The 144179-nt window shown below is 37.4% G+C and overlaps 1 protein-coding gene across 1 annotated transcript; it reads right to left on the minus strand.

The window, feature by feature from the left end:
- Positions 1–10502: 10502 nt before the first annotated feature.
- On the minus strand, positions 10503–74475 carry LOC119522206 (serine protease 29-like). The gene is given in 7 exon segments (XM_037820834.1): positions 10503–10610; positions 11458–11562; positions 11564–11665; positions 14002–14141; positions 14563–14810; positions 16175–16343; positions 74436–74475. Coding segments are annotated over 7 exon segments (912 nt in total).
- Between the last annotated feature and the right edge of the window lie 69704 nt (positions 74476–144179).

Raw genomic sequence — 144179 nt, forward strand, 5'->3', positions numbered from 1 at the left:
TTAATATTAATATTAATAATGTATATAATATATGAATAATATAATCTTATATCATATATATTATAATAATATAACATATATAATATAATCATATAATATTAATCAATTATCAGTAGACCCCTTGTCTAAATGGTTTAATTCTCTTTCTTGTCCATGGTGGCATCTCTTTGTAAGTTTGTTATCTCTTTGGGGGGACTTCTAGTGTTCTGTTGTCTCTTATACTGTCATTGTGGAATATGGATGCAATATCTGTCCAATGGTTAACATACTCTGCTGTGTAGGGGTAGATTTTGGGGTCCCAGGGCCAGGTCTCCCCTTCCCTAATGGGGAATTAGGCCCCACAGCGTGCAGCAGCCTGTGTGATCAGAACAGAAGTTGAAGGTCATCAGACCTCCTCAGGGAAGAAATTATGAACAGATGGTGTCACAAACAAAGCTTTGATACTCCTCTCCCCTGATCACTTTTGACAACAAACCTCCAGACTCCTGTGTCACAAGACTCTGATAAAACTCTGCTCTCATTCCTTATGGATTGTCTTTGTCCTAAATCCTTATACGGTGTCCCTTTGCACCCAAATCCTTGCTGAGCACTAATTCCATTTTCCTTGGATGGCCACCATCAGGGACCTTCTCCTGTTCATAAGTCCTAGTAAACCTATGTCTCACTTTGTGCCTGGTGTGTTCTTTGGTCTCAGGGATGCACCCTCTCCAAGTCCTTCAAGATCTGGGTTGGTACAGAAGGAGAAAAGCACAATATCTTCTCAATTGATGCAGAGAAGGCATTGGAACATATCTAGCACCTCTTCTTGATTAAATACTTAGAAAACTAGGAATAGAAGGTAACTTCCTCAATATGAAAAAGGGAAAATAAGAAAATCCCACAGCTTACATCTTATTTAATGATGAAAGAATGAAAGCTTTCCTTCTAAGATCAGGAACCAGACAAGGATGCTAACTGACACCATTGTTATTGAACATTGTACTGGAAGTTCTATCTAGAGGAATCAGGAAAGAAAAAGAAATAAAATGTGTGTAAATTGGAAAAGGAGAATAAAACATTCCCTATTTGCTGATGACATGATCTTATATATGGAAAATCCTGGAAAATCTACAAAAAAGCTACTAGAGCTAGAAAATGATTTAAATAATGTGCCAGGGTCCAATGTCAAGACACAAATATCAGTAGTGTTTCTATACACTAGTAATGAACAAACTGACAAGGAAATGAAGAAAAGAATTCCCTTTATAATGGCAACTAAAAAATCAAATATCTAGGAATAAATTTAACCAAGAATATAAAAGACTTACATGAATATGGTTAAATGGGGGAAATTTTAGGTTGGATATATTTTATTAGAATACAAATGTTTTAGACACCATAGGACCGTGTAACACAAATAGTTACCCTAATGTAAACTATGGACTGTAATTAATAGTACAATTATAAGAATATTCTTTCATCAATTGTAACAAAGTTACCACACTAATGCAAGGTGTTAATAACAGTGGGGTTTATGGGAACTCTGCATTTTCTTCATGATTTTTTGTAACCTACAATTTTTTAATAAGAATTTATATTAAAAATTCTGATGAGCCTATTGTTTTATTGGATGAGAACAATGTAGCTAGTAAACTTTTATTTTCATTTTAGTGGTCTTTGTGGTATACATTTCCTTTATGGTAATATTCCCAAATCCTTTTTGGAAGTAGGCAAGGTACAAATTAAAAATCTCATTAAAAATTCTTAATCCTACTTTTCCTTGTATTCATCTGTTGCTTCCATTGTTTCACAATGGCAATATAGGATGGGGTTTACCTGGTGCCAATGGCCTCCTGAGTTATGTGTTATTGTGGCTTCTCAGTGTGCTGCACATACAGCACTAACATAATGCTTTGATTCCTCTTGCCCTTGAAGTTCATATAGGCCTGTTTAATATCAGCCTGCTTTTTTTCAATACCTTTATACATCCTTCAAAAGCATATATGTCCTCTGGGGTAGCTACACAAATAAGGAACATGTGCTGCAACCTTGAGCAATTTATTTTATAAAGAAATTTTAAGGTTATTGTGAAACCAGAGATTTAGTATTTGTAAAGTTCTCCCCTAATACAAAGACTGAATCAATTGAAAATATTGTAAGGAATCATATTTCCTGTGCCTAATTTGTTCAGAGTTGAACTTGGCCCAACTTTGAAAACTGCTAAGCTAGTAACCAGAAAGAGTTAAATGAAGTTTTCAAAGGTAGAGAGAGACCCAGAGAAACATTCCAGACTTACATATGGATATGTAAGAAAGTTTAGGAATCCCATGGGGTGAGATATGGCAGGTCTTGTAAGACAAAACAACCTTGAAATTTTCACAGCAACAATTATACTATATATACGGTTCATACTATCAAGAAAAGAATTTTATGCAGGCCAGACTCGAATTCATCATTCTTACAGAATTATCAAAAAGTGCCAGGACTTAGAGGCATGTGTTGAATGTTTTTGAATGCTTGGGAAGTGAATGGTAACAGAGTTAAAGCAACCAAAGGTTGTCCTTAATTTTCTTTTTTTCTATTTTTTAAACTTTATTTATCAAAAAATCAATAAACAAACAAAAAACAACATTTCAAACAAAACAATACTAAGGAATAAGAAAAACAAATAACCTAAAACAACAACATTGCTTCCAACATGTTCCTACCATACCTCAAGAAAATTAACAGACCATAACCAAAGGAATAAGAAAAACAAATAACCTAAAATAACTGCATTGTTTCCAACATATCCCTACCATACCCCAAGAAAATTAACAAACCATAATAAAACAAAAGAATAAGAAAAACAAATAACCTAAAATAACTATATTGCTTTGAACATGTTCCTACCATACCCAAGAAAATTTACAAACCAAAATCATTCCTGAGAATTCCCATAACATTGAGATTACCCTCAATAGCTTATCTGTTCTTATTAGATTATCATTCCCCCTTCACTACTTGCTGTCTACCTCTAAGTATCCAACATTCTACAATATAAAACATTTATTTTACATTTTAACTGAGTTCACATTAGTGGTAACATACAATATCATACTTTTTGTGTCTGGCTTATTTCAGTCAGCATTATGTCTTCAAGGTTCATCCCTGTTGTCATATGTTTCATGAGTTCATTCCTTCTTACTGCCACATAGTATTCCATTGTGTGCATAGATCACATTTTGTTTATTCACTCATCTTTTGAAGGACATGGTCTCAGGGACCTGAATGAAAATGAAGTGCATGAATGTGTGTGTTATGGTGTCCAAGAAGGAGAAAAGAAGGGAAAACCCTACACCCCTTTCCAGTAGGAAGAATTTAAAATTTTTATTGCCCAGATACCCTGAATATTGAGGGAATGATCAAATGAGAGGGAGGAAGCATAACTGAGAAATTCCAATTTAACAAATGACTGTGACTACTGACTCACTCTATAGATACTTCTTTTTAGTGTCTGTTGTTTTAGAATAGCCAGAAGAAAATATCTGAAGATGTTGAACTGTAATCCAGTAGCCCTGATCTTTCATAATGATTGTATAACTATATAGCAAAAAGAGTCATTTTCCTATGTTTGCATGAATCTCCTTCTGGATATTTTGTTCTGTTCCATGGATTTATCTGTCTCTATATATATCTGACAATACTACACTGTCTTAGTTAACCTACCTCTATTGCTAGTCATAAAATTGGGTGGAAGGCAATAATAATAATAATAATAATAATAATAATAACATCAATAATGGGTTGTTAAGGGGTATGGAATGCTTGGGGTTTTCTTTTTTCTTTTTATGTCTTTTTCTGGAGAAATGCAAATGTTCTAAAAATGATCGTGTTGATGAATGAAAAACTATGTAACGATACTGTGATCCAATGATTGTATACTCTGGATGGATTATATGGTGTGTGAATATCTCAGTAAAATTCCATTAAAAAGAGAAAAAGATATATTTAAGAAAGAAGGAATGAAGTTCTGAGGCATGCAACTAGGTGAATGATCCTTGAGGACATTAGGTTGAGTGAAATAAGCCAGAAACTAAAGGACAAACATTGTAAGACCTCACTAATATAAAATAACTATAATCAGCAAATTCCGAGAATTGAATTCAAGAGCGTAGGTTATCAGGGGATCAAATGTGGGCAGAGATTGGGCAACCAACAGTGCAGGAGTACAGAATGTTCAATAAGGCTTTTTGCAAATATTCCTGGATTGTAAACTCTTACAGCAGTCACACCTATTTCTGAGTTTTAACTGTTATTTAAGAGAAAATTATTTGGTACAAAATTTATGTTCTCTGTAGCACACTATCTAATTTAGCCTGTATGGCCAGTTTATTTAAACAATATAATTACATGGGACTCAGAATAAGGAATGAGATCTTGTTATTTTGTACACGTTAATGTAATACCCCAATACATCCCAGAGTACTTTGGACAGAAAATTTTTAAAAAAAAGGTATTTTCAAAGTCCCCTTGAGGACTGGGGAAAAGTGAGGAGATATTAAACTTTCCCAAAAGGGGAATTCCTTATATTCTCTCAATCATTAGGGACTCCCAATTTAATAAGACACATATCTTGGGGCTTGTCCTTATGAAAATTATTCCTGCAAAGGAGAATCCAAGACAACTTATAATTATGCCTAAGAATCACCCCAAGAGAACCTCTTTTATTACTCAGATGTGACCTCTCTCTCTCAGCCAACTATGCAAATAAACTCGTTCCCCTCCCCTCTACATCAGACATGACTCCCAGGGGTGTAAGTTTCCCTGGAAATGTGGAACATGTCTCCTAGGGATGAGCCTTTCCCTGGCATCATGGGACTGAGTATGCTTTCTTCATCAAAAGTGGGGAAAGAAATGAAACAAAATAAAGTTTCAGTGGCTAAGAGTTTTAAATAGAGTAGAGCAGTAATTCTGGAGTTTATTCTTATGCATTATATAGATATTCCTTTTTAATTTGTAGTGTATTAGAATAGCTGGAAGGTAATACCTGAATCTTTTGAATTGTAATACAGTTGACTCAATTCTTGATGATGATTGTACAACTATATAGCTTTTATTGTGTGACCATGTGATTATGAAAACCTTGAGACTGACACTTTCTTTATCCAGTGTATGGGCAGATGAGTAATAAAGACACAAATACATAAATAATAGCAGGGATAAGGGATATGGGATGTTTTGGGTGTGCTTTTTTATTTTCATTTTTTCTTTATTTTGGGTTACTGAAAATGTTCTAAAATGATTTTGCAATGAATACACAGCTATATGATGATACTGTGAACCACTGATTGTATACTTTGGATTGATTATATGGTGTGTTAATATATCTCAATAAAATGCATTTTTATAAAAATTTATTTATTAAAAATAAAAAGAACCTTCATGGTGTCAGCCCCTGGTTGAGTTCTCAACTTCTCCAAGAACTGCTCTCAGGCATCAATCTTAGAACTCCAGGGCTCTCTGGCATTAAGCTTATTAAACATTTTGGCTGTCAAAAAAAGGAATGAAGTCCTGATATATGTGATTACATGGTTAAAACTTGAAGACATCATGTTGAGTTAAATAAGCCAGACACAAAAGGACATATATTTTATGATCTCACTGTATAATGTATTTCTTGTTAGCATAAGGAAACTCATATGGTAAGAATCTAGAATATGGTTTTCCAGGGGACATGGTGGGGATAACGAATGGGAAGTTAAGCCTTAAAATGTACAGGTTTTCTATTTGGAATGATTTTAAGGTTTTGGTAGTGGATGGTGGTGATGGTGGCATGACATTGTGAACACAATTAACAGCACAGAAATATATATCTGAATATGATTAAAAGGGGAAATCTTAGATTCTGTATATGGTAAAAGAGTAACTTAAAAAATCTATGGAACTACACTACACAAACAGCAAATCCTTAGTATAATAGTACAATTATACAAATGTGCTGTTACCTATTGTAACTAATGATCTACACCAATGCAATGGTTAATAATTCGGTGGTGTATTGGAATCATGTATTTTATTTATGATTTTCCTTTAAACCCACAACTTCTCTAATATAGAAAAATATATATATAATGACAAATGTCTGAAATTAATCCTTATAAGAAATTCATTAAGTGAGAGGGAATTTTACTCCCAAATTAATATGAAGATATTTGAAAATAGATTATAAAACAAGATCCTCTATGCTTTCTAAATGAGATACTTTAGTTTCAAAGATACCAATAGGTTGAAAATAAAAGGATATGAAATGATATATCTGTAAACTACAATCAGAAGTGAGCTGGAGTGCCTATACTAATATCACATAAAATAGTCTTCAAAGAAAAATATTACTAGAGATAAGGGGTGATATTTTATATTGATAAATGGTCAATCCATCAGGGAGATATAATGATCATAAGGACCTAACTTCAGGTACCCAATATACATTAAGTGAATCTGACTGAATTGAGGGAGATATAGAGCAACAATTATAGTTGAAGTTCTTCAATACCCCATGTACAGTAATAGAACAATTAGATAGAAAATAATTGTGGAGGCTTGATGCCATATGTATCCCAGAAAAACATGTTCTTACATTTAACCCATTCCTATGGATGTGGACCCATTGTAAGTACTAACTTTTGATGAGGGTACTTCAGTTAAGGTGTGACCCACATCATTCAGCATCAGTCTTAATCCAATTACTGGAGCCCTTTATACATGGAGTGGGGGGGGGGAGAGAGCCATGGAAGCAAGAAGCTGACAGCAATTAAACCTGGAAGAGAAAGGAGAGACCAGCTGATGCGACCTTGTGCCTTGTGATGTAGTAGAGGAGCCAAGGATCACTAGCAGCCAGTCTTTGGGAAGAAAGCATTGCCTTTATGATGCCTTGATTTGGACATCTTCAAGGACTCAAAATTGTAAGCTTGTAAGCTAATAAATTCCCATTATTTAAGCTGAACCATTTCATGATATCTGCTTTGAGCAGCCTAGGAAACTAAAATAATTATCAAAGACTTTTACCACGTTATAAGCCAACTAAACTTAACAGACATCTGTAAAACACTTAACCCAACAACAGAAGATTTCACATTCTTCTCAAGTCTACATGGAAAATTCTCTAGGATAGAATGTATGTTAGGCTACAAAACAAATCTAACAAGCTTAAAAAGATTGAATTAATACAAAGTATGATCTCTGATAACAATAGAATGAAGACAGAAAATAATAGAAGGAAATTTGAAATATTCAAAAATACTGGTAAATTAAACAACACATTCCTAAATAGCCAATGGGTCAAAGGATAAATCACAAGGGAAATGGGAATACTTTGAAATGAATGAAAATGAAAACACAGCATACCATTTATGGAATGCAGTGAAAGCAGTGTACAGAGGGAAATTTGTAGCTGAAAATTCCTATATTAAATAGGGAGAAATATCAGAATCAATAACCTAAACTTCCACCATCACAAGCTGGCAAAATAATAGTATAAAAAATCAAAAATTAAGCAGAAGGAAGGAAATAGGAATGATTAGAAGTAAGAGAAGTGAAATAAATAGAAAAGAAAACAAAAGAAATAAACCAAAAGTTTGCTCTTCAAAAGGATCGAGAGAATTAAAAAGCCTTTTGCAAGACTGACCAAATAAAAAAATGGTTACTTAAATTGCTAAAATCAGAAATGAAAGGGGGACATTAATACCAATCTCATGAAATAAAAAGTATTTTAAGGGAATACTATGAACAATTGTATGCCAACAAATTAGATAACCTAGGGAAAAAAGACAAAATCCTAGAAATATGAAATTTCAAGAGTGATTACAAAAGAAATAGAAAATATTCATTGATTCATTTCTCTTTTCTGTTTCTGTATATTTTTAAAATACTTTCTTTGTAGTTTCCCTGGGGTTTGCATTACACAACCCATGTCTATAACCTACTAATTTGGAAATATACCCACTTAGCTTCAATAGCATACGTGTTCTGTGCTCCCATATCCATCCATTTTCCCACTTTATGTTGTTTTTTTCCCACAATACATCTTTATATTTTGTATGCGCATTTATCAGGAAATAAGACTTTTTCTTGTTTAATTGTATTCTGACTCATAGGAATTAAAGAGTAGAGTTATACATTGAGATCTAATTATTTTGATGTACTAACTCTGAAGGTCAGTTTTTCCCTCTTCCCTAGGGTTTTGTTGTACATTGGTTATGTGTTAAGGCTCTTCTTTGAATATTGGTCCAACTTGTACTGGAACTTTAAAGTAGCCTGTGTTTAACTGTTCAGAATTTCTTAGGTCTTATGCATCTGATTCTTGCCCTGGGTATGCAGTTCAACTGTCCTTTTTGTCCTTTTTGTGTGAAATTGTTTCACCTCCAAGATTAAGCCTCCTTTCCTTGATTCCTTCCCTGGGTATACTGATATGTTCTGTTTGGTTTTGGGCAGAATTTTCTCCCCCCTCCTCTCATTTAACTTCTCTCTCTCCCTCAGTGCCCATTTTTATTGCACTTTTCAGTTCTGGGACCCATTCTGCCTTACAGTACTTCAGTTTTACCATTTTTTTTTCTGTGAAGCTTTTCTGCCTCTGATTACTTCCTTATTAGATTATCTCACACTGGGAAGCCACATGAGGTCAATCCAAAAAGGTCCATTTATTGTTTAGGTGATCTAGCAACTAGAAACTTGGCTGAGTGTGTGCACCTCTTGCCAACTTTTCTGTTGTGGCCTCTTTCATTTCCTGGGGGCTTTTTTATATGCAAATAATAGTCAGCCATTTGCATTCTACCCTTGGTCTCTGAAGACTTGGGTCCCTTTTTGGGTTTCAACCCACTTTATGGTCTGTATCCATGACATGAGGTACCTAGGCCATGCTGCCTCTGTGTGACTTGTAAACTATATAGGGCCAAGTGAAGGGGAGGGGTCCAGGTTGTAGACCTCCTACTTTTTGCTGTTGTTTTTCTTTCTCTTTGAGTCAGCATTTGTGGAATCCTTCTCCAGTCTCTCATCCACCAGAATTTCAAGCAAGTGAAATTTGTCCTTTTATTAGCTGTTTCTGAGTCCCCAGAGTTTTTTCCAGGGGATATCTTACAAGACCATGTTGACGATGTCACTCTCCCTTGGTTTTTTTTTTTTTTTTCTTTTTCTTTTACTATATACTTGAGTTATTTTATTAGTAGTTGAGTAGTTTCTTTTAAAACTAAATTTTAATTACCCTATAAGCTATCAACTGCATTCTTGGGTCTTTTTTTTCAAGAGAAATTTAAATGTATGCTTACACAAAACCTGTGAATGAACATTTTCAGCAGCTTTACTTGTAATAGCTAGAAACTGAACACAACCCAGATGTCCATCAACAAATGATTGGTTAAACAAACTATGGTATTTATTTATTTAAAAATTAAGAGCAAATTTTTGAAGCACCCAATATCTTGTGAATTATGCCTAGCAAAAAATGCCAATCACAAAATCTTACAAAATAAATGATACCATTTATATAACATTTTGCAAAAGATTGCATTTTAGAAGTGGATGAAAGGTTAGTGGACCCTGGTGTTACATGTGGTGAGGTAATGTGAGGAAGGTAGGTGTGGTTTCAAAAGGGGAACATGTGGGATCATTGCTGTGATGTAACCATTCAGGGACTTGACTGTGATGATGGATACACAAAACTACATAAGGGATACAACTATATAACTTAAATGCACATACACATGAAAACAAAATGGGAAATCTGGATATGTTTGTTAGATTATATCAATGTCAATATCCCAATTGTAATATTGTACTATTGTTACCCAAGTTCTTAACATTTGGGAAAAATGAGTATATGATACACAGGATCTATTGTTTCTTACAACTGCATGTGAAACTCCAGTTATCTAAAAATAAAAATTTTAAAATAAGCCTCTAAAACTCAAGTTGATCCACATGTAATTTAATTGCCTCTCAGGTAAGTTTAAGCCTCTTAAAGTAAAAAAAAATCCACACAAAATACTGTAGAATTCACAATAACCAACATCTATTTTTCTTACATTTGATTATTCTTTATATGTTTTGAAAAGGTTGATGGATTTTTCTTGGTGTTTCATTACAATAGATAATATTTTAAATGCAGTAAGGTCAAAAATGTTTCCAAGGTAAAAATATCAATAAATGAAGGGGGTTAATTTCAGATAGTAACTCCTGCTTATGCCTGCCTCATGTTAGGTAATTTAGGCTAAGATTGAGCTTGGGGTCAAGCTGTCTCAACTTCAGATTGTATAAAGGTTTCATTATCAGTTGCAGGCTGTTTCTGGGTCCAGTTGATGATTGGCTTTGGGATGGAGTTGTACTAGTTTGAAGTTGTGATTGGGCAATTTTAGCCTCAGAAGCAGCAGATAGGGATGCATCTGTAACTATTTTAGAGAGATCCCAGGATTCATTCATGTTAGCCACTGGTAAAATCTGGAGTCTATCCTTATAAGATACAGGATGAATCTGAGAGTTTACTGAATTGGTCACTGATTGATCTTGGGATCTCGCTGCATCATATTCAGAAGAGGAATGCCATGGCTCAATTGTACCAGCTGGAAGAGGAATCCATGTGCCATCTTCAATGTATGAATCTGTAGGGACAGTTTTACTAAATGCTAAAGGATTATGGCTATCAGTTATGTAATCATTGGTTTCACCTGAAGGAAATAAGTCCCAGGATTCCATTTCAGTAGCTGGATGGGAACTCCCTGGGGGAAATCTAACTCTTTTACCAGAAGATTGAGCCCAAGGGCCATTTTCAGTAGTATAGGGTTGAGCCCAAGATCCAGCTCTATTTGCTGTCAGGGAAATCAATTGTTCAGCTGTATTATCAGTGGGTTGATTCTTAGGTCCATCTGTACTATCAGTAGGTTGAGCCCAAGATCTGGCTGTCTTAGTTACATGAGTACCCCAGGGTTCAACTTCATAATCTACAGAAGGAAGCCATTGTCTGACTATATTAGCCATAATTTTATCCCAAGATTCAGCTGTATCAGTCATTGGTATACTCCAGGGTTCAGCGGTATTAGTATTAGAAGTATCATATGATCTGGATGTATCAGAAATGGGTTGAGCTGAAGTTTCTGCTGTGTTAGCTACCAGAGAATCCCATGAATCAAGTGTAACAGGTGAAAGGAGATCCTGATATTGATATGAATCATTTCCAGGATGATCTCCTGTTCTAGCAAAAGGAGAGTTCTGTGATTGCTCCACTGGAAACTTGCTAGCTTGGGGGATTTGATGTATTTCAGGGAAAAACTTACTACTATCAGTAAAGGAGTCTGAATCATTAGAATTAAAGAAAGCTGGAGGAGGATTTTGGGGATGTTTGGTCTGTAGAGAAATATCTATGCTCCCATCCAAGGACTGTACAGGGGACCTGTTTGAAAACAGGGTTGGAGAGTAATTATTGCTGTGCCTGCCTTGGGGAATATACACCTTCCTAGTTGAAGTCTTGCAGTGCAGGGATGAAGTAAGAATCAATCGCTTTTTGGATGCCTTGATGAACTGTTTCATCCAGGTAAAGTAGGGGGCTGTTCTGATGAATGACAGTGGGGTCATGACACATCTTTGAGGACTCATGTACCAGGCCCACCAGTTCCCAGTGCCTCTTTAGAAGACATAGGACAGGACTGCCTTGCTGTACCTGAATAAAGAAAAAACAAGAAATGCAATAAATGAAATATTTATATGCATTTATAATTCATATGTGTTACTTTACATGTTCTCTCCCTCTCTGTATGTGTGTGTGTGTGTGTGTGTGTGTGTGTGTATATATATATATATATATATTATATATACTCATACAATCTCATATATATGCAGTCTGCTGTGCATAAAGTCCATATGCAGATATACTGTGAGGAGCTCCTGAAAGTTAACAATTTAAGACATGGGCATAAATAATTGAAATGGAGTATAGTGGGGTTTTAAAAGGGCTAGGGTTGTTTATGATTTCAGACTCTCACTTCCAACTTCCTAATCAGCACCTGCACTTATATGCCTAAGAGTCATCTCATATTAATATTTTAAAAAGAACAAAAAAAAACTGATCTTCTTCATACCTAATCCTCTCAAAGACATGCCCTTCTGTTAGTGGACACTCTTTCCTTCCGAAGGCTAAGGTAAAAAATGTTGGAGTCATTTTATCGCCTCTCCTTACTTCACCCTCTGCCAATAATCCATCAGGAAATACTACCTTCAATATATTTTCCTTAAATTTCATTCAGTACTGTTGTTGCTGCTAGCACATATGGGTCTTTATGAAAAAGGCACCCTTCATGCCATCCTTCAGTCTAATCTCAATATAGCATCCAGAATTACCCTGTTAAAATGTTAAGTTAGGACACTACATTCTTCTGTTCAAAACCTTCCAATGGCTTCCCATCTCCTCCAGATTTAAAAGATTAATCAAGAGGATTAATCTTACAATGACTTACAAGGCCCTCCACAATCTAGACCCTTGTTACCTCTCTGATCTCATTTCCTATTGTTCTTCTTGTCAGTCTGCTATAATCCGACCTCCTTCTTGTTCCTTAATATACTATACATGTTCCCACCTCAAAATCCTAATGTTGAGTATTTGATCTGCTTGGAACACTCATCTCCTGATATCCACATGACTGCTTCATCACTTCCTTCAAATCTCTATTCAAATATTACTTCTTTTAAAATGACCACATTAATGGTGCAGTTAAGTCCAGATAGGAACTTCTGTTTATCACGTGTTACAGGTACTTTAGGCTAAGATTGAGCTCAGAGTCGAGCTGTGTCAACTTCAGGTTGCCTATAGGGTTTAATGTCACAGTAACCCCACCCCCATCCTTATAATCTTGAAGAATTTTCTTCAAATTCTTTAATACTACTTGCCTTATTATATGTTTATTTATGATCACTCTTCAAAAAAATATGTAAGCTCCATGTGTAAAGAAACTGCTTCATCCTCATTTCAATTTTCCTAGTTCATATTACATCATTAGCCAGAATGGAGATACTGCACACACAGAATCTCTCTTAAATAATTGCATTAAATTCCATCAATGGGTCTATTTTTAGACCATTCTTCAAACTATCCATCAGAGTTGTCTCTCTAAAATGTAAGACTGATTATGTCAATTTGCTGCTCAAAATCCTTCTATGGATCCCCGTTCCCTAAATAATAAAGGTTATGTATCTTAACAAGATAAACATCTTCATACTCTGCCCCCTGATTATCTCCTCCTATTTACCTTCCCATTCATACTCAGACTAACATTTCTTACCTACACTCCAGGGATTTTTAACCTTTTCAGACCTTGCTTTTTCTTCTACCTTTGCCCTGAGTGTTATCACCTCATTTATACTCTTTACTCCTTTTAGTAAATGGCTGCTTCTCTTTTAGGACTAGTTCAAACATTAACTTCATTGCTCAATACTTAGCTCAATATCACTCCCTCCAAGAATTTAGTCCATGATTTCCCAACTCAGGTTAAGGCTTCCCTTGAAGCCTATTCTATATTATTTGTGTGCATATCTTCTGGTTGGCCATGGCATATCTTATAATTTTCCATACATCCTCTGCCATGCTAGTACATAATAATCCTCCCCTTACAGTTCTAGGGATTTATTTTCCATAGGCATTCAGGGTATGAATGATGGACTAAACTGCACTTATATCTTAACTTCTGATACCTAAATTTGAGACAGGCTTCCTTCATTATAGTGACTGAAGAGAGGCTATAATAAAAGTAGGGATAGAATCATCAATTTTTGTTTCATATCCATTGATTCTTTCTGTCTTTCCCACTGGTTTCAAAGGCCTGTGCCATGGAAAACTCCATACCTCTCAAATATTCAATGAAAATTCCCAGTTTCATTTATTTGACTGGGATCTAAGAATAAACTTTCCTATGGCATGTATCTACATGTTAATGGCATATTTATGGAATTCTACATTTCTACATTTCCCTCCCACTGATGACTTTGCCCTGGTGCAATGATTACCCAGCAGCCTTGATGCTCTTGGCTCTGAATGCATGAGCCTTCAGTCTCAGCCAAATGGGAATGTTGGTGTTGGCACTTCGAGAGGTCCAGCAACTGTACTGACACCTTCTTCACTCTTGTGCTTCCAAACTCATTGATACCTGAGGGAATGGGTGATGGAAAATACTGTGAGAACCATACAACCCAATCTTCTGGGTTTGGTTAGGCAATAATCACTTGACTCATTCACACAGGTTTCCCAAGGAATTGTCCACTCCCCCTCATTTCTCTTCACCACTAATATAATATATTCTCTCTACCTCAGCTTCTGATTTTCCCACACCTCACTTAAACTGTGAATGGAAAAAGTTTTGAACTGAAAATTGAGAGATTTAGTCCTAGGCATTTCCTTTTCCTATGTTATGCCTGTTTATCCCACCATAAAATGGGGTAGGATGAACTTAAAGATTTCCAACATTTCCTCTAAATTCTTCTCCCACATTTCTAGAAGATTGGCTTCTTTGCAAACCAACCCCTGGAGTTGAAACCACAATGCAATGGAGGCTGGCCCCTGTTACTTACCCTGATATTGATATATCTGGCACTGTCTGTATTGGCACTTAGAACAGATCTTCCATGTGATATTGGGAAGCTGAGATAGTGGCACATCATGTTCATAGATAGGTTCTTCCAGAAGGACAACACCTATATTTGCTTTGGCTGGATGTTCTCCGATTTGGGGATCAAAGTTAGGATGGAGGCAGATTCTTTGGCCATGTAGGATTCCATTTGGGTCAATGACTCTTGAAATGTTCAGGTGTGAAGGTTTCCTAAGGCAAGGGAAAGAGAGAAAAATATATAATTAATGATTATAAAAATTAGAAATTATACATGCACTTCCCAATGAAAAACAATGTTTGACAGCTTGTATCAAAGTTACAGCTACAAGATGACCCAGTTCTCACCTTTATTGGAAGCATAAGATTATTTTTATTCCAGAAACTATTATTATTCAGTGTGATACACACCACACTGTGCCTGTGCAACAGGTTGTATTAGGCTTTTGGCTTCACCACATAGCCACTGCTCCCCACCAACTAGTTGATTCTGAGAAAGTTGCTTTATGTGCCTGGACCTAATTCCTTTCTCTGTAAATTGGGAAGAAATGAAATACGTGAAGTTCAACTCCATTCCAGTTTTACATTATCCAAACTGAAAAATATGTCCGTTAATTTTGATGATTCAAATCCTGTGGCATGAATGAGGGTATAGTGGAAACAAGTCTGATCATTTGCAAATAATTATTGAAGCAAAGTGGTGGGTACCTGAGGGTTCATTACACTATTCTCTCTACTACTGTATAAGTTTTATATTTTCCATAATAAAATATTAAGTACAAAATCCCATGGAGGAAGAAATGCAAACCCATATACAAACCCAGGGAATGGTAATATACAAAGGTTAAAAAAGAGATTATTAAAAACTCTTGGGGGGGACAGAGAAAGGACAGTTTGCTTTCAGTTTGGGAGACTGTAGAGAATAGATCAGGGAATGGAGAGCCATTGATGTGTTCCAGAGTGAACCTCAGGTATACCTGAATTGGAACCATAACAGTGGGGAATGAAGATAGGGAATGGAACTAAAAGACATAATGGAAGAAGAAATCAGTGAGATTTTGCAACTGATTCTATGGGAGATGAAAGAATTGACACAATTCTGGTTAAAAATATTAGTGGTGGGCAGAATGATGTTACCTGCTACCAAGGCAGAAAACCTGGTGCTTCTTGTTATATTTGCAATAAAATACAGTCTCTTTAAATATCAGAGAAGACTTCCATTTGTCTTTGATTCAGTAGGCTCTGTTACACACTAAGACTAACAAATACAAAAGGATAGACATTGTCTTTTTCATTTGTGACTCCTCAGAACTTAGGCCTGAGTTTGGCAAAGGTGGACACTCCATACATGTATGTTGAGGGAATGAAGGATGGATGGATGGATGGAAAATAGGTTGGAAGAAGGAGAGGAGGTTTGACAGGGTATAGGAGCAAGCCCATTATCTAATTTCAGTACCACAATGGAGCCCTATCAACATCTTATTCACTCTGAAAGTATCCACCAGATGAATTCCTGAAAGGAAAGGGCACCTAACCATAACCCTAGCCCAAAGATCATTGAATCTGCCCTTACTCACATCTTTTGCAGACAGTTAGCTGTAGAAAGTATCCACCACCGACTCAATATAATGCCATGGCAATTTCCAGACATTGACACCAGCCATGGTATTTCATTGGAAATAGGCAATGGAGGTATGCTTGGAGTCAATAAACTTGAGCTAAGCAACTGCTTCTGAGTTTGAGAAACTGCAAAAAATATGAAAGCGATGGGGAGGGGTAAAGATAGCATGAAAAGCAACCCCCTATTTCAATGCCAATTACGTTTCTCACCCTGGAATGAACCACTCAATTTGAATGGCCTCAGGTAGAAAGTTTCTGCTACCCACCCAACATGCCTAATGCCCTAACTTCTCCACATGTGTGACTGTATGTGTGAGTGGGTCTGAATTTGTTAGTTCTACCATGATCACAACCTGATCTACTGATCTCCTCCTTCCCTGAGGAATTACTGAGGGAAATCTAGTATTTTCAGATGGTACAAAAGATATTATATCTGATTTAGGGGTAATAAAAAAGGAGAGAAAATAGGCAGAGAAGGAGGGTAGAAGAAGGAAGGGGAATATGTGGAAGAGGAAGTGTATGACCAGAAGTCAGGAGAATTGGAAAGTAGGAGGAGGCAGTAGAGGACAGGGGATGAAATAGATTGGAAAGCAATAGGAAGAAAAATAGGAATAAAAGAAGGAAACAGGGGTATATCTTCAGCAATTTCAAAAGAAGAGAAAGAGAAAAGGGTCTAAGTGTCTATGACTTACCACCACAACAGTAAGGAACCAAACAAAAAAAAAAAAAAATAGCAGATCCAAAGTGGAGCTCCCATGCTGGCTGGAGGGAAGTGATATGATGTGGGAGCTCCAGGGGCAACAGCAGCTCTAGTAGTCTACAGAGCAAGTTCAAGTCACAGAATGCCTGACATCATAAAATCTACTGTGAGATCATTGCCCTCCCCCTTCTATGATCAAACTAGGGCTGTTCAGGTGGGGACTTGGAAGAAGTGATATTTTGTTTGAAATCAAAGCATTTTATTCTTAAGTTCTAAGTTCTCTAGTCTATTATCATTATTATTTTAATTACTAGAATTTATTTTTAGAGCACGTTTACATTTATAGGAAATTGAGCATTTAGTACAGATAGTTCCCATGTACCCACTCTAGTCTCTGCTCACAGTTTCCCTCATAATTAATATCTTGCATTAGTATGGTACATTTTCAATTCATGAACCAATATTCATATATTATTATTAATTAAATTCCATATTTCAGTTTGGTTTCACTCTTTCTGCTGTATATTTCTATGGGATTTGAAAAATACATAGTGTTATGTATCCACAATTGCAGTATCATATAGAATATTTTCACTGCCCTAAAATGTTTCTGTTCTCTACTTGTTCATCCCTCTGCCCCTCTCTCCCAAACTCCTGGCAACCACTGAACTTTTCACTGTCTCTAAGTTTTATCTATTCCAGAATGTCATATGGTTGGAATAATACAGTTAGTAGCCTTTTAAAATTGACTTCTTGCACTAAGAAATATGTATTTAACTTTCCCCCATGTTTTTTGTGGCTTCATAGCTCATTTATTTTTATCACTAAATAATATTCCATGGAATGCATTTACCACAGTTTGTTTACACATTCACCTTTTGAAAGAAATCTTGTTGCTTCACATTTTTGCCAATTATAAATAAAGCTGCCATAAACATTTGTTTGCAGGTTTTTGTGTAGACAGAAGTTTTCAACACATTTAGGTTAATACCTAGGACAATGATTGCTGAATTTTATGATAATCCTATGTTTAGCTTTGTAAAAAATTGCTAGTCTTCCAAAGTGGCTGTGGTGTTTTGCATTAATATCAGTAATGAATGAGAGTTCCTGTTGCTCCACATCCTCACCAGCATTTATTATTGTCAGGTTTTGGGGGGATTTTAACCACTATAAGTGGTGTATAGTGGTGTCTCATTGTTATACTACTTTAAAATTCCCTAAAGACATACGGTGTTGAGCATCTTTTCATATGCTTATTTGCCATCTGTATATCTTCATTGATTAGGTGTGTGTTCAAATCTTTTCCCAGTTTTGTAATTGGGTTTTTATATTCTTATTGTTGAGTTTTCAGAGTTCTTTTGAATATTTTGGATACAAGTCCTTTATTAGATATTTGTTTTGCAAATATTTTTCACCTTGTGTGGTTTGTGTCTTCATACTTTGAACATTGACCTTTGCCAACCAGCAGTTTTTAATTTTAATGCGATCCAAATTATTATGTTTTAATTTCATGGATTGTTCTTTTGGTGTTGTTTCTAAAAAGTCATCACCAAATTTGAGGTCCCCTAGATTTTATCCTATATCATATTCTAGAGTTCTATAGATTCGTGTTTACATTTAGGTCAATGATCAGTTTTGAGTTAATTTTTGCTAAAGGTATAAGGTTTATGTCTAGGTTCATTTATTTTCAGGTGGTTATCCAGTTGTTTCAGCACCATATAGTGAAAAGATTGTTTTTTTTCCATTGAATTATCTTTGCATCTTAGTTTAATATCCTTGGACTATATTTCTGTGGGTCTATTTCTGGGCTTTTTATTCTGTTACATTGATCTATAATTCTATTCTCTTACAACATCACACTGTCTTGATTACTGTAGATTTGTAGTCAATCTTGGAGTCAGGTAAGTGTCAGTACTCCAACTTTCTTCTTCGTTACTTCATTGGCTATTTTGGGAGTTTTGCCTCTCCATATAAACTTTAGATTCAATTTATGGATATACACACAAAACTTGGGATTTTGATGGGGATTGCATGGAATCTATAGATCAAGTTGTGAGGAACTTACATCCTAACAATACTGAGTCTTCCTATTCATGAACATGGAATATCTCTCAATTTATTGATTTCATACATTAGGCTGTTGTAGCTTTCCACATATAGTTTCTGTACATAATTTGTTAGATTTGTATGAAAGTATTTCAAGAGCTATTGTAAATTGTATTTTTAAGTTAAAATTCCAATTGTTCATTGCAGATATACAGGAAAAATGAACTTTTTATATTGAACTTATAACCTGGAAAAATGCTATGATCTCGTTATTTCCTGGAGTTTTCCTTGGTCTTTGGAATTTTCTACCTAGACAGTCAAGTCATCTGTGAACAAAGCAGTTTTACATCTTCCTTTCCAATATGTATACCTCTTTTTTATTTTCCTTGTTTTATTGCATTAGCTAGGAAATCCAGTAAAATGGTGAATGTGGTGTACAGAATAAAAAATGACTTTTGGAAGTTAATCTTGTGCAATGCAAATTTTCTTAATTCATTTCTTAGCTCTAATAATTTTCTTGTGGATTCTTAGGGATTATTTATATAAAGGATCATGTCATCTGCAAATAGAGGTAGTTTTACTTCTTCCTTTCCAATATGGATGCATTTTATTTAATTTTCTTGCTTAATTGCTATGGCTAAAGCTTTCAGTTCAATGTTGAATAGAAGTGGTGAAAGTGGGCATTCTTGTGTTGTTCCTGATCTTAAGGGAAATGCTTTCTGTCTTTCACTATTGAGTATAATGTTAGTTGTGGAATTTTCATAAATGCTCTTTATCAAGTTGAGGACATTTCCTTCTATTCCAATTTTTCAGAGAAATTTTATCACAAAAGGGTATTGGATTTTGTTATAATTGATATTATCATGTGCTGTTTTGTATTCATTTTATTAATGTGCTTTATTATATTGATTTATTTTTAATGGTGAACTACCATCGCATCCTAGGAAAGCTCCCATGTTTTCATGTTGTACAATCATTTACATGTGCTATCAGATTCTATTTGATAGAATTTTTAAGGGTCTTTGAATCTATATTCATAAGGGAAATGATATATAATTTCATTTTCTTGTGATGTATGTATCTGATTTTCACATTATTACAATCCTGATATTGTAGAATGAATTAGGAAGAATTTCCTTCTCTCCGTTTTTTTATAGAATTGTTTGAGAAGTATTAGTGTTAATTCTTATTGAATGTGGTAGAATTCAGTGAAGTAATCTGGCCCTGGATTTTTCTTTGCCATGAGGTTTTTGGATTACCGATTCAATCTATTTATTTGCTATAGATCTATTAAGATCCCCTATAATTTCTTCTTTTCCTTTACAGTTTTCCTGTTTTTTTTTGTTAAAACAGTTTTACTCACACACAATAAAATCCATCCAAAGTGCACAATCAGTGATTCTTTGTATAGAAACAGCGTTGTGCATTCATCACCACAATCAATTTAAAAACATTCTCATTGCTTCAAAAAGAAAAGTACTGTGCCCTGTATAACCCTCTATTATTGACACTTAGCATTGGAATAGTACTTTTAACACAATTGATGAAAGAATATTACAATGTCACTGCTAACTATAGGCCATAGTTTGCATTAGTTGTATTTTTTTCCACAACCACCCTATTACTAACACTTGTAATAATGACATACATTTGTTCTAACTCATGGAAGAACATCCTTATATTTGTTCAATTAACCACAGCCACTGTCCACAACAGGGCTCACTATGACAAGCAGTCCCATGTTTTATCCTCTAGCTTTCCTTCTAGTGATATATTCAGCTTTAAATTCCCTCTTCAACCACAATGACACCCATAGTTCAGTGCTGTTAATTACCCTTACAGTAATGTGTTTCCATCACCTCTAACCATTACACAATATTTAAAAATCAAACTATTTAAAACTTCTGTACAAATCAAGAATCAGCTCCTGAATCTCTCCCTCATTCTAACTCCTTGTAAACTCTACTCTAGATTTTAACTCCATAAAAGGATTAGTACATTAGGATTCATGCATATTAGTGAGATCATACAATATTTTTCCTTTTGGGTCTGGCTTATTTCATCTATGTTGTGACATGTATCAGGACTTCATTCCTTCTTACAGCCAAATAATATTACATTGTATGTATATACCACATTTTGTTTACCCATTCAATGGTTGACAGGCACTTGGATTGTTTCTATCTTTTGAAAATTGTGAATAATGCCACTATGAACGTCAGTGTGCAAATGTCTGTTCATGTCCCTGCTTTCAGTTCTTCTGAGTATATACCAGGTAGTGGGATTGCCATATCATATGGCAATTCTATACTTAGCTTCCTGAGGAACTGCCAATCTTCCACAGTGGTGTCAGCATTCTAAATTCCCACCAGCAGTGAATGACTGTTCCTATTTCTCCACATTCTCACCAAAACTTGTAGTTTTTTGTTTTTTTTTTTAATAGTGGCCAGTCTAGTAGGTGTGAAATGATATCTCACTGTGATTATGACTTGCATTTCCCTAATACCTAGTGATGTTGAGCCTATTTCCATGTGCTTTTTAGCCACTTGTATTTTCTCTTTAAAATATGTCTATTCAAGATATTTGCCCATTTTTAAATTGGGTTGTTTTCCTTTTTATTGCTGTGTGTATAATTTCTTTATATATTCTGGATATTAAACCCTTAATGGATATGTGGTTTCCAAATATTTTCTCCCATTGAGTAGAGTGACTTTTCACTTTCTGGACAAAGTCCTTTGAAGAACAAAAGTATTTAATTATGAGACGGTTCCATTTATGTATTTCTTCTTTCATTGCTTGTGATTTGGATATAAGGTCTAAGAAACCATCTCCTACCACAAGATCTTGAAGATGTTTCCATACATTTTCTTCCATGAGTTTTATGATTCTACCTTCATATCCAAAAGAATGAAAGAGGACCCCTGTTCTAGTTTGCTAATGCTGCCAGAATGCAAAACACCAGAGATGGACTGGCTTTTATAAAAGGGGGTTTATTTGGTTACACAGTTACAGTCTTAAGGCCATAAAGTGTCCATGGTAACACATCAGCAATCAGGTACCTTCACTGGAGGATGGCCAATGGTGTCTGGAAAACCTCTGTTAGCTAGAAAGGCACATGGCTGGTGTCTGCTCCAAAGTTCTGGTTTCAAAATGGCTTTCTCTGAGGATGTTCCTCTCTAGGCCTCAGCTCCTCAAAAATGTCACTCTTAGTTGCACTTGGGGTATTTGTCCTTTCTTAGCTTCTCTGGAGCAAAAGTCTGCTTTCAACAACCATCTTCAAACTCTCTCTCATCTGCAGCTTCTGTGCTTTCTTCAAAGTGTCCCTCTTGGCTGTAGCTCCTCTTCAAAACATCAATCACAGTTGCACTGAGTTCCCTCTGTTCATTTATAAGGCTCCAGTGACTCAACTTAGACCCACCCTGAATGGGCAGAGCAACACCTCCATGGAAATTATCCAATCAGAGTCATCACCCACAGTTGGCTTGGGTGCATCTCCATGGAAACACTCAAAGAATTTCAATCTAATTAACACTGATAGGTCTGCCCACACAAGATTACATCAAAGATAATGACATTTGGGGGACATAATACATTCAAACTGGCACAACCCCTATCTCACATCTTATGCAAAAGTTAACTTAAAATGGATTAAAGTGGAAGAGACTGTTCTGTCCCTTTGAGTAGATTGGAAGCCTTGTCAAAAATCATAAACATGAGGGTATATTTCTGAACTCTCAGTTCAATTCCATTAACCAATATATGTATCTTTATTTCAGTACCATGCTGTTTTGACCACTGTAGCTTTGAAATATGTTTTAAAGTCAAGAATTGTAAGTCCTCCAGGTTCATTCATTTTCAAGATTTTTTTGGCTACTCAGGGCCCTTTGCCCTTCCAATAAATTGTGGTAGAATTGACGTTTTAACTATATTTAGTCTTCTGATCCATGAACATGGTATATCCTTCTATTTATTTAGATCTTCTTTTACTTCATTTCACAATATTTCATAGTTTTCTGTGTATGGGTACTTTATATCCTTGGTTAAATTTATTACAAGACATTTGGTTATTTTTGTTGCTATTGTAAATGGAATTTTTTTCTCAGTTTCCTCTTCAGATTGCTTATTACTACTGTATAGAAACACTACTGATTTTCCATGTTGAACCTGCATCTCACCACCTTTCTAAACTCATTTAGTAGCTCATATGTTTGCTGAACTCCTTTATATACTTTCTAAATATAGGACAATGTCATCTACAAAGAGTGAAAATTTTACTTCCTTTCCAATTTGCATGCATATTATTTCTCCTTCTTGCCTAATTGCTCTAGTTAGAATTTCTAGCACAATGTTGAGTAACAATGGTTACAGTGGGCATTCTTCCTTTGTTCCAGATCTTAGAGGGAAAGCTTTAAGCCTTTCAGTATTGAGCACAATGTTAGGTTTGGGTTTTTCATGTATACCCTTTATCATGTTGAGGAAGCTTCTTTCTCTTCCTGTCTTTCAAGTTGATTTTGCAAAGAAAGAAACCTGAATTTTGTCAAATGACTTTTCTCCATCAATGAAGGTGATCATGTGGTTTTTCTCCTTTGACTTGTCAATATGGTGTATTACATTAATTTATTTCTTGTGTTGAATCACCCTTGCATACCTGGAATAAAACACACTTGATCATGGTATAATTATTTTAATGTTCTTTTGGATTTGATTTGCTAGTACTTTGTTGAAAAATCTTGCATGTGTATTCATTACAGAAATTGGTCTGTTTTGCTTTCTTGTAGTATCTTTATCTGGCTTTCATATTAGGGTTATGTTGGCTTCATAGAATGATTTAGGTAGTGTTCCCCTCTTCTTCAATTTCTTGGAAGAGTTTGGCCAGGATTGATATTATTTCTTCTTGGAGTGATTGGTAGAATTCACCTGTGAAGTCATTTGGTGCTGGGCTTTTCTTTACTGAAAGGTTTTTTTTTTCTTTTTATGTAATTATTTTATTCTTTTTAACTTTATTTATCAAAAAATTAAAACAGATAAACAAACCAAAAACAAAAATCAATATTTCAAACAAAACAAAGGATTAAGGAAAATGAATAACCTAAAATAACTACATTGCTTCCAACATGATCATACCATAACCAAGAAAGTTTGCAAACTATAATCATTCCTGAGCATTCCCATAACATTGAGATTACCATCAATAGCTTATCTTTATTAGATTATCTTTCCCCATTCACTAGTTATGTATATCTTTATGTATTCTACATTCTACATTATAAAATAGTTGTGCCAGTTTGAATGTATTGTGTCCCCCAAACGCCATTATCTTTGATGTAGTCTTGTGGGGCAGACGTTTTGGTGCTGATTAGATTTGCTTGGAATGTGCCCCACCCAGCTGTGGGTGATGACTCTGATGAGATATTCCCATGGAGGCATGGCTCCACCTATTCAGGGTGGGCCTTGATCAGTGGAGCCATATAAATGAGCTGACTCAAAGAGAAGGAACTCAGTGCAGCTGTGAGTGACGTTTTGAAGAGGAGCTACAGCCAAGAGGGACACTTTGAAGAAAGTACAGGAGCTGCAGGTGAGAGAGTTTGAAGACAGCTGTTGAAAGCAGACTCTTGCTCTGGAGGAGCTAAGAGAGGACAAATACCCCAAGTGCAACTAAGAGTGACATTTTTGAGGAACTGCAGCCTAGAGAGGAACGTCCTGGGAGAAAGCCATTTTGAAATGAGAAAAATAGTTATTTTACACTTTTCACAGAGTTCACATTAGTGGTAACATACAATCTCTCTCTTTTTGTGTCTGGTATATTTCACTCAGCATTATGTCTTCAAGGTTCATCCATGTTGACATATGTTTCATGACCTCATTCCTTCTTACTGCCATGTAGTATTCCATCATCTGTATATACCATATTTTGTTTATCCACTCACCTGTTAAAGGGCATTTGGATTGTGTGCCGGTTTGAGTGTATTGTGTCCCCCAAATGCCATTATCTTTGTGGTCTTGTGTGGGGCAGAAGTTTTGGTGCTGGTTAGATTTGCTTGGTGTGTGCCCCACCCAGCTGTGGGAGATAATTTTGATGAGATGTTCCCATGGAGGCGTGGCCCCACCCATTCGGGGTGGGCCTTGATCGGTGGAGCCATATAAATGAGCTGACTCAGAGAGAGGGATCTCACTGAGTGCAGCTGGGAGTGATGTTTTGAAGAGAAGCAAGCTTGCTAGAAAGGAACGTCCTGGGAGAAAGCCGTTTTGAGGCCGGAGCTTTGGAGCAGACGCTGGCTGCCTTCCTAGCTAGCAGAGGTTTTCCGGACGCCATTGGCCATCCTCAGGTGAAGGTGCCCGGTTGCTGATGTGTTGCCTTGGATGCTTTGTGGCTTTAAGACTGTAACTGTGTAGTGAAATAAACCCCTGTTTTATAAAAGCCTATCCGTCTCTGGTGTTTTGCATTCTGCAGCATTAGCAAACTAGGACAGATTTTGGTACCAGGAGTGGGTACCAAATCATCTCCCACAGCTGGGTGGGGCACATTCCAAGCAAATCTAACCAACACCAAAACTTCTGCCCCACACAAGACCACAAAGATAATGGCATTTGGGGGACACAATACACTCAAACTGGCACATTCCACCCCCTGGAACCCAAAATGACATTATCTTTCCAAATACAAAACACATTCATTTCATCACAATATCACAGAAACTTACATCATCTCAGTAACAATAGTTAAGTACAAAATCTCATCAAAATCAATTTAGGCGTGGTGGGTCTTAAGGCACAATTCTCCTTTAGCCTTGGATCTGTGGACTTAGAACAAGTTATATGCTTCCAATATACAAAGGAGGGACATTCATAGGATAAACATTTCCGTTGCCATAAGGAGAAACAGTAAGGAAAACAGGGTTAACAGGAGCAAAACAGTTCCTAAAACCTGCAGGACAAACTCCAGTAGATTTCAAAGTCTGAGAGTCATTTACAGAACAACGTTGCATCCTTGGGGCTTGAGAGAGCGGGAGTCTAACCCTTCCTAAGGGCCTTCCTGGCAGCCCTTTCCTCTCCAAACGCTTAGGTGAGTGCTCCAACATTTCCACACATTGGGGAGACCACCTTCTCGGCCCCACCCTCCTTAAACCTCGGGGCAGCTCCCGGATTCCCTTCCATCTCCGGGGCACACGCTCAACCCCTTCAGAACAGCGCGGTGGCAGCCAGGCTCTCCCCAATTCCCTGGGAATGTGCTCCACCCTGTTTGGGGCTTGGGGTGGCAGGACATTTCCTGAGCAACGAGGCGGAAGGCCCACCCTCGACCTCCAGGGCAAACTCACCCTTTCCCTGCGTGTGGGCTGCTCCACTCTCTCAGCCCTAGACCTCCTGACTCCAGACCTCAACCTCCATGGCTCTGTCTTTGAAGAGATTTTTCCTTTAATTTTTTCCTTGTCTGTCTCCTCCAGTCCAGACCGGCAATGGCTCTGTCTATAAAGATCTTGCAAAAATTCTGTTCGCTTTGCATGAAGCACGCAGGGGTCAAAGCCATCAGACAATAGGACTTACCATAAATCCTTTCTGCTTAACTCCTTTTCCAGTCTTGGCTTGTACTGAAATGGCGTCTGGGTTCCATGTTTGGTTCCATCCTCACGTTGGGCTGTAGCTTCTGGGATTCCACCCCCTGGAAGCCTGTAATTTTCCAAGCCATCAACTTCTGGTTTCTTTGAACCCAAGAGTTCAGTTCTAAGTTTATCTCTCTCTGCTCGCATTTTACTATAAGCTGCAAGGAGAAGCCAGGATACATCCTCCACATGTAGTCTGGAGATCTCCTCAGCTAAATATTCCAGGTTGTTGCTTCCAAATTCTTCCTTCCATCTGACACCAGGACTCAATTTTGCCAAATTCTCTGCCACTTTAAAACAAGGATCGCCTTTCTTCCAGTTCACAACAACACATTGATCATCTCTGTTCAAGGCCTCATCCGAAGTATCTTTAGAGTCCATATTTCCACAAACAGTCTCTTTAAAGCAGTTTTGGCCTTTTCTATCAAGCTCCTCACAACTCTTCCAGAAACTCCCCCTTATCCATTTAAAAAGCCGTTCCAACATGTTTGGTATTTGCAAACTCAGGAGCAAAAGCACCCCACTTCTGGTACCAAAATCTGTCCTAGTTTGCTAATGCTGCAGAATGCAAAACACCAGAGATGGATAGGCTTTTATAAAACGGGGGTTTATTTCACTACACAGTTACAGTCTTAAGGCCACAAAGCGTCCAAGGCAACACATCAGCAACCGGGCACCTTCACCTGAGGATGGCCAATGGCGTCCGGAAAACCTCTGCTAGCTAGGAAGGCAGCCGGCATCTGCTCCAAAGCTCCGGCCTCAAAACCGCTTTCTCCCAGGATGTTCCTTTCTAGCAAGCTTGCTTCTCTTCAGAACATCACTCCCAGCTGCACTCAGTGAGATCCCTCTCTCTGAGTCAGCTCATTTATATGGCTCCATCTATCAAGGCCCACCCCGAATGGGTGGGGCCACGCCTCCATGGGAACATCTCATCAAAATTATCTCCCACAGCTGGGTGGGGCACACTCCAAGCAAATCTAACCAGCACCAGAACTTCTGCCCCACACAAGACCACAAAGATAATGGCATTTGGGGGACACAATACACTCAAACCGGCACAGATTGTTTCCATTTCTTGGCAATTGTGAAAAATGCCACTATGAACATCAGTGTGCAAATATCTGTTTGGGTCACTGCTTTCAGATCTTCTGGGTATATTCTGAGAAGTAAAATAGCTGGATTGAAGGGTAACTCGATATCTAGTTTTCCAAGTAACTGCCACACTATCTTCCAAAGTGGCTGCACCATTATACAGTCTCACCAGTAATGAATAAGAGTTACAATTTCTCCACATCCTCTCCAGCAGTTGTAGTTTCCTGTTTGCTTAGTGGCAGCCATTATAATTGGTGTGAGATATCTCATTGTGGTCTTAATTTGCATCTCCCTATTAGCTAGTGAAGATGAATGTTTTTTCATGTGTCTTTTAGCCATTTGTATTTCCTCTTCAGTGAAATGTCTTTTCATATCTTTTGCCCATTTTATAATTGGGCTGTCTGTACTATTGTCATTGAGTTGTAGGATTACTTTATATATGCAAGATATCAGTCTTTTGTCAGATACTTGGTTTCCAAATATTTTTTCACATTGAGTTGGCTGCCTCTTCACTTTTTTGACAAATTCCTTCGAGGTACAAAAGCTTTCAATTTTGAGTAGCTCCCATTTATCTACTTTTTCTCTTGTTGCTTGTGCTTTGGGTGTAAGATCTAAGAAGTGACCTCCTAATACAAGGTCTGGAAGATTCCGTGCATTATCTTCTAGGAGTCTTATGGTGCTATCTTTTTTATATTGAGGTCTTTAATCCAACTTGACTTAGTTTTTTATAGAGTGTGAGGTAGATCCTCTTTCATTATTTTGCATATGGATATCCAGTTCTTCCAGCCGCATTTGTTAAAGGTATGGCTATGTCCCAGATCAGTGGTTTTGAGGGTCTTATCAAAGATCAGTTGACATAGGTCTAGGGGTCTATCTCTGAATTCTTAATTCAATTCCATTGATCAATATATCTATATATCTATCTTTGTGCCAGTGCCATGCTGTTTTGGCAATTGTGGCTTTATAGTAAGCTTCAAAGTCAGGAAGTGTAAGTTCTCCCACTTTGTTTTTCTTTTTTAGAGTGTTTTTAGCAATTTGAGGCATGGTTCCCTTCCAAATAAATTTGATTACTAGCTTTTCCAAGTCTGCAAAGTAGGTTGCTAGAATTTGGATTGGAATTGCATTGAATTTATAAATGAATTTGGGTGGAATTGACATCTTAATGACATTTAGCTTTCCTATCCATGAACATGGAACATTTTTCCATCTCTCAAGGTCCCTTTCTATTTCTTTTGGTAAGTTATGTAATTTTCTATGTATAGGTCTCTTACATCTTTGGTTAAGTTTATTCCTAGGTACTTGATTTTTTTAGTTGCTATTGAGAATGGAATCTTTTACTTTTAGTGTCTCTTCAGTTAGGCCATTTCAAGTGTATAAGGACATTACTGAATTATGTGCATTAATTTTGTATCCAGCTAGTTTTCTAAACTTGTTTATTAGGTCAAGTAGCTGTGTCATTGATTTCTCAGGGTTTTCCAAATATAAGATCATGTCATCTGCAAATAATGACAGTTTTACTTCTTCCTTTCCAATTTGGATGCCTTTTATTTCTCTATTTTGTTGGCTTTCCCTGGCTAGCACTTCTAGCACAATGTTGAATAATAGTGGTGACAGCAGGCATTCTTGTTTCCTTCCTGATTTGGAGGGTAGGCTTTCAGTCTCTATCCATTGAGTACTATGCTGGTTGTGGGTTTTTCATATATGCCCTTTATCATATTGGGGAAGTTTCCTTCAATTCCTACATTTTGTAGTGTTTTTATCAAAAAAAAAAAAGATGCTGCATTGTTTTGAATGCCTTTACAGCATCTATTGAGACAATCATTTGATTTTTCCCTTTTGATTTGTTAATGTGTTGTATTATGTTGCTTGATTTTCTTATGTTGAACCATCCTCACATTCCTGGAATGAATCCAACTTGGTCATGGTGTATGATTCTTTTAATGTGTCTTTGGATTCGACCTGCAAGTATTTTGTTGAGAATTTTTGCATCTATATTCATGAGGGAGATTGGCCTGTACTTTTCCTTTCTTGAAACATCTTTACCTAGTTTTAGTATTAGAGTGATGTTAGCTTCATAATATGAATTAGGTAGTGTACCATTTTCTTCAATTTTTAGAAAGGTTTTAAGTAAGATTGGTGTCAGTTCTTTTTGGAAATTTTGGTAGAATTACCCTGTGAACCCATTTGACCTTTGGCATTTATTTGTGGGACGCTTTTAGATCACTGATTGGTTCCTTTGCTTGTGATTGGTTTGTTAGGCCTTCTATTTCTTCTCTGGACAGTCTAGATTGTTCATGTGTTTCCAAGAAATTGTCCATTTCCTCTACTTTATCTTGCTTGTTGGCAAACAGTTGTTCATAGTATCCTCATGATTCATTTTTAATTTCTTTAGGATCTGCAGTAATTTCCCCTCTCTCATTTATTATTTTGTTTATTTGGGTTTTCTCTCTTTTTTATTTTGTCATTCTAGCTAAGGAATTGTCTATCTTGTTGATCTTCTGAAAGAACCAACTTTTGGTTTTATTTTTTCTCTCTACTGTTTTTTATTCTCTACATCATTTATTTCTGTTTTAATCCTTGCTGTTTCTTTCCTTCTGGTGATTTAGGATTATTTTGCTGTTTATATTCTAGCTTCTTCAGTTGTTTCATTAGTTCTTTGATTTTAGCTCTTTTTTTCCTTTTAAATGTATGCATTTAGAGCTATAAATTCCCCCCTCAATACTGCTTTCACTGCATCCCATATGTTTTGATATGTTGTACTCTATTATCATTTGTCTCTAGATATTTAGCAATTTATCTTGCTATTTCTTCTTTAACCCACTGATTGTTTAGGAGTGTGTTGTTTAACCTACAGATATTTGTGAATGTTCTACATCTTTGATGGTTATTGACTTCTAGTTGAATTCCATTGTCATCAGAGAATGTGCTTTGAATAACTTCAATATTTTTACATTTATTGAGACTTGTTTTGTGGCCCAGCATATGATCTATTCTGGAGAAAGTTCCATGAGCACTAGAGAAGAATTTATATCCTGGTGATTTGGAATGTAACGCTCTATATATATCTATTAAATCAAAATTATTTATCACATTGTTTAGTTTTTCAATTTCCTTATTGTTCCTCTGTCTGGTTGATCTATCTATAGGAGAGAGTGATGTACTGAAGTCTCTCACAATTATTGTGGAAACATTTCATGCTTCCTTCAGTTTTGCCAATGTTTGTTTCAGGTAATTTGGGGAACCTTCATTGGGTGCATAGACATTTATGATTGTTATTTCTTCTTGTTGAATTGTTCTTTTAATTAATATATCATGTCATTTGCCTCTTATGGCATCCTTACATTTAAAGTCTATTTTATCTGGGACTAATATTGCTACTCCTGCTTTCTTTTGGCTGAAGCTTGCATGGAATATTTTTTCCATCCTTTCACTTTCTATTTCTCTGTGTCTCTGGGTCTAAGCTGAGTCTCTTGTAAGCAACATATTGATGGCTCATATTTTTAATCCATTCTGCCAATCGATATCTTTTAATTGGGGAGTTTAATCCATTCGCATTCAATTATATTACTGTGGAGTCAGTTCTTGAATCTGCCACCATATCCTTTGGTTTTTATTTGTAAGATATTTTTTCCCACTCTATTTCCTATTAGGTATTCTTACTAAAGCTCTTTAATTCTATGCCCTTCTCCATATCTCTGTCTCCTTTCATTTTTCTCTGCTATTAGGGATCCCTTTAGTATTTCTTGTAGGGCAAGTCTTTTCTTAGAAAATTCTCTCCGCATTTGTTTGCCTGTGAAGATTTTGAACTCTCCCTTGAATTTGAAGGAGAGCTTTGCTTGACACAAGATTCTTGGTTAGCAATTTTTCTCTTTCAAAATTTTAAATATGTCACACCACTGCCTTCTCACCTCCATGGTGGTCACTGAGAAGTCACTACTTAGTCTTATGTTGTTTCTTTTGTATGTGGTGAATTGCTTCTCTCTCGCTGCTTTCAGAACTTGTTCCTTATCTTCAGCATTTGACAATCTGATCAGAATATGTCTCTGAGTGGGTTTATTTGGATTTATTCTGTTAGGAGTCCATTGGGCATCTATGATTTGCATATTTATGTCATTTACAATGGTTGGGAAGTTCTCTCCAAGAATGTCTTTGGATACTCTTTCTAGTCCTTTACCCTTCTCTTTCCCTTCTGGACCACCAATTATTCTTATATTTGTGTGCTTCACATTGTCCATCATATCCCTGAGATCCTTCTCAAAATTTTTTTTATTTTTTCCTCCATTCTTTCTTTTGTGCTTTCATTTTGAAGCCTGCACTCTTCCAGTTTGCTTATTCTTTCCTCAGCTTCCTCTGTCTAGCACTGTTTGTCCAGAATCTTTTTAATTTGATCAACAGTTTCTTTTATTTCCATAAGATTGTGTATTTTTTATTTACTGTTGCAAATTCTTCTTTATGCTCTTCTAGGGTCTTCTTGATGTCCTTTATTTCTGAGCCACAATACTGGTGTTTGTGATTACTTCTATGATTAATTTCTCCAAGTTCTGAATCTCCTCTGATTTTTTAATTTGTGCATTTGGGTTATCCATATCTTCTGGTGTCTTCATATGCTTTATAATTTTCTGCTGTTTTTGACCTCTTGGCATTTGTTTATCTTGATAAGGTTCTTTCAGGGTATGCAGAATTATTTAAACAATTATCTACAATTTGACAGTGCTACAGCTTGATGCAGTGCACTTTTCTTAACCTACCAGCAGAAGGCACTCCCAAGCCACCTCTTGTCCTCAGTCCAGATCTCCCAAACTTCATTTATACAGCAAGTGGGGGTCCAAACCATGTGGATGTCCCAATCAGTGTACCAATTTTCTGTATGCAATGAAGACCACCATCCCTGTGTTTGGGGGTTGTGCCCTGTGCAGTTTGGCAGGGTAGAGGTCTTTAAGTCTTTAAGTTCCAGTACTCCCAGATGTCCCCAAGGGAGTAAACTGAGACTCCCTTCCATCCCTCTCTGCTATGGACCCTCAAATTCCTGGGGCTTGGTGTAAGGCTCCTGTCACTTATGGTGCAGCTTCCCTGCCTCTCAGCCTCTCATCCGTGTACCTGACAGGCTTCTCTGGGGAGGAGTTGTGCTGTCACAAGACAGCTGAATCCTAAGTTCCCTTGAGGAGGCACTTGGCCAAAGTGCTGTGAAGGGGTGGCTTACAGCCCACTTAAAAGATCATTGTGTGGGGCATGGAAAATAACCCACTTCTGCAGTCATCTGCTTGCTGCAGCAGCTTATCCAAAACTCAGAGGCCTTCAGCTGAGTGTGTGTAAAGGGCTATCACCCACACCAGTTACTGAGGTGTATGCCTGGGTCATGGAAGGCACTCCATGCCATGCTTAACTGCAGCTCCTGCTGCCATCATTCTGGCTAATCCCCAAGTCCCACTCTGACCTGCCTCCAACTGCAGCCCAAGTCCAGCTGCCATTACCAGCAGCTCTTCAGATCAAAGACTTACACAGTTCCAAATGTAGGCTCTTTGCTTCTCAAATTGCTCAAGCACAATGGAAATATAAGTCCTTGCCCAGCTGGTGGGATCCTGGAACCAGCATTCTTGAGCACTTTCTTTTATCTAGTGTTTTTCATGGAGGAGAATTTTCTTCTCTCTCCTAATCCACCATTTTAGATATCCAAAAGGTTTTATTTTAATTTAATCTTATTGAGATTGTTCGCATACTGTACAATTATTCAAGGATCCAAAGTGCACAATTCATAGCCCATGGTACCATCAAACAGTGTGCAGCCATCACCACAATTATTTTTTCAATTTTTAGAAATTTTCATTACTCCAAAAAGAAATAAAGACAAAAAAAAAGAAAACTCAGATCCTCTCATACCCCTAACCATCCCCCCTCCATTACTGACTCATAGAATTGGTATAGTTCATTTGTTGCTATTGATGAAAGAATGTTAAAATGCTATTAACTATAGTACATAGTTTGTAATAGGTATATTTTCCCTATATACCCATTTATTATTAACTTCTAGTTATAGTGACATAAACTTGTTCTAGTTCATGAAAGAGAGTACTAACATTTGTACAGTTAATCAGATACATTGTCCACCATAAGATTCACTGTTTTATACATCCCCATCTTTTAACCTCCAACTTTCCTTCTGGTGACATACATGCCTCTGAGCTTCCCCTTTCCACCACCTTCACACACCTTTGTGTTAGTTATTCTCGCAATAATGTGCTACTGTCCCATCTGTCCATTACCAACTCTTAAGTTCAACCTAGTTGAGCAGTCTGCCCATAATAAGCAACCACTCCCCATTGTTTAGCCTTGTTCTATATCATGGTAACTTAAATTTCATGTCTATGGGTTTGCATATTATAATTATTTCATATCAGTGAGACCATGCAATATTTGTCCTTATGTGTCTTACTTATTTCACTCAATATAGTGCCCTCAATGTTTCTTCATCAACCCATTTTTTATAATGGTTTTTCTCATCCACCATACTTTCCATTCTAAGTAAACAATCAATGGTTCCCTGTATAGTCACATATTTATGTATTCACCACCATCACCACTATCTATATAAGGATAGCTACAATTCTTCCACAAAGAAGGAGGAAGAGTTAAAGAAGGCAGAGAGACAAAAAAAGAAAAAGAAAGAAGGAAAACATGACAGCTAAAAAGCAACAAAAGAAAAAATAAAATTGAACTAAAGTAGAATAAGAGTCATACAACATCACCAATGCAAAGGGTCCCATACCTCTCCCTTATGCCTCCCTCTTATAGGCATTTATCTTTGGTATATTGCCTTTGTTGCATTAAAGGAAGCACAATACATTGTTTCTGTTAACTATAGTCTCTAGTTTGCGTTGATTGTATTTTTCCACAATACCACTCCCTTTTTAACACCTTGCAAGGTTGACATTCATTTGTTTTCCCTCATGTAAAAGCATATTTGTACAGTTTATCACAATTGTTGAGCACTCAAGGTTTCACTGAGTTATACAGTCCCAGTCTTTATTGTTCCTCTTTCCTTCTGGTGTCCCACATGCTCCTAACCTTCCTCCTTCAACCATACTCACAGTCAACTTTTTTCAGTGTACTTACATTGCTGTGCTACCATCACCCAAAATTGCATTCCAAACCTCTCACTCCTGTCTTTTCCTGTCTGTAGTGCTCCCTTTAGTTTTTCCTGTGGTGCAAGTATCTTGTTCACAAACTCTGTCATTGTTTATTTATCAGAGAATATTTTAAACTCTTCCTCATATTTGAAGGACAGTTGTGCTGGATATAGGATTCTTGTTTGGCAGTTTTCACTTTCAGTATCTTAAATATATCACACCACTTCCTTCTTGACTCCATGATTTCTACTGAGAAATCTGCACATAGTCTTATCAAGCTTCTTTTGTATGTGATGGATCACTTTTCTCTTGCTGTTTTCAGGATTCTCTCTTTGTCTTTGATGTTTGATAATCTGATTATTAAGGGCCTTGGTGTAAGTCTATTCAGATCTATTCTGTTTGGGGTACACTATGCTTCTTGGATCTGTAATTTTATATCTTTCATGAGATGGGAAATTTTCATTGATTTTTTTCCTCTGTTATTGCTTCTGTCCCTTTTCCCTTCTCTTCTCCTTCTGGGACACCCATGACAAGTACATTCATGCTCTTCATGTCATTCAATTCCCTGAGATGTTGCTCATATTTTTCCATTCTTTTCCCTATCTGTTCTTTTGTGTGTAGGGTTTCAGGTGTCTTGTTTCCAGTTCCTGAGTATTTTTTTCTGCCTCTTGAAATCTGTTGTTGTATGTCACCATTATGTTTTTCATCTATTTTGTTGTGCCTTTCATTTCCATAGATTATGCTGGTTGTTTTTTCAAAATTTTGATTTCTACCTTGTGTTTGCCCAGCTCTTTCTTTAGAGCCTTCATCTCTTTTGCCATATCTTCCCTGAAATCATTGATTTGGTTTTTGATTTGATTTAGCATATTTCTTTGAAAATCTTTAATAGATTATTTCATTAAAGTGAAACAATATCTCAACTGTATCTTGACTCAGGTGTAAGTTTGTTCCTTTGGCTAGGCCATATCTTTGTTTTTCCTAGTGTAGATTGTAGTTTTCTGTTGTCCAGGCATCTGGTTTCCTTGGGTACCCCAATCAGATTTTCCCAGACCAGAACGGGTTCAGATCTCAGAATGGGGTTATAGTCAGTTTCAAGTCTCCCTGTGGGTGTGTCTTAGAGATTAACAGTTTCCTGTGAGGTCTCTAGCCACTGTGCTTTTTGTAACCTGCCCAGCAGATGGCACCTGTCAACCTGTCGCTCCCAGCTTGTGTAAGGGTGTGTGGCCCCTTTAGTTTCTGTTTTGGCTGTTTTCCCCCAGGCTCTGAGATCTGGTTCTGAAGGGAAGACTGGTAGTAGACCTTGGCCCCACGTCCTTCCTCTTAGGGATGATACACCCCCGAAGGAGTTATCATCCGCATTTGAATAGATTCTTTGTCTCTCTGGTTATCTCCACCAATGTCTGGGACAGAGAACTGTGAACTGAAAATGGCTGAGGCTCTTTCCACTGAGCCCCTCAAGTTGAGAGAGAGAAAAATGGAAAGACAGCCTCCTTTCAGAGCCAGTCCACAGCCCCCCAACTTCACTCATTGGCCAGAGGTAACACCTTGTCTTCTGGGCTCCCCCTCTCAGGACAGCAGAGTTTTCTGGTCCTTTAGGGCCAGTCATGACTAAAAGCCTCTGTCTGCCTGTTAAAGGTTTGTAGCTTGTAGTCAGCTGTCTGCATTTGTTAACTAAATCCCCAGTTGAAGTTGGGCTGAGCTATACTCACTTGCTCAGAGAATGCTGCTTTCTACCACAGTGAGGTTTTTCAATTCAACCTGCTCCCAGCAGTTTCACAGTTTTTACTTACAGATTTTATGCTGTGATCTCATGCATTCCTCCAAATCCAGGTTGGTGTATGATGTGTGGACAGTCACAGTTGTCCCTGAGCAGTTATTCCAAATTACTTACTAGTTGTTCCTGGTTGTTTATTAGTTGTTCCAGGGGACTAACTAAATCCCACTCCTCTCTATGCTGCCATCTCAGCTCCTCCTCTGAAAGGTTTTTGATAAACATTTCAATCCTTTTACTTGTGATTGTTTTGTTGAGGTCTTCTGTGTCTTGTAGACTCAGTGTAGGTTGTTTTTCCTTTTATAGGAGATTTTCCATTTCCTCTAATTTGCCTGGTTTATGGCATACAGTTGTTCATAGTATCCTTTCATTACCGTTTTTATTGTGTGTGTGTGTGTTAGTAGTAATGTCCCCCAGTCATTACTGATTTTATATATTTGAATTTTCTCTTTTGTTTTTCTTCATCAGTCTGGCAAGAGTTTGTCATTTTTATTTATTTTCTCAAAAGAACAACCTTTGTTTTTTTAAATTCTCTATTGTTTTTTATTCTCAATTTCATTTATAGCTACTCTAATCTTTGTTATTGCTTTCTTTCTGCTTGCTTTGTGGTTAGTTTGCTTTTCTTTTACTAGTTCCTTCTGGTGTGCAGATATGTCTTCAATTTTGGCTCTTTCTTTTTTATAATGTAGCCATTTAGAGCTATAAATTTCAGTCCTAGCACTGCCTTCACCACATTCCATAAGTTTTGATGTTGTGTTCTCATTTTTAGTTATCTCAAGATATGTATTGATTTCTCTTATAATTTCTATTTGACTCACTGATTGTTTAAGGGTCTGTTGTTTAACATCCATCTATTTGTGAATATCCGCCTGTCGTTGATTTCCAGCTTCATTTCATTATGGTAAGAGAAAGTGCTTTGTATGATTTCAAGCTTTTTAAATTTATTGATACCTGTTTTTTGACTGAACATGTAATCTATCTGGGAAAATATTCCATGAACACTTGAGAAGAATGTACATCCTACAGTTTTGGGGTGCTATGTTCTATATATATCTGTTGGGTCAATTTCATTTATCATAACATTCAAGTTGTGTTTCCTTATTAATCCTCTGTCTAGATGAACTATCTATTGAGAGTGGTTTATTGAAGTCTCACTATTGTTGAACCAACATGTGCTCCTCCCTTCAGTGTTGCCAGTGTTTGCATCATTTATTTTGGAGCAGTATTGTTAGTGCCCAAATATTTATGATTGTTATTTTTTCTTGGCCAATTTCCTATTTTATTAATATATAGTGCTTCTCTTTGTACCTTTTAATACTTTTGCATTTAAAGTCTATTTTGTCTGATATTAGTGCAATTACCCATGCTCTTTTTTGCTTAATGTTTGTGAGAAATACCTTCTTCCAGCCTTTCACTTTCAACCTATTTGTGTCCTTGGATCTAAGATGAGTCTCTTGTAGACAGCATATAAATGGATAATAGTTTTTATCCATTCAGCCAATTTGTGTCTTTTGATTGGGGTTTAATCCATTAACATTCATTGCTATTATTGTAAAGTCAGGAATTACTTCAATCATTTTATTCCTTGATTTTATATGTCATATCTTATTTTTGTCTCTTCTTTTACTTTTTTAGCTGCACTTACTGAAATTCTTCATTATACATTCTCCTCCAAACCTCTCTGCCCTGTCATCCCTTCAGCATATAGCACTCCCTTTAGTATTTATACTAGGGCAGGTCTGTTGTTAATGACCTCTCTGTTTCTGTTGATCTGTGAATACTTTAAATTCCCTCTCATTCTTGAAGGACTGCTTTGCCAGATAAAGAATTCTTGGCTGTCAGTTTTTCTCTTTCAGTGCCCTAATTATAATGTAACACTGCCTTCTCACCTACATATTTCAGGTGAAAAATTGGAACTTAGCCTTATTGAGCTTCCCTTGTATGTGATGAGTTGATTTTCTCTTGCTGAATTCAGATTCTCTTTGTCCTTTGAATTTAACACTGAGATTTGTGTGTGTCTTGGAGTAGGTCTGTTCAGATTTATTCCATTTAGAGTATGTTGTGCTTCTTGGACATGAACATTAATGTCCTTCATAAGAGTTTGGAAATTTTGGGTACCACTGCCTCAAATATTCTTCCTGCCCCCTTTCCCCTCTCTTCTCCTTCTGGGACACCCCAGATGCATATATTTGTATGCATCAGGCTGTCATCCAACTGCTTAAGACTGTGCTCTATTTGTTCCATTCTTTTCTCTATCAGATCTTCTGACTCTAAGATTTTGGATGTCCTATCTTCTAGTCCACTGATCCTTTATTCTGCTTTCTAAAATCTGCTTTTATATATCTCTAGCACATTTTTATCTCTTCTCTTGTGCTTTTCATTTCCATAACTTCTGTTATTTTTCTGCAGGCCTTCAAATTCTTCTCTATGCTCACTTATTGTTTTCTTAATATCCTTAATCACTTTTGCCATATTTTCCTTCACCTCAGTGAATTGATTTAGGATATTTCTTTGAATCTCCTTGATTAGTTGTTTAAACCTGTATCTCATCTGACGTTTCAATTTGTTCCTTTGACTGGGACATATCTTCCTCTTTCTCAGTGTGTCTTGCAACTTTTTGCTAGTGTCTAAGCATCTGATTTTCTTGATGAGTTTACTCTGGAATTAAGTTTCTCTCTCCTGACTAGGATTATTTTGTTGACTGGCTTTGTGTTAAAGCTCTTCTTTGATGCATGGTTCAACTTATTTTAGTTCTTTAGAATAGATCTTGTATAAGTGATCAGAATATTTTCAGCTCTTATTCATCTGATTCTTACCCTGGATATATGGAATGATTTTTTGAAATAGCACTATTTGTGCAATTGTTTCACCCACAGGAAAATCTTTCTTTCTCCTGTTCCTCTCCCAGGAGTGTTGATCTGTTCTGTTTTTATTTCCCTCGATATGCTTTTGATGCTTCTTTCATTATATCTAGTGGCTTTTACTGGAGGGCTAATTCCAGGAAAAGAGTCTCACTGAGAGGGCCTTTTCAAGCCAGATTTCCCTGTAAAAATAAGCCCTTGGCCCCACAGAGGGTATGAACATTTGTTCCAAAATGCCCTGAGAAGGAGACCTGGAAGAACACCAGTCTTGTCTATGATGACTTCCTGAAAGTATTCTTTCCTATCATGACCAGCAGATGGCACTCTTCACCCAAATATTCCCTGCAGTCCTAAGCTGGTGCTGTGCCTTTCTCAACTGACTCTTCAACTGCATAGGCATGGTTGTGAAAATGGATCCCACCTGCTTTTGGCTCGGGTAGGATAAAATTGTTGTCCAGATCCCAGTAACTGCAATCTGAATTCTCTAATCAGCGGCAAACTGCTCTGGGACTTCATCCTCTATTTTCTTGGGGAAAAGCTGCCCTCCATCAAACTGTTTCCTGCAATCCTGAGAAATTACTCTGTCTCTCAATCAGCCCCACTTCCTCCCCTCCTAGGAGTGGAGTTGAAACAGGCTGCTAAATTCTTGATGTCCTGGGTGGGATGAAATATAAGCTGTGTTTGGAACTGGAACTCAGTAGAATGAATTTGCTTCTCCAAAGCCAAAGTCAGTGCTATAAACCTCCTGAATTCTTGGGAAAGAAGGTTTCAATTTCTCTCCACAGAGTGTCTTCCAAAAGAGTGTGCTGCACCAGAGGGATGGAAGGGCACCAGCCTCAGCAGTGTGGAGAGGTCTGTTCACAGATCTTCACTGCAGTTTTTCAGTCTCATTCTGCTAAACAACCAAAGGGTTAAAGTGGAGATCAAAAGTTAAATACCTTGAGATGAATGAAAATGAAAATACAACATACAAAACTTATGGGTGGCAGTGATGGCAGTGCTGAGAAGGACATTTATAGTTTTAAATGCTTACATTAAAAAGAAGAAAGGCTTAAAATCAGAGAACTAACATCTAAACTGGAATAACTAGGAAAAGAAGAGCAAACCAAACCCAAAATGAGCAGAAGGAAGGAAATAAAGATTAGAACACAGATAAATGAAAAAGAAAACAAAAGAGTCAATAGAGAGATTCAACAAAACAAAAAGTGGGTTCTTTCAAAAGATTAATAAAATTGACAAACTTTTGCCAGTTTGTCAAAGAAAAAAGAGGATACAAATAGCAAAAATCAGAAATGAAAGGGAAGGACATTACCAACAAATCCACTGAAATAAAAAGTAATATAAGAGGATATGATGGAAGATGGCAGATTGGTGAGGTGTATGTTTTAGTTACTCCTCCAGGAAAGTAGGTAGAAAGCAAGGAACTGCATGGACTGGACACCTCAGAGCAATTTGACTTTGGGCATGCTTCATACAACACTCTTGAACACATCAAACTGCTGAGATCAGAGAAATCTGTAAGCTTTTGTGGCCAGGGGACTGGCACCTCTCCCTGCCAGGCTCAGTCCCATGGGAGGAGGGGCCATCAGTGCTGGGAACTAGAAGGAAGAACTGCAGTGGCAGCTCTTATCGGAAACTCATTCTACTGATCCAAACTCCAATCATAGATAGACTGAGACCAGACACCACAGAATCTGAGAGCAGCCAGCTCAGCAGAGAGGAGATAGGGATAGCAAGAAACAGCAAGAAAAGCCCAAAAAGAAAAGTGGAGGCTTTTTTTGGAGCTCTGGTGAACATAAAAAGGGGAAGGGCAGAGCTCAGGCCCTGAGGCTCATATGCAAATCACCAAGAAAAACTGATCTCTCTGCCCCCTGGACTTTTCCTTAATGGCCCTAATTGCTTTGTCTCTTAGCATTTCAATAACCCATTAGATCTGCGAGGAGGGCCCTTTTTATAATCTTTTTTTTCTTTTTCTAAAACAATTATTCTAAGAAGCCCAAAATAGAAAGCCTCAAAGACTTGCAATTTGGGTAGGTCAAGACAAGAGCAGAACTAAGAGAGCTCTGAGACAAAAGGCAATAATCCAGTGGCTGAGAAAATTAACTAAACAGCACAACTTCCCAAGAAAAGGGGGACATTTGCTCAGCAGACTGGGAGCCTCCCTACACAGCCCTGCAGCCCAGAACCACCCTGGGGAGATGGCACTCAACTGTGACATAGCACAGTCATCCCTCAACAGAGGAACAGGGGGTGCACAGCCTGGAAGAGGGACCCACTCGCAAGTCTGAGGGGCCATACGAAGGACTTGTGGGTCAGTGGCAGAGACAAACTGTGGCAGGACTGAACTGGAAGATTAGACTATTGCAACAGCTTTAAAACTCCAGGAACACAAGGGAGATTTGATTGCTAGAGCTGCCCCCCTCCCTGACCACCCAGACACACACCGCATATACAGGGCGGGCAACACCAACTACACATGCAAGCTTGATACACGAATTGGACCCCACAAGACTCACTCCCCCACTCACCACAAAGGCAAAGTGTGGGATAACTGACTTGAGGGAAACAGGTGGCTCGTGGATGCCACCTGCTGGTTAGTTAGAGAAAGTGTACTCCATGAAGTTGTAGATCAGACAAATTAGAGATAAGGATTTCAATAGGTCTATAAATTCTAAAAGAACCCTATCAAGTTAAGCAAATGCCAAGAGGCCAAAAACAACAGAAAATTTTAAAGCATATGAAAAAACCAGACGATATGGATAACCCAAGCCCAAGCACCCAAATCAAAAGATCAGAGGAGACACAGTACGTAGAGCAACTAATCAAACAACTAAAGATGAATGACGAGACCATGGCACTGGATATAAAGGACATGAAGAAGAGCATGGAACAGGATATAAAGGACATCAAGAAGACCCTAGAAGAGCATAAAGAAGACATTCCAAGACTGAATAAAAAAATAGGTGATCTTATGGAAATTAAAGAAACTGTTGACCAAATTAAAAACATTCTGGATACACATAGTACAAGACTAGAGGAAGTTAAACAATGAATCAGTGACCTGGAAGACGACAGAATGGAAAATGAAAGCACAAAAGAAATAATGGGGAAAAAATAAAAAAAAATGAAATGTACCTCAGGGATATGATAGATAACATAAAATGTCCAAATATAAGACTCATTGGTGTTCCAGAAGGAGAAGAAAAGGGTAAAGGTCTAGGAAGAGTATTCAAAGAAATTGTTGGGGAAAACTTCCCAAATCTTCTAAACATCATAAATACACAAATCACAAATGCCAAGCGAACTCCAAATAGAATAAATCCAAATAAACCCACTCAGAGACATATTCTGATCACACTGTCAAATACAGAAGAGAAGGAGCAAGTTCTGAAAGCAGCCAGAGAAAAGCAATTCACCACATACAAAGGAAACAGCATAAGACTAAGTAGTGACTACTCAGCAGCTACCATGGAGGCAAAGAGGCAGTGGCAAGACATATTTAAAATTATGAGTGAGAAAAGTTTCCAACCAAGAATACTTTATCCAGCAAAGCGCTCCTTCAAATTTGAGAGAGAGCTTAAATTTTTCACAGACAAACAAATACTGAGAGAATTTGCTAACAAGAGACCTGCCCTACTGGAGATAGTAAAGGAAGCCCTACAGACAGAAAAACAAAGAAAGGACAGAGAGACTTGGAGAAAGGTTCAGTACTAAAGAGATTCGGTATGGGTACATTAAAGGATATTAATAGAAAGAGGGAAAAATATATATGACAAACATAAACCAAAGGATAAGATGGCTGATTCAAGAAATGCCTTCACAGTTATAATGTTGAATGTAAATGGATTAAACTCCCCAATTTAAAGATATAGATTCACAGAATGGATCAAAAAATGAACCATCAATATGCTGCATACGAGAGACTCATCTTCGACACAGGGACACAAAGAAATTGAAAGTGAAAGGTTGGAAAAAATATTTCATGCCAGCTAGAGCCAAAAGAAAGCAGGTGTAGCAATATTAATCTCAGATAAAATAGACTTTAAATGCATGGATATTTTGAGAGACAAAGAAGGCCACTACATGCTAATAAAAGGGGCAATTCAAGAAGAAGAAATAGCAATCATAAATGTTTATGCACCCAATCAAGGTGCCACAAAATACATGAGAGAAACACTGGCTAAACTAAAGGAAGCAATTGATATTTCCACAATAATTGTGGGAGACTTCAACACATCACTCTCTCCTACAGATAGATCAACCAGACAGTAGGCCAATAAGGAAACTGTAAACCTAAACAATCTGATAAATGAATTAGATTTAACAGACATATTCAGAACATTACATCCCAAATCACCAGGATACACATTCTTCTCTAGTGCTCACAGAACTTTCTCCAGAATAGATCATATGCTGGGACATAAAACAAGCCTCAGTAAATTTAAAAAGATTGAAATTATTCAAAGCACATTCTCTGACCACAATGGAATACAATTAGAAGTCAATAACCATCAGAGACTTAGAAAATTCACAAATACCTGGAGGTTAAACAACACACTCCTAAACAATCAGTGGGTTGAAGAAGAAATAGCAAAAGAAATTGCTAAATATATGAAAAATGAAAATGAGAACACAACATACCAAAACATATGGGATGCAGCAAAAGTGGTACTGAGGGGGCAATTTATAGCACTAAATGCACATATTAAAAAGGAAGAAAGAGCCAAAATCAAAGAACTAATGGATCAACTGAAGAAGCTAGAAAATGAGCAGCAAACCAATCCTAAACCAAGTAGAAGAAAAGAAAGAACAAAGATTAAAGCAGAAATCAATGACATAGAGAACAAAAAACAATAGGATAAATAACACCAAAAGGTGGTTCTTTGAGAAGATCAACAAGATTGACAAGCCCCTGGCTAGACTGACAAAATTAAAAAGAGAGAAGACCCATATAAACAAAATAATGAATGAGAAAGGTGACATTACTGAGGATCCTGGAGAAATTAAAAAAATTATAAGAGGATACTATGAACAACTGTATGCCAACAAACTGGGTAATGTAGAGGAAATGGACAATTTCCTGGAAACATATGAACAACCTAGACTGACCAGATAAGAAACAGAAGACCTCAACCAACCAATCACAAGGAAAGAGATTCAATCAGTCATCAAAAAGCTTCCCAGACATAAATGCCCAGGGCCAGATGGCTTCACAGGGGAATTCCACCAAACTTTCCAAAAAGAACTGACACCAATCTTACTTAAACTCTTTCAAAACATTGAAGAAAATGGAACACTACCTAACTCATTTTATGAAGCTAACATCAATCTGATACCAAAACCAGGCAAAGATGCTACAAAAAAGGAAAACTACCGGCCAATCTCCCTAATGAATATAGAGGCAAAAATTCTCTACAAAATACTTGCAAATGGAATCCAAAGACACATTAAAAAATCATGCACCATGACCAAGTGGGGTTCATTCCAGGGATGCAAGGATGGTTCAACATAAGAAAATCAATCAATGTATTACAACACATTAACAAATCAAAAGGGAAAAATCAAATGATCATCTCAATAGACGCTGAAAAAGCATTCGACAAAATCCAGCATCCCTTTTTGATAAAAACACTTCAAAAGACAGGAATTGAAGGAAACTTCCTCAATATGATAAAGAGCATAGATGAAAAACCCACAGCCAGAATAGTACTCAATGGTGAGAGACTGAAAGCCTTCTCTCTAAGATCAGGAACAAGACAAGGATGCCCACTATCATCACTGCTATTCAGCATTGTGCTAGAAGTGCTAGCCAGGGCAATCCAGCAAGACAAAGAAATAAAAGGCATCCAAATTGGAAAGGAAGAAGTAAAACTGTTATTGTTTGCAGATGATATCATCTTACATCTGGAAAAACCCGAGAAATCAACAATACAGCTAATAGAGCTAACAAACAAATTTAGCAAAATAGCAGGATACAAGATTAATGCACATAAGTCAGTAATGTTTCTATATGCTAGAAATGAACAAACTCAAGAGACACTCAAGAGAAAGATACCATTTTCAATAGTAACTAAAAAAATCAAGTACCGAGAGAGGCGGGGCAAGATGGCAGACTGGTGAGCTGTATGTTTTAGTTACTCCTCCAGGAAAGTAGGTAGAAAGCCAGGAACTGCATGGACTGGACACCACAGAGCAATCTGACTTTGGGCATACTTCATTCAACACTCATGAAAACGTGGAACTGCTGAGATCAGCGAAATCTGTAAGTTTTTGCAGCCAAGGGACCCGCGCCCCTCCCTGCCAGGCTCAGTCCCGTGGGAGGAGGGGCTGTCAGCTCCGGGAAGGAGAAGGGAGAACTGCAGTGGCAGCCCTTATCAGAAACTCATTCTACTGATCCAAACTCCAACCATAGATAGACTGAGACCAGACACGATAGAATCTGAGAGCAGCCAGCCCAGCAGAGAGGAGACAGGCATAGAGAAAAAAAAACAACACGAAAAACTCCAAAATAAAAGCGGAGGATTTTTGGAGTTCTGGTGAACATAGAAGGGGGAAGGGCCCTGAGGCACATATGCAAATCCCGAAGAAAAGCTGATCTCTCTGCCCTGTGGACCTTTCCTTAATGGCCCTGGTTGCTTTGTCTCTTAGCATTTCAATAACCCATTAGATCTCTGAGGAGGGCCCTTTTTTTTTTTTTCTTTTTTTTTTAATCCTTTTTTCTTTTTCAAAAACAATTACTCTAAGAAGCCCAATACAGAAAGCTTCAAAGCCTTGCAATTTGGGCAGGTCAAGTCAAGAGCAGAACTAGGAGAGCTCTGAGACAAAACGCAATAATCCAGTGGCTGAGAAAATTCACTAAACACCACAACTTCCCAAGAAAAGTGGGGTGTCCGCTCACAGCCATCATCCTGGTGGACAGGAAACACTCCTGCCCATTGCCAGCCCCATAGCCCAGAACTGCCCCAGACAACCCAGTGTGACGGAAGTGCTTCAAATAACAGGCACACACCACAAAACTGGACGTGGACATTAGCCTTCCCTGCAACCTCAGCTGATTGTCCCAGAGTTGGGAAGGTAGAGCAGTGTGAATTAACAAAGCCCCATTCAGCCATCATTTCAGCAGACTGGGAGCCTCCCTACACAGCCCAGCAGCCCAGAACTGCCCTGGGGGGACGGCACTCACCTGTGACATAGCACAGTCATCCCTCAACAGAGGACCCGGGGTGCACGGCCTGGAAGAGGGGCCCACTTGCAAGTCTCAGGAGCCATACACCAATACCAAGGACTTGTGGATCAGTGGCAGAGACAAACTGTGGCAGGACTGAACTGAAGGATTAGACTATTGCAGCAGCTTTAAAACTCTAGGATCACCAGGGAGATTCGATAGTTAGAGCCACCCCCACCCCTCCCTGACTGCCCAGAAACACACCCCATATACAGGGCAGGCAACAACAACTACACACGCAAGCTTGGTACACCAATTGGACCCCAAAAGACTCACTCCCCCACTCACCAAAAAGGCTAAGCAGGGGAGAACTGGCTTGTGGAGAACAGGTGGCTCGTGGACGCCACCTGCTGGTTAGTTAGAGAAAGTGTACTCCACGAAGCTGTAGATCTGATAAATTAGAGATAAGGACTTCAATTGGTCTACAAACCCTAAAAGAACCCTATCAAGTTCAGCAAATGCCACGAGGCCAAAAACAACAGAAAATTATAAAGCATATGAAAAAACCAGACGATATGGATAACCCAAGCCCAAGCACCCAAATCAAAAGATCAGAAGAGACACAGCACCTAGAGCAGCTACTCAAAGAACTAAAGATGAACAATGAGACCATAGTATGGGAGACAAAGGAAATCAAGAAGACCCTAGAAGAGCATAAAGAAGACATTGCAAGACTAAATAAAAAAATGGATGATTTATGGAAATTAAAGAAACTGTTGACCAAATTAAAAAGATTCTGGACACTCATAGTACAAGACTTGAGGAAGTTGAACAACGAATCAGTGACCTCGAAGATGACAGAATGGAAAATGAAAGCATAAAAGAAAGAATGGGGAAAAAAATTGAAAAAATCGAAATGGACCTCAGGGATATGATAGATAATATGAAATGTCCAAATATAAGACTCATTGGTGTCCCAGAAGGGGAAGAAAAGGGTAAAGGTCTAGGAAGAGTATTCAAAGAAATTGTTGGGGAAAACTTCAAAAATCTTCTAAACAACATAAATACACAAATCATAAATGCTCAGCGAACCCCAAATAGAATAAATCCAAATAAACCCACTCTGAGACATATACTGATCACACTGTCAAACACAGAAGAGAAGGAGCAAGTTCTGAAAGCAGCAAGAGAAAAGCAATTCACCACATACAAAGGAAACAGCATAAGACTAAGTAGTGACTACTCAGCAGCCACCATGGAGGCGAGAAGGCAGTGGCACGATATATTTAAAATTCTAAGTGAGAAAAATTTCCAGCCAAGAATACTTTATCCAGAAAAGCTCTCCTTCAAATTTGAGGGAGAGCTTAAATTTTTCACAGACAAACAAATGCTGAGAGAATTTGCTAACAAGAGACCTGCCCTACTGGAGATACTAAAGGGAGCCCTACAGAAAGAGAAACAAAGAAAGGACAGAGAGACTTGGAGAAAGGTTCAGTGCTAAAGAGATTCGGTATGGGTACAATAAAGGATATTAATAGACAGAGGGGAAAAATATGACAAACATAAACCAAAGGATAAGATGGCTGATTCAAGAAATGCCTTCACGGTTATAACGTTGAATGTAAATGGATTAAACTCCCCAATTAAAAGATATAGATTCGCAGAATGGATCAAAAAAAATGAACCATCAATATGTTGCATACAAGAGACTCATCTTAGACACAGGGACACAAAGAAACTGAAAGTGAAAGGATGGAAAAAAATATTTCATGCAAGCTACAGCCAAAAGAAAGCAGGTGTAGCAATATTAATCTCAGATAAAATAGACTTCAAATGCAGGGATGTTTTGAGAGACAAAGAAGGCCACTACATACTAATAAAAGGGGCAATTCAGCAAGAAGAAATAACAATCGTAAATGTCTATGCACCCAATCAAGGTGCCACAAAATACATGAGAGAAACACTGGAAAGTCTAAAGGAAGCAATTGATGTTTCCACAATAATTGTGGGAGACTTCAACACATCACTCTCTCCTATAGATAGATCAACCAGACAGAAGACCAATAAGGAAATTGAAAACCTAAACAATCTGATAAATGAATTAGATTTAACAGACATATACAGGACATTACATCCCAAATCACCAGGATACACATACTTTTCTAGTGCTCATGGAAATTTCTCCAGAATAGATCATATGCTGGGACATAAAACAAGCCTCAATAAATTTAAAAAGATTGAAATTATTCAAAGCACATTCTCTGACCACAATGGACTACAATTAAAAGTCAATAAGCATCAGAGACTTAGAAAATTCACAAATACCTGGAGGTTAAACAACACACTCCTAAACAATCAGTGGGTTAAAGAAGAAATAGCAAGAGAAATTGCTAAATATATAGAGACGAATGAAAATGAGAACACAACATACCAAAACCTATGGGATGCAGCAAAAGCAGTGCTAAGGGGGAAATTTATAGCACTAAACGCATATATTAAAAAGGAAGAAAGAGCCAAAATCAAAGAACTAATGGATCAACTGAAGAAGCTAGAAAATGAACAGCAAACCAATCCTAAACCAAGTACAAGAAAAGAAATAACAAGGATTAAAGCAGAAATAAATGACATAGAGAACAAAAAAACAATAGAGAGGATAAATATCACCAAAAGTTGGTTCTTTGAGAAGATCAACAAGATTGACAAGCCCCTAGCTAGACTGACAAAATCAAAAAGAGAGAAGACCCATATAAACAAAATAATGAATGAAAAAGGTGACATAACTGCAGATCCTGAAGAAATTAAAAAAATTATAAGAGGATACTATGAACAACTGTATGGCAACAAACTGGATAATGTAGAGGAAATGGACAATTTCCTGGAAACATATGAACAACCTAGACTGACCAGAGAAGAAATAGAAGACCTCAACCAACCCATCACAAGCAAAGAGATCCAATCAGTCATCAAAAATCGTCCCACAAATAAATGCCCAGTGCTAGATGGCTTCACAGGGGAATTCTACCAAACTTTCCAGAAAGAACTGACACCAATCTTACTCAAACTCTTTCAAAACATTGAAGAAAATGGAACACTACCTAACTCATTTTATGAAGCTAACATCAATCTAATACCAAAACCAGGCAAAGATGCTACAAAAAAGGAAAACTACCGGCCAATCTCCCTAATGAATATAGATGCAAAAATCCTCAACAAAATACTTGCAAATCGAATCCAAAGACACATTAAAAAAATCATACACCATGACCAAGTGGGGTTTATTCCAGTCATGCAAGGATGGTTCAACATAAGAAAATCAATCAATGTATTACAACACATTAACAAGTCAAAAGGGAAAAATCAATTGATCATCTCAATAGATGCTGAAAAAGCATTTGACAAAATCCAACATCGCTTTTTGATAAAAACACTTCAAAAGGTAGGAATTGAAGGAAACTTCCTCAACATGATAAAGAGCATATACGAAAAACCCACAGCCAGCATAATACTCAATGGTGAGAGACTGAAACCCTTCCCTCTAAGATCAGGAATAAGACAAAGATGCCCGCTATCACCACTGTTATTCAACATTGTGCTGGAAGTGCTAGCCAGGGCAATCCGGCAAGACAAAGAAATAAAAGGCATCCAAATTGGAAAAGAAGAAGTAAAACTGTCATTGTTTGCAGATGATATGATCTTATATCTGGAAAACCCTGAGAAATCGACGATACAGCTACTAGAGCTAATAAACAAATTTAGCAAAGTAGCGGGATACAAGGTTAATGCACATAAGTCAGTAATGTTTGTATATGCTAGAAATGAACAAACTGAAGAGACACTCAAGAAAAAGATACCATTTTCAATAGCAACTAAAAAAATCAAGCACCTAGGAATAAACTTAACCAAAGATGTAAAAGACCTATACAAAGAAAACTACATAACTCTACTAAAAGAAATAGAAAGGGACCTTAAAAGATGGAAAAATATTCCGTGTTCATGGATAGGAAGACTAAATGTCATTAAGATGTCAATTCTACCCAAACTCATCTACAGATTCAATGCAATCCCAATCAAAATTCCAACAACCTACTTTGCAGACTTGGAAAAGCTAGTTATCAAATTTATTTGGAAAGGGAAGATGCCTCGAATTGCTAAAGACACTCTAAAAAAGAAAAACGAAGTGGGAGGACTTACACTCCCTGACTTTGAAGCTTATTATAAAGCCACAGTTGCCAAAACAGCATGGTACTGGCACAAAGATAGACATATAGATCAATGGAATCGAATTGAGTATTCGGAGATAGACCCTCAGATCTATGGCCGACTGATCTTTGATAAGGCCCCCAAAGTCACTGAACTGAGTCATAATGGTCTTTTCAACAAATGGGGCTGGGAGAGTTGGATATCCATATCCAAAAGAATGAAAGAGGACCCCTACCTCACACCCTACACAAAAATTAACTCAAAATGGACCAAAGATCTCAATGTAAAAGAAAGTACCATAAAACTCCTAGAAGATAATGTAGGAAAACATCTTCAAGACCTTGTATTAGGCGGCCACTTCCTAGACTTTACACCCAAAGCACAAGCAACAAAAGAGAAAATAGATAAATGGGAACTCCTCAAGCTTAGAAGTTTCTGCACCTCAAAGGAATTTCTCAAAAAGGTAAAGAGGCAGCCAACTCAATGGGAAAAAATTTTTGGAAACCATGTATCTGACAAAAGACTGATATCTTGCATATATAAAGGAATCCTACAACTCAATGACAATAGTACAGTCGGCCCAATTATAAAATGGACAAAAGATATGAAAAGACAGTTCTCTGAAGAGGAAATACAAATGGCCAAGAAACACATGAAAAAATGTTCAGCTTCACTAGCTATTAGAGAGATGCAAATTAAGACCACAAGGAGATACCATCTAACACCGGTTAGAATGGCTGCCATTAAACAAACAGGAAACTACAAATGCTGGAGGGGATGTGGAGAAATTGGAACTCTTATTCACTGTTGGTGGGACTGTATAATGGTTCAGCCACTCTGGAAGTCAGTCTGGCAGTTCCTTAGAAAACTAGATATAGAGTTACCATTCGATCCAGCGATTGCACTTCTCGGTATATACCCGGAAGATCGGAAAGCAGTGACACGAACAGATATCTGCACGCCAATGTTCATAGCAGCATTATTCACAATTGCCAAGAGATGGACACAACCCAAATGTCCTTCAACAGATGAGTGGATAAATAAAATGTGGTATATACACACGATGGAATACTACGCGGCAGTAAGAAGGAACGATCTCATGAAACATATGACAACATGGATGAACCTTGAAGACATAATGCTGAGCAAAATAAGCCAGGCACAAAAAGAGAAATATTATATGCTACCACTAATGTGAACTTTGAAAAATGTAAAACAAATGGCTTATAATGTAGAATGTAGGGGAACTAGCAATAGAGAGCAATTAAGGAAGGGGGAACAATAATCCAAGAAGAACAGATAAGCTATTTAACGTTCTGGGGATGCCCAGGAATGACTATGGTCTGTTAATTTCTGATGGATATAGTAGGAGCAAGTTCACAGAAATGTTGCTATATTAGGTAACTTTCTTGGGGTAAAGTAGGAACATGTTGGAAGTTAAGCAGTTATCTTAGGTTAGTTGTCTTTTTCTTACTCCCTTGTTATGGTCTCTTTGAAATGTTCTTTTATTGTATGTTTGTTTTCTTTTTAACTTTTTTTTCATACAGTTGATTTAAAAAAGAAGGGAAAGTTAAAAAAAATAGAAAAACAAGGAAAAAAAAAAGATGTAGTGCCCACTTGAGGAGCCTGTGGAGAATGCAGGGGTATTCGCCTACCCCACCTCCATGGTTGCTAACATGACCACAGACATAGGGGACTGGTGGTTTGATGGGTTGAGCTCTCTACCACAGGTTTTACCCTTGGGAAAATAGTTGCTGCAAAGGAGAAGCTAGGCCTCCCTATGGTTGTGCCTAAGAGCCTCCTCCCGAATGCCTCTTTGTTGCTCAGATGTTGCCCTGTCTCTCTAGCTAAGCCAACTTGAAAGGTGAAATCACTGCCCTCCCCCCTACGTGGGATCAGACACCCAGGGGAGTGAATCTCCCTGGCAACGTGGAATATGACTCCCGGGGAGGAATGTAGACCTGGCATCGTGGGACGGAGATCATCTTCTTGACCAAAAGGGGGATGTGAAAGGAAATGAAATAAGCTTCAGTGGCAGAGAGAATCCAAAAGGAGCCGAGAGGTCACTCTGGTGGGCACTCTTATGCACACTTTAGACAACCCTTTTTAGGTTCTAAAGAATTGGGGTAGCTGGTGGTGGATACCTGAAACTATCAAACTGCAACCCAGAACCCATGAATCTCGAAGACAGTTGTATAAAAATGTGACTTATGAGGGGTGACAATGGGATTGGGAAAGCCATAAGGACCACACTCCACTTTGTCTAGTTTATGGATGGATGAGTAGAAAAATAGGAGAAGGAAACAAACAGACAAAGGTACCCAGAGCTCTTTTTTACTTCAATTGCTCTTTTTCACTCTAATAATTATTCTTGTTATTTGTGTGTGTGTGCTAATGAAGGTGTCAGGGATTGATTTTGGTGATGAATGTACCACTATGTAATGGTACTGTAAACAATCGAAAGTACGATTTGTTTTGTATGACTGCGTGTTATGTGAATATATCTCAATAAAATGAAGATTAAAAAAAAAAAAAAAGAAGGGAAAGTTAAAAAAAAAAAGAAGAAAAACAAGGAAAAAAAGATGTAGTGCCCCCTTGAGGAGCCTGTGGAGAATGCAGGGGTATTGGCCTACCCCACCTCCATGGTTGCTAACATGACCACAGACATAGGGGACTAGTGGTTTGATGGGTTGAGCCCTCTACCATAGGTTTTTCCCTTGGGAAGACGGTTGCTGCAAAGGAGAGGCTAGGCCTCCCTATGGTTGTGCCTAAGAGCCTCCTCCCGAATGCCTCTTTGTTGCTCAGATGTGGCCCTCTCTCTCTGGCTAAGCCAACTTGAAAGGTGAAATCACTGCCCTCCCCCCTACGTGGGATCAGACACCCAGGGGAGTGAATCTCCCTGGCAACATGGAATATGACTCCCGTGGAGGAATGCAGACCTGGCATCGTGGGACGGAGAACATCTTCTTGACCAAAAGGGGGATGTGAAAGGAAATGAAATAAGCTTCAGTAGCAGAGAGATTCCAAAAGGAGCCGAGAGGTCACTCTGGTGGGCACTCTTACGCACACTTTAGACAACCCTTTTTAGGTTCTAAAGAATTGGGGTAGCTGGTGGTGGATACCTGTAACTATCAAACTACAACCCAGAACCCATGAATCTCGAAGACAGTTGTATAAAAATGTAGCTTATGAGGGGTGACAATGGGATTGGGAAAGCCATAAGGACCACACTCCACTTTGTCTAGTTTATGGATGGATGAGTAGAAAAATAGGGGAAGGAAACAAACAGACAAAGGTACCCAGTGTTCTTTTTTACTTCAATTGCTCTTTTTCACTCTAATTATTATTCTTGTTATTTTTGTGTGTGTGCTAATGAAGGTGTCAGGGATTGATTTTGGTGATGAATGTACAACTGTGTAATGGTACTGTGAACAATCGAAAGTACGATTTGTTTTGTATGACTGCGTGGTATATGAATATATCTCAATAAAATGAAGATTAAAAAAAAAAATCAAGTACCTAGGAATAAACTTAACCAAAGATATAAAAGACCTATACAAAGAAAACTACATAACTCTACTAAAAGAAATAGAAGGGAACCTTAAAAGTTGGAAAAGTATTCCATGTTCATGGATAGGAAGGCTAAATATCATTAAGATGTCAATTCTACCCAAACTCATCTACAGATTAAATGCAATCCCAATCAAAATTCCAACAACCTACTTTGCAGACTTGGAAAAGCTAGTTATCAAATTTATTTGGAAAGGGAAGATGTCTTGAATTGCTAAAGACACTCTAAAAAAGAAAAACAAAGTGGGAGGACTTACAATCCCTGAGTTTGAAGCTTATTGTAAAGCCACAGTTGTCAAAACAGCATGGTACTGGCACAAAGATAGACATATAGATCAATGGAATCAAATTGAGAATTCAGAGATAGACCCCCAGATCTATGGCCGACTGATCTTTGATAAGGTCCCCAAAGTCACTGAACTCAGTCATAATGGTCTTTTCAACAAATGGGCTGGGAGAGTTGGATATCCATATCCAAAAGAATGAAAGAGGACCCCTACATCACCCCCTACACAAAAATTAACTCAAAATGGACCAAAGATCTCAATATAAAAGAAAGTACCATAAAACTCCTAGAAGATAATGTAGGAAAACATCTTCAAGACCTTGTATTAGGCGGCCACTTCCTAGACTTTACACCCAAAGCACAAGCAACAAAAGAAAAAATAGATAAATGGGAACTCCTCAAGCTTAGAAGTTTCTCTACATAAGAGGAATTTCTCAAAAAGGTAAAGAGGCAGCCAACTCAATGGGAAAACATTTTTGGAAACCATGTGTCTGATAAAAGTCTGATATCTTGCATATATAAAGAAATCCTACAACTCAATGACGATACTACAGACAGCCCAATTATAAAATGGGCAAAAGATATGAAAAGACAGTTCTCTGAAGAGGAAATACAAATGGCCAAGAAACACATGAAAAAATGTTCAGCTTCTCTAGCTATTAGGGAGATGCAAATTAAGACCACAATGGGATACCTTCTCACACCAATTAGAATGGCTGCCATTAAACAAACAGGAAACTACAAATGCTGGAGGGGATGTGGAGAAATTGGAACTCTTATTCATTGTTGGTGGGACTGTATAATGGTTCAGCCACTCTGGAAGTCAGTCTGGCAGTTCCTTAGAAAACTAGATATAGATTTACTGTTCAATCCAGCGATTGCAGTTCGCAGTATATACCCGGAAGTTCGGAAAGTAGTGACACGAACAGATATCTGCATGCCAATGTTCATAGCAGCATTATTCATAATTGCCAAGAGATGGAAACAACCCAAATGTCCTCCAACAGATGAGTGGATAAATAAAATGTGGTATATACACACGATGGAATACTACACGGCAGTAAGAAGGAATGATCTCGTGAAACATATGACAACATGGATGAACATTGAAGACATAATGCTGAGCAAAATAAGCCAGTCAGAAAAAGACAAATATTATATGCTACCACTAATGTGAACTTTGAAAAATGTAAAACAAATGGTTTATAATGTCAAATGTAGGGGAACTAGTGATAGAGAGTAATTAAGGAAGGGGAAACAGTAATCCAATAAGAACAGATAAGCTATCATGGATAAATTTAACATTCTGGGAATGCCCAGGAATGAGTATGGTCTGTTAATTTCTGATGGGTATAGTAGGAGCAAGTTCACAGAAGCGTTGCTATATTAGGTTACTTTCTTGGGGTAGAGTAGGAATATGTTGGAAGTAAAGTAGTTATCTTAGGTTAGTTGTCTTTTTCTTACTCCCTTGTTATGGTCTCTTTGAAATGTTCTTTTATTGTATGTTTTTAAATTTTTTTTTTATTTTTCATACAGTTGAATTAAAAAAAAGTTAAAAATAAAACAAGTAAAAAATATGCAGAGCCCCCTTGAGGAGCTGGTGGAGAATGCAGGGGTATTGGCCTGCCCTACCGCGATGGTTGCTAACATGCCCACAGACATAGGGGAATGGTGGTTTGATGGGTTGAGCCCTCTACCACAGGATTTGCCCTTGGGAAGACTGTTGCTGCAAAGGAGAGGCTAGGCCTCCCTATAATTGTGCATAGGAGCCTCCTCCCGAGGGCCTCTTTGTTGCTCAGCTGTTGCCCTCTCTCTCTGGCTAAGCCAACTTGGCAGGTGAAATCACTGCCCTCCCCACTACATGGGAGCAGTCACCTAAGGGAGTGAATCTCCCTGGCAATGTGGAATATGACTCCTGGGGAGGAATGGAGACCTAGCATCGTGGGATGGAGAACATCTTCTTGACCAAAAGGAGAATGTGAATGTTAATGAAATAAGCTTCAGTGGCAGAGAGATTCCAAAAGGAGCCGAGTGGTCATTCTGGTGGGCACTCTTACACACAATATAGACAACCCTTTTTAGGTTCTAATGAATTGGGGTAGCTGGTGGTAGATACCTGAAACTATCAAGCTACAACCCAGAACCCATGAATCTTGAAGATGATTGTATAAAAATGTAGCTTATGAGGGGTGACAATGGGATTGGGAAAGCCATAAGGACCACAGTCCCCTTTGTCTAGTTTAGGGATGGATGAGTAGAAAAATAGGGGAAGGAAACAAGCAAACAAAGACACCCAGTGTTCTTTTTTACTTTAATTGCTCTTTTTCACTTTAGTTATTATTCTCATTATTTTTGTGTGTGTGGTAATGAAGGTTTCAGGGATTGATTTTTGTGATGAATGTACAACTATGTAATGATACTGTGAACAATCAAATGCACGATTTGTTTTGTATGACTGCGTGGTATGTGAATATATCTCAATAAAATGAATATAAAAAAGAGGATATGATGAACAACTGTTTTTCAATAAATTAGATATTCTAGAAGAAATGGACAAATTCTTAGAAACACACAAGGCAACTACATTGACTCAAGAAAAAATAGAAGATCTCAACAAAGCAGTTACTAGTAAAGATCTTGAATCAGTAATTCAAAACCTCCCAAAAGAGAGTAAGATAATGATATCACAAGGAAAGAAAGATACAGTCCAATATCTCTTACAATGACAAATGCAAAAATCCTCAGAAAAATACTAGAAAACAAAATCCAACAACATGTTGACAGAATTATATCCCATGGTCAAGTGGGATTTATCCCTGGTATACAAGGTTGGTTCAACATAAGTAAATCAATTAATGTAATACACCACATTAGTAGAATGAAGTGGAAAAACAGATGATCATTTCAATTAATACAGAAAAGGAATTTGACAAAACAAAGTACTGCTTCTTAATAAAAACTCTGAATACTAGGAACAGACAGAATCATCCTAAACATGATATAGGACATATATGAAAAGCATACAGGTAACAACATCCTAATTGATGGTGAAAGACTTTCAGTCTTCCTTTCTAAGATCAAGAACAATGAAAAAGATGCCTGCTGTCACTACCATTATTCAACATTGTACTGGAAGTTCATTCTCAAGCAATTAAGCAAAATAAATAAGAATAAGTTAGACATCCAAATTGGAAAAGAATTAAAACTTTCCCTATTTGCAGATGATATGATGCTATATACAGAAAATTATGGAAAACCCAGAACAAAGCTTCTAGAACTGCTAAAAGAATTCATCAAAGTGACAATGTACAAGGTCAACACACTAAAATCAGAATTGTTTCTGTATACAAGCAATGAACAATCTGGAGAACAAATCCAGAAAAAAAAATTCCATGGACAATAGAAATTAAAATAATCAAATATCTAGGAATATATCTAACCATGTATATAAGAGACTTCTACACAGAAAACTTTGAAACATTGCTATAAGAAATCAAAGAAGATCTAAACAAATGGAAGGATAGTCTGTATTCATGAATTGGAAGACTACATAATGTTAAGTTGTTTAATTTCCACACATTTGTGAATTTTCCATTTCTCCCTCTGTTATTGATTTCTAGCTTCATACCATTGTGGTCAGAGAATATACATTGCATGATTTCAAAATTTTTTAATTTATTTAGACTTAATTCCAATATCATTTTTGAAGGAGTCTTGCCAGATATAAAATTTTGTCTGGCAGCTTTCCTTAAGCACTTAAGAATTTCAACACACTTTCTTCTTGCCTCCATGGTTCCTGATAAGAAATTGTCACTGAATCTAATTGGGTATGTCTCACATTGTTTTTCTCTTGAAGCTTTCAGAACCCTTTCTTTCTCCTTTGCATTTGATCATGTAATCAACATATAATCGTATGTGTTTTTCTTCATGTTTACATATTTGGTGTTCTCTGAGCTTCTTGGATGTACATGTTCACATTTTTGCTAAGTTTGGTAAGCTCTCTGTCATATTTTTGACTATTCCTTCTGCCCATTTCCCTTTTTCTTCTTTTTCTGAAACACCCATAATGCATATATTGGTGTGCTTGATGGTGTTCCACAGTTTTCTTAGGCTATTTTCACTTTTAATATGTCTCTTTTGTTCTCTTCTTCAGACTCATTTCAAATGTCTTGTCTTTAAGTTCACTGATTCCTTCTTCTGCCAGCTTCAATCTGTTCTGGAAACCCTCCTGAGCATTTTTCATTTCAGTTATTATGTTCTTCAAGTTCTATTTGGTTCTCATATGGCTCATTCATTGTTTACCCAATATCCTTGAGTTCTTTCTCTGTACTTTCCTTCATTTCCTTGAGCACTTTTAAGAACATTTTTTGAAGATGTTTTTGGTATGTCCACATTCCCTTCTTAATTTTTGTTTCTGTATTTTTATCCTTTTCCTTTGGGTAGCCCATCATTCCCTATTTTTTATTTGTCTTATACTCTTTTTTTGTACCCTATACATTTTAATAATTTAAAATGTTAACTCTGGGATTTTTTCCCTGAGTTGTCAGTTTCTTGGTGTTACCAGCTGGTGATAAGACAGATCTTGCACTTCAGCCCTCCAATCAGGAAGGCCTGCCCAAGAGAATTCATTTTACAGGGATTCCATCTGTCCTTCTGTGCCTCTGTCTTGTCCTTGGCATTTGCTTTATTGCTGTTTTGGATTTCCCCTGTGTAAAGGAGTTGGGTTCTCCCCTCTATTTCCTGGGAGACTGACCTCCCTCTCCAAGATGTTTGAAGCCAGTAGGACATTATCCCAGTAGGACCTTATCCCAGACTCTGCACTATTGTTTTTTTACACTCCTTTTTTTTGGTATCCTGATGCTTTAACCCAGAGAGCAAATGCTTGGAGGAGGGACATGCAGCAGAGGACTTTCCCAAGTCAGTATTTCCTAGCCCAAATAGTGCCAGGTGTGAAAAAGGTGGAACAGATTGGTTACAATGTGTCTTGGAGAGGGAATCAGGAAGGCATCAAAAGTTTCTCTGAGGTTCCCCAAAGCTGAGCATTACTGGTCTGCCCAGCAAATGCAGCCCCTCACCTAATCATCCCCCACAACCCTGAGGAAGCATGGCATCTTCAAGTCTTCAACATCACCACTCCTGGACTGGTGGGGTGGAAACAATGGCTGCCACTCCCCTTATCAAGGTCAGGTTGAAACAATGATGTGGCTGCATATATCAGGGGTGGTGTTGAATCAATAGATGCCCTCAAAACAGGGTGACCCAAATTTGCTAATCAAAAGTTGTGATCAGAAGTGTGGGAAAAAATGGTGGCATAGGGAGGTAATTTAGTTAGTCCTTTGGACAGGTAGTAAATAACAAGGAACTGTCTAGAACAACTGTTTGGGGGACATCCATGAGCATTACACATCATAAACAAGTCTCAAATGGGTGGAAGGGCTTAGAACATAGCATAGAACTGTAAGTAAAGCCTAAAAACTGCAGACACAGACACCCCTTCCCAACTGCCATGTCAGGCTGGGGTGAAACACTTTCCTGTGGAAAAAGCAGTCTTTACAGAAGCAAGGGAAGATAGCTCAAAAAGTCTCCAATTGCAGTTTCAACAAACAAATTTGGACTCCTGAATACAAACTATGAGAACAGGTAAACTTGGAGCAAGCAGGAAAGGAACACTGAGGTCTCTCCAGGACAAGAGAGGTGGGACTGATGGAAAAAACTAATAAAATAATTAAATAAAAACAGAGGCTTTTTGACTCAGCCAAGCTCACAGTATAGTAAAATGGCTGTGCCCCAAGATAAAGGACATATATAGTCAGATACCAAATCTGGTTCTTTACTGGTGAACCTTGGGTATAGGGGACTGTTCCTATAAAGGTGATTTCCTTTTTATTTCCCTTTTTAAACTCTTCTAAGTAGTTACTTAGAGAAATTCTCAGGAATTTTCAATTGTCCATGATGACAAAAGCAAGAGTGAAGTTAAGTTAGGTCTGAGAGACAAAGTAAGGAGTCATGTGAAAGAGATAATTCCCTAAGGGGAATATCTTCCCCAAGGAAAGAGGATGGAGCCCAGCTCAAATAGCAGTGCTCCTTCAGAGAATTCAAACCCCAGTGAATGAAAAAAGGCAAAGACAGCTTAAGCTTGCCTTCTACTTCAATATCTGTCTCAAACATGCCCTTGGAAGAGGCACAGTCTGCTAAGACTTAAAGGACCACAACTCACTATATCAGTGGAAACTTGCAAGCTGAGACGCACCACTGGCTTGGTATGCTAGGAAAAGCACAGAGTCTAGAGTTCTCACAGCAAAGGTTGACAACCTGCTGGGTCTCATCCTAAGGGAAATTTGATACTACTTACACCCTCTTTCTCAGACCTAGGTCTGTCCTGTCTGGGAAAATTAACAAAGAAGAATCCACCCAACAAGAAAACCCTCAGAGAAACAGTGAAAATGATCTGTAGAATAAACTGACCATGGAAACCAAAGGTGTAGACTCCAACAAAAATTACAAGTCACAATAGGAAAAATGAAGATATGGCCAGTAAAATGAACAAACTAACACATAAAATGAGGTGCAAGAGTTGCAAAAACTAATTAAATATATTCAAAATGAATGGAAAAATATGTTAAATAAATTCAAAGAACAATCAATGAGTTGAGGGAAGATATGGCAAAATAGATGAACAACATAAGAAGACATTGGGAAAGCATGAGGAAGAACTTGAAAGTTTGAAAAAACAAATGGCAGAATTTATGAGAATGAGAGGCACACTAGAAGAGATGAAAAACACGATGGAGACAAACAGCAGCAGATTTGAAGAAGCAGAAGAAAGGATTAGGGAATTAGAGGACAGGACATCCAAAATCTAACACACAAAGGAACAGATATGGAAATGAATGGAAGAATATGAGTAGGGTCTCATGGAACTGAATGACAACATGAAGCACAGGAATATTCATGCCATGGGTGTCCAAAAAGGAGAAGAGGAGGGACAAGGGGCAAAAAGAATAATTAAGGAAATAATCACTGTGAATTTCCCATCTCTTATGAAAGACATATAATCACAGATGAAAGAAGCATGTCAAACACCAACAAAATAGATCTGAATAGACCTACTCCAAGACAATTACTAATCAGGTTGTCAAATGTCAAAGACAAAGAGAGAAGTCTAAAAGCAGCAAGAGAAAAGAGATCAATCACTTATAAGGGAAGCTCAATAAGAATAATTGTGGATCTCTCATCAGAAATCATGGAGGTGCAAATGCAGTGGCATGATATACTGAAGATACTAAAATAGAATAAATGCCAACCAAGAATCCTACATCCAGAAAAACTATCATTCAAAAATGATAGTTTAAAATATTTTCAGACAAACAGACATGGAGAGAGTTGTGAAAAAGACACTTGCTCTATGAGAAATACTTAAGGGAGTACTACAATCATACATGAAAATCCAGGAAAGAGGTGTTTGGAGAAGAGTGTATAAATGAAGATTATCAGTAAGACTAAAAAGAGAATGCAAGAGAAAAAATAAGATAACCCATATAAAATCCAAAAGACAAAATTTTAGATGAAAGTACTGCCTCTACAGCAAGAACATTAAATGTTAATGCACTAAACTCCCAAATCAAAAGACACAGACTGGCAGAATAAATTTAAGAAGAGGATCCACCTATATGCTGTCTATAAGAGAAACACTACAAAAAGTAGGTTGAAAGTGAAAGGCTTGAAAAGATATTTCACACAAACAACAATCAGAAAAGAGCAGAGGTAGCCATACTAATATCAGACAAAATAAACTTCAAATGTAAAACAATTAAAAGAGACAAAGAAGGGCAGTATAAATTAATTAAAGGGACAATTCATCAAGAAGACATAACAACCACCAATATTTATGCACTGAGCCAGAGTGCCCCAAAACACATGATGCACTCACTGACAACACTGTAGGGAAAAGTAGACACCTCTACAATAATAGTTGGAGACTTCAATACACCACTATCACCATTGGCAATAACATTTATACAGAGTATCAATAAGGAAACAGAGACTTTGAATAGTATGGTAAATGAACTAGAGTTAACAGATATTGATAGAAAATTACACCCCACAACAGCAAGACACACATTATTCTCAAGTGCTCTTGGATCATTCTCTAGGACAGACCACATGCTGTGTCACAAGGCAAGTCTCAATAAATTTAAAAATACTGATACTATAAAAAAAGAGTTTCTTGGATCATAATGGAATGAACTTGGAAATCAGTAACAGACAGAAGACTGGAAAATTCACAGATATATGGAGGCTAAACAATACACTGTTAAACAACCAGGGGGTCAAGCTACAAATTACAGGAGAAATCAGTAAATATCTCGAGGCAAATGAGAATGAAAAAATATCAAAACTTATGAATTACAGCAAAGGCTGTGATGAGAGAGAAATTCACTGCCCTAAATGCCTATATTAAAAAAGTTAGAGCAAAAGTTGAGGGATTAACTGTTCACCTGGAGGAACTAGAGAAAGAACAGGAAACTAAACAGAAAGCAAACAGATGGAAAGAAATAACAACAATTAGAGTGTAAATAAATGAAATTGAGAACATGAAAACAATAGAGAGAATCAACAAAATCAGAAGTTGGTTCCTGGAGAAATGCATAAAACCAATGGACACTTAGCTGGGCTGATGAAAAAAAAACAGTTATAGGAAGCAAAAAAATAAAATCAGAAATGGGAGAGGGGCATAACTACCAACCCCACAGAAATAAAGGAGATAATGACAGGACACTATCAGCAACTATATGCTAATAAACAACATAATGTAGATAAAATGGACAACTTCCTAGAACATGAACAACCAACATTGACCCAAGAAGAAATAGATGACGTCAACAAACCAATCAAAAGTTAAGAGATTGAATCAGTCATCAAAAAACTCCCAAAAAAGCAAAGTCCAGGACCAGACTTCACAGGTGAATTTTACCAAGAATTCAAGAAAGAATTAGTATTAATCCTGCTCAAAACATTCAAAAATTTGAAGAGGAGGGAAAGCTAACCAACTCATTCTATGAAGCCAACATTACCCTAATATCAAAACCAGACAAAGATACTACAAGGAAAGAAAACTACAGACCAAACTCTTTAATGAATATAGATGCAAAAAGTCCTGAAAAATTATTGGCAAATAGAATCCAGTAGCACATAAAAGAATAATGCACCATGACCAAGTGGGATTTATTCTAATATGCAAGGCTGGTTCTACACAAAATAATCAATTAATGTAATATACCACATCAATATATCCAATTGGAAAAAGCACGTGGTCATCTTGTTTGAAGCAGAAAAGATATTTGAAAAAATTCAGACTACTTTTTGATGAGAACAATTCAAAATATATAAATAGAAGGGAACTTAACCTGATAAAGGGAATATATTAAAAACACAGCTAACATCATACTCAATGAGGAAATGCTGAAAGCTTTACCTCTAAGATCAGGAACAAGACAACAATGCCCACTGTCATAATTGTTATTCAACATTTTGCTGGTGTTCTTCCTAGAGCAATTAGGCAAGAAAAAGAATTAAATTCCTCAAAATTGGAAAGGAAGAATTAAAATTCTCAGAGTTAGCAAATGACATGGTATTATATATAGAAAACCATGAAAAATCTAAAGCAAAATACCAGAACTACAGTAAAGTTCAGGGTCCAAGAACAACAGGCAAAAATCAGTAATGTTTCTATAACTAGTATACAGCAATCTGAGGAGGAAATAAAGAAAAAATTCCATTTACAGTAGTAACCAAACTAATAAAATATTTAGGAATAAATTTAACCAAGACCACAAAAGAACTATACACAAAAAACTGCAAAAATATTGCTTAAAGTAATCAAAGAAGACCTAAATAAATGGAAAGACATGCCATGTTCATGGATTGGAAAGCTACATAGTCAAGATGTCAATATTACCCAAATTGATTTAAGGATTCAATGCAATACCAATTAAAATCACAAAAACCTCCTTTGCAGAGAAAGAAAAACCAATAACTAAATTTATTTCAAAGGACAAGTTGCCAGGAATAGCTAAAAATACATTGAGAAAGAGGAATGAAGTGGGAGGTCTCACACTACCTGACTTTAAAGCATATTACAAAGTTATGTGGGTCAAAACAGCATGGTACTAGCATGAAGATAGGTATACTGACCCTGAAATTGAATTGAGTGCTCAGAAATAGACCATCTCATCTATAGACAATTGATCTTTGATAAGTCATTCAAGTCAACTCAACTGGGACAGAGCAGCCTCTTCAATAAATGGTGGTTGGAAAACTAGATACCCATATCTAAAAAATGAAAGAGGACCCCTATCTCACACCATATACAAAAATTAACTCAAAATTAATAAAAAACCTATACTCTAGAATTAAGACCACAAAATTTTAGAAAAATGTAGGGAAATATCTTAAAGATCTTGTGATAGGAGGTGGTTTCCTAGACCTTACACCCAAAGTGTGAGCAATGAAAGAAGAATAGATAAATGGGATCTCTCCAAATTGAACACATTTTTGTACCAAATGACTTTTTTTGGAAAACTAAGAAGGCAGCCTATGCAATGGGGCACAATATTTGGAAATCACATTTCAGATAAGGTTTTAATATCCATAATATATAAAGACATCCCACAACTCAACATCAAAAAATCCCTATTTAAAAGAGGGCAAAAACATGGACAGACACTTTTGCAAAGAGGAAATACAAATGACACAAAAACATGAATAGGTGCTCAACTTGACTGGCTATTAGAGAAAGGCAAATCAAAACCACATTGAAATGGCATATCACACCTACTAGAATGGCCATTGTCAAGAAAAAAAGAAAACTGCATGTGCTGGAGAGAATTTGGAGAAAGAGGTACACTTATTCCCTATAGGTGGGAATGCAGAATGGTGCAACCAGTCTGGGAGGCAGTATGGTGGCTCTTCACAAAGTTTTGCTAGAATTGCCAAATGATCCAACAATCCCATTACTAGGTATATATTCAGAGGAACTGAACTCAGGGACAAGAAAGGACATTTGCACACTGAGGTTTATAGTGGCTTTATACATAATTGCAAAAAGATGGGAAGAGTTCAAATGTCCACTAACAGATGAGTGAATAAACAATCTTTGGTATATATATATGATGGATCATTATGTATCTGCAAGAGAGAATGAAGTCAGGAAGCATATAAAAACTTTGATGAACTTTGAGGGCAATATTGAGCAAAATTTATAAGAAATGAATAAATGCTGTATGGTCACACTAATATGAACTAATATTAATGAGCAAACATTGAGAGTTAAGTTCAAAACACAGGTTATCAGGAGATAGAGAGTATAGATTGGGCATTGGATGCTGAAAGAGTACAGAATGTTCTACAGGATTGATTGTAAAGATCCAGAATTTGATTGCACAATACTACCCAATGGAAGCACAATATTGTACTTATGCTGAAGAAAGCTTAGTGTGAGTGGGGTTGGAAGAAGAAGGTTTGGGGCATATGTAACACCTGAAGAAAAGATAGAAGATAAGGACTGAGACTGTATAACTTAGTGAAACATAGAGTGGACATGATGGTGATTAAATACATAAATATAGAAATTTTTTTACGTGAAGCAGTTCAAATAAATGTCAACATTGCTAGGCTGGTTGGTATGCTATGATATGTGGAAAAATAAAATCTATGCAAACTAGAGTCTATAGTTAACAGTAATATTGTTATATTTTTCCATGAAATACAAAGGCAATAACAAAAGCTAAATGTCAATAAGAGTGAGATATAAGGGAGGGTGCTCCATTCTACTAATGCTGCTGGAATGCAAAACACCAGAAATGGATTGGCTTTTATAAAAGGGGGGTTATCTGGTTACACAGTTACAATATTAAGGCAATTAAGTGTCCAAGGTAAATCATCAACAATTGGGTACCTTTTCTGGAGGGTGGCCAATGGTGTCCTGAATACCTCTGCTAGATGGGAAGGCATGTGGCTGGCGATTGCTCCAAGTTCTGGTTTCAAAATGGCTTTCTCCCAGGACGTTCCTCTCTAGGCTTCAGCTTCTCTCCAAAATGTCACTCTCAGTTTTTCTTGGGGCATTTGTCCTCCTTATCTTCTCTGGAGCAAAAGTCTGCCTTCAAAGTCTATCTGCAAAATATCTCTGTAAACTGCAATTCCTCTCTCAGCTGCTGTGCATTCTTCAAAGTGTCCCTCTTGGCTATAGCAAGCTTGCTACATTGTCTGACCTCATAGAGGGCTCTAGTGAACTAATCAAGGGCCACATTGAATGGTGGGGCCATGCCTCCATGGAAATTATCTAATCAGAGTTATCACCTACAGTTGGGTTAGTCACATCTCCATGGAAACACTCCATCAAAGAATTACAATCTAATCAACACTAACAGGTCTGTTAACACAAGATTCCATCAAAGTTGTGGCATTTTGGGGGATATAATAATCCTAACCAGCACATCCCACCCTCTGGACTTCAAAATGACATGATCTTTCCATATAAAAAATACATTCATCCCCTCACAATATCACAGAAACTTAAGTCACTTCAGTAAAAATAGTTAAGTATAAGATCCCATCAAAATCAACTACAGGCACGGTTGGCCCTAAGGCATAATTCTCCTATAGCTGTGGATCTGTGAAACTTAGAACAAGTTATGTGCTTCCAATCTACAAAGGTGGGACATTCATAGGATAAACATTCCCATTGCCATCAGGAGAAATTGAAAGGAAAACAGGGTTAACAGGACCCAAACAGTTCCTAAAACCTGCAGGGCAAACTCCATTAGATTTCAAAGTCTAAGAGTCATTTAGAGAATGATGTTTTATCCTTGGGGCTTGAGAGAGTGGGAGTCTAACCCTTCCTAAGGGCCTTTGTGGCAGCCCTATCCTCTCCAAACGCTGGGGTAAGCGCTCCAACATATCCGCACATTGAGGAGACCACCTTTTTAGCCCCACCCTCCCCAAACATTGGGGCAGCACCCAGATTCTCTTCCATCTCTGGGGCACATGCTCAACCCCTTCAGAGCAGTGGGGTGATGGTCAGGCTCTCCCCAGTTCCCTGGGAATGTGTTCCATCCTCTTTGAGGCCTGAGGTGGCAATACCTTTCCTGAACATCAAGGTGGAAGGCCCACCCTCAATCTCCAGGGCAAACTCACCCTTTCCATGCATGTGGGTGACTCCACTCTCTCAGCCTGAGACTTCTTGACTCCAGAACTCAACCTTCATGGCTCTGTCTTTGAAGAAATTTTTCCTTCAATTTGTTCCTTGTCTGTCTCCTCCAGTCCAGACCAGCAGCAGCTCCATCTATAAAGATTTTGCAAATATTCTGTTGGCTTCACATGAAGCACACAGGGGTCAAAGCCATCAGACAATAGGACTTTCCACAAATCCTTTCTGCTTAACTCCTTCTCCAATCTTGGCTTCTACTGAAATGGTGGCTGGGTTCCATGTTTGGTTACATCCTCATGTTGGGCTGTAGCTTCCAGGTTTCACCCTGTGGGAGCCCAGAGCTTTTCAGGCCATCAATTTCTGGTTTCTTTGAAACCAAGAGTTCATTTCTCAGCTTATCTCTGTCCTCTCACATTTTATTATAAGCTGCAAGTAAAAGCCAGGTTACTTCTATATTTTTCTTGGAGATCTCATCAGGTAAATATTGCAGGTCATCACTTTCAAATTCTGCCTTCCATCCAACACCAGGACTCAATTTTACAAAATTATTTGCCACTTTAAAATAAGGATTTCTGTCCTTCCAGTTTTCAACAACAAATTCATCATTTCTGCTCAAGTCCTCATCAGAATTACCTTTAGAGTCCATATTTCCACACACTGCTTCTTCAAAGCAGTTTAGGCCTCACAATTCTTTCATAATCTTCCCCTTATCCATTTAAAAAGCTGTTCCAACATGTTTGGTATTTGCAAACACAGCATCACCAGCACACCATTTCTCTGGTACCAAAATCTGTCCTAGTTTCCTAGTGCTGCTGGAATGCAAAACACCAGAAATGGATTGGCTTTTATAAAGTGGATTTATTTGGTTATGCAGTTACAGTCTTAAGGCCATAAAGTGTCCAAGGTAACACATCAACAATTGGGTACCTTCAGTGGAGGATGGCCAATGGCATGCAGAAAACCTGTTATCTGGGGAGGCATGTGGTTGGCGCTTGCTTCAAGTTCTGGTTTCATAATGGCTTTCTCCCAGGATGTTCCTCTCTAGGCTTCAGCTTCTCTCCAAAACATCACTCTTAGTTTTTCTTGGGGCATTTGTCCTCCTTATCTTCTCTTGAGCAAAAGTCTGCTTTCAAAGGCCATCTCCAAAATGTCTGTGTAAACTGCAGTTTCTCTCTCAGCTGCTATGTATTCTTCAAAGTCTCTGTCTTGGCTGTAGCAAGCTTGCTCCTTCTGTCTGAGCTCATATAAGGCTACAGTGAACTAATCAAGGCCCACACTGAATGGGTGGGGCCACACCTCCATGGAAATTATCTAATTAGGGTTATCAACTACAATTGGGTGGGTCGCATCTCCATGGAAACAATCAAAGAATTACAATCTAATCAACACTGATAGGTCTGCACACACAAGGTTGCATCAAAGTTAATGGCATTTTGGGTGACATAATACATCCAAACCAGCACAGATACCTTCACTGGAGGATGACCAATGTTGTCCAGAGAACCTCTGTTAGCTGGGAAGGCATGTGGTTGGCGCTTGCTTCAAGTTCTGGTTTCATAATGGCTTTCTCCCAGGATGCTCCTCCCTAGGCTTCAGCTCTCAAAAACATCACTCTCAGTTGCTCTTTGAGCATTTGTCCTCCTTTAGCTTCTCTGGAGCAAAAGTCTGCTTTCAAAGTCCATCTCCAAAATGTCTCTGTAAGCTGAAGCTCCTCTCCCAGCGCCTATGCATTCTTCAAGTGTCCTTCTTGGCTGTAGCAAGATTGCTCCTTTTGTCTGAGCTTTTATAGGGCTCCAGTGACTGAATCAATGCCCATGCTGAATGGGCAAGGCCATGTCTCCGTGGAAATTATCTAACCCGGGTTATCACTTACAGTTTGGTGGGTCACATCTCCATGGAAGCACTCAATCAAATGATTCCAATATAATCAACACTAAAATATCTGCCCACACAAGATTGCATCAAAGATAATGGCATTTTAGGGGACATAATACATTCAAGTGGGAACATTCCACCCCCGGGACCCCAAAATTACATCATCTTTCCAGGTACGTATACACTCATTGCATCACAATATCACAAAATATTAAGTCATTTCAGTAACAATAAGATACCATCAAAATGAGTTACAGGCATGGTCTGTCCTAAAGCATAGTTCCCCTCTATCTGTGGACCTGTGAAACTTAGAACAAGTTATCTGCTTCCAATATACAAAGGAGGGATATCCATGAGATAAACATTCATATTGCCATAAGGAGAAACTGAAAGGAAGACAGGGTTTAAGGGACCAAAACAGTTCCTAAAACCCACAGAGCAAATGCCATTAGACTTCAAAGTCTGAGAGTCATTTAGAGAATGATGTTTTATCCTTGGGGCTTGAGAGAGTGTGAGTCTAACCCTTCCTAAGGGCTTTGTGGAGCCCCTTTCTCTCCAAATGTTGAAGCGAGTGCTACATGTCCACACATTGGTGAGACCACCTTATTGGCCCCACCCTCCTCAAACATCAGGGCAGCACCTAGATTCTCTTCCATCTCTGGGCACCTGCTCAATCCCTTCAGAACAATGGGGTGGTGGCCAGGTTCTCCTCAATTCCCTGGGAATGTGCTCCACCCTCTTTGAGGCCTGAGGTGGCAACACCTTTCTTGAACAAGGTGGAAGGTCCACTCTCAACCTCTGGGGCAAACTCACCCTTTCCATGCATGTGGGCCACTCTGCTCTCCCAGCCTGAGACCTCTTAACTCCAGACCTCAACCTCCATGGCTCTGTCCTTGAAGAAATTTTTCCTTCAATTTGTTCCCTGTCTGTCTCCTCCAGTCCTGACCAGCAGCAGCTCCATCTGTAAAGATTTTGCAAATATTCTGTTGGCTTCACATGAAGCACACAGGGGTCAAAGCCATCACACAATAGGACATTCCACAAATCCTTTCTGAATAACTCCATCTCCAATCTTGGATTATACTGAAATGGCAGTCTGGTTCCATGCTTGGTTAAATCCTTGTATGGGGCTATAGCTTCTGGGGTTCCACCCCCTGGAAGCCTGGAATTTTCCAAACCATCAGTTTCTGGTTTCTTTGAACCCAAGAGTTCAATTCTAAGTTTATCTCTCTCTGCTCGCATTTTACTATAAGCTGCATTGAGAAGCCATGCTGTATCCACAAATTTTGGTTTTGAAATGTCATCAGCCAAGTATTCCTGCTTGTCACTCTCAAATTATTCCTTCTCTCCAACACCAGGACTCAACTTTGCCAAATTCTTTGCCACTTTAAAACAAAGATCGCCTTCCTTCCAGTTTGCAATGTCACTTTCAACATTTCTGTTTAAGGCCTCATCAGAAGTATCTGACCTTTTGTTTCCGGCTCATTTCACTCAAAGTAATGTCCTCAACATAGATGTTGTTATATATTTTGTGATTTTATTCCATCTTATAGTGGCATAGTGATCCAACATATGACCCCTGTAGCTTTGTAATATGCTTTAAAGTCATGTAGTGTGATACCTCCCTCTTCATTCCTCTTGTTCAAGATAATTTTAGCTATTTAGTGCATGCTGACCTTCCAAATAAATTGGGTTATTGGTTTTTCTCTTTCTGAAAAACAAGTTGTGATTTTTAGATTGATATTGCATTAAGTCTATAAATCAATTTGGGTGAATTGACATATTAACTATATTTAGTCTTCCAATCCATGTACATGGAATGCTCTTTCATTTGTCTTGGGCCTGTTTGATTTCTTTTGGCCATTTTTTGTAGTTTCCTGTGTATAAGTCTTTTGTGGCCTTGGTTAAATTTATTCCTAAATGTTTGTTTGTTTGCTATTGTAAATGGAATTTTTTCTTGATTGCCACTTCATCTTGCTAATCGCTAGTGTATACAAACACTACTGATGTTTGCATGTTATCTTGTACCAGGCCACTTTGCTGTATTCATTTATTAGCTCTAATAGTTTTGCTATAGATTTTTTCAGGATTTTCTACATATACTAAGATGTTGTCTCTGCCTACAGTGAAAGTTTACTTCTTCCTCTCCTAATAGGATGTCTTTTTTTCTTTGTCTTGACTAATTGCTCTAGCTAGAACTTCCAGCATAATGTTGAATAATAATGGCAAGAGATGTCACCTTTGTCTTCTTCCTGATATTAGAGGGAAATGTTTCAGTCATTCCCCCTTGAGTATGTCAGTAGCTGTGGGTTTTTCAAATATTGCCTTTATCATAATGAGGAATGTCCCTTCTATTCTTATCCTTTGAATGTTTTCATCAAGAAATGATGCTGAATTTTGTCAAATGCATTTTCTGCATAAGTTGGGATGATAATGAGGTTGTTCTGCTTTGATATATTGATGTGCTGTATTACATTAATTGATTAATTTGTGGTGAACCAACTTTGTATACCTGGAATAAATCCCAATTGGTCATGCTGTACAATTCTTTTAATGAATTACTGGATTTAATTTGTGAATATTTTGTTGAAGATTTTTATGTCTATATTCATTAAAGAGATTAGTCAATAATTTTCTTTTCTTGTGGTCTGATTGTCTGGCTTTGGTATTACAGTGATGTTGGCTTCATAGAATGAGTTAGGTAGCTTTCCCTACTCCTCTATTTTTTTTGAAGAGTTTGAGCAGGATTGGTAATTCTTCAATTCTTGGTAGAATTCACAAATGAAGCCATCTGGAAATGGTCTTTTTGTTTTTTGGAGCTTTTTGATGAATGATTCAACCTCTTTCCTTGTCTTTGTTTTCTTGTGGTCATGAATTTCCTCTCGACTCAACTTCTTCTAAGTTCATGTTTTTTTTAGGGCTTTGTCCATTTCATCTAAGTTGTCTAGTTTATTAGCATATAGTTGTTCATAGTATCCTCTATTTATCTTCTTTATTTCTGCAGGGTCAGTACTATGCCCTCTTTCCCATTTCTGATTTTATTTATCTGCATCCTCTGTCTTTTTTCTAGCTTAGATAAAGGTCAATCAATTTTATTGATTTTCTAGATGAACCAACTTCTGGTTTTGTTGATTCTCACTATTGTTTTCATGTCTCAATTTCATTTATTTATGCTCTAATCTTTGTTATTTCTTTCCTTCTATTTGCTTTAAGATTACTTTGCTCTTCTTTCTCTTTTTCCTTCAGGTGAACAGTTAATTCCTTGAATTTAGCCCTTTCCTCTTTTTTAGTATAGGTGTATAGGGCAATAAATTTCCCAGTCAGCACACCATATACTGCATCTCATATGTTTTGATGTTGCATTTTCATTTTCATGTGCTTCAATATATTTACTAATTTCTCCTGTAATTTCTTCCTTAACCCACTGGTTGTTTAAGAGTGTGTTGTTTAGCCTCCATATATTTGTGATTTTTCAGCCTTTGACCTGTTATTGATTTCCAAGTTCATTCCATTTTGATCTGAGAGAGTCATTTCTATAATATCAATATTTTTAAATTTATTGAGACTTGTTTTGTGACCCTACAAGTGGTTTATCCTGGAGAATGATCCATGAGCAATTGAAAAATGTGCATCTTGTTGTTTGGGGTTTTAGTGTTCTATAAATGTCTGTTAAATCTAGTTTGTTTATCATACAATTCAACATCTCTGTTTCTTTATTGTCCTCTGTCTATCCAGTGATGAAAATGGTGTATTGAAGTCTCCAACCATTATTGTAAAAGTGTCTACTTCTCCCTTCAGTGTTGTCAGTGTTCACCTCATGTATTTTGGGGCACTCTTGCTCAGTGCATAAATATTTATGATTTTATACCTTCTTGATGAATTGTCTTTTTATTAATATATAGTGTCCTTATTTGTTTCTTTGATTGTTCTACATTTGAAGTGTAATTTGTCTGATATTAGTAAAACTAGCCCTGCTCTTTTGTGGTTGTTGTTAGCATGAAATATCATTTTCCAACCTTACACTTTCCATATATTTTTGTCCTAATGTCTAAATGAGTCTTCTATAGACAGAGATGGGTACTGTTTTTTCAATCCATTCTGCCAGTCTGTGTCTTGATTTGGGAGTTTAGTGCATTAACATTTAACATTACTACTGTAAAGCAGTACTTTCATATACCTTTTGGTCTTTTGGATTTTATCTGTCACATCTTATTTCTCTCTCTCTCTCTTTTTGCATTTCCTGATAGTCTTTCTTTATACACTCTTCTCCAAACCTCTCCCTCCTGAATTTTCCTATCTGCCTGTGGCACTCCCTTTAGTATTTCTTATATAATAAGTCTCCTTTACAAAAACTCATTCTTGAAGGAGAGTTTTGACTGATATAGAAATATTGTTTGGCAGTTTTTCCCTTTTGATATCTTAAATATATCATACCCCTGCATTCTCACCTCCATGGTTTCTGTGGAGAAATCTGTATGTAGTCTTATTGAGCATCCCTTGTATGTTATGGATTGCTGTTCTCTCTCTGCTTTCAGTATTCTCTCTGTCTTTGACATTAGACGATCTGATTAGTAAGTGTCTTGGAGTAGGTGTATTTGTATCTATTCTGTGTGGGACATGCTGCACTTCTTGGAGCTGTAATTTTATGTGTTACATAAGAGCTTGGAAATTTTCACGTTTATTTTCTCCATTATTATTTCTCCCCCCTTTCTCTTCTCTTTACCTTCATCGATACCCTTGACACATATGTTCATGTGCTTCATGATGTCATTCAATTCCTTGAGACCTGCTCACAGTTTTGCATTCCTTTCCCCATCTGTTCTTTTGTGTGTAGGATTTCAGATTTCCTGTCCTCTATTCCACTAATGCTTTCTTCTACCTCTTCAAATCTGCTGTTTTAATTCTCCATTGTGTATTTCATCCTTTCTATTCTGCCTTTCATTCCTGTAAGTTCTGCTATTTGCTTTGTCAAGCTTACAAATTCTTCTTTATGGTCTCTCAGTGTATTCTCTCTATCCTTCATCTCCTTTGCCCATTTTCCTTCAGCTCATTGATTTTATTTAGAAGATCCATTTGAACATCTTTAATTAGTTGTTTCAACTCCTCTATCTCAGTTGAAGTGTTCATTTGTTACTTTGGATGGTCCATATCTTCATGCCTCCTAGTATGGCTTATGATTATTTGCTGTCTAGGCATCTGCATTTCCTGATTAGTTTATTCTGGAGATCATTTTCACTCTTTTACCTAGGTTTCCTTCTTGGTTGGCTTTGATCTCTTTCTGTTCTTTGGTGTTCAGTTCAACACCTCTAGCATAACTCCTCACTGACATAAAGAGATGTGGTGCCTCTAATTCTCAAAATCCCCTGTGCCTTCCAGGGATGTGGTTGAATAAAGCTGTTTGGTTTTCCAGAACCTGGGGTCTCTGTTCTCTGAAGGAGGGCTTTCACTTGAGCTGGGACACACTGCTTAGTTTCTTGGGGAGGATATTCCCTTAGGGAATTATCTCTCCCACTTAACTAATTGCTTTGTCTCTCAGAACTACCTTAACTCTACCTTTGCCTTAATCCAGCTGCCAATTGAAAACATGTGAGGCTTTATCTAACTAGCTATTTAGAATAGTTTTAAAAAGAAGAAAAGCTTACAAAAGAAAAAAGGAAAAGGGAAACAAAACAAAATCTCCTTTCAGAGCCTTTCCCAGCCCCCAAGGTTTGCCAGTCAAGGGCCAGAGTTTGTACCTGGCTCTGTGCACCCCCATTTTTGGAGCATAGCCCCATTTCAATCCTCTGAGAACAGATTACTCCAAAACACTGTCCTTATTCTTTTTTATTTTATTGCATTTTCTTTTTTCTGTCATCCCTAACTTTTATCTGTCAGGATTAAATCCTCATTTGGGGCTTTGCTGAGAAACTTTCCCTTGCTCCCTGTAGAGAAATCTTAATGATATGCCCTTTAAGCTATTTTCTCCTTTACCTAACTGCTTACTCTCAGACATACATTAATTCCATCCTTTCTTAGGTCATACTGAAACCTGAGAGTTCCTGCAGTTCTAGTGGGTTATTGAAAAGTAAAAAAAGACAGAAAGAAATAGCAAGAAATTAAAGGAAAATAAAACTCTTTTCAAACCCAGACCCCAGGTACTTGGGTTTGCCAATCAAGAGGCAGATGTGGTACACATTTCTCTATAACCATTTTTCTTGGGTCCCAAATCTTTAGCAATATTCTGAGTTCCTCCAAATCCAAAAGCCTCTATTTTTGTGTACCCCACATCCTCTCTGCCAGGTGAAACCTCCTGGTTCCTTTTTTGCTTGCTCTTGATTTTTCTGTGATCATAGCTTTTATTCAGCAGTCTGAATTTATTAATTAATTCTGCAACTGGAGCAAGGTTGAGCCACCCTCCTTGACACCAGCAGTGATGGCTTCTTTTTCCCTTGGGGAAATAAATCCAAGACAGCCTACAGTTCTGTTTGGAAAAGGGTGCCAGCCTCCTTAGCATGGGAAAACTACAGTTCTTTGCTGTGATCACAGACTTTCAACCCATTCCAGATTTGTCTACAAGGTTTATTCAACAACAAAAGTCCCACAAATTGTTGTTCTAGACATTTACTGGATATTTACAAGCTGCCCTACAAGCTTTGACAATTGATTTTTCTCAAGGCTTCCAAATCCACTCAAGTAGGACAGAATAGTCTATTCAAAAGATAGTGTTGATAACACTGGGCAAGATGGCAGCATAAGGAGGTGTGGAATTTAGTTAGTCCTATGGAACAACTAGCATATAGCCAGGAACAACTAGGAAATAGTCTGGAAAAACTATTGGGAGACATCTGTGACCAGACAAACATTGTACACCAGTCTGGAATGGGTGGAATGACTGAGATTTCAGCATAGGATCTGTAAGTAAAACTCTCCAAACTGCAGAGCAGACACCCCTCCCCACCCAGCACTGCAAGCTGAGCTGAAACACTTACCTGTGGGAGAAAAAGCAGTTTCCTAGGAGGAAGAGAAGGTAGCCCAACCAAGCTCCAATTGTGGTTTTAATTAATGAATTTTTACTATTGAATACAAGCTACAATCACAGATAAACATGGAGAAACCAGGAAAGGAACTCAGAGGTCCTTCCCAGCAGAGAGGAAGTGGGGCTGATGGGGAAAAAGTACATAAATAAATAAAAACAGAGGCTTCTAGAATCAGCTGAGCTCAGAATACTGGAAAAGGGCTGAATCTCAAGAAAAGGGACACATAGAACCAGGCTCCAATTACAGTTCTTGACTGGTAACTGGGGGGCTGTGGACTGGCTCTGAAAAGTGGATTTCTATCATTTTTTCTTTTCTTTCTCTCAGTCTAAGTAGCTCATTAGAGAAAGCCTCAGGCATTTTCAATTGTCAGTGCTGACACAGGCAAGATTGGAGCTAAAATAGAGTCAAAGGAAAAACTGACTAATTTGCCAAGCCAGGAAACCTTCCGTGCTCCCACAAAAGGTCTTTTGTGTCCTTGGTTAAGTTTATTCCTAAATAGTTGATTCTATTGGTTGCTATTGTAAGTGGAATTTTTCTTGATTTCCTCCTCTTGTTGCACATTACTTGTGTATAGGAACACTGCAGATTTTTGCATGTTGATCTTGTAGCCTGCCACTTTGCTGTATTCATTGACTAGTTATAGTTGCTTTGCTGTAGATTATTCTGGATTTTCTACATACAGAATCATGTCACCTGCAAATAGTGAAAGTTTTACTACTTCCTCTCTTATTTGGATGCTTTTATTTCTTTTTCTTGCCTAATTGCTCTAGCTAGCACTTCCAGCACAATGTTGAATAACAGCGGTCACAGTGGGCATCCCTGCCTCATTCCTCATCTTAGAGGGAAAGCTTTCAGTCTCTCCACATTGAGTATGATGTTAGCTGAAGGTTTTTTGTATATTGCCTTTATCATATTGAAAAAGTTCCCTTCTATTCCTATCCTTTGAAGTGTTTTCATCAATAAAGGATGTTGAATTTTGTCAAATGTCTTTTCTGCATTGATTGAGATGATCATGTGATGCTTCTGCTTTGATTTATTGATGTGGTGTATTATGTTAATTGATTTTCTTGTGTTGAACTAGCTTTGCATACCTGGAATAAATCCCACCTGGTTGTGGTGTATAATTCTTTTTATGTGCTGCTGGATTCAATTTGCAAGTATTTTTTTGAGAATTTTTACATCTATATTCACTAAAGGGATTGCTCTGTAATTTTCTTTTTTTGTAGTATCTTTGTCTGATTTTGGTATTAGGGTGATGTTAGCTTCATAGAATGAGTTAGGTAGCTTTCCCTCTTCTTCAACTTTTTTGAAGATTTGGGGCAGGATTAGTACTAATTCTTTATTGAATGCTTGGTAGAATTCACATGTGAAGCCATCTGGTCCTGGGCTTTTCCTTTTTGGGAGCTTTTTGATGACTGACTCAATCTTTTTAATTGTGATTGGTTTGTTGAGGTCATCTATTACTTGAGTCAATGTTGGTTGTTTATGCTTTTCTAGGAAGTTGTACATTTCATCTAAGTTGTCTAGTTTATTAGCATATGGTTGCTCATAGTATCTTCTCATTATCTCCTTTATTTCTGCAGGTCAGTCGTTATGTTTCCTTTCCCATTTCTGATTGCATTTATTTGCATCTGCTCTCTCTCTCTTTTCTTTTTTTTTTTTTTTTTTTTTTACTGTTAGCCTAGCCAGTGGTCCATCAATTTTATTGATTTTCTCAAAGAACCAACTTCTGGTTTTGTTGATTCTCTGTATTGTTTTCCTATTCTCAATTTCATTTATTTCTGCTCTAATCTTTGTTATTTCTTCCCTTCTCTTTGCTTTGGGGTTAGTTTTCTGCTCTTTCTCTAATTCCTCCAGGTGAAAATTTAATTCTTCCATTTTTGCTCTCTCTTCTGTTTTAATACAGTCATTTCGGGCAATAAATTTCCCTCTCAGCACCACCTTTGCTGCATCCCATAAGTTTTGATATGTTGTGTTTTCATTGTCATTTGACTTGAGGTATTTACTAATTTCTCTTGTAATTTCTTCTTTTACCCACTGGTTTCCTAGGAGGGTGTTATTTCACCTCCATATGTTGGTGAATTTTATGACCCTCTGCCTTTTATTTATTTCCAACTTCATTCCATTATGGTCTGAGAAAGAGTTTTGCATAATATCAATATTTTTAAATTTGTTGAGACTTGCTTTGTGACCCAACATGTGGTCTATCCTAGGGAATGTTTCATGAGCACTTGAGAAAAAAGTGTATCCAGCTGTTGTTGGATTTGGTGTTCTAGAAATGTCTGTCAAGTCTAGTTCATTTATCGTACAATTCAACATCTCCATTTCTTTATTGATCCTCTGTCTAGATGTTCTGTCCATTGATGACAGTGGTGCATTGAAGTCTCCAACTATTATTGTAGAGGTGTCTACTTCTCCTTTCAGTGATCACAGTGCCTCATTAATTTTGGGGCATTCTGGCTTGGTGCATAAATATTTATGAATTTTTATGTTTTCTTGCTGAATTGACCCTTTTGTTGATATATAGTGTCCTTTTTCTTTTAATTGTTTTACTTTTGAAGTCTAATTTCTCTGATATAGCTACTCCCACTTTTTTATGGTTGTTGTTTGTGTGAAATATCTTTCTCCAACCTTTCATTTTCAGTCTGTTTTTGTCCTTGTGTCTAAACTGAGTTTCTTGTAGACAGCACATAGATGGGTCCTGTTTTTTTTTAATCCATTCTGCCAGTGTGCATCTTTTTATTGGGGAGTTTAACCCATTTACATTTAGTGCTATTACTGTAAGGGCATACTTTCTCCTACCATTTTGTTTTTAAATTTTATATGTCGTATCTTATTTTTTCCTCTATCTCCTTTTACCTTTCCTGATAATCTTCATTTCTGTGCTCTTCTCCAACTCTCTCTCTCTCCTGTCCTTTCCTATCAGCCTGTAGCACTCCCTTTAGTATTTCTTGTAGTGCTGGTCTCATTCACAAACTCTCTCAGTGTCTGGTTGTCTGAAAATGTTTTAATCTCTCCCTCATTTTTGAAGGAGAGTTTTGCTGGATATAGAAATCTTGGTTGGCAGTTTTTCTCTTTCAGTATCTTAAATATATCATGCCACTGTCTTCTTGCCTTCATGGTTTCTGCAGAGAAATCTGTACATAGTCTTATCAAGCTTCCCTTGTGTGTGATGGATTGCTTTTCTCTTGCTGCTTTCAGAATTCTCTCTTTGTCTTTGACATTGGACAATCTGGTCAGTAAGTGTCTTGGAGTATGCCTATTGGGATCTATTCTGTTTGGGGTACACTGTACTTGAATCTCTAATTTTCTTTCATAAGAGTTGGGAAATTTTCAGTGAATATTTCTTCTATTATTCTTTCTGCCCCTTTTCCCCTCTCTTCTCCTTCTGGGATACCCATGATACCTATATTTGTGCATTTCATGTTGTCACTCAACTCCCTAAGACCCTGCTCATATTTTTCCATTTTTTCCCCATCTGTTCTTCTGTGTGTATGAATTCAAATGTCTTGTCTTCCAGTCCACTGATCCTTTGTTCTGCCCATTCAAATCTACTATTGTGTCCCTCCATTGTTTTTTCCATCTCCTCCATTGTGGCCTTCATTCCTATGGGTTTGGCCATTTGTTTTTTCAAGTTTATGAGCTCTTCTTTATGGTCATCCAGTGTCTTCTTTATATCCTTCATCTCTTTTGCTATACCTTCCTTCAGTTCATTGAATTGACTTAGCATTTGTTGCCTCAGCTCCTGTATCTCAGTTGAACTATTAGTTTGTTCCTATGGCTGGTCTATATTTTTGTGTTTCCTTGTATGGCTTCTTATCTTAAGTTGTCTAGGCATCTGATTTTCTTGATTAGTTTATTCTAGAGCTCATTTTCTCTCTTTTACCTAGGGGTTTCTTGTTATTTGGCTTTGTTCTCTGAACTCTGTTGTTCAGTTCAAGTTATTCTAAACCTCTACCTTAGGTTCTATTTAGTGGATCAGAATTTTTCACCTCTTGTTTTTCTGTTTATTGCCTAGCCTTTATGTAGCCTTTTTGTGAGAGGGTCTCCTCAAATATGGTCAACCCCAGTCATATTTTCCCAGTATAGAGAGGTCCAGGTCTCATGAGGAGTGTATGGAGTTTTCCTGAGAATGAGACACTCCTATGAGACCTCTAGAATTGGTGCTTTTCCTCTCCTGTCCAGCAGCTGGCACTTGCCAGCCCACAGCTCCCCCACCAGTGTAAGGAAGTATGGAGACTTTAGTTCTCCTGGTGACTCTGCTCCTGTCAGGGGCATGGCTGACTGAAGTCAGAATCTGAATTCCAGCTCCTGGGGTCTGAGTTCACAGAAGGGGGGCTGCCAGTTGAGCTGGACTTCCCTTCACTCTCCCAATCCTCGGAACACCAGCTGTCTCTCAGGGGCACTATTCCCTTCTCCACTCTCCTCTTTAGGGCAACTCCAGGTAAATTCCTTGGTCATCCTGAGTTGCCAATTAAAACAGGGCTGGAGACATTCTTCAGAAATGAATTTGGAATTCAAAGACGTTCTGGGTACTCTGTCTCCCCACAAGCCTAGCCTAGTCCTTCAATTTGGGCTTTCTGGTAGAAAATAACCACATTTATTTCTTTTAGATTAAGAAAATAGAAAAAGAAAAACAAGAAAAAAGAAAAAAAAAAAGAGTCCCTTTTAAAAGCCTTTCCCCAGCCTGGAAGTTTTGTCAGTGTCAGAACAGAGCATTTAAAGATGTACTTTGGGCTATTGTCTGATAATTACTCTCCAACAGCTTCAATTCCACCCCTGCCAGGGGCTATTGAAATGCAGAGATAAGGAGACAGTGAGAAGGGAGAAGGGACAAAATGTAGGGGAAAGGAAAAAAAGGCTTTTTTGGAGTCTGGGAATGGGTGCCTGCTTTTATGTGTCCCCCACTTCTCAGAGCCCAGCCCATCTTTGGCACCCTCAGCTCCAAAAATTTGTTAATTAATTTGTTAATTAATTCTGCAGTTGAGGCTGAATTGAGCACCCCTTCTTGTCCTCAGAAGGTTGTTGTTTTTTGGGTTTTCTTCCCCTTTCAGGGAGCCAGCAGCAAGACAGTCCATGGGGTCTGGGTGGGGAGGGGCAACAGATGCTTGGTTGGGGGAACTTACAATGTTCACTGCGATCTCAGCTTTTCCTCCAATTCCAAACTTGTGCCCGATGTGTGACTGGTTACTGGAGACCTCAAAAACACTGTTTCCTATAGTTCTTGGGTAATTACCATCTGCTCTAGAGGAGAGATGAAATTCTGCACGTCCCCACTCCACCATCTTCCCCTGCCTCCTATGGTTTTATTTTTGATTGTCTTTGTGTTAATTCTCTTCTTTGACATTGGTTCATCTTCTTCTAGATCTTTTGAATTGCCCTTGTTTAACTGATCAGAATTTTTCAATTCTTCTTTTTTCTGATTCTTGCCCTGGATATGTGGTACAGTTTTTATAATTGCAGTATTTGTGCAATATTTTCACCTTCATGAGAAATCTTCCTTTTCTCTGTTGATTTTTTGGGAATATGATGTGTTCTGCTTGTTTTTCTTCTGCATCTTTATTTTTTTTTGCACTCCGTACATTGCTTTTAGTTGCTTTTGCCTGGACGGCAAATTCTGGCAGGAGTGTCACCCCAGATAGGACTTTCCCAAGTCTGTTTCACAGTCAAAGTAGTGCCAGGAACCCACCAAAGTGGTGCAGTTCAATTCCAAAGAGGTCTTGGAAGACAGCCCAAGGACACCAAAAACCTTTTTGATGACTCCTTGAAAGTGCATTTTCCTGACCTACCCAGCAGGTACCAGCCTTCAGCAAACTGTTCTCTGCAGCTCTAAGGAGGCACTGTGTCTTTTTTTTCTGGCATAAGCAATAGAAATTTATTGGCTCATGGCTTTGAGGCTATAAGTCCAAAATGAGATGTCAGCAAGGCAGAGCTTTCTCTCCAAAGATTGTGGCATTCTGTGGCTGGCTGCAGGTGTTCCTTGGTCCTTGGCTTTTCTGACATGGCAAAGTATGCAGTGGTGCCTTCTCCTTTCTCATCTGACATCCAGCTTCTGGCTTCCACCAGGACTTCTCTGTGTTTAAATTTCATTCTGCTTACAAAGGACTTCATACATATTCAATTAAAGCCCACCCTCATTCTATTTGGGCACACTTTAATAACATCTTCAAAGGTCCTTTTCACAAATGGGATCACACCCAATGAATATGCCTTTTGTAAGGGACATGATTAAATCTCAAATAGTACCTTATTGACTTACAAATTCTGTACCTAAAAATTTGTAGATAGGCATTTAAAATTGTATTAGATACTGCCAATTGGACCTCTGTATATATGGATGGAATATATATATATATATATATATATATATATATATACACATATATACATATATATAGTTTTTTAAAATTTTTTATCAAAATATTTAGAAACAAACAATATAAAACATTTCAAACAAATCCAAAACAAAGGAATAAGAAAAAACAAATAACCTAAAATAATACATTGCTTCCAACACATTCCTACCAAACACCAAGAAAATTAACAAACCATACTGAACAAATCAGAAAAATAATCTAAAGTAACTACATTGTTTGTAAAGTGTTCCTACCATATCCCAAGAAAATAAACAAACTATAACCAAAGGAATAACAAAAACAAATAACCTAAAATAATTACACTGCTTCCAACATGTTCCTATCATACCCACCAAAAATTAACAAACCATAGTCATTCTTGAGCATTTCTATAACATTATAATTACCCTCCATTGACTTATCCACTCTTATTAAATTATTGTTGCTCCTTCACTATTGGCTGTTTATCACAAGGTATCCTACATTCTACAATATAAAACATCTATTTTACATTTTTCACAGAGTTCACATTAGTGGTAACATACAATATCTCTCTGTACCTGTCTTATTTTGCTCAACATTATGTCTTCAAGGTTCATCCATGTTGTCACATGTTTCATGGCTTTGTTCCTTCTTACTGCCATGTAGCATTCTATCATGTGTATATACCACATTTTGTTTATCCACTCATCTGTTGAAGGACATTTGGATTGTTTCCATGTCTTGGGAGTTGCGAATAATGCTGCTATGAACATTGGTGTGCAAATATCTGTTCATTTCACTGCTTTCAGGTCTTCTGGGTATATATGGAGAAGTGAAATTGCTGGATCAAAGGGTAACTTGATATCTAGTTTTCTAAGGAACTGCCAGACTAACTTCCACAGTGGCTGCACCATTATACAATTCCACCAACAATGAATAAGAGTTCCAATATCTCCACATCCTCTCCAGCATTTGTAGTTTCCTGTTTGTTTAATGGCAGCCATTCTTATTGGTCTGAGATGATATCTCTTTGTGGTCTTAATTTGCATCTCCCTAATGGCTAGGAAAGATGAATATTTTTTTCATGTATTTTTTGGCATATTGTATTTCCTCTTCAGAGAACTGTCTTTTCATATCTTTCACCCATTTTATAATTGGGCTGTATGTACTATTGTCTTTGAGATGCAGGATTTCTTTATATATACAAGATATCAATCTTTTGACAGACACATGGTTTCCAAATATTGTTCCCATTGAATTGACTGCCTCTCCACCTTTTTGACAAATTCCTTTGAGGTTCAGAAGCTTTTAATTTTGAGGAGTTCCCACTTATCTGTTTTTTGTTTTGTTGCTTTTGCTTTGGGTATAAGATCTAAGAATAGGCCTCCTAATAGAAGGTCTTCAAGATGTTTTCCTATATTAACTTCTAGGAGTTTTATGGTACTGTGTCTTATTTTGAGGTCTTTATTCCACTTTGAGTTAATTTTGGGGTAGGGTGTGGGGTACGAGTCATCTTTCATTCTCTTGGATATGGATAACCAGCACTCCAAGCCCCATTTTTTTGAAGAGACTGCTATGTCCCAGTTCAGTGGTTTGGGGGGCCTTATCAAAGATCAGTTGACCATAGATCTGGGGGTCTATCTCTGAATGCTCTAGTCCATTGATCAATGTGTCCATCTTTGTGCCAGTACCATGTGTTTTGATTACTGTGGCTTTATAATAAGCTTCAAAGTCAGGAATTGTAAGTCCTCTCACTTCATTTTTCCTTTTTCTCTTGTTTTTAGCCATTTGAGGCATTTGTTAATGTGTTGTATTACATTTATTGATTTTCTTATTTTGAACTATCCCTGCATGCTTGGAATGAACTCCACTTGGTCATGGTGTATGAGTTTTTTAATGTGTCTTTGGATTCGATTTGCAAGTATTTTGTTGAGAATTTTTGTGTCTATATTCATTAGGGAGATTGGCCTGTAGATTTCTTTTCTTGTAGTGTCTTTACCTGGTTTTGATATTAGACTGATATTAGCTTCATAAAATGAGTTAGGTATTGTTCCATTTTCTTCAATTTTTGGAAAGAGTTTAAGTAAGATTGGTGTCAGTTCTTTTTGGAAACTTTGGTAGAATTCCCCTGTGAAGTCTTCTGTCCCTGGGCATTTATTTGTGGAATTTTTTGATGATGGGTTGGATCTCTTTCCTTGTGATTGGTTTGTTGAGGTCTTCTACTTCTTCTCTGGTCAGTCTAGGTTGTTCATATGTTTCCAGGAAATTGACCATTTCTTCTACATTGTCTAGTTTGTTGCCATACAGTTGTTCACAGTAACCTCCTCTAATTATTTTAATTTCTTCAGGATCCACAGTAAGGTCACCTCTCTCATTTATTAATTTGTATATTTGGGTCTTCTTTCCTTTTGATTTTATCAGTCTAATTAGGAACTTGTCAATGTTTTCAAAGAACCAAATTTTGGTTTTATTTATTCTCTCTCTTGTTTTTTTTTTTTTTTTGTTGTTGTTGTTCTCTATGTCATTTATTTCTGCTTTAATCTATGTTATTTCTTTTCTTCTACTTGGTTTAGTATTAGATTGCTCTTCATTTTCTAGCTTCTTCAGTTGTTCCATTTGTTCTTTGACTTTAGCTCTTTCTTCCTTTTCAGTGTATAAATTTTAGCTATAAATTTCCCCCTCAATACTGCCTTTGCTGAATCCCATAAGTTTTGATATGTTGTGTTCTTGTTTTCATTTTTCTCTAGATATTTAGCAATTTTTCTTGCTATTTCTTCTTTAACCCACTGATTGTTTTGTAGTCTGTTTTCTAACCTCCAGATATTTATGACTGTTCTAAATCTTTAATGGTTATTGACTTCTAATTGTATTCCACTGTGATCAGAGAATGTCCTTTGAATTATTTCAATCCTTTTAAATTTATTGAGGCTCATTTTATGGCCCAGCATATGATCTATTCTGGAGAAAGTTCCATGAGCACTAGAGACAAATGTGTATCCTGGTAACTTGGGATGTAATGTTCTATATATGTCTGTTAAGTCAAACTCATTTATCACATTGTATAAGTTTTCAATTTCCTTATTGGTCCTCTGTCTGGTTGATCTATCTATAGAAGAGAATGATGTATTGAAGTCTCCCACAATTATTGTGGAAACATCTATTGCTTCTTTCAGTTTTGCCAGTATTTGTCTCATGTACTTTGGTGCACCTTGATTGGGTGCATAGACATTTATGATTGTTATTTCTTCTTGTTGAATTGTGCCTTTTATTAGAATGTAGTGGCCTTCTTTGACTTTCATAACATCCTTGCAATTAAAGTCTATTTTATCTGAGATTAATGTTGCTACTCCTGCTTTCTTTTGGCTGAAGCTTGCATGGAATATTTTTTCTATCCTTTCACTTGCAACTTTTTGTCTCTCAGTCTGAGATGAGTCTTGTAAGAAACATGATGATGGTTCATATTTTTAAATCCATTCTGCCAATCTGTATCTTTTAATTTGGGAGTTTAATCCATTCATATTCAATGTTATTACTGTGCAGGGAATTCTTGAATCAGCCATTATATCCTTTGGTTTTTATCTGTCCGATATATTTTTCCCCTCTCTCTTTATTTCCTTTAATGATCCTTACTAAAACTCTTTTATTCTGAGCCTTTCTCCAGACCTCCCTTTCCTTTCATTTTTTCTCTGCCAGTGGGTGCCCTTTAGTATTTCTTGTAGGGCAGGTCTCCTGTTAGTAAATTCTTTCAGCATTTGTCTGTGAAGATTTTAAGCTCGCCCTCAAATTTGAAGGAAAGCTTTGCTGGATAAAGAATTCTTGGTTGGCAATTTTTCTCTTTCAGAATTTTAAATATGTCATACCACTGCCTTCTCGCTTCCATCACAGCCACTGAGTAGCCACTATTTAGTCGCATGTTGTTTCCCTTGTATGTGGTGAATTCCTTCTCTCTTGCTGCTTTCATAACTTTCCCCTTCTCTTCAGCATTTGCCAATCTGATCAGAATATGTCTTGGAGTGTGTTTATTTGTGTTTATTCTCTTTGGAGTTTATTAGGCATCTATATTTTGTGTATTTATATCATTCAGAAGGGTTGGGAAGTTTTTCCCCAACAACGTCTTTTAATATTCTTCCTAGAATTTTGCCGTTCTCTTCCCCTTCTCTTCACCAATGATTCTTATATTTGTGTGCTTCATGTTGTCCATCATATCCCTGAGATCCATTTCAAATTTTTATTATTTTTTTCTCCACTCACTCTTTTGTACTTTCATTCTCTAAAACATTTTTTTTCAAGTTCATTTAGTCATTCTTTGTCTTCTTCTAATCTGCTGCTGTTTGTTTCCAGAATCTTTTAAATTCTATTGACAGTTTCTTTTATTTCCATAAGTTCATCTTTTTTTTGTTTAGTCTTGCAAATTCTTCTTTATGCTCTTCTAGGGTCTTCTTGATGTTCTTTATATCCTGATCCATGATATTGGTGTTTGTGATAACTTCTTTGATTAATGCTCCAAGTTCTGTGTCTCCTTTGGTTTTCTGATTTGGGCATTTGGGTTATCCCTATCTTCTGGTTTCTTCATATGCTGTAAAATTTTCTGGTGTTTTTTGCCCCTTGATATTTTCTTATCTTGATAGGGTTCTTTTATGATATGCAAGCTTATTTGAACAATTATCTATAATTTGACAAAGCTGCAACTTGGTGGAGTGCACTTTCCTTGATCTACCAGCAGATGGGGCTCCCAAGCCACCTCTTACACTCAGCCACTTCTTCCCAACTTTGTCTATGCAGCATGTTGGGGCCCAAATCTTGTGGAGATCCAATCTGTGCACCAATTTTCTGTTTCAACTTGGGACCACCAGCCCTGTGGGTGGGGGCATGCCCTGTGCAGTTAGGCAGGGATGACAGCTTAAGACCCTGTACTCACAGCCATTCCTGGATCTGTGCCTGGAATCCCCTGGGGTTGTAGCAGGTGTCTAACCCTTCAGCTCAGATTCCCCACAGTCCCTCTCTGCCATGGGCCCACAATTCCCTGGGATTGTTTTAGGGCTCTTGGGACTTCCTTGCAAGTCCCATGCCTCCAGGCTGTGCACTCTGCAGGCTATGCAGGGGAGGGGTGTGTGCCATGACAGGTGAGTGGAATCCCTAAAGAAAGCTCTTAGCTGCAGTGCTGTAAAGGGGCATCTCCCAGCCTGCTGAAATGATGGCTGTATTAGGTGTGGAAACTTCCCTCTTCCACAGTAATCCTCCTATTGCAGTGGCCCATTCCTGGCTCAGGGGCTCTTAGCTTCAGGTGTGTAAAAGTTTATCACCCACTCCAGATACTGAGGTGGGTGCCTGGGGCATGGAAGGCACTCCCCACCATGCTCAACTTCAGCTCTCACTGCCAGCTCCACAGTCAGTTTCCTGGTTTCTAAACTAACCCACCTCCAACCACTGTCCCTAGGTTTCTCCCCACTGTGGCACAGCTGAGCTGCCATTTCCCCAGCACTCTCAAACACTCACATGTTTCCAAAGGCAGGCTCTCAATTTCTCCAAGTGCACAGTCACTATTGATGCAGAAGACCTTGCCAGCCAGTGGAATGCTGTAACTGCTGGCACTGCAACTTTAAACTCCCAGTGCCTACACTCTGGGGTAAGGTTGAAACAATGACTGTAGCCAGTACAGGGAAGGTGCAAATAGTGGCTCAGAGCCAAGGCCCAGCAATCTGAATTCACTAATCAAAAGCCATGATCTGTGTTCAGCTGTGCCTCCCACACTGTTTTTGGAGAAGAGGAATTTTTATGTCCCTTTCTGCTCACAGCAGCTAGCCAGGAACCAGACCCAAAGGGAACCTACCTCCAGAATGGGGAAAGGGTGCCAGCAGCTGCCATGGAGTGACCTACTCACAGTTCTTCATCACAGTTTCTCAGCCTCTTCCTCCTACTCTTCCCTGCATGCTGTACAGTGTTCTTCTCTCTTTCAGATCCCCAGAACAAGCTATTTCAGACAGTTCCTTCCTTTTTACTAGCAGCTCTTTTGGAGGAGGCGAGAGTTCTGGGGTTCCTTATTCCATCTTCTTGCCCAGAAGTTCTCCTGGATACTTTTTAAAATTAGAGAAGTTGTATGTTTACATAAAAATCATACATTTATTATTTAATGTATGTAATCTTAATGATATGGGAATGCTCAGGAACAACTATGGTTCATTAATTTTCTTGTGGCATGGTAGGAGCATATTGGAAGCAATGAAGTTATTTCAGGATACTTGTTTTTCCTATTCCTTTGCTTTGTTTTGTTTGGAATTTTTTTATTTTCTGGCAAATATAGTTAATAAAAAGAAAAATCATTCAGAATGTAGAGTTCCCATATAACCCTCTTGTACTCACATAGTTTTCCCTGTTAACATTTTGCATTTGGAGTAACTTTGTTACAATTCATGAAAATATTATAATTATACTACTACCTTTAGTGCACTGTTTACATTAGGGTTCACTCATTGTTTTGTACAATTTTGGGTGTGTGTGTGTGTGTGTGTTTGTGTGTGTCTGGTAATATATACAACCAAAAATTTCCCTTCTTTTCCCTTTCTGAGTATGCAATTCAGTGATGTTAATGACATACACAAAGTTGTTCCTCAGTCCCTGTAATTTGTAGCCAAAATTTTCCATCATTCCAAACAGAAACTCCTTAAAAATTAAACATTAACTCCTCATTCTCCTCCCCATTTGGCCCCTGGAAAACTGTATAATAATTTCTGACTTTGTGAAGATGCACATTGCACTTATTTTATATAAATGAGATCCTACAGTATTTGTTCTTTTGTGTCTGTCTCATTTCACTCAACAAAATGTCTTTAAGCTTCATGCATGTTTTCACATGCATTAGAACTTCATTTTTTACAGCCATATAAATTTACATTATATGTATATGCTACATTTTGTTTGTCCATTCATCTGTTTGGTTGCTTGCACATTTTGGCAATTGGGAATAATGCCATTATGAAACATTGGTGTGCAAAACTGTTTTAGTCCCTGCTTTCAATACTTTTAGGTATATACCTAGAAGTGACACTGTCAGGTCTTATGGTAATTCTATACTTTCTGAGGAGTTGCCATACCATTTTCCACATTGGCTGCACCATTTTATATTCCCACCAACAATGTGCAAGTGATCCTATTACTCCACATCCTATACAACACTTGATTTACCTGTTTTTAATGGTAGCCATTCTAGTTAGTGTGAGATGGTGTCTCATTGTGGTATTGATTTGAATTTCCTTGTTGGCTAATGACTTTAAGCATCTTTTCTGGTGCTTATTGTCATTTTTATATCTTCTTTGGAGAAATGCCTGTCAAATTCTTACTCATTTTTTAATTGGGTCATGCATCTTTTTGTTGTTGATTTGTAGAATTTTTATATAATCTGTATTTTAAACCCCTACCAGATATATGATTTCCAAATATTTTTTCCTATTCATCAGGTTGTCTTTTTACTTTCTACTTTTTAAATTTGATGTAGTCTCATTTCTCTATTTTTTTCTTTTGTTGCTCATGCTTTTGGATTAAAGTCTAAGAAATCACCAACTAACACAAAGTCCTGAAGAGGTTTCACTATTTTTTCTTCTAGGGCTTTTATACTTTTAGTTCTTATATTTAAATCTAGATATATTTTGAGTTAATTTGTGTATATGGTGTGAGATAGTGGTCCACCTGAAATCTTTTGCATATGGCTGTCCATTTCTCCCAGCATCATTTGTTGGAGTGACTCTTCTTTCATCACTGAGTGGACTTAGCACCCTTATCAAAATTCAGTTGGGCTAAAATGTGAAGGTTTATTTCTGAATTCTCAGTTTTATTATATTGGTCTATATGTCTGTCCTTATGCCAGTACTACACTGTTTTCACTACCATAGCTTTATAATAAGTTTTGAAATCAGTAAGTGTGAATCTTCAAAATTTTTTCTCCTTTGAAAATATTTTGTTTATTTTGGGATGCTTGGCAAGCTATATAAAAGTGAGGATTAATTATTCCAAGTAGTCTGTTGGAATTTTGTTTGTAATTCCTTTGAATCTGTAAATCACATTTGTTACAATTGAAATCTTAATAATATTCAGTCTTCCAATCCATGAACACAGAATGTCTTTCCTTTTTCTAGGTCTTCCTTAATTACTTTCTGCATTGTTTTGTAGTTTTTTCTGCCCAAGTACTTTACATTCCTGATTAGATTTGTTCCTAGGTATTTGATTATTTTAAGTGTCTTGCAAATGTAATTTTTACATGAGTTCCTCTTCAGAATGTTCATTTATTTTTGCATGTTGATGTCTACTCCAAAACTTTGCTGAGTTTGTACATTAGCTCCAGTTGCTTTGTTGTGAATTTTTCATGATTCTCTATGTATATGATCATGTCACATGGAAATGGGAAGAATTTTGCTCTTTCCTTTCCTATTTTGATATCTTTGATTACTTTTTTCACCTGGTTGATCTCACTATAACTTCCAGTAGGATGTGGAATAACAGTGGTGACAGGGGGCATCCATATTTTTTTACTGATCATAAAGGGAAAACATTCAGCCTTTCACCATTGAGTATGTTGTTACCTGTGGGTTTTTTTAAAACTTTATTTATCAAAAAATTAAAAGAAAACATTTCAAACAAAACAAAAGAATAAGAAAAACAAATATCCTAAAATAACTACATTGCTTCCAATATGCTCCTACCATACCCCAAGAAAATTAATGAACCATAGTCATTTCTGAGCATTCCCATATCATTAAGATTACTCTCAATATCTTATCTGTTCTTATTATATTATCATTCCCCCTTCACTAGTTGCTGTCTATCTCTAGGTCCTCTGTATTCTACAACATAAGACACTTGTTTTACATTTTTTACAGAGCTCACATTAGTGGTATCATACAATATCTCTCCTTTTGTATCTGACTTATTTCATTCAACATTATGTCCTGAAGTTTCATCCATGTTGTTATATGCTTCACAACCTTGTTCTTTCTCACTGCTGCATAGTATTCCATCATATGTTTGTACCACAGTTTTTTATTCACTTATCTGATGTAGGACATTTAGGTTGATTCCATCTCCTTGCAATTGTGAACAATGCCACTATGAACATCATTGTGCAAATATCTGTTTGTGTCACTGCTTTCTGGTCCTCTGGGTAAACACCAAGAAGGGAAACTGTTGGATTGCAGGGTAACTCAATACCTCGTTTTCTGATAAACCACCAAACTGTCTTCCAGGGTGGCTGAACCATTACCCAGTCCCACCAGCAGTGAATAAGAGTTCCAAATTTTCCACATCCTCTCCAACATTTGTAGTTTTGTTTTTGCTTAATGGCAGCCATTCTTACTGGTGTGAGATGATACCTCATTGTGGTCTTGTTTTGCATCTCCCTAATAATTAGTGAAGATAAAAATTTTTCATATGTTTTCTAGTCATTCATATTTCCTCTTCAGAGAAATGTCTTTTCATATCTTTTGGTCATTTTATAATTGGGCTATTTGTATTAATGTCATTGAGTTGTAAGATTTCCTCATATATATATATCAGTCTCTTATCAGATAAATAGTTTACAAATATTTTCTCTTGTTGAGTTGGCTGTCTCTTTACCTTTTTGTCAAATTCCTTTGAGGTAAAGAATATTTCAATTTTGAGGAGTTCCCATTTATCTATTTTTTCTTTCATTGTGTGTGCTTTAGGGGTAAGGTCTAAGAAACGACCTCTTAATACTAGGTCTTGAAGTTGTTTCCCTACACAATCTTCTAAGAGTTTTATGGTGGAGTCTCTTATATTCAGACCTTTGATCCATGCTGAATTAATTTTTGTATAGAGTATGGGGTAGGGTTCCTCTTTCATTCTTTTAGATACAGATATCCAATTCTCTCAGCCCAATTTATTGAAGAGGCTGTTATGTACCAATTCAATTGGTTTGGGGGCCTTATCAAAAATCAGTCAACCATAGATCTGGGGGTCTATTTTCAAATTCTAAATTTGATTCCATTGATTGATATGTCTACCTTTGTGCCAATACCATGCTGTTTTGACTTCTGTGGCTTCATAGTGGGCTTCAAAGTCAGGCAGTGTAAGTCGTCCCACTTTGCTTTTCTTTTTTAGAATATTTTTTCAGCATTATAGGCACCTTTCCCTTCCAAATGAATTTGATGACTAGCTTTTCCAGGTCTGCAAAGTAGATTGTTGGAATTTTGATGTGAATTGCATTAAATCTGTAGATCAGTTTGGGTAGAAGTGACATCTTAACTATGTTTAGCCTTCCTATCCATGAGCATTGAATATCTCTCCATCTCTTAGGTCACCTTCTAATTCTTTTAGTAGAGTTATATCATTTTCTGTATGGAGGTCTTTAACATCCTTGGTTAAGTTTATTCCTAGGTACTTATTTTTTTTCAGTTGTTATTGAGAATGGAATCTTTTTCTTGAGTGTCTCTTCAGTTATGTCATTTCTACTGTATAGAAACATTACTGACTTATGTGCATTAATTTTATATCCTGCCACTTTACTGAATTTGTTTATTAGCTCAAGTAGGTGTGTCATTGATATCTCAGGGTTCTCAAAGTGTAAGATTATATAATCTGCAAATAAAGAGAGTTTTGTTTCTTCCTTTCCAATTTCAATGCCATTTATATTTTTTTCTTTTTGAATTGCTCTGGCTAGAACTTCAAGCACAATGTTGAATAATAATTGTGACAGTGGGCATCCTTGTCTCATTCCTGATCTCAGAGGGAAAGCTTTCAATCTGTCACCATTGAGAATAATACTGGCTGTGGGTTTTTCATACATGCCCTTTATCATGTTGAGGAAGTTTCCTTCAATTCCTAACTTTTGAAATGTTAGGATGCTGGATTTTGTTTGATGCATTTTCAGCATCTATTGAGATGATCATTTGATTTTTCCCTTCTGATTTGTTAATGTGTTTTATTACATTAATTGATTTTCTTATGTTGAACCACCCTTGCATGCCTGGGATGAAGCCCACTTTGTCAGGGTGTATAATTTTTTAAATATGTCTTTGAAATCAATTTCCAAGTATTTTGTTTAAAATTTTTGCATCTATATTCATATGGTGTTCTTAAAGGCAATTTTATTGAAATATGTTCACATACCAGAAAATCATCCTAAGTGTACAATCAATGGTTCACAGTATCATCATATAGTTCTGCATACACCACCATAACCAATTTATAAACATTTACATTACTCCAAAAAAATTAAAAATAGGAATAAAAATAAAAGGACAAACCAAAATATTCCATACTCCTTAACCTCCCATATTCTTTATTTTTTGTCTTTGTTTATACGCTGAATAAAAGGAGTGTCTGTCACAAGGTTTTAGCAATCACACAGTCAAACCTTAAGAGATACATGATTATACAATCATCTACAAGAATCAAGGCTATTGGATTACAGTTCAACAGTTTCAGGTATTTCCTTCTAGCTCTTCCAATACACTAAAAACTACAAAGGGATAGCTATATAATGCATGGGAATAAGCTCCATAATGACCTCTTGATTCTATTTGAAATCCCTCAGCCAGTGAAACTCTATTTTTTTTCATTTCTCTTCCCCATTTTGGTCCAAGAAGGCTTTTACAATCCCACAATGTCAGGGCTAGGCTAATCCTTGGGAGTCATGTCCCACATTTCCAGGGAGAATTACACCCCTGGTAGACATGTCCCATGTAGAGGGGAAGGCAGTGAGTTTACCTGCAGAGTTGGGTAAGAGAGAAGCCACATCTGAGCCACAAAAGAGGGTCTGGGGGTGACTCTTAGACATAATTATAAGTAGGTTCAGCTTCTCCTACGCAGGAATGTGTTACATAATGGCAAGCCCCAAGTTGGAGAATTTGGCCTATTAAATTGGTACTCCCTAATTCCTGTCAGAATATCAGGAATTCCCAAGTGGGGAAGTTTAATATTTCCACATTTTCCCCAGTCCTGCAAGGGGGCTTTGCAAATATTTTTTCATTCTCTGCCTAAATTACTCTGGGGTGTATCAGGGCATCAAACTAACCTGTACAAACCAACAAGACCTCACCCCTTATTGAATGTCCCATGTAATTATGGTGTTCAAACAAACTGACCATACAAGTTACATTAGATAGTGTGCTACAGAATATATACATTTGGTAGTAAATAAACATCTCTCCCTTTGAGCTCGCACAGAAGTCGAAGTTTGAAAACAGTCAATATAATCCTTTGCCCTTTAGTCTTATTTACCTTAGTCCTAACTAGATCAGCTTCATTCACATCAGTAATTGAAGTCTGATCTCTTTTTCAGCTTTTCTAAGAGTTGCTGTATGGGGTCATGCTGACATTCATAGCTGCAGAACTCTAGTTCAAAGCCTCAGGTGTCACAGATAACTGAGGAACCATGGGATGACCAGGTTATACACAAAGGATCCAGCATCTCAGAATTTAGAAATAACCATAACAGCTCAAATTCAATTGTCAGTGTTTGCACATTATATTTAGACCATATTAGTGAGGTCTTATAATATTTCTTCTCATTTCTGGCTTATTTCACTCAACATACTCTCTTCAAGATTCCATCATCTAGTTGCATGCCTCACAACCTCATTCCTTTTGCAGCCACTCAAATACCCCTTCATACATATATATCACAGTTTGCCATTCTGTTCATAAGTCAATGTACCCTTCAGCCACCTCATCCATTGCTATTGGTGAATACTGCTGCCATAAACACCACTGTGCAAATGTCCATTCATGTCCCTGCTTTCAATTCTTCGAAGTATATACCTAATAATGGGGTTGCATTATTATATAGCAATCCTGTACCAAGCTTCCTGTGGAACTAAAATACTGGCCTCCAGATAGGCTGCACCATTCTAATTCCCAATCAGTCATGAATAGGTACATCCCTCTCTCCGCATTTTCTCCAGCACTTGTATCTTTCTGCTTGTTTTTTAAAAGGTTTTATTCACACATAGTACAATCCATCCTAAATAAATAATCAATGGTTCCTGGAGTAAACACATAATTATGCATTCACTACCACAATCCATGTGAGGATATTTCCATTTCTTCCATAAAGAAGAGGAAAAACTGAAGAAAAAAATAAAATAAAACAAAAAGGAGAAACAACAATAATACAAATAATCCCATACCCCTCCCTTATATCCCTCTCTTACTGACATTTAGCTTTTGTATATTGCCTTTGTTACATTACATGGAAGTATATTATAATGTTACTGTCAACTATAGACTCTAATTTGCATTGATTTTATTTTTCCATATACTATCCCATTTTCAACACATTGCAATATCGATGTTCATTTGCTCTCCTTCATGTAAAATCATTCTTATATTTGTACATTTAATCATCATTGTCCACTCTAGGTTTTGCTAAGTTTTACAGCCTCAGTCCTCATCTTCTGTCTTTCCTTCTGGTGTCATACATGCCCTTAGCATTCCTCTTTCAACCATATTCACACTCAGCTTTGTTCAGTGTACTTACCATATTGTGTTAACATCAGGTAGTATTGTGCTATCCATTTATGGATCTATACAATCAATCCCTTTGAACATTCTGTATTCCTTCAGCATCAAATGCCCAATCTCTGTGCTCTTTCTATCTCCAAATAACCTCTGTTCTCAACTTTGACTCTCAAAGTTTGCTCAATTGTTAGTTCATATTATTGAGACCATACAGTATTTGTCCTTTTGTTTGTTGCTAATTCCACTCAGCATAATGTCCTCAAGGTTCTTCCATATTGTTATATGTTTCATGAATTTATTCCATCTTACAGCTGCATAATATTCCAACATATGTACATACCACAGCATGTTTATCCACTCATCCATTGATGGGCATTTAGCCTGTTTCCATCTCTTGCAAATTGTGAATAATGCTGCTGTAAACATCGGTGTGCAAATGTCCTTTTCATGTTACTGCCTTCAGTTCCTCTAAATATATACCTAGTAATGGGGTCGCTGGATCATATGGCACTTCTATACTTTGCTTCCTGAGGAACTGCCACACTGATATCCAGAGAGGCTACACCATTCAACATTCTCACTAACAGTGAATAAGTGTGTTTCTTTCTCCACAATCTCTCCAACACTTGTAATTTTCTGTTCTTTTGATAATGGCCATTCCAGTAGATGTGTGATGATATCTCATGGTTTTCATTTGCATTTCCCTAAATTGAACATCTTTTCATATGTTTTTGAGCCATTTATATTTTCTCTTTTGAAAAGTGGCTGTCAATGTCTTTTGCTCATTTTTAAATTGGGTTGTTTTTTGTTGTTGTTGTTGTGTTGTAGGACATTTTAATTGATTCTGATATGTGGTTTCCAAATATTTTCTTTCATTGTGTAGGATACCTTTGTACTTTTCTAATGAGGTCCCTTGATGCACAAAAGTGTTCAATTTTGAGGAGACTCCATTTATCTACTTCTTTCATTTCTCATGCTTTAGATGTAAGGTCTATGAAACCACCTCCTATCACAAGGTTTGTAAGATATTTCCCTACATTTTCATCTAAATTTTGCTTTAATGTTTGGGTCTGTGATCCATTTTCAGTTAATTTTTTGTATTAGGTGTGAAATAGGTGTCCACTTTCTTTCTTTTGAATATGAATATCCAGTTCTTCAAGCACCATTTATTGAAGATGCTGCTCTGTTCCAGTTGCATTGGCTTGCCTGTGTTATCAAAGTTCAAATATCCATAGATGAGATGGTATATTTCTGAACACTCAATTCAATTAAATTTGTTAGAATATCTATCTTTGTTCTAGTACCATGCTGTTTTGACAACTATTGCTTTGTAAAATGCTTTAAAGTCAGGTAATGTGAGACTTCCCATTTCATTCCTCTTTCTGAAGATATTTTTAGTTATTCAGGGCACACTGACCTTCCAAATAAATTGGTTATTTGTTTTTCTGTTTCTGCAAAATTAGTTGATGTGACTTTAGTTGGTACTGCATTGAATCTATAAATCAATTTTGGTAAAATTGACATCTTAACTATATTGAGTCTTCCAAACCATTAATATAGTATGCCCTTCTATTTAGTTAGTTCTTCAATTTCTTTTTGCAGTTATCTTTGCAGTATTCTGAGATATATTCAGAAACCAGATAATCAACCAAAGTGTACAATCAGTGGTTCATGGTAACATTATATAGTTGTTCATCATCACCACAATCAAATTTTGAACATTTTCTTACTCCAAAAATAAAAAAATAAGAATAAAAAGTAAAATAGAAAAAGAACACCCATAACATCCCACACCCATTATTCCCCCTATTATTTATTTATTTTTGTCCTTATTTTCTTACCCATCTCCTCATACCCTGGATAAAGGAGCGTCAGTCTCAAGGTTTTCACAATTACACAGTCACACCATAAAAGCTATATAGTTATAAAATCATCCTCATGCATCTAGTCTATGGGATTAGCTTCAACTCTTTTAGGTATTTCTAGCTATTCTAATATGCTAAAATAATCTAATCAAAAGTCCCACCCACAGTTGTGTGGGTCACATCTCCATGAAAGCAACCTAATCAAAAGATCCCACCTACAATATGTCTGCCATCACAAGAGTGATTAACAGTACATAGTTTTCTATGGGGCACATAATATATTCAAACCAGCACATCTTAATTAATGTAGAGTTCCAATTCATGAAAGTGGTATGTCTTTCCACTTAGTTTGGTCTTCCTTGGTTTCTTTCAGCAATATTTTGTAGTTTCTCTATAGGTCTTTTGTGGCCTTGGTTAAATTTATTCCTAAATATTTGATTCTTTTGGTTGCTACTGTAAATGGAATTTTGTTCTTGATTTCCTCCACAGATTATTACTAGTGTTTAGAAACACTACTGATTTTTTCATACTTATTTTCTACCCTGCCAATTTGCTGTACTAATTTATTTGCTCTAATAGCTTTGCTGTAAATTTTTCTGTATTTTCTATGTATGGTATCATGTCATCTGGAAACAGTGAAAGTTTCTAGGGCAGTTTTATTGAGATACACTCACACACCATATAATCCATCCAAAATATACAATCAGTGGCCCACGGTATTATCATATATTTGTGCATTCATTGCCACAATCAATTTTAGAACATTTTCCTTACTCCAAAATAAATAAAAATGTATAAAAAATAAAAATAAAGAACAAACTATCCCATACCTCTTATCCTCCTATTATTTCTATATTTTGCCATTATTTTATTACTCATCTGCCCATACATTGGTTAAAGGGAATGTAAGTCACCAGGTTTTCTTTCATTATCCAATGGTCACACAATAACAGTTATGTAGTTATACAGTTATCATCAAGAATAAAGTCTACTGGATTACAGTACAACAGTTCAGGTATTTCCTTCTAATAGTTTATTCCTTCTAATACACTAGAAACTAAAAATGAATATTTATGTAATGCATAAGAATAAACTCCAGATTGACCTTTCAACTCCATTTAAGATCTCATAGCCACTGAAACTTTATTTTGTTTCATTTCTTTTCCCACTTTTTGTCAAGACATCATCCTCAATCCCACAATGCCAGGGCCAGGCTCATCCCTGGGAGTCCTGTCCCTCATTGCCAGGGAGACTTACACCCCTGGGAGGCATGTACAATGTATGGATGAGGGTAATGAATTGATTTGCAGATTTAGCTGAGAGAAAAAGGCCACATCTGAACAACAAAAGTGGTTCTCTGGGGGTAACCATTAGGCATAATTATTAGTAGGCTTGCCTACTCCTTTCCAGGAATAAGTTTCATAAAGGCAAGCTCAAAGATGGAGGGCTTGAATTATTACATTGAGAATCCCTAATGTTCGCAGTAATATCAGGAATTCCCCAGGTGAGGAAGTTTAATATTTCCATTTTTCCCCAGTCCCTCAAAGAGACTTTACAAATATTTTAAATTTTCTGTCCAAGAAATCCTGGAATGCATCAGAATATCACATTATCCTGTACAGAATAACAAGATCTAATTCCCCATTCTAGGTTCCATGCAACCATGTTGTTTAAATAAACTAACCATACAGATTATATTAGACAGTGTGGTACAGAGAACATAAATTTTGTGCCATGTAAACATTTCTTAAATAACAGATGAAACCCAAGAATAGATGTGATGGCTGTAAGAGCTTACAACCTATGAACCTTTACAAGCTTCATTGACCAATCCACACTCTTACATCATCAATTGCTCAATCTCTGTCCTTGTTCTATCCCCTGGTACCTACTCACTTGAATTAAATTCTCAGCTGTTGGTCATTATAGTAAGTTCACATTAGAGAGGACTTACAATATTTGTCCCTTTGTTTCTGGCTTATGTCACTCCACAAAATGTTCTCAAGTTTCACTCACCTAGCTGCATGCCTCATGACTTCATTCCTTCTTCAGCCATTCAGTATTCCATTTTATGGATACACTGCAGTTTGCACTTCCATTCACCCATTGATTAATGCTTAGTCCACCATTCATTGCAAATAGTGAATACTGTTGCCATAAAACAAGTGTGTAAATGTCTATTCATGTCCCTGCTTTCAGTACTTCCAAGCATATACCAAATAATGGGGTTGCAGGATCATTTGGCAACCCTATACTTTTTCTCCTTTGGAACCACCACACTGCCCTCCAGAGGGACTGCCCCATTCTACACCCCTACAAACAGTGAGTAGTTATATATCTCTCTCCATATTTTCTCCAGAACTTTTATCTTTCTATTTACATTTTAAACAGTTTTCTTCACACACCATGCAATCCATCCTGAGTGAACAATCAATAGCTCCTGGTATAATCACATAATTATGCTATTACAACAATTTATATCAGAACATTTTCATTTATTCTGCAAAAAAGAAGAGGTAGAAAAAATAATTAAGAATAAAAATAAAAGAAAATAAAAGAAAACCATTCCCCTTCATAATATTCCATCATATGTATATACCATAAGTTGTTCATTGACTCATCTGTTGATGTACATTTGGGCTGTTTCCCTCTCTTGGCATTCATGAATAATGACTTTATAAACATCAATATAGAAATGGCCATTCAAATTCTAGCTTTCAGTTCTTCTTAGTAAATACCTAGTAATGGGACTGCTGGATCCTATGGCAATTCTATACTTAGATCCCTGGGGAATTACCACACTTCCTTCCAGAGCATTTGCACCATTCTACATTCCCACCAATAGTGAATAAGCATGGCTTTTCTCCACATCCTTTCCAGCACTTGTAATTTTTTTTAATGGTCATTACAGTAGATGAACAGTGATACCTCCTTGTGGTTTTCATTTGCATTTCCCTAATAGCTAGTGAAATTGACAATCTTTTCATGTTTTTGAACCATTTGTATTTCATCTTAAGAAAAGTGTCTATCCATGTCTTTTGCCCTTTTTTAAACTGGGTTGTTTATCTTTTTGTTGTTGTGTTGAAGGATGTCTTTATATATTGTTGATATTAAACCCTTATCTGATACGTGGTTTCCAAATATTGTCTCCCATTGCATAAGCTACCTTTTTACTTTCCTGACAAAATCCCCTGATGTGTGAAAGTTTTCACTTTTGAGGAGATCCACTTTATCTATTTCTTCTTTCATTATTTGTGCTTTGGGTGTAAGATCTAGGGAACCATCTCTATCACAAATCCTTTAAAATATTTCCATACATTTTCTTTTGAAAGTTTTATGGTCTGAGCTCTTATGTTTAGGTCTTTGATACATTTTCAGTTAATTTTTGTATCATATGTGAGACAGGGGTCCTCTTTCTTCCTTTCTTTCAAATATGAATGTCCAATCCTCCAAGCACTATTAATTGAGGAGGTTGCTCTGTCCCAGTTGAGTTGACTTGAATGCCTTTATCAAAGACCAATTGTCTGTACATGAGAGGGTCTATTTCTGAGTTCTCAATTTTATTCCATGGTTCAGTATACCTATATTTATGCAAAAACTATGCTCTTTTGACCACTGTGACTTTGTAATATACTTTAAGCCTGGTAGTGTGAGTCCTCACACTTCATTTGTCTTTCTCAAGATACTCTTACCTATTCAGGGCACCTGGCTCTTCCAAATAAATTTGATTATTTGTTTTTCTGTTTCTGCAAGGTAAATTGTTGGGATTTTAGTTGGTATTGCTTTTAACCAATTAATCAATTTGTGTAGAATTGACATTTTGACAACATTTATTCCTCCAATCTCAGTATATGGTATGCCCTTCTGTTTACATCTTTTGAGGCAGGGCAAGATGGCAAAGTGGTGAGGTGTGGGTTTTAGTTACTCCTCCAGGGCAGTAGGTAAGGGACAGGAACTGCATGGACCAGACACTGCAGAACAATTTGACTTTGGGCATACTTCATAAAACACTTATGAATGTGTGAAACAGCTGAGATCAGTGAAATCTGTAAGTTCTTGTGGCCAGGGGACCCATGCCCCTCCCTGCCAGGCACAGTCCCATGGGAGGAGGGGCTGCTGGTGCTGGGAACAAGGAGGGAGAACTGCACTTGAAGCTCTCATTGAAAACTCAGACTGCTGATCAAAACTCCAAATATAGATAGACTGAGACCAGACACCAGAGAATCTGGGAGCAGTCAGCCCGGTGGAGAGGAGGTAGGGCTAGCAAAAACAGCAAAAAAAAAAAAAACCCAAAAATAAAAACAGAGACTTTTTGGAGTTCTGGTGAACATAAAATGGAGAAGGGCAGGGCTCAAACAGAGTCAGGCACATATGCAAATCCAGAGGATGAGGACCCTTGTCTGAAGAGCCTGTTTCTCTGCTTTCTTGATTGTTCCATAATGGCCCTAATCTCCTTGTTTCTTAGCATTTCAATAGCCCATTATATCTGAAAGAAGGGCCTTTCTTTTCCTTTTTCTTTTTCTTTTTATATTTTTCTCTTTTTCTACAACAATTACTCTAAGAAGCCCTTTACGGAAAGCCTCAAAGACTTGCAATTTGGGCCTAGGGAAGAGCAGAGCTAAGATAGCTCTGAGACACAAAGCAATGTCTAGTTGCTGAGAAAATTCACTAAACACCATAACTTCCCAAGAAAAGGGGAATGTCCCCTTACAGCCATCTTCCTGGCAGGCTGGGAATGCTCCTGCCTGGTGCCAGTGCCATAGTCCAGAGCTGCTCCAAACAACCCAGTGTGACAGGAAGTATTTCCAACAACACATGCACACACCACAATATCTGGCATGAACAATAGACTATCACCCACCAACAGCTAATTGTCCCAGAGCTGGCAAGGTGGAGCTGTGTGAAAAGGGGGAAATTAATGTGCCCCATTCAGCCATCCTTTCAGTAGGCTGGGAACACCCCTACATGGCCTGGCAGCCCAGAACTTCCCTTGGATGATGGTGCTCCCCTGTGGTGTAGCAGTCTTCCCTCAGTAGAGGCCCCAGGAGGGTACGGCTTGGAAGAGAGACTCACTCATGTGTCCCAGGGACCATACACCAATACCAAAAACTTGTGGGTCAGTGGCAGAGCCAAACTGTGGTGAGACTGAACTGAAAGATTAGACTACTGCAACAGCTTTAAATCTCCAGGAGCCCCTGGGATATTTGATTATTAAAGCTGCCCTCCCTCCCTGACCACTCAGACACATGCCCCATATTCAGGGCAGACAGCATCAACTACATCCTCAAACTTGGTGCACCAATTGGACACCCACAAGACTCACCCCCCCCCCACTCACCACAAAGACAAAGTTGGGGAGAAATGACTTGAGGGGAATAGGTGGCTCACGGACACCACCTGCTGGTTAGTTAGAGAAAGTGTACTCCATCAAGCTGTAGATCTGACAAATTAGAGACAAGTGTTTGAATCAGCCTACCTATCCTAAAAGAACCCTATCAAGTTAAGCAAATGCCAAGAGACCAAAAACAACAGAAAATTTTATAGCACATGAAAAAAGCAGATTATATGGATGACACAAACCCAAACATCCAAATCAAAAAATCAGAGGAGACACAGTACTTGGAGCAATTAGTCAAAGAACTAAAGACAAACAATGGGAGCATGGCACAGGATACAAAGGACATGAAGAAGATCCTAGAAGAGCATAAAGAAGAAATTGCAATAGTAAATAAAAAATAGATGATCTTATGAAAATAAAAAAAACTGTCAACCAAATTAAAAAGATTCTGGATACTCATAGTACAAGACTAGAGGAAGCTGAACAGCAAATCAGTGACCTCAAGGATGACAGAATGGAAAAATGAAAGAACAACAGAAAGGATGGAGAAAAAAATCAAAAAAATCAAAATGAACCTCAGGGATATTATAGATAATACATCTTTCTTGATTTTTTTAGCAATTTTTTTGTAGTTTTCTGTATATAGGTCTTTTATATCCTTCATGAAATTTATTCCAAACATTTGATTCCTTTGGTTGCTATTGTAAATGGGATTCTTGTCTTGATTTCCTCCTCAAATTTCTCCTTACTAGTGTATAGAAACACTACTGTTTTTCATGCATTGGTAGTGTATCCTGCCACTTTGCTGTATTCATTTATTAGCTCTAGTAGTTTTACCATAGATTTTTCAGGATTTTCTATATATAGGATCATGTCATTTGGAAACAGTGAAAGTTTTACTTCTTCCTTTCAAATTTGGAGGACTTATATTTCTTTTTCTTTTCTAATAGCTATAGCTAGAACTTCTGGCACAATGCTGAATACCAATGATGACAATAGTCTCCTTGTGCTGTTTCTGATCTTAGATGGAAAGCTTTTTTCTTTCTTCATTGAATATGATGTTGCTGTGTGCTTTTCATATATTTCCTTTATCATGTTGATGAAGTTCCCTTCTATTCTCCTTTGAAGTGTTTTCATCATGAAAGGTGTTAAACTTTCTCAAATACTTTTTCTGCATTAATTGAGGTGCTCATGTGGTTTATTCCACTTCAATTTTTTGATGTGCATTACATTAATTTTCTTGTGTTGAACCATCCTTGTATGCCTGGAATAAATCTTACTTGGTCATGGTGCATAATTCTTTTAATGTGCTGCTGGATTAGATTTGTGAGTATTTTGTTGAGGATTTTTGCATCTATATTCATTAATGAGATTTGTCTGTAATTTTCTTTTCATGTTGTATCTTTGCTTGTGTTTAATATCAGAGTGATGTTGGCTTCACAGAGTGAGTAAGGTAGCATTGCCTCCTCTTCAATTTTTTTTTTTTGAAGAATATGAGCAGGGCACATACTAACTCCTTCTTGAATTCTTGTTACAATTCATATGTGATTCCATCTCGTCCTGGAGTTTTATGTTTTGGGAGATTTTTGATGACTGATTCAATCTCTTTACTTTTGATTGTTTTTTGGGGGTCACCTATTTCTTCATGAGTCAATGTGGTTTTTTTTTTTTGGTAGTTCATGCTTGTCTAGGATGCTGTCCATTTCTTTCATGTTGCCTAGTTTATTAGCATATAATTGCTCATATTTTCCTCTCAATAGCTCCTTTATTTCTGTGGGGTCAGTAAAGAACCCGTATTATTGATTTTATGTATTTACATCCTCTCCTTTTATGTCAGCAAAGGCAAGCAGCCATTGATTTTATTGATTTTCTCAAGGAACTGAGTTCTGATTTTGTTAATTCTCTCTCTTGTTTTCATGTTCTCAATTTCATTTATTTCTGTTCTGTCATTTCTTTACTTCTGTTTGCTTTGGAGTTAGTTTGCTGTTTTTTTTTCTAGTTCCTGCAGGTGAACAGTTAATTCCTTGTATTTTGCTCTTTCTTCTTTTTTTAATATAGGCATTTAAGGCAATAAATTTCCCTCTCAGCACCACCTGTGCTGAATCCCATAGTTTTGTTATGTTTTCATTCTCATTTGCCTCAAGATATTTATTTATTTCTCTTGAAATTTCTTCCTTGACCCCATGGTTGTTTAATAGTGTGTTGTTTAACCTCCATGTTTTTGTGAATTTTCTGGCCTTCTGCCTGTTATTGATCTCCAACTTCACTTCATTATGATCTAAGAAAATGCTTTGTATAATTTCAGTTTTTTTAAATTTATTGAGACTTGCTTTGTGACACAACATATAGTCTATCCTGGAGAATGATCCATGAGCACTTGAGAAAAATGTGTTTCCTGCTGTTTGGGGGTATTATGTTCTTTAAATGTCTGTTACATCGAGTTCATTTATGAAAATCTTTGTTTCCTTGTTGGTCTTCTGTCTAGATGTTCTATCCATTGATGAGAGCAGTGTATTGATGTCTCCAGCTATTTTTGTTGAGTTGTCTACTTCCCCCTTCAGTATTGTCAGTGCATGCCTCATGTATTTTGGGGCACTCTGGCTCAGTGCATAAATATTTATGATTTTCATGTCTTCATGATGAATCTTCCCTTTTATTAACACATAATGTCCTTCTTTGCTTCCTTTAATTGTTTTATGTTTGAAGTGTAATTTGTCTGATATTAGTAAACCTACTCCTGCTCTTTTCTTATTGTTTGTGTGAAATATCTTTTTCCAACCTTTCACTTTCAACATATTTTTGTCCTTTGGTCTAAAGTGAGTCTCTTGTAGATAGTATATAGATGGATCTTCCTTTTTAATCAATTCTGCCAATTTATGTTTTTTGATTGGGGAGTTTAATCCATTAACATTTAGTGTTATTACAGTAAAGGCAGTAACTTCATCTATGATTTTGTCTTTTGTAATTTGTGTCATGTCTTATTTTTTGTCTCTCTTTTTACCCATACCAATAGTCTTCATTTCCACACTCTTCTCCAAACCACTCTCTATTGTCTTTTTGTATCTGCCTGTAATGTTCCCTTTATTTTGTCTTCTAGATCAGGTCCCTTGTTCAGAAACTCTGTGCCTGTTTGTCTGCAAATATTTTAAACTAACCATCATTTTTGACGGGCAATTTTGCCAGATATAGAATTCTTCGTTGGCAGGTTTTCTCTTTCAGTAACATATACATCATATCACTGCCTTCTTGCCTGCATGGCTTCATTAGACATGGAGAATTTTCAGTGATGATTTCCTCACTTATTCTTTCTCCCCTTTTCCCTTCTCTTCTCCTTCTGAGTCACCCATGACATGTATATTCATGTGCTTCATGTTGTCTTTTAATTCCCTGAGACCCTGCACATATTTTTCCATTGTTATCACTATCTGTTATTTTGTGTGTAGGACTTCAGATGTTCTGTCCTCTAGTTCACTAATTCTTTCTTCTGCTTCTTTGCATCTGCTTCTGTAAGTCTCAGTTGTGTTTTTCATTTCTTCTATCATGCCTTTCATTCCCATAAATTCTGCCTTTTGATTTTTTAACCTTTTGAATTCTTCTTTATGTTCACCCAATGTCTTTTTTCTATTCTTCAACTGTTTTGCCATATTGTCACAAAACTTGTTGATTTGATTTTTGAATTGATTTAGCATGTTTGCTTTATCATCTTTAATTATTTGTTTCAACTCCTGTTTCTTGTTTGAAGTGTCAGTTTGTTCCTTTTACTGAGCCATGTCTCTGTTTTTCCTAGTGTGGCTTATAATTTTTTATCGGTGTCTCAGCATCTGTTTTCCTTGATTAGTTTATTCTAGAGTTCATCTTCACTCTTTTACCTAGGATTTTCTTGTTGGTTTGCTTTGATCTCTATATGTTCTTTAGCATTCAGTTCAACTTATTCTAGACCTCTGGCATAGTTTCTGTTTAACTGATCAGAATTTTCCAGGTCTTGTTATTCTTGTTCTTGCCCTGCTTATATAGAATATTTTTTATGAGTATGGGTTATGCGAAATGATCTACCCCAATCAGATTTTACCAGACTACAGAGTCACAGGTCAGGATGAGATTGTAATCAGTATCAAGTTACCCTAAGGATGAGACCCAGCATGTTGTCAGACTTTCCTTTGTGGCCTCAAGGCTCTGTGCTTTCCCTATCCTGCCAAGCAGGTGGCACTTGTCAGCCTGCAGCCCTCCACAGGTGTAAAGAGTTGTGTTGCCTTTAATTCTTAGCAGACTTTTCACCTGCCAGTGTCGTGGTTGAGACCAAGGCTTAGTCAGAGGAAGGTCTTAAACTGTTTCTGTTTTCCTGCTCCTGGGGTTTGAATTCTCTGAAGGAGGGTTGCACTTGAACTGAGCCACAGCCCCTTTTTCTTGGGGATGATATGCCCTTTATGTAATTATCACATTCACTAGACTCCTTACTTTGTCTCTTAGACTTATCTTTACTCCACCCTTGTCTGAGTCAACACTGACAATGAAAATTACTGGGTCTTCTTTTAATGAGCTACTTAGGATGGCTTAAAAATAGAAAAAAATAAGAAATCCCCTTATCAGGGTCTGTCCCCATTGTTCACCAGTTAAGAGCCAGGGTTGATACCAAGCTCTATGTGCCCCTTTTCTTGGGGCACAGACATTTTCTAGTATTCTGAGCTCTGCTGACTCCAAAAGGCTCTCTTTATATTTACTTTATTTTGGTTTAGTTTTTTTTCCATCAGTCCTATCTCCTGTCTGCCAGGAGAGACCTCAGCATTCCTTTCCTGCTTGCTCTGGGTTTACTTGTGCCCATTGCTTGCATTCCATAGTCCAAATTTGTTAATTAAAACCCAGTTGGAGATTGGTTGAGCTACTTTCCCTTTTTCCTGGAAAAGACTGCTCCTTTTTCCCACAGGGAAGTGTTCCAACTCAGCCTGCTGTGCAACTGTGGGAGGTGCACCAGCCTCCACAGTGGGGGCTTTACTTACAGTTCTGTGCTGTGACTTCTGCCCTTCTATGCCTTCCAGACTAGTGTATGATGTGTGCCCAGTAACTGATATCCCTCAAGTAGTTGTTCCAGATGGTTTCTGGCTATTTACTAGCTGCTTTAGAGGACTAACTAAACACCACTCTTCTCTCCCTATCTGTGGATTTTCCATATGGGCCCCTCATCATATTAGGATATTTCCTTCTATTCCTAGTATTATGAGTGGTTTTCAGCAGAAAGGAGTCATGTATTTTGTAGAATGCCGTTTTGCATTAATTGAGATTATCATGGGGTTTTTGTCCTTTACTCTACTAATGTGATGCTTTACAATAATTGATTTTCTTACATTGAGCAACCCTTGAATGCCCAAGATAAATCTCACTTGATCAGGGTTTTTAATATTTTAATGTGCTATTTGATTAGATTTGCTACTATTTTGATGAGGATTCTTGTATCTCTATTCATGAGGGATATTTGTTTGTAATTACTGTTTCTTTTGCTGTCTTTTCTTGGTTTTAGAATTAGGATGATGTTGGCTTCATAAAGTGAGTTGTGAAATGTTTCCTCCTCTTTAAAGTTTTGGGAAATTTTGAGCAAAATAGGTGTTAATTCTTCTTGAGTGTTTGATGTAATTCACCAATGAATCCATCTTATCCTGGGATTTCCTTTGTTTGGAGTGTTTTTACACAATTTTATTGAGATATAACTACCTAACATAAAATAATTCAAAGTGAACAAGTTGTTCACAGTAGAGTCATGTAATTGTGCTTTCATTACCACAATAAAACTTTGAACATTTTCATTACTCCCAAAAATAAAATGAAGATCAAAATAAAAAAGAATATCCAAAACATCAGATTACCCTCCTCTCCCATTATTCATTTACATTTTTAATACAGTTTAATTGAAATATATTCACACACCCTATAGTCATCCACTGTGTACAATCAGTTATTCACAGCACCATCATAATATTGTGAATTCATCACCAGAATCCATTTGTGAACACTTTTCTTACTCCAAATTAAAAATAAAAGCAAAAAGAACAGTTAAATCTTTCCGTGGCCTCCATTCTACCCTATTCCTCATATATTTTTTGTCCCCTTTTACCACACATTTGTACATATACTGGATAAAGAGAATGTGAGCCACAAGGTTTTCACAGTCACACAGTCACCCTATGCAATCTACATAGTTATGCAATTGTCTTCAGGAATCAGGGTCACTGGGTTGCAGCTTGACAGCTTCAGGTATTTCCCTCTAGCCATTCCAACACACTAAAGACTAAAAGATGATTTCAATATAGCACAAAAGAACACCCTCCAGAGTGACTTCTCCACTCCACTTGAAATCTCTGAGCCACTGGAACCCTACTTTGCTTTATCTTTCTTCCCCCTTGTGGTGAAGAAGATCCTCTCAATCCCACAGTGCTGGGTCCAGGATCATCTCCATGAGTCATTTCCCACATTGTCATGGGGAATTCACAGCCCTGGGAATCATGTATCATATAGGCAGGGAGGGTAGAAGGTTCACTTGCCAAGGGGCTTAGAGAGAGAGGGTACCACATTTGAGAAACAATGAGGCTCTTTGTTGGGGACTCCTAGGCACAAATATAAGTGGGCTTAATCTCTCCCTTGCAGCAACTAGCCTCACAGGGGAAGGCCCCCAGATTGACACCCACTAAATTGGCAGTCCTCAATGTTTGTGGAAGAATCAGCAATAGCCCAGGTGGGGAAATCCAACACTTCCACATTTCTCCTCAGCTCCCATGGGGGGGAACAAATACACTTATACTCTCTGCCCATATCACCCTGAGATGTGTTGGGATTTCACCCCAGCCTGTACAAACTCACCAAATCCCACTTCCCATTCACTGCTCCCTGCACCTATGGTGTTCAAACTGATTGTACAAGTCAGATTATCTAGTGAGCTACAGAAAATATAGATCCTGCACCAGATAAACATCTCCTCCCTTGGTCTCACACAAATGTTGTAGTTTTAAAACCCAGGTGGTATCTTCCTTTACCCTTGGGCTTGATTTGCCTTAGTCCTAACAAGATCCTCTTCATACATATCCCTAATTAAAGTCTGAAAGCTTTTTCAGCTCTTTCAACAGTTGCCATATGGGGTAATACTGACATTCATCATTGCCAAGTTCTAGCTCTGAGTCCCATGTGTCACACAAATACCCAAAGTTCCAGAGACCAACCAGGTTATACACAAGGAGCTCAGCATCTCAGGATTTAGAGACAACCATACAGTTCAGGAATAGATGTGACTGCTGTAAGAGCTTGCAATCTAGAGACTGTTACAATAAGCATTTCCCTGATAAGCTGTGCTCTAAGATTCCGTTCTCAGAGTTGCACATTATAGTTAGTCCATATAAGTGAGGCATGATAATGTTTTTCCTCTCATTTCTGGCATGTTTACTCAAAATGCTGTACTCAAGATCCATTCACCTAGTTGCATGTCTCACAACTTCATTTCTTCTTGTAGCCACTCAATTTTCTATTATATGCATACAGCACAGTTCACCATTCTGTTCATCAGTCAGTGGGCTCTTAGGCCACCTCCATTTATTGCTGCCATATATACGGGTGCATAAATGTCCATTAATGTCCCTGCTCTCCAATCTTCCAAGTATATACCTGATACTGAGGTTGCAGGACTTTGAAACCCCCACATACCTAGCTTCTTGTAGGACCACCATACTGTCCTCCAGATAGGCTATATCATTCTGCTTCCCCACCAACAGTTAATACATACAGCTCTCTCTCCAAGTTCTCTCCAGCACTTGTGTCTCTGTTTATTTTTTCACCTAAAATTTTGGAGATATATTCAAATACCATGCAGTCATCCACAGTGTACAATCGTTTACAGTATCATCATATGGTTGTGCATTCATCTCCTCAATTAGCACTTAAACATGTTCATTACTCAAAAAACAAAGAGTTTAACAAAAGAATAATAAAAAGGATAATAGGAAATGTAAAAATAAAATACAGCAGTAAGGTCAGTCAACAACACCACTACCAAGAATCCCATACCTCTCCTCTATATCCCTCCCTCCCAGACATTCAGCTTTGGTATATTGCCCCTGTCACATTTAATGGGAGCATACTACAATGTTATTGTTAAACCAAGATTCCAGTTGCATTGGTTATGTTCTTCCCCCAAATATGCTTCACATTTCAACATTCCCCAAGGTTGCCATTCATCTGTTCTCCCCTGTGTAAATACAATTTTATATTTGTGTATCTAGTCACCATCACTGACCACTCTAGGTTTCATCAAGCTACACAGTCCCACTCTCTATCATCTATCCTTCCCTCTAGCATCACACATACCCCCAGCACTCCTCCTTCAACCCCACTCACAGACATCCTTGGTCAGCACACCTACAATACTGTTCTACCAACTCACAACACTGCACTCTCCATTTCTGAATCTACACAGTCAATCCTGTTGAACATTCTATAATCCTTCAGCATGAAGTGCCTGGTCTTGAACAACTTTCTATCTCCTGATAACCTATGTTCTCAGTTTTAACTCTCAAAGTTTGTTCATTAATGTTAGTTCATATTAGTGAGACCATACAGTGTTTGTCCTTTTGTTTTTAACTTCACTCAACAAGGTTCATCCACATTATTATATGATCCATGACTTTGTTCTGTCTTACAGCTGTGTAATATTCCATTGTGTGTATATACCACAGTTTGTTTATCCACTCATCCACTGGTGGATACCTGGGCTGTTTCCATCTCTTAGAAATTGGTTTTAAAATGTCCATTCCTGTCAGCTTTCAGTTCCTCTGTGTATATACCTAGTAATGGAATTGTTGGGTCATAAGGCAATTCTGTACTTAGTGTCCTGAGGAACCGCCATACTGTCTTTCAGGGTTGCTGCACCATTCTACATACCCAACAACAGTAAGTAAGCATGCCTCTTTCTGCCAATCCTCTCTAGAACTTGTAATTTTCTGTTTTTTGGATAATGGCCTTTCTGGTAGGTGTGAGATATCTCACTGTAGTTGTGATTTGCATTTCCCTGATAGCCAGCAAAATTAAATATATTTTCATATGTTATTGAGCCATTTATATTTCCTCTTTGGAAAATTGTCTATCCATGTATTTTGCCCATTTTTAATTGGCTGTTTGTCTTTCTTTTGTTGAATTGTAGGATTTCTTTATGTATTCGGGATATTAAACCCTTATCTGATATGTTGTTTCCAAATATTGTCTCCCATTGCATAGGCTGCCTTTTCACTTTTCTGACAAAGTCCTTTGATGTACAAAAGTGTTTAATTTTGAGATTCCATTTATTTATTTCTTCTTTGATTGCTCATGCTTTGGGTGTAAGATCTAGGAAGTCACCACCTATCACTACAGCCTTAAGATATTTCCCTACATTTCCTTCTAAAAGTCTTGTGGTCTTAGCACTAATGTTTAGAGCCTTAATCCATGAGAATGGTCCATGAGCATTTTTGTATAAGGTGTCAGAGAAGAGTCCTCTTTCATGATTTTGGATGTGGATATCCAGTTCTCCAGACACCATTTATTGAAGAGGCTGCTCTGTCCCAGTTGTGCCAGCTTGACTTCCTTACCAAAGATCAAATGTCCATAGATGAGAGAATCTATTTCTGAACACTCAATTCACTTCCACTGGTCAGTATATCTATCTTTATGCCAGTACCATGCTGTTTTGACCACTGTTGCTTTGTAGTATGCTCCAAAGTCAGGTAGTGAGAAACCTCCCACTTCCTTCCTCTTTCTCAAGATGTTTTTTGGCTATTTGGGGCACTTTTATTTCTTTTCCTTGACTAATTGCCCTAGCTAGAACTTACAGGACAATGTTGAGTACCAATGGTGAGAGGGGGCATCCCTGTCTTGTTCCTGATCTTAAAGGGAAAGCTTTCAGTCTTTCCCCATTGAGTATGATGTTAGCTGTATGTTTTTCATATATTGTCTTTATCATATTGAGAAAGGTTCCTTCTATTCCTATCCTTTGTAGTGTTTTCATCAATAAGGGATGTTGAATTTTCTCAAATGCCATTTCTGCATCAATCGGGATGATCATGTGGTACTTCAATGTAGTGTATTACATTAATTGATTTCTTTATGTTGAACCAGGCTTGCATACCTGGAATAAATTCCACTTGATCAGGGTATATAATTCTTTCAATGTGCTGCTGGATTCAATTTGTAAGTATGTTGCTGAGGATTTTTGCATCTATATTCACTAAAGAGATTGGTCTGTAATTTTATTTTTCTGTGGTATCTTTGACTTTGGTATTAGGGTGATTTTGGCTTCATAGAATGAGTTATGTAGCTTTCCCTCCTCTTCAATTTTTTGAAGAGTTTGAGGAGGATTTATACTAATTCTTTCTTGAATGTTTGGTAAAGTTCACAAGTGAAGCCACCTGGTCCTGGGTTTTTCTTCTTTGGGAGCTTTTTGATGACTGATTCAATCTCTTTACTTTGATTGGTTTGTTGAGGTTGTCTATTTCTTCTTGAGTCAATGTTGGTTGTTCATGCTTTTCTAGGAAGTTTTCCATATCTTCTAGGTTGCCTAATTCATTAGTGTATAGTTTCTCATAGTATCCTCTCATTATTTCCTTTATTTCTGTGGAGTCAGTAGTTATGTCCCCCTTTCAATTTCTTATTGTGTTTATTTGCATTTGGTCTCTCTCTCTCTCTCTGTCTCTCTCTCTTTCTCTCTCTTCTCTCTCTCTCTCTCTTTCTCTCTCTCAATCTCTCTCTCTTTCTCATTAGCCTAGCTCAGGGTCCATTGATTTTATTTTCTCAAAAAGAAAACATCTAGTTTTGTTGATTCTCTCTATTGTCTTCCTGTTCTCAGTTTCATTAATGTCTGTTCTAACCTTTTTTATTTCTGTCCTTCTCTTTGCTTTGGAGTTAGTTTGCTGTTCTTTTCCTAGTTCTTCCAGGTGAGCAGTTAATTCCTCATTTTTTTCTCTTTCTTCTCTTTAATATTGGCATTAAGGGCAACAAATTTCCCTCTCAGCATCACCTTTGCTGTATCCCTTAATTTCGGTATGTTGTGTTTTCATTTTCATTTGCCTAGAGGTATTTACTGATTTTTTCTTATAGTTCCTTCCTTTTTCCACTGGTTGTCTAAGAGTGTGTTATTTAGCTTCCACATATTTGTGAATTTTCTGGCCTGTAATTGATTTTCAACTTCATTCCATTATGGTCTGAGAAGGTGTTTTGTATAATATCAATTTTTAAAGAAAAATATGTTGAGGCTTGCTTTATGATCTAACATGTGGTCTATCCTAGAGAATGGTCCATGAGCACTTGAGAAATATATGTATCCTGCTTTTGTGGGGTGTGGGGTTTTATAAATGTGTGTCAAGTCTAGATCATTTATTGTACAATTCCACATCTTTGTTTCCTTATGAATTCTCTGTCTATATGTTCTATCCATTAGTGAGAGGGGTGTATTGAGGTCTCCAACTATTATTGTAGAAATGTCTCCTCTCTTGAGTGTTGACAGTGTTTGCCACATGTATTTCAGGGCACTCTGACTTGCTGCATAAATATTTATGACTTTTATATTTTCTTGATGAATTCTACCTTTTATTAATATATAGTGTCCTTCTTTGTCTCTGTTAATTGTTTTACATTTGAAGTCTAATTTGCCTGATGTTAATATAGCTACTCCCACTATTTCCTGGTTGTTTTGTGTGATATATTTTTTCCAACCTTTCACTTTCAACCTATTTTTGTCCTTGTGTCGGAAGTTAGTCTCTTGTAGACAGCATATAGATGGGTCTTATTTTTTAATTCATTCTGCTAGTCTATGTCTTTTTATTGGTGAATTTAATCCATTGATATTTAATGTCATTACTGTAAGTGCAGTACTTTCTTCTACCATTTTGTCTTTTGGGTTTTATATGTCATATATTATTTTTTCTCTCACTCCTTTTACCCTTCCTGATAGTCTTAATTTCTACACTCTTCTCCAAATCTCTCTAATCTGTATTTTTCTATCAGCCTTTAGCTGATTTCTTTAAGCACAGGTCCCTTATTCACAAACTCTCTCAGTGTCTGCCTGAAAATATTTTGATCTCTCCCTCATTTTTGAAAGACAGTTTTGCTGGGTATAGAATTCTTGGTTGGCAGTTTATCTCTTTCAGTACCTTAGATATATCATACCACTCCCTTCTCACCTCTGTGGTTTTTGCAGAGAAATCTTTACATAGTCTTATCTAGCTTCCAATGTATGTGATGGATCACTTTTCCCTTTCAGCTTTCAGAATTCTCTCTTTGTCTTTGACATTAGACACTCTGATCAGTAAGTGTCTGCTTTCAACAGCCATCTTCAAACTGTCTCTCATCTGCAGCTCTTGTGCTTTCTTCAAAGTGTCCCTCTTGGCTGTCACTCCTCTTCAAAATGCCACTCTCAGCTGCACTGAGTTCCTTCTGTTTATCAGTTCATTTATATGGTTCCACTGATCAAGGCCCCCCCCTGAATGTGCAGGGCCACGCCTCCATGGAAATCATCCCATCAGAGTTATCACCTACATTTTGGTGGGGTGCACCTCAATTCAAACAACCCAAATCCAAATGTTCCAACTTAATCCCCACTAATACGTCTGCCGCACAAGATTGCATCAAAGAATATGGCTTTTTCTGGGGAACATATTATATACAAACCAGCACAGCCTCCAACTATTATTGTACAGGTGTCTATTTCATCTTTCAGTTTTATCAGTGTTTGCCTCATGTAATTTGTGGCACTGTGACTAGATCAAAAATGCTTATGATTATTAATTCTTGGTGGATTGACCCCTTTATTAATATGCAGTGTATTTCTTTACCTCCTGTAACAGTTTTTGACTTAGTCTATTTTATTATCAGTCTGTTATTAGTATACCTATCTCAGCTTTCTTTTCCTTAAATTTTACTTGGAATAATTTTTCCATCTTTTCACTTTTGACCTACTTGTGTCTTTGTGCCTTAGTTGAGTCTCCTGTAAACTACATACAGTTGTATTGTGCTTTTTTATCCATGCCGCCAGACTGTGTCTGTTGTTTGGGGGAGTTTAATGCATTTACATTCTCCATACTTTCAGATAAGGCAGGAGTTACTTCAGTCATTTTGTCTTTTGTTTCTTATACATCCTAAATCTTTTTCCCCTCTTTTATTTCCACCTTCTTTTGTGTACTGGTGATCTTTATGCAGCTTTTTGATCCTTTTGTCATTTCCATTTCTCTATATATATTTTAAATACTTTCTTTGTGATTTCTTTGTGTGTATATTAATCAACCTAATTCTATAACCTACCAGTTCAAAAAGATACCAAGCTAACTTAAATAACATATATAGTCTCTGCTACTATAACCATATTTTCCATACTTATGTTGCTTTTATCACACATTGCCTCTTTATATTTTGTGTGTCTGTAACATGGAAATAACAATGCTTATAATTGTATTTTAATTATTATAGGAAATAATGGGTAGAGTTACATAATGAGGACACCATATTAACAGGTTTTGGATTTATCAATGTAATTACCTTTTCTGAAGATTTTCACTTCTTCATCCTTCACCAGGCTTCCAAACTACTCTCTACTGTCTTTTCCTTTTAACTTCAAGAACTCCCAGATGAACTCTCTCAATTTTGTTTATAAAGGAATGTCTTTAATTGTCTCTCATTTTTGATGGGCAGTTTTCCTAGATAGCATATATTTCCTTTACAGTTTTTCTTTTTTGTGTTTTCAATTTCATGCCACTGCCTTTTTGCTTCCAGGTTTTCTGATGAAAAATTGGCACTTAACCTTATTGAGGATCCCTTGTATGTGACAAAGTGCTTCTCTTTTGCTCATTTCAAAATTGTCTTTATTTTTGTCATTTTGTATCTTGGTAAATATGTGTCTTAAATTAGGTTTATTAGGTTTTATCCTGTTTAGGGTTGATTGGTCTTCTTGGATGTATACATTTAATCATTCATAAGACTTGGAAAATTTCTGGTCATTATTTCCTCAAATATCCTTCCTGCCTCTCTTTTCTTTTCATCTCCTTTTGGGACCCTCATAGTGTGTATGTTAGTATGCTTCATGCTTTCCCAAAGGTTCCTTAAGCACTGTTTATTTTTTCATTCTTTTCTCTATCTCTTCTTCCAATGTGATGATTTTGATTGTCCCATCTTATAGTTTGCTAATTCTTTCTTCTACCTGTTCAAATTTGCTGTTGAATGCCTCTCACCTATTTTTAATCTCCATTATTGTGTTTTTAATCCCCATAGGTTCTTTTGTGTTTCCTTTAAAACTTTCTAATTCTTATTTTGTTCACATATTGTCTTCTTAATATCCTTTAGCTTTATATCCATATTTAGTTTATTTCTATGACTATTTCCTTCTTGCATTGGTTTAGACGATTTGTTTGAAAATCTTATTACTTGTTCAAATGTCATCTGTGTTTCATCAGAAATTAAAATTTGTTCCATAAATAAGCCATATCTTTGTGGTTTTTACTTTGGGTTGTGATCTTTTGTTGATGTCAAGCAATTTGATTACTTTGATACACTAAATCTGGATGTCAGTTTCTCCCTCTCATGTAAGGTTTTATTGTAGATTCTCCCTGTGTTAAGGCTCTTCTTCTCCACATGTTGAGGCTTAGGCTGAACATTTAGAGCAGCCCATGCTTAATAGTTCATATTTTCTCAGGTCTTCTGTACTTGTCTTCTGCCTTGGGCATGCACTGCAACTTTTAAGATTACACAATTGTGTGAGACTTTTCCCCTCCAGGGAAATACTTACTTTTCTCTCTTCATCTTCTGGGAGTCTTGGGCTGTTCTGTTTGTTTGTATACAAATTTCCCTCCCCAATGGCTATGATTTGCTCAATTGCTCTTCCACACAAAGGCTGCCTTTTTGCTATAGCTTTCAAATATGTGTCCACCCTGCCTTACAGCATTTCAGTTTGACCCTCTTTCAATGTGGCTTTTCTGACTGCATTAGCTTCTACATTAGGGTATTACACCCCAGGGACCTAGACTTGATCAGTGCTCTAAAACACCCAGTTTTTCATTTAGGGACACCAGCAGTTAGGAACTGGGTCAGAGTGTGCATCACTTGACAACAGTTCTGCCACAGGTCACTGTTATTTCCTGTTTGTGCTTACCAACTGCAAATGCCATGCCTTGGGTCTCTGTTGTTTTGGGACCCCATGTTTGTATATACATTGAGCTCTAAGTCACTACTGTTGGTGGGTCTGTGGAAAGAGACCATAGCAGAAGGTGCCCAGGCCAAGGTGTTTCCACTGTATAATTCTTAAATCATGCAGTACTGAGTGTAGGGGAGGATTCCAGATTGGCAAAGTCACAGACAACTTACCTTTGTTTTTGTGCTTATTTCTTCAATTAAGTGTTTGAGGTGTCTTTCTCCAGTCTTTATCACCTTTAGAGTTCCAAACAAAAGGAATCTGCCTTTTTATTTAGCTGTCAATAAGGGTAAACTTTCCCAGGGATGACTCACATCATTGTTTTGATGACATCACTGTCTGGGTACATTTTTTTTTATTGAAAGCTTTAAATGTTTCAGCCTTAATGTCAGCATTAGTACAAGGATACACACCACTTATGTTACTATTTAACATTATGCTGGAGGAATTAATCAAACAACAAGATAGGGGAAAATATTTGGAAGGATAAGAATTGGAAAAGTAAAGTAAAATTATGTTATTTCCAAATGATATGGTTTTATATCAAGAAAACCATAAAAAATAAATGACAAAACTATTTTAAAATAAAGGAATTGTGGGGAGAACCAAAGATGGTGGCTAGGAGAGACAGGGCAAAAAAACACCTCCATGAAAAATACTAGATAAAAGCCAGAAAGTGACACAGAACACCAGTTCCAGTGATTCACCAGCTGTATAAGGTCTGCTAAATCCACAGAGACTGTACACTTGGTGAAACAAGGAGCCTGAATTCTGAAATGAGTGAATAAGCCTGCTGAATATCTGGCAGCCATGCTGCAATGTGGGGAAACCATGGGTTGGCATTAGGAGGTGGACTAGTTCTTTTTTAAAAAACCCAAAAGCAGCTGCAGATACAGCAGCAAGAACCACACAGTGAAGCATGACAGGAATGGGCTGTGCAAACACCTCAGTATCTGGCATGGAAGATAGCCTTTAGCACACCTGCTGCTAATTGTCTTGGAGCAAGGAAGGTAGAGGTGAGCCAAAAGAGGAAAATAACCATGCCCCATGCAGCCATCTTCCCAGCAGGCTGGGAAGGCTCCTGCCCAGCACCAGCACCACAGCCCAGAGCCATGCCAAAAAAACCAGTGTGATGGGAAGTGTTCCCATCAACACACACACATGCCACAAAATCAGGCATGGACAATAGCCTTTCACACACCCACAGCTAATTGCCCCAGATCTGGGAAGGCAGAGCTGTGTGAAAAAAGGGAAATTAATACAACCTATACAGCCATCTTTACAGCAGGCTGGGAATGACCCTACACAGCCCAGTAGCACAGAACTTCCCTTGAGGGATGGTGTGCACTTCCCAGTGGCCCAGAACTTCCCTTGGGGGATGGCTGCACCTCAGCAGAGACCCTAGAAGGGCATAGCTTGGAAGAAAGACTCACTTGGAAATCCCAGGTATCATACACCAATACCAAGGACTTGTGGGTGAGCAGAAGAGACAATATGTGGCAATACTGAAGTGATGGTTTAGACTCTTGGAACAGCCTTAAATCTCCAGGAACACCTGGGAGGTTTGATTATTAGAGATGTCCTCCATCCCTAACTGCTCAGACAAATGCCCCACATTCACAGCGGACAATACCAACAACACACCCAAACTTGTTGCACCAATTGGACCCCATAAGAATCAGACCCCCACACATGACAAAGACAAAGACAAGGAGAACTGACTTGAGAGGAACAGGTGACTCACAGATGCCACCTGCTGCTTAGTTAGAGAAAGTGTACACAACCAAGCTGTAGATTTGACAAATCAGAGATTAGTCTTTGAATAATCTTACATATCCTAAAAGAACCCTATCAAGTAAAGCAAATGTGAAGAGGTCAAAAATAACAGAAAATTTTAACACACATGAAAAACCAGACAATATGGATAACCCAAACCCAAACGCCCAAATCAAAAGCTCAGAGGAGACATAGTACTAGGAGCAATTAATCAAAGAACTAAAGACAAACATCAAGAGCATGGCACAGAATTTAAAGGACATGAAGAAGAGCATGGCACAGGATATAAAGGACATGAAGAAGACCCTAGAAGAGCATAAAGAAGAAATTGCAAGAGTAAATAAAAAAGTAGATGATCTTACAGAAATAAAAGAAACTGTTGACCAAATAAAAAAGATTCTAGATACTTATAGTAGAAGACTAGAGGAAGCTGAACAATGAATCAGTGACCTTGAGGACCACAGAACAGAAAATGAAAGAACAAAAGAAAGAATGGGGAAAAAATCAAAAAAATACAAATGGACCACAGGGCATATGATAGATAAAATAATATGTTCAAATTTAAGACTCATTGGAGTCCCAGAAGGGGAAGAGAAAGATAAAGGTCTAGAAAGAGTATTTAAAGAAATTGTTGGGGAAAACTTCCCAAAGCTTCTACACAACATAAATACACAAAGCGTAAATGCCCAGTGAACTCCAAATAGAATAAATCCAAATAAACCCACTCCAAGACATATTCTGACCAGACTGTCAAATACTGAAGAGAAGGAGCAAGTTCTGAAAGCAGCAAGAGAAAAGCAATTCACCACATAAAAAGGAAACAGCATAAGACTAAGTAGTGACTACTCAGCAGCCACCATGGAAATGAGAAGGCAGTGGCATGAGATATTTAAAATTCTGAGAGAGAAAAATTTCCAACCAAGAATACTTCATCTAGCAAAGGTCTCCTTCAAATTTGAGGGAGAGCTTAAATTTTTCACAGACAAACAAATGCTGAGAGATTTTGCTAATAAAAGACCTGACTTACTTCAGATACTAAAGGGAAGCCTACTTACAAACAAAGAAAGCAGGGAGAGATATAGAGAAAGTTTCAGTACTAAAGAGATTCAATATTGGTTCACTAAAGGTCACTAAGAAAGAGAGGGAAAAAATGTATCTGACAAACGTAAACCAAAGATTACGATGGCTGATTCAAGACATGCGTTCACAGTAATAATGTTGAATGTAAAGGAATTTAACTCCACAACCAAAAGATATAGAATGGCAGAATAGATTTAAAAAATATGAATCATCAATATATTGCATGCAAGAGACTCATCTTAGACACAGGGACACAAAGAAATTGAAAGTGAAAGGATGGAAAAAATATTTCATGCAAGCTACAGCCAAAAGAAAGCAGGAGTAGCAATATTAATCTCAGATGAAATAGACTTTAAGTGCAATGATGATATGAGAGACAAAGGCCACTACATACTAATAAAAGGGGCAATTTAACAAGAAGAAATAACAACCATAAATGTTTATGCACCCAATCACGGTGCCACAAAACACATGAGACAAACACTGCAAAACTAAAGGAAGCAATGGATGCTTCCACAATAAATGTGGGAGAATTCAACTCATCACTGTCTCCTGTAGATAGATCAAGCAGACAGAAGACCAATAAGGAAATTGAAAACCTAAACAATCAGATAAATGAATTTGATTTAACAGACATGTATAGAATATTACATCTCAAATCACCAGGATGCACATTCTTCTCTAGTGATCACCGAACTTTCTCCAGAATAGACCACATGCTGGGACATAAAACAAGCCTCAATAAATTTTAAAATTTGAAATTATTCAAAGCACATTCTCTGACCACAGTGGAATACAATTAGAAGTCAGTAACCATCAGAGACTTAGAAAATTCACAAACACCTGGAGGTTAAACAACACACTCCTAAAATAAATTGTTTATAATGCAGAATGTAGGGGAACTAGCAATAGGGAACAATTAATAAAAGTGGAATAAAAACTGAATAAGAACAGGTAAGCTATTGTGGGGAAATTTAATGTTCTGGGAATGCCCAGGAATGACTATGGTTTGTTAATTTCTAATGGGTATGGTAGGAACAGGTTCACAGAAATGTTGTTATATTAGGCTATTTTCTTGGGGTACAGTAGGAACCTGTTGGAAGTAAAGTAGTTATTTTAGGTTAGTTGTCTTTTTCTTACTACAATATACTTATTGTATATCTTTTAAAAAAATTTTTGGTATAGTTAATTTTAAAAAATTTTTAATTAAAAAAATAAAAAAATAAACAATCAAAAAATATGCAGTGCTCCCTTGAGGATCTGGTGGAGAATGTGGGGGTGTTGGGTTTCCCCACCTTGATATTTGCTGGTGTGCTTACACACATAGGGGACTGGTGGTTTGATGGGCTAAACCCTCTACCATGGGACTTGCCCTTTGCAGGACTGTTGCTGCAAGAGAGAGGCTAGGCCTGCCTGTGGTTGTGCCTAAGAGTTTCCTCCCAGGTGCCTCTTTGTTGCTCAGATGTGGCCCTCTCTCTCTAGCTGGGCCGACTTGGCAGGTGAGATCACTGACCTCTCCCTTATGTGGGATCTGACACCCAGGGGAGTGAATCTCTCTGGCAACATGAAATATGTCTCCAAGGGAGGAGTCTGGACCCAGCATCGTGGGATGGAGGGCATCTTCTTCACCAAAAGGGGGAGGTGAAAGGAAGTGAAGTAGGCTTTGGTGGCAGATTCCAAGGGGAGCCAAGAGGTCACTCTGGAGGGCACTCTTGTGCAAATATAGACAACCATTTTTAGGCTCTAATGAATTTGAATAGTGTTCCAGTTTGCTAATGCTGTGCAATGCAAAACACCAGGGAAGAATTGGCTTTTATAAAAAGGGGGTTTATTTGGCTACACAGTTACAGTCTTAAGGCCATAAAGTGTCCAAGGTAACACATCACTAATTGGGTACCTTCACTGGAGGATGGCCAATGGCATCCAGAAAACCTCTGTTAGCTGGGAAGGCACATGGCTGGCTTCTGCTCCAAAGTTCTGGTTTCAAAATGGCTTTCTCCCAGGACGTTCCTCTCTAGCAAGCTTGCTCCTCTTCAAAACGTCACTCACAGCTGCACTGAGTTCCTTCTCTTTGAGTCAGCTCATTTATATGGCTCCACTGATCAAGGCCCACCCTGAATGGGTGGGGCCATGCCTCCATGGGAATAGCCCATCTGAGTCATCACCCATAGCTGGGTGGGGCACATTCCAAGCAAATCTAATCAGCACCAAAACGTCTGCCCCACAAGACTACATCAAAGATAATGGCATTTGGGGGGCACAATACATTCAAACTGGCACATTCCACCCCCCGGACCCCAAAATGACATTATCTTTCCAAATACAAAATACACTCATTCCATCACAATATCACAAAAACTTAAACCATTTCAGTAACAAAAGTTAAGTACAAGATCCTATCAAAATCAATTACAGGTGTTGTGCATCCTAACGCATAATTCTCCTTTAGCTTTGGATCTGTGGACTTAGAACAAGTTATATGCTTCCAATATACAAAGGAGGGACATTCATAGGATAAACATTCCCATTGCCATAAGGAGAAAGAGTAAGGAAAACAGGGTTAACAGGACCAAAACAGTTCCTAAAACCCACAGGACAAACTCCATTAGATTTCAAAGTCTGAGAGTCATTTACAGAACAACATTGCATCCTTGGGGCTTGAGAGAGTGGGAGTCCAACCCTTCCTAAGGGCCTTTGTGGCAGCCTTTTCCTCTCCAAACACTTGGGCGAGTGCTCCAACATTTCCACACATTGGGGAGACCACCTTCTCGGCCCCACCCTCCTCAAACATCGGGGCAGCTCCCGGATTCCCTTCCATCTCCGGGGCACATGCTCAACCCCTTCAGAACAGTGTGGTGGCAGCCAGGCTCTCCCCAATTCCCTGGGAATGTGCTCCACCCTCTTTGGGGCTTGGGGTGGCAGAACATTTCCTGAGCATTGAGTCAGAAGACCCACCCTTGACCTCCAGGGCAAACTCACCCTTTCCATGTGTGTGGGCCACTCCACTCTCCCAGGCCAAGACCTCTTGACTCCAGACCTCAACCTCCATGGCTCTGTCTTTGAAGAAATTTTTCCTTCAGTTTGTTCCTTGTCTGTCTCCTCCAGTCCAGACTGGCAATGGCTCTGTCTGTAAAGATCTCACAAAAATTCTGTTGGCTTTGCATGAAGCATGCAGGGGTCAAAGCCATCAGACAACAGGAGTTTCCACAAATCTTTTCTGGATAATTCCATCTCCAATCTTGGCTTGTTCTGAAATGGTAGCTGGGTTCCATGTTCAGTTACATCCTCATGTTGGGCTGTAGTTTCTGGGATTCCACCCCCTGGAAGCTCGTAATTTTCCAAGCCATCAGTTTCTGGTTTCTTCGAACCCAAGAGTTCAGTTCTAAGTTTATCTCTCTCTGCTCGCATTTTACTATAAGCTGCAAGAAGAAGCCAGGGTATATCCTCCATATGTAGTCTGGAGATCTCCTCAGCTAAGTATTCCAGGTTGTCACTTTCAAATTCTTCCTTCCATCTGACACCAGGACTCAATTTTGCCAAATTCTGTGCCACTTTAAAACAAGGATCGCCTTTCTTCCAGCCCGCAACAACACTTTCATCATTTCTGTTCAAGGCCTCATCAGAAGTATCTTTAGAGTCCATATTTCCACAAACAGTCTCTTCAAAGCAGTTTAGGCTTTTTCTATTAAGCTCCTCACAATTCTTCCAGAATCTTCCCCTTATCCATTTAAAAAGCCATTCCAACATGTTTGGTATTTGCAAACTCAGCAGCAAAAGCACCCCACTTCTCTGGTACCAAAATCTGTTCTAGTTTGCTAATGCTGTGGAATGCAAAACACCAGGGAAGGATTGGCTTTTATAAAAAGGGGTTTTATTTGGCTACACAGTTACAGTCTTAAGGCCATAAAGTGTCCAAGGTAACACATCACTAATTGGGTACCTTCACTGGAGGATGGCCAATGGTGTCTGGAAAACCTCTGTTAGCTGGGAAGGCATGTGGCTGCCTTCTGCTCCAAAGTTCTGGTTTCAAAATGGCTTTCTCCCAGGACATTCCTCTCTAGCAAGCTTGCTCCTCTTCAAAACGTCACTCACAGCTGCACTGAGTTCCTTCTCTTTGAGTTAGCTCATTTATATGGCTCCACTGATCATGGCCCACCCTGAATGGGTGGGGCCATGCCTCCATGAGAATAGCCCATCTGAGTCATCACCCATAGCTGGGTGGGGCACATTCCAAGCAAATCTAATCAGCACCAAAATGTCTGCCCCACAAGACTACATCAAAGATAATGGCGTTTGTGGGACACAATACATTCAAACTGGCACAAATAGCTAGCAGTAAATATCTGAAACTATCAAACTGCAACCCAGAACCCATGAATATTGAAGATGATCATATAAAAATATAGCTTGCAAGGGGTGACAGTGTGATTGGGAAAGCCATGTGGACCACACTCCCTTTTGTCCAGTTTATGGATGGAGGAGTAGAAAAATGGGGGGGTGGAAGGAAGGCACCCAGTGTTCTTTTTTACTCTGGTTGTTCTTTTTCAGTTTCTTTTTTATTATAATTTTTTTTGGTGTGTGTTGTAAAGAAAATGTCAAAAATTAATTTTGGTGATGAATGCACAACTATATGATGGTACTGTAAACAACTGAATGTATGCTTTGTTTTGTATGACTGCATGGTATGTGAATATATCTCAATGAAAATGAATTTAAAAGAAAAGAAAAGAATCAAGTATAAAATTAGCACACAGAATCCTATAGCATGTATACATATAAATAAGGAGATGAATGATTTAATGATGGAGATCTCATTTCTAATGGTAAAAAAAATACAAAATATCCAAGAATAAACCAAACAATAAATGTTCATTATTGTTGTGAGGAACATTTTTTAAACATCCCTGAAATTCACCAGTGGAGATTAGAACAAATGGAAAGACATCATTTTTTTTCAAGAAGATATCACCATATGATAATGATTTTGTCTATCCAAATTAATTTTTAAATTTAGCTATCCATATTAAAATACTAACAAGCTCCTTTGTGGTATTAAAAAAGCTGATACTCAATGTAATATAAAAAATACAAATGCATCAACAGCAAGAAAATCATTGAAAAAGAGTCTATGAGAGATTATTATCCCTACCATATACTAAAACATAGCACAAAGTTTCTATTATTAAAATGATATGGTACTGGTACATCAATAGACAAACAAATTAGTAGAATAGTACATAAAGCCCAGAAAGAAATGCTACTATTCAATAAAATTTAATACATGAAGCAAATTACAATGATGGACAACTTAATAAATAATTTTGGATCGACCAGGTACTCATTTAGAAAAAGATGAAATTAGACCAATATCTCACACTATAGACAACAATAAACTCCAAATGGATCAATGTTCTCAATGGAAAAACAAAGTCACGAAAATACATGGAGAAAATATTCCTTTATGAACTAAGCATTAGGAAATTCTTCTAATTATGTCTTAAATTTGAAATGCCATTTTAAAAACTGACAAATTCAAGTGTAGAAAGACAGAAAACTTGAAAGCAAATAGACTACAAGTCTAGTCAACTAGAAATGACATTTTAGAAGAAAATATTTGTGACACATATCAGAGAAGATGAGCTAATAAATATATCTTTAAATTCTTTACAAGTGAGGAAAGGAGTAGCAAACAGAAAAAAATGAGCAAGGTGTATGAACAGGAAATTCAAATAAAGAGGTAAAATCGCCCTAAACCTATGAAAAAATGTTAAATATTTTTCATAAGATAAAAGAAAATTTAAACTACATTGAGATATCATTTATTATCTATCAGATTTGTAAAGAGCAAAAAAATTGACAACACACTCTGTGAAGTTGTGGTAAAGCAGACCTAAACTGTACATTTACTATGGAGGAGAATTGACACATCTAACCAAACAATATAGGATTTTACCTTTTGACTAGCAATCCCAATTTTAGCAATATACCATGAAAATACTTCCAACAATAAAAAAATACATTTTCTCATAGAGTTCTATTGCAGAATATTTATGTTTATATTTTCAAAATGTTTGGAGAAAAAAGCCCCATAAGTAGATTGTGTTTGAATAACTATGGTATAATGCACACAACAGATATCTATGAATCTATGAAAATGAATGTGTAAGATCTCCATAAAATATTGTGGACTGAAAAGAGCACTGTGTGAAGCAGTATATCTTATTTTCTTTCTTGTTTATTAAAGATATGGAAATAAGTAAACAAATATATAAATAATCTGCTTATATTTGCAAAAGTGATTACAGAAAGGGAAACCAGAAATAATAAATAATGAAATTGGTCATGTGTAAGGAGTGAGTCAAAATGGGTTGGAAGATATAAGGGGGAATGTGACATTTCCCCAAGTACAACTTTTTAAAAACCAGTTTAAACATTTGAACCATGATAATGTTTTACATACACAAAATTAGATTAGCAAGAATGGGGGAAAATACTAAAACTGAATACAAAAAGAAACAAAGAAAAAAATGCATTACAGATGAATAACATCTGTAAAACAAAGGAGGAAAATGTACACCAGAAATATTGAATGCAGTACTTGAATTTCTATCCCCAGGATGGAAACAAAAATAGCTGTAAATCTATTGATTTACTAATAGAGTTGATTTTCACAATAAATGGGTTAACATTTCTAAAACTACTTTCAGTATTTTGGAGTTTTGAACAAAGGAGTAAATGTAATTGATGTTGGATCTGGTTTCTCATTGTCAGAGAAAGGAGAAATGCATATTGATTGAGGGAAGAAATCTGCATTGTTGTAAGGATTCAAGGATACATATGTTATTTATATACCCTTTATATATATACACAAATTCCCTATCTCTGTTGATGGAAGGACCTAGAAGAAAGTGTATCCCAGCAGCAATGACCACCCCAACTCCTATCTTGGTTTATGGTGTGATGGGAAGAGTACATTACTTACAATGTTTACTTGCCAAAAATGAATTTATATGTAATGATGAAGAATCTTCAAGGAAAGTGAAATTGAGGGATGGATTAAGGGACACAAATCAAAGGAACAAAAGAAATGATCTACAATGAAAACAATAAACACAAATACAATGGAAAAATGAAATTCAAGTGTAGCATGTGATCCAGGATTGAGTCCCGGACCTGAAAATAAACTTCCACAAAAGACATTGTGGGGATAATTGAATAAATTTTATTAAGTTCTGTAAATTAGAGAATACTATTATATCACTAATAAATTTACCAATTTTAGTAAGTATCATGTCTTGTTCTTTGGCTTTATGTATGGAAGAATTTCTACAACTTATACTCAAATTATTCAGTAAAAGCAATTATATGTGTATATGTATACAGAGAATGATAATTTAATGTGGTGTATTAACAATTAGCTCTAGGTGAAAATGTATAGGATGTTTTTGTATTATTCTTACAATAGTTTTTTTGTTGTTTGTGTTTTTTTTTTTTGTTGTGTTTTTTTTTTTTTAGGGAGGGCATGGCCTGCCTACCCTTGAAGGAAGTGTGTCTTACCCAGAATCCATGCTGCCAGGGCAACCATGTTTTGTGCCCCATAGTTCCCGTTGGTACTCGAGCAGGGCCCCTGGTGTCCCAATTGTTAGAGTGACCTGCAACTGTGATTGTTAGGTCTAACTTGACTAGGTCCTGTTTTAGCAAACTGAATTTGGAAAAAAAAAGCCAGGAGAGCTGTGAGAGCTGAGTTGAAAGATCAAGAACTAGATACCAGATCAGAGTGGCCATTTTAGGTACTGAAACTATGAAGCAGTTGACCTCTGTAGAATACCAAAAAAGAGCAGACAAACACAGAGAGAAGCAGAAGTGTCATGATTGAGTGTTAGGGAGAAAGATATCAGGGTGGAAGAGTTCCTAATGGGTTCCCAGCACCATTCCCCTTTTTTTTAATATTCATTTTATTGAGATGTATTCACATACCATGCAGTCATACAAAACAAATCGTACATTCTATTGTTCACAGTACCATTACATAGTTGTACATTCATCACCTAAATTAATCCCTGACACCTTCATTACCACACACACAAAAATAACAAGAATAATAATTAAAGTGAATAAGAGCAATTAAAGTAAGAAAGAACACTGGGTGCCTTTGTCTGTTTGTTTCTTTGTTTCCTTCCCCTATTTTTCTACTTGTCCATCCATAAACTAGACCAAGGGGAGCGTGGCCCTTATGGCTTTCCCAATCCCATTGTCACCCTTCATAAGCTACATTTTTATACAGTTGTCTTCAAAATTCATGGGTTCTGGATTATAGCTTGATAGTTTCAGGTATCCACCACCAGCTACCCCAATTCATTAGAACCTAAAAAGGGTTGTCTATATTGTGCATAAGAGCATCCACCAGAGTGACCTCTTGGCTCCTTTTGGAATCTCTCTGCCACTGAAGCTTATTTCATTTCCATTCACATTCCGCTTTTGGTCAAGTACATGTTCTCCATCCCATGATGCCAGCTCTACATTCCTCCCTGGGAGTCATATTCCACGTTGCCAGGGAGATTCACTCCCCTGGGTGTCTGATCCCACGTAGTGGGGAGGGCAGTGATTTCACCTGCCAAGTTGGCTTAGCTAGAGAGAGAGGGCCACATCTGAGCAAGAGGCATTTGGGAGGAGGCTCTTAAGCACAATTATAGGGAGGCCTAGCCTCTCCTTTGCAGCAACAGTCTTCCCAAGGGCAAATCCTGTGGTAGAGGGCTCAACCCATCAAACCACCATTCCCTTATGTCTGTGGGCATGTTAGCAACCATCGAGGTAGGGCAGGCCAATACCCCTGCATTCTCCACCAGCTCCTCAAGGGGGCTCTGCATATTTTTTCCTTGTTCTTTCTAACTTTTTTTTTAAACCAAATGTATGAAAAATAATAAAAAATAAAAAAAATTTTAAAAACGTATAATAAAAGAACATTTCAAAGACACCATAACAAGGGAGCAAGAAAAAGGCAACTAGCCTCAGCTTGCTACTTTACTTCCAACATGTTCTTACTCTATCCCAAGAAAGTAACCTAATATAGCAACATTTCTGTGAACTTGTTCCTACTATACCCATCAGAAATTAATAGACCATAGTCATTCCTGGGCATTCCCAGAACGTTAAATTTACCCACGATAGCTTATCTGTTCTTATTGGATTATTGTTTCCCCTTCCTTAATTACTCTCTATCACTAGTTCCCCTACATACTACATTATAAACCATTTGTTTTACTTTTTTCAAAGTTCACATTTGTGGCAGCATATAATATTTGTCTTTTTGTGCCTGGCTTATTTTGCTCAGCATTATGTCTTCAAGGTTTATCCATGTTGTCATATGCTTCATGACATCATTCCTTCTTACTGCCGTGTAGTATTCCATCATGTGTATATACCACATTTTATTTATCCACTCATCTGTTGAAGGATATTTGGGTTGTTTCCATCTCTTGGCGATTGTGAATAATGCTGCTATGAATATTGGCGTGCAGATATCTGCTCATGTCACTGCTTTCCGATCTTCTGGGTACATACCGAGAAGTGCAATTGCTGGATCAAACAGTAACTCTATATCTAGTTTTCTAAGGAACTGCCAGACTGACTTCCAGAGTGGCTGAACCATTATACAGTCCCACCAACAATGAATAAGAGTTCCAATTTCTCCACATCCCTTCCAGCATTTGTAGTTTCCTGTTTCTTTAATGGCAGCCATTCTAATTGGTGTGAGATGGTATCTCATTGTTGTCTTACTTTGCATCTCTCTAACAGCAAGTGAAGCTGAACATTTTTTCATGTGTTTCTTGGCCATTTGTATTTCCTCTTCAGAGAACTGTCTTTTCATATCTTTTGCCCATTTTATAATTGGGCTGTCTGAACTATTGTCATTGAGTTGTAGGATTACTTTATATATGCAAGATATCAGTCTTTTGTCAGATACATGGTTTCCAAAAAATTTTTCCCATTGAGTTGGCTGCCTCTTTACCTTTTGTAGAAATTCCTTTGAGGTGCAGAAACTACTAAGCTTGAGGAGTTCCCATTTATCCATTTTTTCTTTTGTTGCTTGTGCTTTGGGTGTAAAGTCTAGGAAGTGTCCGCCTAATGCAAGGTCTTGAAGAGGTTTTCCTACATTATCTTTGGGGAGTTTTATAGTACTTTCTTTTATATTGAGATCTTTGGTCCATTTTGAGTTAATTTTTGTGTAGGGTGTGAGGTAGGGGTCCTCTTTCATTCTTTGGAATATGGATATCCAACTCTCCCAGCCCCATTTGTTGAAAAGACCATTATGACCCAGTTCAGTGACTTTGGGGGCCTTATCAAAGATCAGTTGGCCAAAGATCTGAGGGTCTATCTCCGAATTCTCAATTCGATTCCATTGATCTATATGTCTATCTTTGTGCCAGTACCATGCTGTTTTGACAACTGTGGCTTTATAATAAGCTTCAAAATCAGGGAGTGTTGTCCTCCCACTTCATTTTTCTTTTTTAGAGTGTCTTTAGCAATTTGAAGCATCTTCCCTTTCCAAATACATTTGATAACTAGCTTTTCCAAGTCTGCAAAGTAGGTTGTTGGAATTTTGATTGGGATTGCATTGAATCTGTAGATGAGTTTGGGTAGAATTGACATCTTAATGACATTTACCATTCCTATCCATGAACATGGAATATTTTTCTGTCTTTTAAGGTCCCCTTCTATTTCTTTTAGTAGAGTTATGTAGTTTTATTTGTATAGGTCTTTTATATCTTTGGTTAAGTTTATTCCTAGGTACTTGATTTTTTTAGTTGCTATTGAAAATGGTATCTTTTTCTTGAGTGTCTCTTGAGTTTGTTCATTTATAGCATATACAAACATTACTGACTTATGTGCATTAATCTTCTATCCCGCTACTTTGCTAAATTTGTTTATTAGCTCTAGTAGCTATATTGTCAATTTCTCGGGGTTTTCTAGATATAAGATCATATCATCTGCAAACAATGACAGTTTTACTTCTTCCTTTCCAATTTGGATACCTTTTATTTCTTTGTCTTGCCAGATTGCCCTGGCTAGCACTTCCAGCACAATGTTGAATAACAGTGGTGATAGCGGGCATCCTTGTCTTATTCCTGATCTTAGAGGGAAGGCTTTCAGTCTCTCACCATTGAGTACTATGTTGTCTGTGGGTTTTCCATATATGCTCTTTATCATATTGAGGAAGTTTCCCTCAATTCCTATCTTTTGAAGTGTTTTTATCAAAAAGGGATGTTGGATTTTGTCAAATGCTTTTTCAGCATCTATTGAGATGATCATTTGATTTTTCCCTTTTGATTTGTTAGTGTGTTGTAATACATTGATTTTCTTATGTTGAACCATCCTTGCATGCCTGGAATGAACCCCACTTGGTCATGGTGTATGATTTTTTTAATGTGTCTTTGGGTTCGATTGGCAAGTATTTTGTTGAGGATTTTTGCATCTATATTCACTAGGGAGATTGGCCGGTAGTTTTCCTTTTTTGTAGCATCTTTGCCTGGTTTTGGTATCAGACTGATGTTAGCTTCATGAAATGAGATAGGTAGTGTTCCATTTTCTTCAATGTTTTGAAAGAGCTTAAGTAAGATTGGTGTCAGCTCTTTTTGAGAAGTTTGGTAGAATTCCCCTGTGAAGCAATCTGGCCCTGGGCATTTATGTCTGGGAAGATTTTTGATGACTGTTTGGATCTCTTTGATTGTGATTGGTTGGTTGAGGTCTTCTGTTTCTTCTCTGGTCAGTCTAGGTTATTCATATGTTTCCAGGAAATTGTCCATTTCCTCTACATTATCCAGTTTGTTGGCATACAGTTGTTCATAGTACCCTCTTATAATTTTTTTAATTTCTCCAGGATCCTCAGTAATGTCACCTTTCTCATTCATTATTTTTTTATATGGGTCTTCTCTCTTTTTTATTTTGTCAGTCTAGCCAGGGGCTTGTCAATCTTGTTGATCTTCTCAAAGAACCACCTTTTGGTGTTATTTATCCTATTGCTTTTTTGTTCTCTATGTCATTGATTTCTGCTTTAATCCTTGTTATTTCTTTTCTTCTACTTGGTTTAGCATTGGTTTGCTGTTCATTTTCTAGCTTCTTCAGTTGATCCATTAGTTCTTTGATTTTGGCTCTTTCTTCCTTTTTAATATAAGCATTTAGTGCTATAAGTTGCCCCCTCAGTACCACTTTTGCTGCATCCCATATGTTTTGGTATGTTGTGTTCTCATTTTTATTCTTTATATATTTAGCAATTTTTCTTGCTATTTCTTCTTTAACCCTCTGATTGTTTAGGAGTGTGTTGTTTAACCTCCAGGTATTTGTGAATTTTCTAAGTCTCTTAGGGTTATTGACTTCTAATTGTATTCCAATGTGGTCAGAGAATGTGCTTTGAATAATTTCAATCCTTTTAAATTTACTGAGGCTTGTTTTATGTCCCAGCATATGATCTATTCTGGAGAAAGTTCCGTGAGCACTAGAGAAGAATGTGTATCCTGGTGATTTGGGATGTAATGTTCTATATATGTCTGTTAAATCTAATTCATTTATCAGATTGTTTAGGTTTTCAGTTTCCTTATTGGTCTTCTGTCTGGTTGATCTAGCTATAGGAGAGAGTGATGTGTTGAAGTCTCCCACAATTATTGTGGAAACATCAATTGGTTCCTTTAGTTTAGCCAGTGTTTCTCTCATGTATTTTGTGGCACCTTGATTGGGTGCATAAACATTTATGATTGTTAGTTCTTCTTGTTGAATTGCCCCTTTTATTAGCATGTAGTGGCCTTCTTTGTCTCTCAAATATCCCTGCATTTAAAGTCTATTTTATCTGAGATTAATATTGCTACACCTGCTTTCTTATGGCTGTAGCTGGCATGAAATACTTTTTTCCATCCTTTCACTTTCAATTTCTTTGTGTCCTTGTGTCTAAGATGAGTCTCTCATATGCAGCATATTGATGGTTCATTTTTTTGATCCATTCTGTGAATTTATATATTTAAATTGGGGAGTTTAATCCATTTACATTCAATGTTATAACTGTGAAAACATTTCTTGAATCAGCCATCTTATTCTTTGGTTTATGTTTGTCATATATATTTTTCCCTCTCTCTATTAATATCCTTTAATGTACCCATACCGAATCTCTTTAGTACTGAACCTTTCTCCATGTCTCTCTCTCCTTTCTTTGTTTCTCTGTCTGTAGGGCTCCTTTTAGTATCTCCAGTAGGGCAGGTCTCTGGTTAGCAAATTCTCTCAACATTTGTTTGTCTGTGAAAAATTTAAGCTCTCCCTCAAATTTGAAGTAGAGCTTTGCTGGGTAAAGTATTCTTGGTTGGAAAGTTTTCTCTCTCAGAATTTTAAATATGTCATGCCACTGCCTTCTCGCCTCCATGGTGGCTTCTGAGTAGTCACTACTTAGTCTTATGCTGTTTCCTTTGTATGTGGTGAATTGCTTTTCTTTGGCTGCTTTCAGAACTTGCTCCTCCTCTTCTGTATTTGACAGTGTGATCACAATATGTCTCGGAGTGGGTTTATTTGTATTTATTCTATTTAGATTTCACTGGGCATTTATGATTTGTGTATTTATGGAGTTTAGAAGATTTGGGAAGTTTTCCCCAACAATTTCTTTGAATACTCTTCCTAGACCTTTACCCTTTTCTTCCCCTTCTGGAACACCAATGAGTCTTATATTTGGATGTTTTATATTATCTGTCATATCCCTGAGGTCCATTTCGATTTTTTTTATTTTTTTTCCCATGCTTTGTTTTGTGCTTTCATTTTCCATTCTGTCATCTTCCAGGTCACTGACTCATTGTTCAACTTCCTCTAGTCTTGTACTATGAGTATCCAGAACCTTTTTAATTTGATCAACAGTTTCTTTGATTTCCATAAGATTGTCTATTTTTTATTTAGTCTTGGAATGTCTTCTTTATGCTCTTCTAGGGTCTTCTTGATGTCCTTTATATCCTGTGCCATGCTCTTCTTCATGTTCTTTATATCCTGTGCCATGGTCTTATCATTCATCTTTAGTTCTTTGATTAGTTGCTCTAGGTACTGTATCTCCTCTGATCTTTTGATTTGGGTGCTTGGGCTTGGGTTATCCTTATCGTCTGGTTTTTTCATATGCTTTAAAATTTTCTCTTGTTTTTGGCCTCTTGGTGTTTGCTTAACTTGATAGGGTTGTTTTAGGATTTGTAGACCAGTTGAAATCCTTATCTCTAATTTGTCTGATCTACAGCTTCATGGAGTACATTTTAACTAACCACAGGTGGTGTCCACGAGCCATCTGTTCCCCTCAAGCCAGTTCTCCCCCACTTTCCCTTTGTGGTGAGTCGGGGAGTGAGTCTTGTGAGGTCCAATTGGTGTACCAACCTTGCGTGTGTAGGTGGTATTGCACACCCTGTATATGGGGCATGTGTCTGGGCGGTCAGGGAGAGGGTGTGGCTCAAACAATCAAATCTCCCTGGTGTTCCTGGAGTTTTAAAGCTGCTGCAATAGTCTAATCTTTCAGTTCAGTCCTGCCACAGTTTGTCTCTGCCGCTGACCCACAAGTCCTTGGTATGGCCCCTGAGACTTGCGAGTGGGTCCCTCTTCCAGGCTGTGCACCCCCTGGTCCTCTGTTGAGGGATGACTGTGCTATGTCACAGGTGAGTGCCATCCCCTCAGGGTGGTTCTGGGCTACAGGGCTCCCAGTCTGCTGAGTGGATGCCCCCCTTTTCTTGGGAAGTTGTGGTGTTTAGTGAATTTTCTCAGCCACTGGATTATTGCCTTTTGTCTCAGAGCTCTCTTAGTTCTGCTCTTGTCTTGACCTCCCCAAATTACAAGTCTTTGAGGCTTTCTGTATTGGCTTCTTAGAGTAATTGTTTTCGAAAAAGAAAAAAAAAAGGGCCCCCCTCGCAGATCTAATGGGTTATTGAAATGCTAAGAGACAAAGCAATTAGGGCCTTTAAGGAAAACTCCAGGGGGCAGAGAGCTCAGTTTTTCTTGGGGATTTGCATATGAGCCTCAGGGCCTGAGCTCTGCCCTTCCCCTTTCTATGTTCACCAGAACTCCAAAAAGCCTCTGCTTTTCTTTTTGGGTTTTTCTTGCTGTTTCTTGCTATTCTTATCTCTTCTCTGCTGGGCTGGCTGCTCTCACATTCTCTGGTGTCTGGTCTCAGTCTATTTATGATTGGAGTTTGGATCAGTAGAATGAGTTTCCAATAAGAGCTGCCACTGCAGTTCTCCCTTCTCATTCCCAGTGCAGACAGTGCCTCCTCCCATGGGACTGAGCCTGGCAGGGAGGGGCGTGGATCCCCTGGCTGCAAAAACTTACAGATTTTGCTGATCTCAGCAGTTCAACATGTTCATGGGTGTTGTATGAAATATGCCCAAAGCCAAACTGCTCTGCGATGTTCATCCCATGCAGTTCCTGGCTTTCTACCTACTTGCCTGGAGGAGTAACTAAAACATACACCTCACCAGTCTGCCATCTTGCCCTGCCTCCTCCTCTTACAATAGTTTTTATATTTGAAATTAATAAAATTCAAAGGAAAGAAAAATTGGCCTTAATAGAAAAAAAAATCAAGATTGTTATAGATTTAAGATGTTAAACATAAGCCCCATGGTAAACACAAAGAAAGTATCAGAGAATATGAACATAGAGATGAAAAGTAGAGTAGAGGTTCTGAGAAGTGGGGGAAGGGGCAATGGGGAGTTAAGAAATAAGAGTAAGGTTTCTCTTTGGGGTGAAGGGAAATTTCTAGAAATGGATGGTGGGGAGGTGATAGTATTGCAGCATTCTAAATGTGATTAATCCCACTAATGAAATGCTAGGGAGGGGGTGGAATGGGAAGATTTAGGCTATATATATGTTTCCACAATTGAAAAAAAAAAGACAGTCTAAATAGATGACAAATGCCAAAGATGATCCTGGATGGGATCTGAGGATGGAGGAGAGGAGGCTCAAAGGGACACAGATGGGACACAAGAAAAAAAAAAGGAAATACAGAATGTAAGCTTTGTATCAATGTTGAATTTTTTGAACTTCTTAGCTGTGCTTAATGAGATTGCATAAAAGAATGTTTTTGTCCCTGGGAAAGGTATATGTGAATTATATTGTTTGTTCAAAGACGTGTGCAGCTTGCTCTCATATGTTCAGAGGACAGAGCAGTAGATGATGGATGATAGATAGGGAGGGAGGGAGGGAGAGATGGAGGGAAAGAAAGAAATGGTGGTGTGACAGGATGTTAAAGGTGGTGGACTGGGGTATCGGGGGAGGGGGGTTGGGGTATGATGGAGTTCTATGTATGGGGTTTGTACTGTTTTTGCAACTGTTCCTGTAAGATTGAATTTATTTCAACATAAAATTTATTAAATTAAAAAAATGGGGGAGAGTTTAAAATATTTTCAGACAGACACTGAGAGATATTGTGAACAAAATACCTGCTGTACAAGAAATATTAAAGGGAAAACTACAGGCAGATAGGAAAAGACAGGAGAGAGAGGTTTGGACAAGACTGCAAAAATGAAGACTGTCAGCAAGGATAAAAAGAGGGAGAGAAAAAAATAAAAATAAGATAATATGTGATGTATAAAATCCAAAAGACAAAATGGTAGACAGTAGACATTATTTTGAGTGAAATTATCCAGAAACAGGACAAATACTGTGTGATCTAACAAATATGAACTAACATTAGTGAGCAAATTTTGATACATAAAGTTGAGAACACAGGGTTTCAGGAGATAGAAAGAGGGTAGAAATCATGCATTTGATGCTGAAGGAATGCAAAATGTTCAACAGGATTAAATGCATAGATCCAGAAATGGATAGCACAAAACTGTGTTATGATAGCATGATATTGTAAGTACTCTGAAAAAAGATAAATGTGAGTAATGTTGAAAGAGGAAGGTTAGGGGCATGTATGACACCAAAAGTAAAGATTGAAGATAAAGACTGAGATTGTATAACTTGGCAAATACTAGAGTGGTCAGTGATGGTGATTAAATGTACAAATATAGAATGATTTTACATGCGGGAGAACAAATAATGCCAACATTGAAAGGTGTTAAAATTGGATGTTATAGGGGAAAATAAATCAATGGACACTAGAGCCTATAGTTAACAGTAACATTGTAAGTTGCTTCCATTAATTGTAACAAAGGCAATATACTAAAGCTAACTGTCTATAAGAAGGGGATATAAGGGTGTGGTATGGGATTTACGGTGTTGTGTTTTTCTGATCTTTTCATATTAGTTTATTTTATTTTAATTTTTCTTCTAATTTTATTATTTATTCTTCATCTTTTGCTTCTCTTCATCTTTTCAAAAGAAATGGATATATCCTCATATAGATTATGGCATGAATGCATAACTATTTGATGACACCAGGAATCATTAATTTTTTACTTAGTATGGATTGTATGATGTGTGCAAAAAGCTGTTTAAAAATAAAAAGAATGCTGGAGAAAATGTAGAGAGTGATGTATCTATTCACTGTGGGGAAGTACAATGGTGCAACCCATCTGGAGGGCGGTGTGGTATTTCCACAGGAAACAAAGTATGGGGTTGCCATATGGTCCTGCAACCCTGTTATTGGTTATATACTTGGAAGAACTGAGAGCAGGGACAGGAATGGGCATTTGCACACTGGTGTTTATGGTGGCAGTATTCACAATTTTCAATAGATGGAGGTGGCCTAAGGTACATCATCTGATAAATGGAATGGTGAATTGTGGTGCGTACATACAATGGAATTTTGAGTGGTGGCAAGAAGGAATGAAGTGTTGAGGTATGAAGTTAGGTGAATGGACCTTGAAGACAGTATGTCGAGTGAAATAAGCCAGAAAAGGCAAACCTTATAACAACTCACTAATATGTACTAAATATAATGTGAAAGCTCTGAGAATTGAATCTGAGAGCATAGGTTATCAGAGGGAGGCTTATTGTAAATGTTCCTAGAAAATAATTCCTACAGCAGTCACATCAATTATTGAGTTGTAATGTTTATTCCTAAATTCTGAGATGCTGAGCTGTTTGTGTATAATCTTGTCGGTCCCTGGAACTTTGGGTATCTGTGTGACAACTGAGACTCCGAGTCAGAGTTCAGCAGCTATAAATGTCAGTATTAATGCAAACAGCAACTGTTAAAGATGCTGAAAAAAAGATCAGACTTCAGTTAGAGATATGAACAAAATGGACTTAGGACTAATGCAAATCAGAGTAAAGAATGAAGCATGATATTGACTGTGTTTTAAAACTTCAACTTCTGTTTGAGACCAAAGGTAGTGACATTTATTTGGTGCAAAATCTATATTTTCTGTATCACACTATATAATTTAACTTGTATTGTCTGTTTATTCAAACATCATAATTAAATGAAAGCTTGAATAGTGAGTGAGATATGATTGGCTTGTACAGCATAGTAGGAAGTCCCAATAGATCCCAGAGTAATTTGGGCAGAGACTAAAAAAGTATTTGCAAAACCCCCTTGAGGAACTGGTGCAAAGTGCAGAAATAAACTTCTCGACCTGGAGAAATACTGATATTCTCACAGGCATTGGGGACTACTAGTTTAGTAGCTTGAGCCCTTGATCTTGGGGATTACCTTCATGATGCTTGTTACTGCAAAGTAGAGGCTAAGGTACTTACACTTGTGCCTAAGATTCACTCCCAGAGAACCTCTTTTGTTGCCCAGATGTGGCCTCTCTCTTATAGGCCAACTCTGCAGGTAAACTTGCTGCCTTCCCCTCTATGTGGGACATGATTTCCAGGGATATAAATATCCCTGGAAGTGTGAGACATGACTTCTGGTGATGAGACTGGGCATGGCATTGTAGGATTGAGAAAAACTTCTGGAAAAAAGGAGGAACAGACATGAAACAAAATAAAATTTCAGTGGCTGAGAGACTTCAAATGGAGTCAAGAGGTCATTATTGAGGTTATTATTGTGTATTATATAGATATCCCTATTAATTTTTGGCATATATGAATAGCTAGAAGGAAATACCAGGAACTGTTGAACTGCAATCTGGTACCCTTGATTATTGAAGACAATTGTATAACCATAACTTATACTGTGTGAACATGTGATTGTGAAAACCTTGTGGCTCACACTCCCTTTATTCAGTGTATGGACATATGAGTAGAAAAATGAGGACAAAAAGAAAATAAATAATAGATGGGAATTAGGGGTATAGGATGCTTTGGGTGTTCTTTTTTACTTTTATTTTTGTTTTTATTTTGGAGTAATTTAAATGTTCAAAAATTGACTGTGGTGATGAATGCACTAGTATATGATGTTACTGTGAACAATTGATTGTACGCTTTGGATGATTGTATGGCATGTGAATCTGTCTAATAAAATTGCATTAAAAATAAAAAATAATAAATAGAGTTAATCAAAAAATCTTGGGTAGATTTGGTACATCATTGGGGTAGTTTGAATCTGTTGTGTATTCCAGAAAAGGCCATGTTCTTTTAATCCATTCCCATAGGTGTAGACCTAATGTAGGTGGACCATTTGATTAGGTTATTTCAATTGAGACGTAACTCATTATATTCAGGCTGAGTCTTGATATCTTGCTGGAAGATAGAATTAGGAGTGATGTGGTTATATTAAAGACAATGTGTTTATAAGAGGATAAAACACATAGAGAAGCTAAGAGAGATGAAATTAACAGATGATCACAAAGACATTTGTACAGTTAATCACCAACATTGTCAACCACAACATTCACTGTTGTATACACTCCCATCTTTTAATCTCCAACTTTTCTTCTGGTGACATATGTGACTTTGAGCTTCCCCTTTCCACCACATTCACAGGCCATCCAGCACTGTTAGTTATTCCCACAATGTGCTACCATCACCTCTCTACATTTCCAAACATTTGAGTTCACCCTAGTTGAACATTCTGCTCATAATAAGCAACCACTCCCCATTCTTTAGTCTTGTTCTATATCCTGGTAACTTATATTTCATGTCTGTGAGTTTACATATTATAATTAGTTCATATCAGTGAGACCCTGCAATATTTGTCCTTATATGTCTGCCTTATTTCATTCAATATAGTGTCCTCAAGGTTTCTTCATCAACCCATTTTTTAAGATGGTTTTGTTCACACACCATACATTCCATCCTAAGTAAACAATTGATGGTTCCCTGTATAGTCACATATTTATGTATTCACTACCATCACCATTATCTATATAAGGACATCTCTATTTCTTCCACAAAAAAGGAGGAAGAATCAAAGACAGCAGAGAGACAAAAGAGAAAGAAAAAAGAAAGAAAAAAATAAACATAATATCTAGGAAGCAACAAAAGGAAAGACAGCATTAAACTAAAGTAGAACAGAGTCAGACAACATCACCAATGCCAAGAGTCCCATACCCATTCCCCCATGTTCCCCAACATATTCATTTAACTTTGGTATATTGCCTTTGTTATATTAAAGGAAGCATAATACAGTGTTTCTGTTATTTATAGTCTATAGTCTGCATTGATTGCATTTTCCCCCAATCCCACCCTATTTTTTTAAAATTCATTTTATTGAGATATATTCACATACTATGCAGTCATGCAAAACAAATCATACATTTGATTGTTCACAGTACCATTACATAGTTGTACATTCATCACCAAAATCAATCCCTGACACCTTCATTACCACACACATGAAAATAACAAGAATAATAATTAAAATGAAAAAGAGTAATTAAATTAAACAGGAACACTGGGTGCCTTTGTTTGTTTATTTTTTCCTCCCCCCATTTTTACACTCATCCATCCATAAACTAGACAAAGGGGATTGTGGTCCTTATGACTTTCACAATCCCATTGTCACCCCTCATAAGCTACATTTCTATACAATCATCTTCAAGATTCATGGGTTCTGGGTTGCAGTTTGATAGTTTCAGATATCTACCACCAGCTACCCCAATTCATTAGAACCTAAAAAGGGTTGTCTATATTGTGCATAAGAGTGCCCACCAGAGTGACCTCTCAGCTCCTTTTGGAATCTCTCTGCCACTGAAGCTTATTCCATTTCCTTTCATTTCCCACTTTTGGTCAAGAAGATGTTCTCCATCCCACAATGCCAGGTCCACATTCCTCCCTGGGAGTCATGTTCCATGTTGCCAGGGAGATTCACTCCCCTGGGTGTCTGATCCCATGTAGTGGGGAGGGAAGTGATTTCACCTGTCAAGTTGGCTTAGCTAGAGAGAGAGGGCTACATCTGAGCAACAAAGAGGCATTTGGGAAGAGGCTCTTAGGCACAATTATAGGGAGGCCTAGCCCCTCCTTTGCAGCAACAGTCTTCCCAAGGGCAAGTCCTCCCACCCTATTTTTAACACCTTGCAATGTTGACATTCATTTGTTCTACCTCATGTAAAAACATATTTGTACCTTTTATCAAAATTGTTGAGCACCCTAGGTTTCACTGAATTATACAGTCCCAGTCTCTATCTTTTCTCTTCCCTTCTGGTGTCCCTCATGCTCCTAATCTTAGTCTTTCAACCATACTCAAAAACTCATCTTTGTTCAGTGTACCCACATTGTTGTGCTACCATCTACCAAAATTGTGTTTCAAACTTCTCACTCCTGTCTCTTCCTTTCTGTCTGTAGTGTCCCTTTAGTGTTTCCCGTAAAGCAGGTATCTTGTTCACAAACTCTCTCATTGTTTGTCAGAGAATATTTTAAGTTCTCCATCATATATGAAGGACAGTTATGCTGGGTATAGCATTCTTGGTTGGTGGTTTTTCCCTTTCAGTATCTTAAATATATCACCCCAGTTCCTTCTTGCCTCCATGGTTTTTACTGAGAAATCTGCACATAGTCTTATCAAACTTCCTTTGTGTGTGATGGATGACTTCTCTCTTGCTGCTTTCAGTATTCTCTCTTTATCTTTGATGTTTGATAATCTGATTATTAACTGTCTTGGCATAGGCCTATTCAGATCTATTCTGTTTGGGGTATGCTGCACTTCTTGGATCTGTAATTTTATGTCTTTCATAAGAGATGGGAAATTTTCATTGATTATTTGCTCTATTATTACTTCTGTCCCTTTTCCCTTCTCTTCTCCTTCTGGGACATCCATGACATGTACATTCCCGTGTTTTGTGCAGTCATTTAATTCCCTGAGATTGCTCAATTTTTCCATTTTCTCTATCTGTTCTTTTTTGTTTAGGCTTTCAGGTATCTTGTTCTCCAGTTCCTCAGTGTTTTCTTCTGCCTCTTGAGATCTGCTGTTGTGTCTCCATTGTTTCTTTCATCTCTTTTGTTGTACCTTTCATTTCCATAGATTCTGCCAGCTGTTTTTTTGACCTTTCAATTTCTACCATATGTTTGCCCAGTATTTTCATCATATGCTTCATCTCTTTTGCCATATATTCCCTAAACTTTTTGAATTGATTTAG

This window comes from Choloepus didactylus, chromosome X (genome assembly GCF_015220235.1).
Source record: "Choloepus didactylus isolate mChoDid1 chromosome X, mChoDid1.pri, whole genome shotgun sequence".
Taxonomy (NCBI): Eukaryota; Metazoa; Chordata; class Mammalia; order Pilosa; family Megalonychidae; genus Choloepus; species Choloepus didactylus.